The sequence below is a fragment of the Pelodiscus sinensis genome, chromosome 3 (assembly GCF_049634645.1).
Source record: "Pelodiscus sinensis isolate JC-2024 chromosome 3, ASM4963464v1, whole genome shotgun sequence".
Classification (NCBI taxonomy): Eukaryota; Metazoa; Chordata; order Testudines; family Trionychidae; genus Pelodiscus; species Pelodiscus sinensis.
Window position 1 is genome coordinate 188,867,411 of NC_134713.1, and position 144,179 is coordinate 189,011,589.

General features: G+C 44.6%; 1 protein-coding gene across 5 annotated transcripts; it reads right to left on the reverse strand.

Annotated features, from left to right (window-relative positions):
- Positions 1 to 26,547: 26,547 nt before the first annotated feature.
- BTBD3 (BTB domain containing 3) lies at positions 26,548 to 78,871 on the reverse strand. Of its 5 annotated transcripts, none has more exons than XM_025177958.2 (5): positions 78,630 to 78,871; positions 36,540 to 36,816; positions 35,917 to 36,007; positions 35,312 to 35,430; positions 26,548 to 30,827 (listed from the first exon to the last, which is right to left on the reverse strand). In XM_025177958.2, exons 2-5 carry the CDS (start codon positions 36,680 to 36,682, stop codon positions 29,795 to 29,797), a joined length of 1,386 nt encoding a protein of 461 aa, XP_025033743.1. In that variant the 5' UTR covers positions 36,683 to 36,816; positions 78,630 to 78,871; the 3' UTR covers positions 26,548 to 29,794. The 5 variants fall into 5 exon arrangements, with proteins under 5 accessions (XP_025033743.1, XP_075781771.1, XP_075781772.1 ...); XM_075925656.1 differs by lacking the exon at positions 78,630 to 78,871 and adding an exon at positions 48,745 to 48,894; XM_075925657.1 differs by lacking the exon at positions 78,630 to 78,871 and adding an exon at positions 48,311 to 48,442.
- Positions 78,872 to 144,179: the final 65,308 nt, after the last annotated feature.

Below are 144,179 nucleotides of genomic sequence, written 5' to 3' on the forward strand. Positions count from 1 at the left end.
CACATGTTCGGCCGAGTGCAATTATCTGAGCCACTTTGAATGGGAGCATTTTTTTTACAGCCGGGATGCATGCTGGATTAGATGGTCATGTGATACAAACTCAAAGGTCCTTACACTGCTGCTCATTTCTAAAGGTATGAGGCTTATCATACTTACGAACCAGGAACCAGCTGGTGCTGGGAGAAAAGTGCATGTGGTACAGCTAGAGTCTCTCTCTAGCAAAAGTTCAGAATTCCATGTGCTGCAGATCTAAATAGTCTGTTGAAAAAGAGAGTAACTTTCCTTTTTGCTGCCTTCTTATTGCCCAGTTCTAATATTATTTGACGAGTATGCATCCATTTTCGACAGGGGTAAAAGTCATGGCTGAAATTCTCACATTGACATCACAGAAGCCAATACACAAAAAAGATTTTTGCTTCCCTGTGTTAATATAGGGGTTAGACAACAATGCTGTTTAGAAATAAGTTTGTTACATGGTACCATTAACATTTACACTCTGTGTTGCCCAGTGAGGATTTATGCCAAAATTATAATCCTAGGTTATGACATTTTTAGCCACAACTTTGCTTTGCTATTATGCTCAATGCCTGCCTAGATAAAAGAAGGGAAAGAGATAGCAGGATGGAGTCTAGCCAGCCTGTATTTCATTCTGCTGGTTATATGCCATCCCTCAGTTTTACTACTCCAGCCGGAACTCTGGCTGACCTGGGAGCGTGGGTGTAAGAGGCAGGGAAAGGCAATGCCTTCCCAAAGTGCCAATCCAGCCCTGCCCACACTCCACCCCCAGTCCCTGCCCCCTTTCAGGGCAGCACCCTGGGACTGGGTGCTGCCCTCCTCTCCACCCCCATGCTCCAGCTAGGGTGGGGAAGGCTGGAGCCAAATGCCACTCCCTCTCCCTCTCCCCCCCATGATCTGACCAGGGAAGGGTGGAACCATGCATTGCCTGCTGGGGGTGGAGGGGTCTGCCCTTACAGTGGGGGAAGGGGTGTTTGATTCCTATGGGGCCCTGGTCAGCTGGGGAGGGCCTTGGATGGCAGGGACAGGGATGGAGGCTTGCCTCCCCCAGCTCTAGGTTCACCTGCCGTCCATGCCTGGAAGTTTTGAGTACAGGTAGAAAAACAAAGAAATCAAAGTGTATTCATTAATACAGTCTCACAAAGTCATGCCCTATGATTAGCAGTGAATGGGGGGAAAACAGTCAAGAAAAATCCTACAGGTTATAAATTACAAGCTGACGCATGCACAAACTTTTGCATGTCTCTGTATTAGATGTTAGCTTCACCCTTTCCGTTAACCAATGTCCATTCAGAGGCATTTACTAGCAGTCTTGCTTCCCTACAAGCTATAGAATGGGGTTGTTCAGTTGAAGACCTACATGGCTGGCTGGTGAGGTTAACAAATCAATACAAACTTGGGATCTTTTCCATTACCCAGATGGTGCACCCCAAAACTTGACAGGGCTAAATAAGGTGATGACAGCTGAATTAACAGCAGAGAGGCAGAGATCTAAACGGATTAGGGAAAGGGTAAGAGTTGAGCTGAGATTTGAAATGGGTTGGAGGCGAGGTGAAGAGGCATTGGATGACTATGCTACATGGCAGAAATGAGAGAGGAAAATGGTCTTGCAAACAGTAGGTGTAATGAGTGGCCAGTTCTGGGTGGGGAAAAGAAATGAGGAAGTCAGCAGAAAGGAATAAAGCGATGAGACAGGCGGGAGCAAGGTGTCATAATGATTTGATGGGCAAAAGTTGTTTGCCTGTAAAGTTTCTATTAGGAGGGTAAATCTTACTTTGTGCTCAGTTCTCTGCTCCACTGGTGTACAACCCATTGAGATCAGTGGTGTTTACTCTGCATTTACACTGCTGTGGGAGCCAGTTTTGGATCTCTGTTTCCCGATGCACCAAGGCAGAGCTGGCAAGGCACTAGGTAGCATACAAATAACATCATTGGTCCGACACACTGCACAGAAGCCTAGAACCTACTCAGAACAGCTCATTCCCTTTTCCAATCTCTCCATGGACTCCCGGCATCAGATAGGAGCTGAACCTGCTCTAATAACGAGTTCTGAATTGCTCCGGAAAACAGGAACCAGTTCAGGGTGAAGATGCTCCAGAATAGTAAAGAAATTCATTTCCCAAACTTTGAAATGCTGCCCTTGTTTTTACTTTGCAGAGTGCATGTCCATGAGGGCTTTGCACTTTCCTAGCTGGAATCCTGGGCTAGCTGTGGCAAGTCTCTTATATTTTTATTTTTGCAATAAAAGCATCTAATACAGTGATGGGGAGCCTGCAAGTCACATGGAGCTCATTGGGGTTCTATGTGTGGCTCATGAGACATTTTGTGTGCCGGTACCCATGCACAGGGCTGCAAGATTCTGCTGAGGTTTGTCTGCATAGTTTTTTTCCTCCCAGGATTACAAAAGTGACACACCCGTAAAGCCAGGGCACATAACATGAGGCGTATGCTGATTGCACACAACATTGCCTGTGAGAGCCGTGGCCCCTGCATCCAATCAAAGCGCAGCCATGGTTCAATTGGCACAGCCCTCAGAATCAAGGTATGCCAGAGCAGGGAGCAAAACCACTCTATCCCAGGAGACTGTCTTAGTTACAACTATCTTGCAGCCCACCGAGATGAAGGAAGACTACTCATGCGCCCCGACTCATTTGCCTAGGTTACCGCTCACTGATGTAACAGCTTTGAATACTAGTAGGATATTATCTGCCATATTTTGCTTGCATTGCATTCAGTAATGCTGACTACACTAAACTGCACCTAAATCTTAGCTGATCTGTATTCTGTAATAGAAAGATTTGTTTGAATAGTAGTTTCTTGACAGACGTACCTGTTTTCTACTACTTTTTCTTGCCTTTTTTTGTTTCTCTTTCTCTTACAATAAGGAAATTGAAGGCTTTTCTTCCTCTCCTACTTTTTGGCTTGATCTTTTTCTTGTTGATTATATAAAAGAACACTGATAAGGTGCCGTTTTTTATTTTGGTAGCTTTTTTTTTTAAATGGGTGCCATCATGTGATCTGACCAATGACAAATGGTGCAGCAATTGCATTTGGAATATTAACGTGAAATTTTCTGGCTTTCTGGAGCCTGATGGAGATGCCACGAGAATTAAAAAAAAAATTGACTGCACAGTAGCAGTGGTGACTGATGTAGGGTCTCCATGCTGAGTTTCTGACCTCAACCGTTTCTACAGTAACTGTGAAACATATTGTGCTTTCTAGTTTCAGACTCACATAAGAAGCCAATTAAATTAAAAGGCTATTCATTTCATTATATTTGTCTCAAGGCTGCTTAACTAGAAATGCAAACGATTCCTATTCACTGAATTTTCTGCATCAGATAAATTGATATTGTGCTACTTGTATGCAAGTACAGTGTAAGCCAAAATCCAATCTGTATTGATTCAAAAGGGCACACACTCGCACACCCACACACAGCACTAATTTATAAGATATTGTTTACAGATACCTTTTAATTAAACTTAAACAGATACCTATTAAAATGCAATTTTGTTTCACACCCTATAGATAACAATGGTTGTGTCTGCTTATGTCAAATGGCTAAACACAGTCAATCATCAGTACTCATGTTTTTTAGGAAACAGCGTCAATCACATATGGAGACATAGATTTGTAATACAGGATGGATTTTGTCTCAAGGAAGTTCTATAAAATGAACAGCTGTAAATTGCATAGCTTATTTCGTGTGTGTTTCAAAATAATTTATTTCATAATTTGGCACTGTCTACACAGTGCCAAATTTTGAAATAACGCCCAATTCGAAATGCCCCTTAAACCTCGTGGAATGTTGAAATAACCTGCCTGTTATTTTGAAATCTATTTCGAAATAATGGCTGCTTCCATAGACGTGAAATAGCTATTTTGGGACATTTCCAGTATCCAGAAATAGCTCTGCAGTGTACACATACCCTACGAAAGCATGTGGTGAGGAAAAGTGTCACAGTCTTAAAAAATAAAGTGCAGGTGGAGAGGTTAATACTAAAAATAAAATGGGAGTCATTTGGGGGAATACACCATCAAGTTGGCCAGTTTAAAAAGATATTCATACTTCTAATGAACTGTTTCCTTAAACATTTATCTTGACCTTCTGCACAGGAATAAATGAATATCTTAGCAAATAACAGAGACTGAATGGACACACAGCACGACGCTATTGGCTGTATTTATTTTTCAATTAAGCTTCATGTTATGGTTGCAGGTCACTCCTGGCGTGACTGTAATTTCTGATCTGGAGAGATGACCTTCCCACTGACAGGAATAGACAGAACTTTCCAACCAGCCTGCAGGTTACAAACTACCAGCCTCAAACACACCATTTGTAGATCGTTTTTGCACGCTCTCAAGCACAAATTGAAACTTGCCTATCATCAATGGCAGCTCAAATGTTAGGTCTCTTATAATGGTTGCGGTGCTGAAGGCTTGTTGATCGAGCAAAAGTAGGCTTATGATGGTGGTAGCAGCCTTCACTGCAGTTTATCTGGACATGGCTGACAGGATGTAATAAACCGAATGAGGTTGAAATGACAGACATGTCTCCGGGCTTATGAAAACCTAGTGCTATTTCCAGGAAAGCCTAGCAGTTTAGACAAAACTGTTGAACACTTAACTCTCCTTTGTGATTGACATAAAACATTCCAGTCCAGGACTGTTCATCTGAATTTCTGAAATAATCAGAAATAAGTCTGAAGATGGGTCTCTGAAAAGAAACTCATTCCCTTCATCCACAGCCAAGGTCAGTTTGTTTATTTCAGTAAAATAATTTTTTTTTAAATAGTGTGGCTGAAAGGAAAATTTCAACAGTTTAGTTATATAATGCAATGTCAAATATATCTTAAAATAATATTGCTACTGATAAAGGTATGCAAATGAATGAAGGTCAGTTAGATATTTCTACTCATGTTCTTTCTAATACATGAACAAGGGGACATTCAGCATAATTGAATGTCAGCAGATTTGACACTGATAAAAGGACGTACTTTTAAAGCCTGTGGATCTCACTGTCACAAGGTATTGTTGAGACCAACAGTTCGACAGTAATTCCAAAAAAGAATGGACATAAACGGTATGTTTACACAGCACAGCTATTTCGGGATACTGGAGGTACCCCAAAATAGCTACCCTGCATCTATACAACCCGCCCATTATTTTGAAATATTTTTCGAAATAACCGGTGCGCTATTTCACCATCCCGGTAAACCTCATCGTTTGAGGGATAAGGGCTGGCTCGAAATAGTACGTTATTTCAAAAGTTGGTGCTGTGTAGATGCACCAAATTTCAAAATAGATTCAAAATAGGACACTCAATTTGTGTATCTTATTTCGAGTTTGGGGTGCAGTGTAGACCCACCCTTATATGAATAACAAAACTGTCCCGGGTTATAGTGTTAAGGATTTATAAAATGGAGGAGATTGAAAAGCATAAACCAACCTCTAACTAGTGGGCATTAGAAAGAAATTTCCCCCCATAGGCACGTTATTCCATAGCCACTTCAATATTTCTTGAACCTTCCTCTAAAGCAGTTAACCATGACAGGAGACAGGACTAGATGGACCATGAGTCTAATTCACTCTGCCAAATCCTATGCCCTGTTCCTCGTTATGCATGGAGACACATTCCTGCCTCAGGTCCCCCTAAGTCAGTGCAGCTTTGTACTCCTTAACTCAAGGAGTACTTAACGGCACAGTTTCTCTCTGAATGAAGCAGGGCTTAGTAGCCTACCCTGTCCAACTGGTGAATATCCAAGGCATGCATCTGTAGAAACACACATTTACAAATCAGTCATGACCAGAGGAGCAGTCAGAGAAAATTCCCTTTGACTGAAAACAGAAGCTTAGAACAAAAGATCCAATTTCAGCTGTTGCTCCAGAGGTTTTCTTATGATGTGTTAGAGAGATAAAAAAGAGCACAGTCATGTGAAGAGAGAGTTTTACTGGCTTAGTTCTGTCTTTAGTCCCACCAGGAGGGCAGGAGACTGGACTCGGTGACCTCTCGAGGTCCCTTTCCATTCTGTGATCAGAGATGGCTTCAAGCGGTAAGGTCCCGATGTGTTCTTGATCTCACTGTCAGCCACCCCAAAATTCTGTGCCGCTTAGAATGAAGGGTTCGGGCCAGTCCATGATAAAAAATGGGGATGTTTGCAAAAGGTGAGGGCATTTGGAGCAGGCTCAGCTTCTGGCTCAGCTCTTGTAAGTCTAAACGCATTAAAACATTAATGCTGAAAATTGATTAGACAACCCATTTGACCCTCAGCCTTTGCTTTACAATTCTCTAGCTGCCATTTGGAGTGTTTATGGGACCTTTTATAACTCAGATATGGCTACCTTGGGGAACCATTTAATCATATGACGTTTTATAATACAGATGTGTGAATAAAGCAGCAGCAGGAGCAGCTGCTGGCCTGTGTTTTTTGCACACTGCTTCACCCCTGTACCAGCACACTTTCCCAGCTGTAAGCCTCCCCCCTCCCAAATGTGATGCTCCTCTGGGGGGAAGCAGCATCTGGAGCCTCCGGGTGTTTCTAGCTCTACAATGTGATTTGAGCATCACCAACTTTCCCCATGGCCAAGTGGAGGCACAAAACAATAAGCGCCTTCATGTAGCTGCAGATGTTGCAAGATCATTCTTTACCCATTTACAATTATGGCTTAGCTGTATAGCACCAACAGCATCCGCTCTGGGCTTTGCCAACGGGTCTGAGGAAAGCCCCTGGCCTGAAGCATTCATACGCCAAGGACTGCGTTGTGGTTTCTGTGTTTATCTTGCACAGGGGATGGTGCCGGACCAGTTGCATCACACCTGGGGTACATCATGGAAAGATCTTTGCCTCAGAGTAGCACAATTCCTCTCTGCCCATTCCTCTCCCTCTGCACTTTGTGCGTGAAGACAATAGCCCACTACTGACTCTCACCTGTTGAAAAATTACTCTCTCACCCCATATCAACACAATTCTGCCCATCTCTCCCCCACACCCAGCCTTCCCCACTCCGGGCTCTGAGGGTGAGCAGTGGCTATCTGATTCAGCAATCAGTGGCCAGGCTTGCCAACAAGAGGGGGCAAAGAGGGTAACTGCACAGGAGCCCGGCATTTCAAAAGGATCGGACCTCCCAGGCACCACCGCGGGGGCACCGCTTCGCAGGGCTCTGAGGTCTGGGGTGGGAGAGGGCACAGTGCTGTGCTCTAGGCGGCGCTAAGGGCTGACTGCTCATGGCTCCACCCCTTTCTCCCTCGGCTCTGCCCCTTCCGGGGCACAGAGTCCTGCCTGCAGAAGCAGTCAGCCCTGTTGTCAGTGGGCACTCCAATGCTCAGAGGTATGTAGTTCTTTGCAAATTTGCCTACATTGTTGGTGCCTTAGGGTACGTCTAGACTACATGCCTCTGTCGCCAGAGGCATGTAGATTAGGCTACCAGACATAGGAAAATTATTTAAATAATCACCGCTTCGTTTAAATTTACATGGCTGCCGCGCTGAGCCGACAAACAGCTGATCAGCTGTTTGTCGGTTCAGCGCGATAGTCTGGACGCGCGGGTGTCGACATCAAAGGCATTTGTCGACCACCCAGGTATACCTCATCCCAGGAGGCATACCTGGGTGGTTGACAAATGCCTTTGATGTCGACACCCGCGCGTCCAGACTATCGTGCTGAGCCAACAAACAGCTGATCAGCTGTTTGTCGGCTCAGCGCGGCAGCCATGTAAATTTAAAGCTTCATTTTCCTATGTCTGGTAGCCTAATCTACATGCCTCTGGCGACAGAGGCATGTAGTCTAGACGTACCCTGAGAGTTGATATAGTTTTTAACAGTGAAACAGAACGTTTGGAATCATAGAACACTAGAACTGGAAGGGACCTCGAGAGGTTATCAAGTCCAGTCTCCCGCTCTCACAGCAGGACCAAGAACTGTTTAGGTACCAAGCAGAGGTGATCAGTAGAGAACTGGGAATCTCCCATCATTGGGACTGAGCCACTGTGTCACTTGCCACAAGCCACTTCAACTCTGTTTCTTCAAAGGTCAAGTGAAGTTATCTACACTATGTTATGCTGAAAGGTGCTAATGACTAATATCAAGAGGGGCTGGGTTTATTGAGGCTTATGGTTACTTTTGGACCCAACTGGCATGCCATATATAGCAATTAATCCCTTTATGGAGTGCAACAAATGCGTACAGTGGAAGCTACCATCCAAAGCACTAAATTGCATGCCCAGGCCTCAGAAACTAAACCAGGCAGACTAACCTGGGTGGCAAACACAAGGGCAGGGTATTGGTGGCAGGAGGAGGCATGAGCATGTACTTGAAAGGAAGTAGAGATGCAGTGCTACTTGGGCACAGAACTCACGGGGGGAATTTCTGAGCAAGCAATACAACTGCCTGCTGTTGTTTGTTTCTGATGTGCAGGAAAACAGGACTTTGTGCACACTTTTTGTAAACAGTTACACCAAATATAGACCTGATTTGACCCTTTAATTGCTCCTTCTCATGGAAACACAGGCCCTGCTCTAGGGCAAGGCGAGCAAGGCAAATGCCTTAGGCCCCATGCTTTTGGGGCCCCATGCTGATGAGTATTCACCAACCACAGCTGGGCCCGGGGCCCTGCTCCCAGGATCCTGCCTTGGGCCCTACCAACCCTTTGGCCAGGCCTGTAGAAACACTGCTGTAATGCCCTGAATATTAGCTAACTGCATAGGCCAAGTGGCAACATGAGGCTTAATTATGACAGCAATTTTAGATTTTTCAGGATAAAGAGCAACGAATAGTCCTGTGGCACCTTAGAGAATAACAAAAACATATAGTATCATGAGCTTCTGTGGGTAAGACCCACTTCCTCAGATGAGTTTTTAGGAAAAACTATTTTACTAGGAGCATGGTGAAGCACTGCAATGGGTTACCTAGGAAGGTGGTGGAATCCCTACCCCAAGAAGTTTTTAAGTCTCAGCTTGACAAATCCCTGGCTGGGATGATTTAGTTGGGATTGGGCCTGCTTTGGGTAGGGGGTTGGACTCGATGACCTCCTGAGGTCTCTTCCAACCCTGTGATTCCAACCCTTCTATGAGTTGAAGTAAAAATAACAGAATCCAAGATAAAAGCAAAAGAAATACTTGTCAATTGTGGGGTCTGTGTTAATGAAGCTAATTAAGTGGGTTGGATGTGTCCCATTCATAGATTTTGATGTGAAAATGTGGATATCAAAAGAAGGGGAAATTGGCTTTGTAGTGCATTAATCAGTTAATGTCTATTCAAGCCCAGGGTAACAGTGTGACATTTGTAGATTCAGACCAAAGGGCCATCTAGTCCAGTATCCTGTCTTCTGCCATTGCCCAATTCCAGATCTATCAGAGAGGGTGAACAGAACAGGTAATCATCAAGTGATCCATTCTCTGTTGCCTATTCCCAGCTTCTGACAGACAGAGGTTAGGGGCATTTCAGAGCATGGTTTTGCATGTCGTTACTATTATTCAGTCCTTCAGAAACTGCAGAAGCATCATGAGCAAAGCAGGTGACAACATCTCATCAACATGCAAAACCTATTACTATGCAACACAATCAGAAATGCATCATGTTTGAATGATTCCATTTATATTTATAGCCTTTTCTTTCTAGACTGTATTTCCCTCCCCCTCCCCATCTTCCCTGCTGGAGAAAGATATTGGGGGGGGGGGGAGGAGAGAGAAGTCAGTGAGAGGAAAAGGAGGGGGGACATTTATATTATCATTGATGTGCCTAATCAATGATCATAATCTGAGAAGGGTTCCCATCTGGTTAAGTATGAGGCAGTGTTTTTATGTGTGTTAATCATGTTCAAATTATAATTCCCCTACTACAACACAAGCCAGAGGAGTAAATGGACTGAAACAACACTCAAGATCCAGAGAAGTGACAGGCAGCTATGGAGAGGTTTTAATTCCCTTCTGTCTGCAGAGGTCAGGTGAATGGATCGGAGCAGGAATATGCCCAGTTGTGCGCCTCTATTGCACACACGTAACAAGCAGCCAGGAACAAAATGGGCAATTTGCACTCTCGCTGTCTTTTCTTTGGTTGCAACTGCAGGCACAATTACTTCACGTGCAGTGACCTGAGATATAGTGACCTTATCTATATAATGTAGGTGCCGGTTTGATACGTTACCCATCTGCTTATTTCTTTTCCACCTCCGGGCTCCTGTGGCTGTTCCCTTCGCTATGTCAAGGAGGCTTATGGGCTGGCAAGTGACCAAGTGCAAAAGTAGTGAACTAGATATTCATGAAGAATAGAGAGAACAGATGAGCCAGGCCACCTCTAAGCTGCTGTTTCTCAGCCTCCGTCTTTAAGGATCACTTTATTTATAGCTAGAAAAATTATCCGCAGCTGTATTTCCCTGGCACTAAAGCCTTCAGCAACATTGAGCTTCTGTTTCATCTGCTCCAAGCAGAGAACTCCCTCTGGATACCCTAAAGAGCAGGTGCATGATCTGTCACTTAATGATGATCAGAAGTGGTTATTGGCCGCCAACATACCCAATTTCACTGACTCGCTCTCTCCTCTAACATGGTCGTGTGAATAATCATAACATATCAAGAGCGCCATCTCTTACGATGCTGATTTGTTTTGTTTTGGTTTGGTTTGGTTTTAAATCCTTCAATTGTTCCCTATGAGTAAACCTGAGGCCACATGTACACTGGCACTTTCCAGCGCTGTAGCTTTCTGGCTCAGGGGTGTGAAAAAACATCCCCCCCCAATCCCGAGCACAGCCAGTGACAGTACTGTAAAGGACCAGTGTGAACCAGGTTATAATGCAGGGAAATGCACTCCCAGGATATGTCTAGACTACATGCCTCTGTCGCCAGAGGCATGTAAATTAGACTACCCAACATAGTCAAAGAAGCCGGGATTTAAATATCCCCGGCTTCATTAAAATAAAAATGGCTGCCGCTCTGTGCCGGCTCAGCTGATCGTCGGCACAGCGTGGCTATCAAGATGCAGATGGGTCGACAGGTAACGCCTTTGTCGACTGCTCCCGTAAACCTCATTTCACAAGGCATACGGGAGAGGTCGACAAAGGTTTCTCGTCGTCCAATCTGCATCTTGACTGCCGCGCTGTGCCGACGATCAGCTGAGCCAGCACAGCATGGTGGCCATTTTTATTTCAGTGAAGCTGGGGATATTTAAATCTAATTTAATTTAGTCTAATTTAACTTAAATTAGACTACACGACGTAGACTATGTTGGGTAGTCTAATTTACATGCCTCTGGCGACAGAGGCATGTAGTCTAGACATACCCCCAAAGCTGTTAGCTATTCCTCTCATGGAGGCAGTTTACAAAGCCAGCCTTCTTTAGCTTTTGATGTCAATGAGGTATTAAATGTAAGCATGGGGCATTTCCAGTCCACTCAATTAGCCTCATTAGCACCAGCACTACAATTGACAGGTGCTTTTTTTCCCTTCTCCCTTCTTTTCCTGTTATAAATTCTGCCCCCCCTCTCCTTTTTTTCTCCTTTCAAGCTCATCTGAAGAAGTGGGTTTTGCCCACAAAAGCTCAGGATACTATATATATATATTTGTTAGTCTCTGAGGTGCCCCAGGATTACTCATTTTTAAAGAGCACAGGGAGAGCTTTCTCCAGTCAGGCAGTTTTGCTTTCCCTGCTACCGTACACAACACAGTCACCAATCATTCCCTGAGAGAGCCTCAGTGGGCATTCTGAGGGTTCTTAGGAGGGAGTGAAAAAGCGGAGGTTTAAAGAGTTATTAAAAGCCACTGCGCCTTTCAATATCAAGAATAATGGGCTCCGCTGCTTCCCAGCTCAATTACTTTATTTTCTTCATCAATGACCTGGCCTTCTTCGCGCAAAGTTCTCCAAACTTGGGCCCAGTGACTCAGCACGGCTACTTTCTGACTGGAAACTTCCACTCAAATGCCAACAGGACACGAGGTCATGATCATGGGCATCAGCTAAGAACACAAAGTGCTGCAGAAATCATGGATGCTCTCAGATCTCTGACTGCAGGCAGAAAGGAGGAGGAGGGTGGAGAAGTGTGCAGGTGCTTGTATGCAATCTTTCTTGGGACTTTTCCAAAGAGAACACAGCCGTAAAAGGCCAGGTGATATTCCCCTTAGAAGAGAGATTCTTAACCTCGAGTGTGGATGGATGGGACAAAGGGGGAAGGATCAAATCACAAAAGGGAGCTTCTGCACTTCAGTCACCTAAATGAACCATGGGGTTCAAAGGCACCGTAGACCCCTTGACATCTCATGAGGTTCAACAAGGACAAATGCAGAGTCCCATGCTTGGAACAGAAGAATCCCAAGCACTGTTACAGGCTGGGGACCGACTGGCTAAGCAGCAGTTCTGCAGAAAAAGACCTGGGGATTACAGTGGATGAGAAGCTGGATCTGAGTCAATAGTGTGCCCTTGTAGCCAAGAAGGCTAACAGTATACTGGGCTGCCTAAGTAGGAGCATTGCCAGCAGATCAAGAGAAGTGATTATTCCCCTTTATTCAGCACTGGTGAGGCCACATCTGGGCTGTGTCTACACTGGCCACTTATTCTGGAAAATCAGCCGCTTTTCCGGAATAACTTGCCAGCTGTCTACACTGGCCCCTTGAATTTCCGGAAAAGCACTGATGATCTACTGTAAGAAATCAGTTGCTTTTCCGGAAATACTATGCTGCTCCCGTTCAGGCAAAAGTCCTTTTTCCGGAAAACTGTTCGGAAAAGGGCCAGTGTAGACAGCACAGTAGTGTTTTCCGCAAAAAAGCCCCGATCGTGAAAATGACGATCGGGGCTTTTTTGCGGAAAAGCGCGTCTAGATTGGCCATGGACGCTTTTCTGGAAAAAGTGCTTTTCCGGAAAAGCATCCTGCCAATGTAGACGTGCTTTTTCCGGAAATAATTAAAATGGAAAACTGTTCCGTTTTAAGCATTTCCGGAAAAGGGTGCCAGTGTAGACGTAGCTGGAGTACTGCATCTTGTTTGGGGCCTCACACTACAGAAAGAATGTGGATGCACTGGAGAGAGTCCAGTGGAGGACAACAAAAATAATTAGGTGGTTGGCACATGACTTATAAGGAGAGACTGAAAGAATAGGGCTGATTTAGTCTGCAGAAGAGAAGAGCGAGGGAGGAGTTGATAGCGGCCTTCCACTACCTGAAGGGAGGTTCCAAAGAGAAAGGAGCAGGGCTGTTCTCAGTGGTGACAAATGACAGACCGAGGAGCAATGGTTTCAAGTTACAATGGGGGAGGTCTAGGTTGGATATAAAGAAAAAGCTATTTCTCTAGCAGGGTGGTGAAGCACTGGAATGGGTTACCTAGGCAGGTGGTTGAATCTCTACCCTTAGAGATTTGTAAGGCCAGGCTTGACAAAACTGTGGCTGAAATGATTTAGTTGGGACTGGTCCTGCTTTTAGCAGGGGGTTGGACTAGATGATCTGCTCAGGGCTCTTTGAACCCTAATCTTCTATGATTTGGTGAGTTTTAAATAGTAATATTAATAAGATGACTATTTTGTGTATTTGGAAAATATATGTGGCACCAATTCCTGCCCTGATTTGGACTCAGTGTGGTTTCCCAAGGTGTATGTTAGGGGAGAACCTGGCTCTGTACCAATGTTCACTCTAATCTTTTCCAGCCATGTGCGGATTAATTTTTATGTGCAACAAGGCATGTGCAATTGTGTATCACCAGTACAAACAAAACACAGCTACGGGTGCTGTGCTAATCAGCTGGGTGGCATGTGAATCTCTCCTGAGCAATCACTCAAGTGCACAGCATACAGGGAACCCTGCTCTACACTGGCTGCTAATTGGCCAATCGTCGCAGTTAACCCAACTCTTATGCCAGCCGATCTAGCATCCACAGTAAAATCACTGACCCTGGTTTGATGATGGTGTAATCCTGGGTCACGTTACATGACTGGGGCTGTAAATTACAGTCTGAGCTCTTCTTTCACGTGGACTGGAACTTGAGCAAAATCGCCAGTCCTCCAGAGCCCTGCCCACAATTCCGCACAAAGGACAGACACATTCTCCCACAATCGGCAGAAACAATCTGTGCATATCGGAGCACAATGAATCATGGGCCATGTCCCCAGATGCACCAGGGAGAGTGTAGACATAGTGGGGACACAACACCATGGGAAGGGCTTTGCAGTGGAGATGCTCACACTCAAAATAACCCTCGGTCCCTACCTCTACAACCCCCTTTACTTCACAGAGATCCTTTTTGTCCTTTTCTTTATTTTCCTGATTGCTCCACCCCAATGCATCCTGCTTCTGGCTACGATACTGGATTTACTATCCCAGTATTTCTGTGGCCGCCTACCACCATAATACCAGTGTGCCTCATGAACACTGATGCATTTATCCTCAAAACACACATGTAAAACATGTATCCTCTCAGGGAAGGAATGTTTTATTTTCACCGGGTACATTATGTGGTGGTATTCACTCAGCTCACAATACAACCTTTTTATTTAAGAAAAAAATCCCTGAAAGTGATCAAAATGCTGATCACACTCCAACAATTTATACAGCCTCCTGCCTTGATTTTTTTCCTTCCTATTTCACCTCCCCGCCTTTTTTTTTAAGCAAACAAACCTTTCTGCCTCAGTAATTTAGCAAACCAGTGAAAATTTGACTTGCCATTAGATAACTGCTGCAAGGCATTCCAGTCAGCAGGAATGCCGTCCAGTAGATTTACGGCTGCAAAAATGCATAAACAGCAGCCATTTGCTCCCAAAGTTGTTTTTATTGGGGGAAACTGCGGCTCTGGAAATTTTGATTTATTGGCGCAAGGAGCAGTGTGAACACACCGTTCGAGTTCTGGAAGTGCAGCGATATTTCGATGCCTCAGCGACACCGTCCTTCTGACAGGTGCTCGAAAGTGCTAGATTGTAAATTAAGATGATCGGATGGATGGAAGCGTCTTTCATAAACTTTCGTTAACTTGAAATTAAAATGTCTCAGGCTCAGGGTGAATTTCCAGAAAAGTTTAACGGTCTCCTAGCTTACAGTTCACTCGTCTGCCTTGGCCTTTTGTTTATTGCCATCTGACAGATATTTGGAGCCTGCCCTCTTGCCATGAATGGCTAACAGACTACGGGGTGTGTGTGGGACTGTGTTCACGATCCTGTCAGTCCAGTTCCACAGGCTAACTGTGTGTTAGGTTCAATATTTTCTACCATTTGTTTTAGGGCTATGATAGCATCAGGATGGCAGATTTTTTATGTGCCTTTGAGTGGGAATGACTCAATTCACACCACATAAATCGCCAGGCATGGGACAGTGTCAGCTCTTGTCATCACTAATGACCGTGTTTGTATTTGAGTCCTTGGTTTAAGGCTCCATTAATGCTTTTTCAGTCCTCCGGCCCTCCTGGTGCTCTATAATTTCTAATGATGTCTATATTTGGAGCCCTACCAAAGTCATGGCCATGAAAAATGTATCACTGAAATGTTCCAGCTAATCTTTTCCATCCATGTGTGGAGCTTTTCCATCCATGTGTGGAATAATTTTTATATGCACCAAGGCATGTGTGAATGTGCACCACAACCAGAAATAAAACCTAGCTGTGGGCACTCTGCTAATCAGCTGGGTAGCATTTGAATCCCTCAAGCATACATCTTACAGGGAACACTGCATCACGAACTGTGAAACCTGGCCTTTTGTGTGCTTTTACCCTATATTATACAGCTTTCATAGGGGAGACCAGCTTTCCTCATATTGTTGGTCCTGACCCAAAAGGGAGTTGCAGGGATGATTGCAGGATTGCCACCTTTACTTCTACTCTGCCTTTCAGAGCTGGGTGGCCAAAAGTGGTGGCTGTTGGACACTCATCCAGTTCTGGTGGTGTCAGGGTAGCAAAACTATATCATGCCATCCTTATTTCTGTGCTGCTGCCAACAGTGGTGCTGCTTTCAAAGCTGGGATCCCATCTTTCCAGCTGCCCAGCTCTGAAGGCAATGCCACCAGAAGCAGCACAGAAGGGTAGCGGCACCATAGACCCCCTCCCCCTCCCACCCGCACACACACACAATAACCTTGCAACACCCCCACAACTTCTACAATTACAGCACTGTGACATTTTGGATTTAAATAGGTGAAATCATGAAATTAACAATTTAAAAAATCCTAGAACTGTGAAATTGATCAGAATGGACCATGGACCATAACTTTTGTACCTCTGTTTTTGTGTGTGTGATTACCTGTAGTATAATTAGCTTAAACTTTGATGCTCTTTGCAGGTAATTTTCTTCATTGAAATTAGATGAAATAAATAGAGGTTGTCCTTATTTTCATTTATGCTGTGCACACAAAAAGTGTAATGTTTAAATTCCCCTTTTCCCTTGCAAATCCATTTTAGAAACCCGTGAAGAAATCCACTTTTGCCCGCTAACTGGTCAGGAATCCAGCAGCTCTGCTTGCAGCAATGCTGAAAGCTGCATATTACAGAAGGAGCAAAAGTCAAAGTTTAAACTGATTGTGCTTGTATTATGTTGGATGCTTAGATAGACCATAAATCTTAGACAGCAGCACTGGCTTTAAAAAGTGACAAAAATCATACTGGTATGAACAAAGTGCTGTTTTCCTTCCAAGCTGTATAACAGATTTTTGATAAATATTATTCGCTTTTGCTTCCTGATTCCAATAATAGAGAAATACACAAATATTGGGATTACTATAATTTTCCTCACTTTTTTCTGTACCTATTTCTTTACAGTAATATCAGTATTTGTGCCATCTGCTCATCAGACTCTCTTTGTATTGAATCACCATATCTGTATGAGAGTGATACACAGTAATAACACACACTGGGAGCTGCTACCTTTTATAACAACCATGACTCTAACAACACTCCTTACTACAGTGTTGCCCTTTGTAAGAGCTTTTTTTCAGGCTGTTTTTCTGTGAGCTGGGCCTTTACATCTGACGGGCAAACAAGGGCTCTCCTAAAGTAGCTAGTCTGTAGCCAGCTCCTGCTTGGTATAGCTGTCTTCCAGCTAATCAAATAGACTCAATACTGATCTGTTTTCCCAGTCTTATTCCCAAAAGAAATAATACCAGTGTATCTCCTGTCCACGGACTAAATTCTGACCTCAGATAGCTACCCAAAGCACAGAGTTCCCTAGAATTTGTGAGGACTATCAGAGGAAGGAATTTGACCTAGTATATTATTTATGCCAGCAAGGCAGTGGGGAAATCATTAAAATAATCACCAACTCCTGTGTTTCATGAACCAGGATATAAATTCCAAGCTATTATAGAAACTGGCTTTATGATGCATTGGCAGAAGCCATTAACCTAGCGAAGGGCTTGTGTGATGGATAGGAGGAGTGATGGCCAGCACACAGTGACTAAGGGGTTAAACTCAGGTAGCTAGCAAGGGCGTTGGCAGGGAGTCTGAAGAACCAATGGGAATACAGTGCTGAAATTTGAATTGTATAAGATCCCTTGCCTGCTTTCTCTGTGTGGGGGAAGTTAAATCAGGAGTTGAGAGACAGAATGATTTAAACCTAGGCAGGACTATCATGCCTCCAAGGAATTCAGGGCATGGAAGTGGACTGAACCAGGAAAGATCATGAGTAAATAAAGGGAAAAACGTGTATCTAGTTTTGAGCAGGGTATTTTTTCTTTACTTTTGTGGTTTGGTGTGAACTGCTCTGTGTGAATCTATACCTCCCCTCGCCCATTCACTATCTAAGAGTTGTTCCCAGAGATTTTCTCTGTTTTAATTTGTTTTACTTAGTTGCTCTGCAACACCTATCAATCAAGTATGCTTTATCAAGTATATCTTTTGTTTTGTTAATAAAAATCACTGTTTTTAAGGTGATGGTTTGATTCCTATGTCCTGGGAAGGATCACGGTGGGTGTGTGCGTGCGTGCGTGCGTGCGCCTGCCCACTCACCTGCCTGCCTGCCTAGACTAAGCGGTCAGCTACCAGACCAGACTGAGCGGTCAGCTATCAGAGACTGCAGCTTGTTTTCCTCTTTTCTTTTTTCAAGCTCTTTAGGGGCAAAAGAGCTTGGGGTACCCCTGGGGAAGGAATTCAAGTGTTCCTTCCTGTTTATTTCAGGGTTAAATCACTTGATGGTGGCAGCTACCCCACAAAGTCAGTAAATCTGTGACTCTGGAGAGATTCTGTAAGCAGAGCCTGTAGAGGCAAAGTATTTTTAAGATGTCTTGCAGGCCCTCCCTTCTACTTTGGGAGTGCCAAAGTGGGGATCAGCCCTGACAGCTTGTCACTCTGCACCAGAACCAGAGTGACATCTTCTGAAACAGGAACACCACAGTCTTCCCTCCTGAGCAGCCCCGGTCCTATGTATTCTAAGCAACGCCACCTGGGCCCTGCAGACAGCTTGACCTAAATTCTCTGCATTCTTTGTCACCCCAGTGCAGCAAATTGTTGATCCTTCAGCTGCTGCAGACAAAATACAAAAGGTGATTGCCTTCAGAGGAAGGATGGTCCAGGGCTGGCCTAGGACTCAGAAATGGTTGCCTGCTTCACTTCAGACGTTCTGTGGGCTTTATTCTCCCATCTGTAAAATGGGGATAATCCTTCCTGACCTCACAAGGTTAAAGTTACTATGGCAACAGCAACTACAGAAGAACATTCTGTCGAATCAAATAAGAAAATGAACCATTCACTAGAGAAACCCTTGGATGCTAAAATGATCAACAGTGAAGCATGGACAATGAAAAATCACTTAATTAGACTCCAGAGTGAACATTCCATTGAAATAAACAAAGGTAATTTACACTTCCTCTCAGACTATTGTTCCCAGGCCATTCCAAACACAGGTTAACCACACTGCATGGCTTTGCGCTCTGGTCATTTTTGGAAGGTTTCCTTTGGAATGAAAATGGAACTGGCCAGAGCTGACAATGTGTCTTGGCCAACGCCATAGACATTTGCCAGCAATGAATTTGTCCATTCTTAGCTATCAGCCCTGCTCACTGGTATGTTAGGTCTTGTCTACACTTACTGGGAGATTGGTGCTGCAGGGATCAATCCCCTAGGAGTTGATTTAGTGGGTCTAATAATTTCTGGAGCTAAGTTGTGTTACATAAATGGGCCCTATAACAAAGTCTGTGGCTTCCACATTTCAGTGTACACAAAACTCTCCTTACTTCAGGGTATAAACTGATCACTGGGTAGATTAAGAAGAAATATACTTATGGGATAGTATTGCACAATGACACTTCTTATAGTAAGCATCATGAACAGCTGACCATCACATTCCATAGATGACTGTTCTTTCCACCAGGGCTTGGTGGTTCTCTGGAGATCTTTCCCTACCAAAGCTGTAAATAATGCAAAGGTTCACAAGTAGTTAACAACTTGTGCAAGCTTAGCTTTGATACCTTTCCCCCAAGATTAAACAGGATGCTGGCCGAGACAGACAACTCACCAATTTCAAAGTGTCTTGTCTTAGTTAAAAAGAAACAATTTTGCTCCCTTCAGAGGAGTCACTGGGGAAGCACTGACGGATAAAACTGTGATGTTTGCATTGATTCCTCTTTAAACATAAACCTTGGGAGATTTCTATTTTTATATATTTTCACATCATTGTAAAAAGCAGTCATGTATTTGCTTAGTGAATATTTTTCATTTTATATTTACTTTTGGGCAGGCCAGTCATTCTTATGTAAAACAAATTGAATGAAGGTAATTAAGGGTTACAAAGATTTTTAGAAACGATTTTCACCTAAATTCACTTTCATCCTGATTTTCAGGAGGGCTAATTTCCTAGGTTTTGTGCCATCTACAGTACTGCCAATGTCAAGTGATCAAAAATCATGCGATTGACCCCAAAATTGTGATATTGTTTAAAAAATATGTATTTAGGTCAGTCTCTTGATTTCTCTTTTTTACCTCCCCCTATCCCTTCCCAGCATGTGGGCATGTGACATAGTGTTGGCCACTCACTCATTGACTCACAACCCACCATCAATATAGCCCCCACATCCTCCTCACGTCAGTCCCCCTGCAGCCTGCCCACTTCACCTCTGCTCCTCTTAGAAATCCCTGTCAGTTTCAGATGGCTAGGGTTCCCCGGATAGCCTGGGAGATGGGATCCCTCTGCATCCCCTTTCTTCTCCTCACCCTCTCCCGCGCCGCCCCCCGGTTTGAGGAGTGCAAAGAATTCTAAGTACAATTAAGTCTCACTCTGTGATCTCGGGATAGAACTCTTACCTGTCGGGTTATCCCCCCTCCCCTCCCTTTCAGGCTCAAAAGAAAGAGCAATCAAGCTCCTTTGTTTACAGCTGACTTGACTACACAAAGGAGGCTGCACAGGAAGACTAGACAGGCCAGAGTTAAGCTGGGTGGACTGATGAGTTTCCTTGGTTACCCACCCAGGGGCTCAGCTATTTGATCCTGTGTGTTGATGAAGAAAGCCTGGAGAAGTTGTGAGCAATATCCCCAGAGGAGGAAGCAGAGAGTCCAAATGCTGAGTTTGCTGGGGGAGGCACACTGGGAGATTTCTGTGCAATGGATCAGGAGTTGGTGTTTGTTACATGTAACAAACAAAATTACCTCAAGAATATACCTGACTTATTCTGATGGGTACAGCCCTGCAGGATTACTCAGGCCAAAGAGACAACAGCATCTCACTGGTAGGAATAAAAAATTCCTTTGCTTTGTTACCGTCCTGAGAACTTGGTCTTTGTGTTTTGCACTGTGACGGTACCCTCCATGCTAATATTTATGGTATTCTACCCAAAGCCACAAATGGACCAGCACTCATTAGTAATTGCATTGCTGGAGTGCCAGCTCTTCATTGTCTTTAAGACAATCAGGAGACACCAGCTATCAGCCAAAAAAAATCAGGTTGTCTAGATGCTAGGAACAAACAACTCATCCCTTAACAGACTCTTGGACTTATGCTATTAGGATCTTTGCCTTGTACTCAAAGAGGGTGACTTTGTAATTGCTTTTTGTGAAGTGTCAGCGAGAAAGGTACCACCATTTTTTTCCCTAAGTAAAAGCCTGGAATTTTTTATTGTCTTTATAATTTCCTGTTAGCCGCTTTGATTCTTACCATGTGCAAATGTTCCCATGTTAACTAGAGAAGAGGCAGGGCATTGGAAACATTTCCTCAGTTTCACTGGTTATCTGAGGTTAGCGCAAAATGACTGAACGGCAGGAAGCGGCTAAACGCCTTGCAATTTTGTGACTTTTCTCAAATCAAGTTCTGTATGGACAAGAAACCATTTCTGAGAGTGACCTTTGAAAAACAAATTACCTCAGAAGACCAGAGCAAGAGGTCTTTCAAACGAGGGTGCCTTAGCTGGAGCACAGGGAACACGTTTCCCGTCTTCTTTCACATGATGCTGCAAGACCAGCAGACTGGGCCTGGTTTCCCTCCACTTCCCACTGTCCAAGTCCTTTTTATTGATTTATTTTTAAGAGTCTGTATCAGGTCCTGGCCACATGGTGTTGCTTTTTCTGTACATATCTCCCACTCTTAACGAGCTAGGTACATGCATAGTTGTTCCCTACTCTGTCTTTAATTTTAGTTCTTTAGATATTATTACTTCAAGACTACCAGATCAACCCATGCTTATGTCACCATTTCATTCAAAACTTTATTTCAATTAATCTCATTTAAAAAAAACCCTGAAAATTGGACTGAATTACCGCTGAATAAGAATGCTCCAGATGCACTGTTGATAAATTAAGGATCCCTTCCGATCCACTCCTTTCTCTTACCAGGGAAACAAAAACTTGGAGGCCGTGTCTACACTGGTGCGATCTTGCGCAAAAGCGGCCACTCTTGCACAAAAAGTTGCTGCCTGTCTACACTGGCAATGTGTTCTTGCGCAAGTAAACTGACGTTCTACCGTATGAAATCAGGGCTTCTTGTGCCAGAACTCTGATGCTCCCGCTCAGGAATAAGCCCTTTGCGCAACTGTTCTTGCACAAGAGGCCAGTGTAGACAGGCAACATGAATTTCTTGCACAAGAAAGCCCTATGGTTAAAACGGCCATCAGAGCTTTCTTGTGCAAGAGAGCATCTACACTGTCATGGATGCTCTTGAGCAAAAGTGCATGCCAGTGTAGACGTTCTCTTCTGGAAAAGTTTTTGCACAAGAACTCTTCCGCAAAAAAGTTTTTGTGTAAGAAGCTGCCAGTGTAGACGTAACCGGAGTGATGACTGTTTGAGCTAGCTTTTCTTTTGATGGAAGGTAGTAGGTAGGTGTTATTAACCACAGTGATTCTGGCATTCAGGATTTCTTCTTATACCACATTAATGGAAATCAATATTCACCAAACAATTGGATGTCTGAAGCTACAGAACACATCAATGCTAAGTACTACAGAGGCTTAAATATCCCATTAAAACATTCTCGCAGCTGATTATTAAGCACACTCCAAGCAGCTTTCTAAAGCCACATATTCTGGTCACAATACATCGGCGCTGGTAGCATCAGTGCTTATTATGACCACAGAACGCAAGCAATGGCCAGCATCTCTCTCAATACTGAACTCGGATGCCCATGGCCAAGCCGGGCTGAGAATACAGATGCCATGAGTGTGAATGTAACACCCATGCCAGGAAGAGCAAATTGTATTATTTCTTGGCTGCCAGAAAAGGGAAAGGAACCAGCAGAGTACACAGGACTCCAGCTGCTAAAATTGGCCTTGAACGCTTCAGTGACATGAGGCAGGAGCAGACCTTGAGAAGGCACACACATACACCACCCTGTTGAATAGACTGGGTTTGTTCACGTTGTGACGAGACAGCTGCCTCTCAGTGGCATGAAAGAGGTTAAAACAGCTGTGCGGGAGGGACGTGGCCAGGAGCCAATCACGAGAGGGCTTGAGGCAATCAATCAGAGCCCAGCTCAGGAAGAGCACAGCCTTGCTGCATCTATGAAGGGAGAGGGACCATGAGCCTGAGGAGCTCAGGCCTGAAAAACACCCAACCCAGCGATAGGGGCCCAGGGAAGTATTAGGGCTGCAAAGAGTAGCCAGGGGAGGAGAAGGCAGCCCTAGTACTTCCCTTGGCCACTGTCACTGGGCCCTTGCCAATGACGAGCAGCCACTTCAGACTGCAGTTTTACCCTGAGGCAAGGGCCAGATGATGACTGGCAGTGGGTCACTAGGTGAGTGGGGTTCCCTGGGAGGGGACAACCCCAGTGTGGGGGGGCACTGCTGTGAGTCAGTACCCTGAGGAAAGAGGGGGAGATGGGTCCTGACAAGCGTGGGAGAATGGACAAAAAGGGTAATAGCGGGAGAGACGCTGCCAGGAGAGGGCACTCTGAGGCTGGACTCAGCTAAGTCCTGGAGTGACCAGGAGATGCTGCAATAAGGAGTCATAGACCATTACAGTGTGCTGTCATGTTAGGCACACGAGTAAGTCTTTGTAGGATCAGAACCTTGTGCCCTATAAATCTTCTGTCCTGGGCAGTATTGGAAGATTGGATCAGTTCCTCTGCTGATAGAAACTGATCCCAACAGCGCTATGCTACCTTTTTTTTTTTAAAGCACCAGCTGAGGACTTGGCCTTGTGCCTAAGTGTACAAAGCAGAGCTAGTCTATTGAGGACGGTCGCATCTTTCAAACAAACAGCAGGGACTCTGCATGCATGTACAGGCCAGGCTCTGCGAAAGTGAGATGAGTAAATCCCTAAAACTGACTTAGATAGCAGCCCTCATATGTGGTTGGCTGGAGCCTGAAGAAATTAGTTCCCTGTCTCATTTGCATAGGAAAATAAATGCAAAAGAGCGCTGTAGGAGATTAGCCAGCTTGCGCAGAAAAAATCCTGACAGAAGCTCCAGAAAAGACATTTACTCGCGTGAGGCTTATTTTCTTTGTTTGTACAGTAGAGGAATGTTAACAGCTGTGAGGATCCTTTCCCTTCCACGGGACTGTTCAGGGGAATCTGCCATGCCTGTCGTCTTTGCCTGGGGTGACAATCTGCAAGGCCTCTCTCGCTAGGTTTTCGTTACCTTCATTTAGGACCTATCTTTCTGCTGCTTAAGCCTCTTAACACTCCCCCAGTCTACTGCTGTACCAATTTATGTGACTTTCAGCCTGCAGCTAAAATTAACCATGGGATGGTGTGAAGGAACATGCCCTACTAGTGTGAAGGAAAAGACTAATGAGCTTTTCTGGCCTGTTCACCCCTAATGAGATACATCTGCAAGACTTGCTCAGCCCAGATAGGAGCTCAAATGAAGAAATTTACCACAGGAAGGGACAGGGAACAGGCATTCCAGCCAAGGAGGAGATAGCCACAGGCTCCCAAAACAGCATGCCCCAAGAAGAGGGACAGAGACTGATGGATTAAGCCTATAGGGCTAAGTCCCCAGGAACTGCCTAAGAGACTGGCCATCTTTCCAGCTTCTTTCTTGCCGGGGAGGAGAAGCCAAGTCTTTGCTCCAAGCCTCCGTCCTGGTTCCATTGTCCACTGGGTACTCTCTCTTTACCATGCATTTACCTCAGTTCCCCAAGAGGGAGAGGGGGCAAAGCAGTTAAAGTCTATGTTTTTCTTTCATTTTGAATAGCTCTTCTGAGCATAAGCAGCGCTGCAATTTAAACACCTTCTAATGTAAAAATTACTACAGTACACCCATGCTGTACCTTGTGTGCTCTGAATTCTAAGTACCACTTGTAAAATGCACATAAAGACATATGCAAATATCATTGTGATTTAGGATGAATTACTTTGTGTTAATGTTTGGTTTGTTATTTGCCCTGCAGGGTTATTTTAAAATGTGTTAGAAGGGCTTCTAGCCTGTGGCTCTTGTAATACAGAGGGTCAAACTAGATGATCACAGTGGCACCTTTTGGCCTTAGAAATCATTTTTAAAATTCACATGGCAAATGAATTATCTAAAAGTCTATTAAAAACTCACAGAATCCCTTTCTTCCACAATGGTATGTTTGGGGATTATTAATACTAACCGAACAGTGTGGCTGCGTCTAGGCTGGCAAGTTTTTCCGCAAAAGCAGCTCCGTTTGCAGCTGTCTACACTGATCGCTTGAATTTCCACAAGAACACTGACTTCCTACTGTCTGAAATCAGTGCTTCTTGTGGAAATACTATGCTGTTCCTGTTCGGGCAAAAGCTTTTGCGCAAAAGGGCCAGTGTAGACAGCTCAGATTTGTTTTGCACAAAAAAGCCCCGATCGCGAAAATGGCGATTGGGGCTTTTTTTGCAGATAAGCGCGTCTAGATTGGCACGGATGCTTTTCTGCAAAAAGTGCTTTTGCGGAAAAGCATCCGTGCCAATCCAGACGCTCTTTTCCGCAAATGCTTTTAACGGAAAACTTTTCCGTTAGAAGCATTTGCGGTAAATCATAACAGTCTAGACATAGCCTGAGAGTGAAAGCTTGGCCTCACTGGCAAAACTCCCCTTGACTGGGATTTCGCACAATGTATTTATAGAGGGAAGTTTTGGACCTGCTTTTACCATCTTAAGCATCAACAATACAAGGTGAGAACACGTCTTTGGACAAGAAGCTAGGCTGTTTCTCCACCCTGATGCAGTGCTGAGTCTCAACAGAGAGGATGAAGGTGCTGGCTTTCTGAAGCAGGCAGTTTGACTTTAATCTGTGCTAACTCCATCAGTACTGAACACATACCTAATGGTATGTGTCTCTCAACTACAGAAAGTTGAAATTAGGGACAAGTCTAGTTAAAAGGCATAGACAAAGCCTCCTTGAGGAGCGTATAAAATAGCTACTGGCATGCAATGGGGAACACCAGCAGAGGTATTAATTTGAAATACTGTAGGTTTTTTGTGGTTTTGCATCTCCGTGTGCAATAACAGTAAAAAACCATCACAAGTTATACTAGTTGGAGCGTTTCAAGTGTATTCTAGTTTGTACTGGAAGATCAAATAAAGAATGAATTCTCTTTCTTCCATGAGGGTGGGCCTCTCCAGTTTTCTTGGAATGCCCCTTTATTGAGGCTTTCCTAACCCTCTCTTTAGATGGTTTGTTCTAGGATCCAAAATCCTCAGAATGGATCAAAGAAGAGTAGATTCATCTTTTTCGGAAACGAGATATGGTGAACTGATATTCAACTCTGTTGGGAAAGAAATGGTGAAAGTGTGAGTCTGTTTGTTCTCATTCTAACAGAGAACAACCTCTTTCCAGTAAGCATGCTTCCTGAATTCTATCAGCTGTACCCTAGTCCAGAATATCAAAGACTGAAAGCTATGGTCACTTCTGGAGCCATCTGTCTTTTAGAATAACTACATTTCCTCCCCCCGCCACCCCAAGCTTAGTAATAATTGAAAATATTAAAATGCTAGTAGACAAAGAAATTTCATAAAGCATATAAATGCATTCATTCACTCCATCTCGTTAGCATAATCAGCAGACTTAACAATGTAACTGATTAACATATTCATTGTTCTTCCTTGGTTTTGCCTTTAGACTTTTACTTCTTTTGGGTTCAAAAAACATCTCAGAATACCTATGCTTAACAAGTTCTCCTGCACAATTATGTAGAACAATGGAAACCACTAAACATTGTAAGGATTTCACTGTATTCCATGGAAGCTTCAAAAGTACCACAGGAAAAAGCTATATAAGAACCAGATTTATTTATATATTTAACGTGATTATACACATTCATGTGTCTAACAAGATCTGCACTGTTACATTAAAGATACAGTACAATAACATTCAACATGAGGTACTTCATATTTATATGTCTGTCCTTCATAAATAATGTTGTAAGCCTAAGGTCAAGCATAAGTGGGTGCCATGACCTGACATCAGCTGAGTTTATCACAACAATAAAAAAAAAGTTCAGTGCAATAAGTATGTAGAAATTAGAACATTTAAATATTTTCTGATATGCTTACAGCATATTACATTACAATGCCCTTAGTTCCCCTTACCAGCAAAATCAATATACAAGTAGTAAAGATTGCCATAAAATATCGTCTACATAATGTTCTTTTTGCTGGAGTCGTATTTATATTCAAGCTTGTACATCGGGTGCTTTCAAAATATAAACTGACATTTTCAAGCATGGACAAGTAAAATTAGTTGACCAGATCTACAGTCATATTTAGGCACCCAATTAAATGGCCTGATATACAAAACTATTTGGTAACAGCAGATTCCATTTACTGCAACGGGCTTTCTGATGTCACTTACTTAGGTGTCTATTTATTTACTGAAGCTTATTTTGTCCAGAAGCGGGAAGAGATTCAGAGGAATTAAGCAAGAATCTGAGCTTTCATCCTACATTGTCAAAAATATTCAAGGATAACAATTAAAAAGACCTAACTTTCTACATATCGTAGGAATATGTTATTTTGATCCCTTAACTATCTGTTCCTGCCAGTCAGTTTAATAGATGCTAAACCTTTATTTGAAGATAAGTTAAAAACACCATAAAACTAGAGCCAATCAAAGACTGGCCTATCCATACTAGTAGAGTACAATTTCGTCCCACTGTGAGGCACATAACTCTGTTATAAATGAATTGAATCAGAGTGCAGCTATTTAACAATGTTACAGCAAATAACTATCACTCTACCCTGTAAGCATCATTCAGACAGAACCGTTATATCTGTCAACCATTTTGACCACAGTAACTTGGCCAGTCTTTGCTTCAAAGTTTATTTTAAGTCCACCTACCACTCAGATCTCTAAAAGTAGATGACTCTTATCCCCTGACAATCTTACATTCCTTTATCATCTCTTCAATAAATATTTCCCAATCCACAAAATTATACTGCATGTATGTTTTTGGTTGCTGAGAGATCTAAATATTTAGATCTGAAGCTTTTTTTTTTAAAGTCAGTTTTTCAGGGAGCATCCGGTTCAGATCTCACAAGGAGGCTGGTGTAGGTACATCTGTTATAAAACAGCATTTTCTATATATCTGGAGGGTATTTAAATAGTTCAGAGAGAATGCATATGCTCACATACTTATTCACTGTAATGGTTACAGTTTTAAAGAATGTGGTTATTGCAAAACAGTCTTCCCCTCACTCTTCATCATCCACCGAGCATGGAAGGGCCTGACTTTGGCCTTGGGGGTTTTTGATGCCTACTTCAATCCTGTTTCCATTACTCCAGGTCATGTTTTGGACACTGCAGGAAGCATGCTGGCACTTTGAAATGGCTGGTGGCCAAGATTCCAGCAGTCAAGAAGTGCTTAGAGTAATAATATTAATAAGAAATTATACGAGGAAAGTAGTTCCAGAGTAAAACTAATAATTAAATTTAATGTAGCACAGACATTTGTCCTTAGCCTGGCCAAAGAATCATTTGGTCCTCTATTTTACTTTAAAATATGGAAAGCAAATATAACCACTTCAGAGGTATTACAAAGGTGAGACATTACCTTGGTAGTATCCTCTATAAACAATTTTCACAATCTAGTGATTAAGTATTTTCTTTTCAAAGTGTGAATTTTATTTTAGGAAGTTAAAACGGTACTCGGATCTTTTATTTATACTGATTTCCTTCCCTCTTAAACAGTAATGAGTTTATATAAAGGGATTACAAACAGGACTACAGAAAGCTTGAAAAGTAATTGGGGGAGGGAGAAGAAATAGTTTTAACTTAAATGTGGAATGGAGGATTGTGTGGTTCAAAAGCTAATTGCAAGAAATTAGACAAATTTCCCTGCATTGTATTACATTTGGTGCTCACCACCAGACATAGACTATAGCAAGAAAATTCCCAAGAGTGGATTAATTATCTTGAGTTAGTTTGTAGCAATAATATAATAAAGCTCCCATTAAAGAGAAGGAAAATGTAGCTCAGGACTGTTTTGTTCTATAGTTACTCTACAATATTTATTTTTACAGGGGAAAAATCCCCTTCCAAATGCTCTAGAACTATTTCGGAAAAATAACTGTAATTAACCAATCCTTTGCCTATGCGAGATATCACCATCCTGCTATTTAGCAGAGGGCCAAGGACAGCAGTTTTAAAAGCATCACAGTATAATATTGTAGCATTTGGTAAAATGGGTAAATGCTTCAAAGCCACCTACACAGTTTGCGTACACACATGTATTTCCCAGTCTTTAAGGAATGACTCAGAAGGGGAGCCCAAGGGGGGTGCTGGTGGGAAAAGCTGCATGAGCCCAGCTCATTCTGGCTGCAAACATGATTCTGCATCTGTGGATAAAGCAGTATGTGGCTTGAATGCTGCCTGCCAACCTTCTCTCCCCCTCTTCTCTTGCAGCCATCCCCAATACAGCTGGTCACATATGGGACTGGGTTACCTAAGGGGGCTGCTGCATGTTCACACACAAGCTTTTTTTTATCTGCCCCCATAATACTTGGCTCAGTTGTTAGAACAAAAGCAACCCACCATGTGGAGCCCCTTCTCTGACTCTGAGCAGCGTGTAGCCTTCTGGAGGATTGGGGAGCACCAAACAAGAGACAAAAAGTCATGAGAATCAGAGAGCAAAAAGATAAGAAGGAAAAAAGAATTGAGATGGAAAAAGAAAATGGACCAGACGAGGCAGTATCCAGTGCATGTGGGGCTATGTGGGAGGGCATAAATCTGCCGATCCATTGCAAGTAGGGGCATGTCAACAAGACAGGCTGTGGGCTTAGGTACATCTGTCTCAAACAAAGCTTTAGGAATTTCCTTGCTCTTAAGAGCTTCCAGTTAAGGTTGAATGTTACATTTACATTTCATCCCCCAAAAGGCTACCAGTACCGCAAGCAGTGACTGCTCACAGCTTTTAGTTACATATTATCTGTGCTGATCACATCTGCAGACAAGAAGCTAAGCATCAGTAGGCCTGAACCAGATGTGTACTTCAGGTCAAACTTTCTCTGGAAATAACTTCTGCTCAGGCATAGAATATGAGTTCTGGAATCTGCCCTCCCTGCACTCCAGTGCCATTGGTACTGTCTGAAGAGCACTGGAACTGAACAGTTACCTTCCCACACTGAACTTCAGTCATTCCTTCTTGTCCAAAATAGCTTAGTTCATTGCCATCCAGAATCACACTAGCTGTATAAAAGGTATCGGGCTCAATCTGCACCGGATACTCAAACCACACTGGGAAAGTGTTGCTAGAACCATCTGAGAAATACTTGCTTAAGTTCTGACCTAGGATAACACCTTGGCGTTTGAGTTCAATCTTTGCACTGTATTCTGCCGATCCACAGCTAGAGCCATACAGCCCAAAGCCAGCAATGAAAACTCTCTTATCAACAGCAAACTGGATGCTGTCGCACCGGCCCCTGTACCGCCACTGGTTGCTGCGGTAGGCGCAAGACTGGAAACGGTGGCAACGCTGGGGGACCAGGCCCTTCCGGGCGTTGCTCACAAACTCTAGCTCTGGCTTTTTGGCAGCTGTGTACCAAAGGAAGATGTCGTTGGTTTCATTGAGAGTCAGCACCCCGGACTGAGCAGCGCCGTTTGCAAAGTCATCGAGCGCCATGGTAGGGATGCGAATCAAGTAGAGAGCCTTCCCTAGAACCTTGCGTTTATTTTCTATGCTAACAGGTAAGTCCTGCCGTTGACACTCGACTTCAGCCCAGTTCAGAGCAGCTTCAAAAACAACAATTTCTTTGGCATTCAGAGTCTCCCTTTGGAGGATGCTTTCAAGCGTCTGAAAATCAATATCGCAGAACCCCTCCGATTTCAACGCCAGCTCTGCCTGGGCGTCAATCACTTCCCAGCAGCGCTGGGTCAGGTCAGGTTCCTCAAATAAGCAGCTCTGGGAGAGAAGCACGCAGGCATTCTTTGCACTTAGGCTCGTCTCTAGGAAGTTGACACAAGCTCGGGCAAGATGAGGAACGATGTACTTCTTGGCGGCGTAAAGAGTGGCCAGCACGGTATCAGCAGCTAAGTCAATTTCATCACAATATATGTATCTGAAATGAAATATGCACATGTAACACTGCTGTTTAGTAAAACAACAATGACTGTCAGTAACGCATGAAAACTGGAAGCACAGGGCACTTGAGTGGTGCAAAGCAGTATTAAAACTAAGAAATATCTTCTGGAACAAGTTCATCAAAGTCAATGGGCTTACACCAATGGTGAATTGGATCTTTTATTGGATTTTCATACTACACAAAGAAACTGATAAAAAAATACTACCCCATTCAGTCCCATTTCTTCCAAATTCAAGAATTATTACTTTCAATAATGAGGTAGAGAATGTACTTTAAGTGGTCAATCAGCAATGGCAATATGGTAGTGAGTGTGATGTATTTATATCCTAGCAAATCTGGGAGGGGCAATTCCAAACTAGTGACTTGATTAAGGAAGATTTGTCACTCCCCCCCCCCCCCCCCCCAAAAGAGTTCATGTCAATCAAGGTTCTTGAAGGGTTGGCTTACATGGCTTATAGCAATAGTTAATACTGTCTAGGACATGACCTTCAAGTGGAAAAACTGAGATTTCCTTTGAGGTACTATATGGTGACTTTATGTGCAAAGGAAAAGAAAAAAGTGAGTTTTTCCAGCAATAATAAACACTTCACATCAGATACGAGTGCCAAGACAAACTGGTTTAATATCTAGGCTCTTAGAAGTGTAACACTATCAAAATACATCACACACCATGTATCATCATGCCACAGCCGCTAAGATTTGCAATACATTGATGAAATCTTAGACAAATAACTTCAGATTATAAAGAAGTATGTCATGTGTTTATTAATGCTACAATATGCTAGCTTCCCCCCAAAAAATGTATCCTCACACTTTTCCCAGAGAAAAAAACATCAAGCTCTACTGCCATGTCAAAAGAGAAAAGATTCAGCTATCTTTTGTTTACATGATTAAATTCTGAGGTCCACTACTGCTGGGGAAATAATGAATTAGGCACTTTGTTTTTACTATCTCAGACATTAGGCCCAATCTATGCTGGGTAAATTCATTCTATCAGAAACAATGTTAAACATAATTTTGCCTTTAGAGTGAACAAAGGAGTTATGTTTAAAAATATGTGTGTTGGTTGTGGCTGATGAAAGTTCTTTTCCACACTGAAGGCAAAATTGCATTTCATGCCAATGAAAATGTGTTAGTGAACTGGTTTTCTAAAATGATGCATTTTCCCAAAATACACAGAGCCTAGGAGAATAAATGAAATGACATTTACTGGATTAGTATCAACCCTGATCTCGGAATGGCTGTTTTTGTCTTTACTGCAAATACGTATACATCTTGTTTATTGTTTGGTTTTCATGAATCAGGGTATGGCAGACTTGGGCAGATTTCCAGTTAATGACGGGAAATTAGTAATGGACAACATGTAATGGGGCAGAAAACAACACCAACTATGAATTGTAGAGAAACTGGGGTCAAATACATTTAGATAGATTTTTTTAATATGCCTCTAAAAATGCTATTCTAAGCGACACTTGGAAAATTTCTGTTTAGAGCAGGGGTGGGGCACCTCAGGCCCAGAGGCCAGATCTGGCCCCCAGCTTGCCTGGATCCGGCCCCCCAGGCTCATTGTCTCCCCAGCGTTGGGGAGCCTGTAGTGGCGCTCCAGCCTCCCAATGCCCCATTATGGGGCTGGAGCACCCAAAATCTACTAAGACGTCCCCCGTCCTCCCCTTAGGCTCTGGTGTGAAAGGGGAATATGGGGAGCGTCCTTCTCTCTGTCAGGGGCCACATCAGGAAGAGCATTGCTTTTTTCCCCTTCTTACTTGTGTGTGGCCCCTGATTGATTTTTCTGTGGCTCAGTGGCACCTAACCCAAAAAAGGCTCCTCACCCCTGGTTTAGAGAATATAACCATCAAGATGATGCAATGAAATGTAGGAAGTAATGAAGAGAAATACTAACACAGGACTGAACCTTGCAACCTTTAGTGCTTGACTTCAGTGAGACTACTTGCAGGAGTAAGAAATGCTCTTGAAGAGATGATGGTAAAAACAAGAAAATATGTAGATCTTTAGGAACCCAAGCCTGCAATTTATGCTCTCATATTTGTTCCATTTTATAAGTCTCCTACTTAACCTCCAACTTCTTCTTTCTGTTTCTCCCTCTCTGCTTGTTAATACAAAAGAGTAGGGTGGCATCTGTTTTAAATTTAAACAGTACAAACATTACAAGCGTAATATTCATGGAAGTGGAGAGCTAATATCACTGTTCTTAAGCAGCCATCGCACAGATAGGCTGTCTGTGGCATTTTTCATTTCTCATTCTGTCAAAGCATCTCTACTCTGATTGCAACTGCTGATATTCCAGTCTATTCCTCGGCCAAGTATGTTACAGCTGCACAGATTGTTGTGATGGGTTAGTTATACACACAAGTTGGATTAGAATAAGACCATGAGTTTAATTTTAATTTATTATTTGAATCCTGGTCTTCAGTGCTAAAGACACTGAGTGCCAACTAGGATGTGTATTTAGCAACATGGAACTCTTTGCATTTGTAAAGCTATAGTAAATAGCTAATCAATTACTACATGCCAATAAGAGATACTACTGAATACTGCATCTGATAATAGGTTTGTCGGTATTTGTCTTCCATGGGTCCACTACAAACACTATTAACTAATACACAAATACAGATTTGTGTATGTCACATTGTAAGAGTTCATAGTTTAGAAAAAAGGTGAATATTTCAAACTCTTTCTTTACAAAGATTACACTGTATTCCTCCTAATTGTAGAAAGGGGTCTGTGGAGAAGAGGATTCTACTAAATGGTCCTCTCATTTCTGCTATGCAGGGATAGTGCAAATTCTCTTCTTTTTCCTGAACAGCCTGCCTTCAGTCTCATGCTGCTGCTTGGGAATGTTTTGTTCATCAGTAGAGGTAGTAGAGCACTCTGCCTTCCAAATGACAACTTGATGCAGTGCTTGCTTTCTCCTTGAATTTGCAATCTGCACAACCATTATAAGCAGGGTTGCTTTTTTAAGTGAAAGCTTGAATTCTGAAAAAGTTGATGTGTCCTCACTTTTCAGAGAAATGTTCCTAATTTGTTATTGTCAAGAGAATGTGTCAGGCACTTGATTTTGGCATTAAAATCCTTGTTTGCAAGTCTGTCCCACTGTACAAATCTCTTCATGCAAATTTCAAAACTCATTTTAAAAAATGGCAGATAAAACATGGACACTTTCTACACATTGTAACAGAAAAGAAAAAAAAATCAAAGTACATTATATTCATCTCCTGAAGAGAGAGAGTCTATCTTTACAGAGTGAAATGTAGTTAGTCTTAGCTGGATGAAAAACATGTTTAAAATAGCAATGAGCAAAATAAAAATTTGTAATATATTTAATCATATTTTCTGTCATATCATAACTTTGTCTCAATTCCATATTAAAATTACTGAGTGACCTTTGATTTTCATGAAAAGTCATTTGTCAACATGCATCCCAAATACTCCTGATGCTCCTGCTGACAAACTGAAAACTCTGGAGCTGCATGCAACTTTGAAAATTATACCTACCATACCACTGAAATGGAACAGAATAATTGTCTGCATTCACAAATTAATCAAGGCAACCTATGAATTGTATTTAAAAAGTCAACAAGCATTTTCACAAAACCATGCAACAAATCCAATAGCATATTAAAAGGGTCTGGATATTAATCTAAATTAAAATGAGAAACAGTGAGGTCCAGAAGTAACCAATGACAGTTTTAAAAACCATGAGAAAAACCCTCCAAATAATAGTTTGCATGATATAATTTCCATTTGAAATCAAAGTTCATAGTCACAGTCCAAGGTTAATTCAACAGGGAAACAATTAGTATTTAATTAAATCCCCTTCATCCAGTGAAAAAAGCAACACAGTTCCAATTCAGATTTGTAGAAAGAAACCACATATCCAGTGGGGGGAATGAGTTAAAAATAAAAGGGCTGTTTAAAGTAACACATTCCAAATGCCCCTATGCTAAATAAATAAAGAGAGGTTTTACTTTTCAGTGGCTGCATTCAAGAATTCAGATTTTTTGGACAAAAACATAGGGTACAAAAGAGCTAGAACAATGTATGAACCCAGAAATCCAATTTTTCACTATACTTTCAAAGTAAAACACTTTTTTTATTAGAGCTAACAATTCTTTTAAGTAACTCTCTTCCTTTTTATAGCAAGTGTAGTGACAAATCAAATCAATTGGAATTACAATGTACAATGTGCTCAAAGATCCCTTTTCAAAGTCATTATTTATAACTGCCTACATTAGCCTAATGTTTCTGTGACTAGAAAATAGTGGGGAAAGAAAGTTTAGGTGAAAGTAAGTTTTAAATAATTAAAATATAGCAGACATATTTTGAACAATTACTTAATTTCTAGGTTTATCTGTTTACACAAACATCCAATATTTTAACAGACTATTCCTGCACATATACAGTATAAACAAATACTTTTTCAGCAGAAGAATGATGCTTACTTCAGCATAGCGAGAAAAGCAGCAGGCTCAACATCTGGTATACGAATTTCATCTTTGTCCTCAGCAAGCTCTCCGTAAAACATTGCATGGAATACAGAGCTCCCAACAGCTAAGACATACTGTTGAGAAAGGGAAATCTTACTTCATGCTATAAACAGAAAGCATTGCCAATAAAAACAAGGTGGGAGAACCACTATGGGCACAAAAGCTAGATACTATCATGTGAGAATGAAGGCAAGCTTACTAACAAAATTACACATTTATTTTCCTACCATTTATCTTGTACAATTATGTTTTATCTTCAAAGTTCAAAGAAACATTTAAGTGAAATTTCAAACTTTATTACCTCTAGAAAAATCTTCACATTAACCATAAAAAAGTGACAAAAACCAGTCTTTCCCAGTGTACATAAAGCATCTTTTATCACAACGCACAATATTTAATTGTAAATACAAAGAAAAGTAAAAGTATTTTCCTGGAGAAAGCCATTTAAATATGTATGCCTGTCACAAAGAATCAGAGTCTCCCACACTAAGCTATGATGTTAGAGTTGAAGTAATTCTTGCTATTCCCACGTCTGAACTGATAATGCAGCTGTTGCTTACTTTGTGTCCTGGCAACCGCTGGGTCCCACCTGGTGGCCCAACCACAAAATGAACATCTGCCATCAAGTCATTGTTGAACATCACTGCATTTCTACAGACAGAGGCAATGTGTTAATTCATATAGTCTGGCATCCCATTTCCACCCCAGACACATGAGATTAAGATATTAAAAAGTTTAAAGTAGCATTTCTGTAACAAACCAGCTAGAGACAGACAAACAAACAAAAAATAGGTCACACATTTCTGTCCACTTTGCACATTATCACATATAAATATACTGGTAGAAAACAGATCCAAGAAAAACTTGTGAAAACTTTTAAAAAGTAAAAATTAAAATCAAGAACATGCATTACTAAGACAACAACCGTGTAAGTCAGCATGCAAAAACCGATCAGTTCAATTCAGCAGCTTAGAACAACATTTGTACTACTTCAGGAAAACAGCTGCACTGTCCGGAAAGAGATACTAACATTTTCCCACTAACAAATGCTTGCTTGGGGAAAGGGAAACGCATGTTTTATTTAATATTTATACACATTGAACTCAATGTAACATTGCAAACATAATTTTGCTACAATTCAACACTTCATATAAACATCAAAAATGAAGTATTCAGAACTTACCTCTCTCTGATGGTGGGATAAAGCCCTTGCCAATTGGGGGCAGGGATAGTGTTATTGTTGTTGAGGTTTTGTTGGTGGTATTGCTGGACAGCAGTTGTATTAGTATTGGCTGGTTTCTTTCTGGGAAAAATATCAGCAGCCATCTTCTTCTTCTTTTTGGTCTTCAAGGTAATGATTTCATAGCAAACTGGAGGCAACTTGCTACTACTGCTGCTGCTGCTGCTGCTGCTGCTATTTCCTTTCTTAGAGCTTTTCTTAGACCTGTTCTTGACTGTCTCTGGAAGCATCAAGAAGAAGGTGAGACATTTCATGTTCTTTCCCGTGTCATCTACCATGAGTATCCTTGTCTGTTCAGCTAGATAACCTAACTAGGTAAGAACATTAAGAAAAAAAAGTGGGAGCCAAGATGTTAAATAAAAAAGCAACAAAGCTGGGATTTTGCTTCCTTTCCAGCAAGACAAGGTGACCTTTTCAGTGTACTGAGTAAGAAACTGGCTTTAAGTTTGATCCAGTATTTGACTTGTTAAATACATCTCCATCATGACTCCCAGTTTTATTTACTTGCAGGCTCTTTTCCAAAATGTCCTGAAACTGAATCACCTCAAAGTACTACACTGTGCAAAGAGAGTATGCATTTAGCTATCGCACTGGCTTTCTGAATTAGGCTAGCAAGATGTGCTGTAGCACTGCTAGTCTGTTCAGCTGGCTGAACTTGTGTGTTGAAAAGATCTGAACAGAGTAGGTATTACAGCCCTGCAGATGGAGTCAGACAGCCAGTGTTTTGAGCCAATAGCTGAAGTCACCGATAACGATTGGACCCAGCAGCACAGTGACACCTATTGTAATGTGCACAGCTCTAATATTAAAGGGAAAGCATTTAATGTGCAGAGTGTATAATAACGGAAATTGCAAGCACAATTACATCAGGGCATGACTAGACAGGAATGTATCAATTCTATGCATCTTTTATCACACTAGTGGTCCTGGAGGGCACTCACATTTTCACTCACAAGGAAATATTTAAATTAAAACTATTGTATTAGAGAGACCCACATTCTGAAGTAGTGAATATTCAATGTCACTCTACTATGTATTTCTATTGAATTCTCTTAGCCCCTTATTAAAAAACAATGGTTAACCAGAGAAGGATATTAATATGAGAACAAAATTAAAGCAAATTAATTTATAGCATAAAAGAGAATGCAGTGCCTTTTGGTACAATTTATACTCTGGTCCAATATGAACAGAGATGTGGTCACAGCTTTAGCTTTAACTCACTACATTTTTAATTAACATAACAGTCTTTGATATCAGCCCCAAATCACCGAGCAATACTAATTAGGCCGGGTTACACTAGACATAGCTGCACTGCATCAGAAGAAAATTCCTAGATATGCAAATGAGATTCAATCAAATCAGAAGTCCATACATGCAATCAATGTTTCAAAGCTCCAGGTGAAAAAGTGGGTCTTCTCGGAGGTGTTTCAGTCAAAATCATAGTTGTAGACATGAATAAATGCAAATTCCATGAATAAACATTCTGAAATAACAGAAGAATTAGATAACTAAGCCTACCAAAGCCAACCAGTTTTAATATGAAAGAATTGTACTTTTTGGCCACTGACTTGCTCAAGTACTTAAATGTGGAGTTGGGTTAACTATGTATCGAGCTGAGTTTTTCAAAAGTTGGCAGACTAAATTTTTTTAATACAGAAGGACCCCAATCATCAGATACCAGTTCACATTAACCATTTCATATTTTAAATTACCTACTACACAATTCCACAATTTTCTTCAAGTTTATTAGAAAACTAAATCTTGTGACTTTTAGGCCAAACCAAATCAATTTCCCAAGACAATAATACAGCTATGGAAGGGGGAGCTAAAAATACGAAGTGAAATCCTGGCCCCACTGAATGGAATGGAAGTTTTGCCAATGATTCCATTGGGACCAGGATTTCATTCAAGGTATTTAATGAAACCTGGTTACGACGCCAATTTTTGGAGTCATGACCATGGCTCTAACACAAATTCAGGGTGTCTTTAATTCCCATTAATTGGAAGAATTAGCTGCAGGTTGTTTATAGACTGTGAAATTTTCCCTGTGCCACTCCCTTCCCCAAAAGAGTACAGGATGCACTAATTGAGTGGCTCTGTGTTTACTTTAGGGCGGGCCATCAACAGGATTGCATCCCAGCAAGATGGCAGGAATGGAGCAAACTCGTGGATGATCTCTCAGATGCTAAGTCTTTCTCTTTAGTAGGATAATACTACTACTTCACACTTACATAGTATTTTGAATCTTCAGAGATCTGTACAAACACTGAGAAACAGGTTAAATAACCTCAAATGACAGATCTAGCCTAGCAATATGGTTATAGTCTGCCACAGATGGAAGATTGTCAATAGAAAGTATTGTGGGTGGAAGCTGGCAGTCTAGGTCATGTTTGTCATCAATGGAAAAAAATGCACTCTGTAGAAATTTCTCACTACAAATCAGATTTAGGGAATTTATAAAATGGGGTAACGGGTAGCAACTTTTTTGTAAAATTGAAGGTTTTTTTTGGGGTTTTTTTAAAGACATCTTCTAGCCTTTTTAGTTGTGAAGATAACCTTCTGGATGTGCAATCTTTTCTTTCTAAATCTCCCTAAGAAAGACATTTCACAGGAATAAGGCTTCAAGTTTTACAGATACAATTACGTGAATGTTCTAGCAAATACTCCAATGATCTGGTCTTCAACATAACAGTCTGGCAAAAAGGAGAAAATAAAATAATATGCATGAGGAGTATGAAGAGCTAGAAGAGGAGATTAGGTGTGAAAAAATCCATTGTATTAAACATTATTCAAAACACTATAAAGGATTTTCTCCCCCTCCCCCCAATCAATTTTCTAAAAGTAATCCAGAAATTATGCTCAGAATTATTTCTAGATTTCCAGTGGCCCTATCTTGTAACTATTATGCATTTCTTAAAGAGAATAAAAATACCCAGGAAGATTTGGTAAACTCAGGGTACGTCTAGACTACATGCCTCTGTCGCCAGAGGCATATAGATTAGGCTACCAGGCATAGGAAAATGAAGCGGCGATTTAAATAATCACTGCTTCATTTAAATTTACATGGCTGCCGCGCTGAGCCGACAAACAGCTGGTCAGCTGTTTGTCGACTTAGCGCGGTAGTCTGGACGCGCGGGGGTTGACATCAAAGGCATTTGTCGACCACCCAGGTAAACCTCATCCCAGGAGGCATACCTGGGTGGTCGACAAATACCTTTGATGTCGGCAAGGGAGCGTCCAGACTATCACGCTGAGCCGACAAACAGCTGATCAGCTGATTGTCGGCTCAGCGCGGCAGCCATGTAAATTTAAATGAAGCAGCGATTATTTAAATCGCCGCTTCATTTTACTATGTCCGGTAGCCTAATCTACGTGCCTCTGTCGCCAGAGGCATGTAGTCTACACGTACCCTAAGATGGTGTATTCCACTTAATTCCGCTACAAACTGTTAAAAGAAGTAGCTATGGAAATCAGCTACTGGTTGGTCACAAGTAAAAACCTAAAGTTTATTTTAAATTCAAATTAAAGTAATAAATGTGCAAGGCTGCTTTTAATTAGCTTTTTAAGATGATAAAGTACCTTATTATTATGAAGGATATCAGAGGGACTGCAAATTATAATGCAACTTCAACTATGAGGCCATAAAAAATATTTTCAGGGACTGTTGATTGTATTTTTTATGAAAAATCTCTCAGGCTGCAGTAGCAGGGATAACCAAATTTCTAAATCATCTTCTCTTATTAGGGTGTAGTTTTATCTCTCTTTTATTAAGCAGGACCAAGAATAAGAAATAAAAACAAGATATCAGATATCTCAGTTTTTTATAGCACAAGATCTTATTCACAGGAACGTAACTAAGACCAAGTCAACACTAGGAAACTATTTAAAAATTAGTAAAATCGATTTAATAACTCCCAATTTAACAAAATCAAACTATTGTGTCCACACTAAGGGGAAGCCTCAAAATTAGCCAGAGGCAAGCTCCATTACTGTAGACCAGTGGTCTCCAACCTTTTTACACCCAAGATCACTTTTTAAGTCTCAGAACAGGTGAAGATCTACTGCCCCACCCCTTCCTTGAAGCCCCGCCTACATTACATGAGGAAATCTAATGTAAACGTACTGCGCAGATGCGCAGTTCAGAGAGGGCTCAAGAGCTACTCTTAGAGCTCCTGAGATCTACCAGTAGCTCGCGATCTACTGGTTGGTGACCACGGGTGTAGACACACTACTTGGGATTTAGAGCCCCGGAAGCACTGGGGACTAATTAGTTCCAATTATTCTGGAGAGTAGTTATTTTAAAACAGCACGTCCACACTACCATTATTTTGAAATAATTATTTTGGAAGTAAGTGTTACTCCTGATGAAAAGCAGGGCTACAGATTTCAAATTCTGCGGCCCTTTATTTTAAAACAATAGGCTTGTTAGTGTGGATGCAACACTCAAATTTGACTTGAGGAAGGGGGGTTATTTTGAAATCAAGTCCTAGTATAGACCAGGGCCAAGTGAATAGAAGACAATTCATACTTCTTTTTCATAAAGCAGCCCAGTATCTCTTATTTGGTGAGTTGTAACTCACGAAAACTTATGCTCTAATACTCTCAATAAATGTGTTAGTCTTTAAAGTACCAATAGACTCCCCTGTTTTTATTTGGTGAAGTAATTATTGCTATGGATTATTAAAATTATTAGTTTCAATTCTACATTTCCCTTCACAGACAGCATATACCCATATTAAAAATTACACCATGAATGTTCAACATCAATGATTTACAAAATCTGTACATCTGTCCACTCCTACCATTAACGTATGTTTCCACTGAAAAATTTGCCAGAGTACCTAAGTGTTTTAGAAACCTAAAGACCACTTAATTTGTCTTTACCCTGCAGCTTCACAATTGTACTGAAGAAAAGGGAGGAAAATACCCTTTTAAAAACTTTTAACCGTTTAAACTGAAATATTTATTTTAAATGGTTAACCGATTAAAGGGCCGACCAGTCACCATGGCTGGGGCAGCTGCAGCCAGGAAGCTCAGCTTTGGCTGCTCTGGCCAGGAGGCAGGCCTGTGCCAGTGTCTGTGGATGCTCCATTCTGGTCACGCAGCTCTACTCTGGCTCCTCTGGACAAAAGTGCAGCTGGGGGCCACTCTAGCTGGCATGGGGTCAACAGGGTAGTTGGCTCTGTGTTAACGTAGGTTAACTGCTAAGACTAATGCTTGCCAGTTAACCTTTTGCATCCCTAATGAAGACACTTTGTACATCGATGGAAAGGGGTTTTCCATTGATGTAACTAATCCACTTCTTCCGGGGGCAGCAGTTAGATGAACAGAAGAGTTTTCTATCCACCTAGCTGCAGTCACACTGGTGGTAAAATTAACCCAACTAAGGCACTCAGAGCACAACATTTTTCACAGCCCCGAGTGATGTACCTAGGTTGATCTAATTTTTAAGTCCTAATTCACTTAGGCACTTTTGAGAGTTTTACCCAATTACCTTTCCTACCCTTTTCATTGTGAAGATCATATTTAGAAAGTACTTTCTACAGTTTCATCTCTTTGAATCTGAAGAGAGCGACGTACCTCTAAGCCAAGTAGCAACCCACTGAAATTGTTAAAAACTTCCAATTCCACAGCTCAATGGCACCATGGAAACTGCCAAGAATCACACACCAGTGCTGTGTCAGCAGGAAATGGTCTCCCACCAATATGGTCTCCACTGCTCATGCTAAGAGGAGAACGCTCTCCCATCAGCTGCTTCACAAGATGTTTAGCTGTGACAATATAGCACTTCTGATATTGACCTGGCCTCAGCTTCTTCACTGTGAGAAGCTGCTATCATCAAAATTGGAGACCCCGGTAGGTTTAAAGAACACGATGAATCTGGTAGGGATCCTTGCACCCAGGAGGAGGAGCAGGACATTATTATGCACTCGCTCTTGATGCTTTCTATATTGGATTCTGGCAAACATTGAAAATTCTGTAGCTAGTTGTTGCTTACATTTTTGAAACCTTTCTATGCATGTTAAAAAAAAAAAAAGACCATTACTAATGGAGGGTGGATTGTGCAAATATTGACTTCAGTTGGAATTACTCCTAATCAGTAGCTGCATAATCAAGCACAGAACGTGACATCGCTTTTTTCTTATTGTTTTTGGTAACTGCCAGTAGACAGTGGAACAGCTGTTTTGCCATTACATGAAGAGCTATAGTCACATACTGGATCCATTATAGGTATTATGCTTGGAATTAGACCAAAAAAATAACTACCTAGCCACATTAAATCTACAAAATGAATGCTTAAAGCTATACTTGATGCTGATTTTGAAAGAATTTGCTGCATGAATGCAGTCTGCCTGGACGATAACTATATTGAGCAAGGTTTCTGATGTCATGTGCTAGAGGGATGCAGTCTTCATAAAATTGAAATCATTGTTCAAACTAATTAATCTACCAATATTTTGTTCCATTTGAATGTTGGACTGGAATAGCACGCAAAGTTTTATTGCTAGTTTTCCTACACCATGAAGTTTTACCAATGGGCCGATATACATCTTCCACTGCCACCCAGCCTAGGGAACATAGGCAAGGGATATCTCAAAAATAATATTTAGAATGTACTCTACAAACACTAATTTATTTTTAGTGGAACCAAATTCAAATGAAAACAAAAGAATACAGGTAACCTTAGACACAATTTTTTGAATGAGTAAACCTGCAACTACACAACCATATGATAAAAATGTACTTCAAAGTCTTGTTGGGTCAAAAAGTAAGTTCTCTTTCTCAGTGATTGCCATTTTTGTTTCCAAGATCAGATCTGACAACATTCACAACCCTTTTTGTAACAAGTGACAAACAGATCAACTTTAATTCTATCCTGTCTCTTACCAAAACTGATGTATAAAAGAGAGACTGGATGGCTCAGGAAATTGGTAATGAGATACAGAGCTTTTCATCTCTAGGTCACCCATTCTAAATTGACAGAGGTCACTAGTAATCAAAAGTCATTAGCATTTAATGATTGTTCAGTGCCCTGCAAGAAAGGAGCCAGTGATCACAGTGTACTTCAGAAATGCTACCATTACAATTAGCACCCTTGCTAGAATCTCAGTGGGGAGGTTGAATACTAAGTGTCTATGCAGACTCAACTTCCCTTTTTATCTTAAAGATGGGCCTTACCAACAATTTTATACTGGTTTAACTATTTCAGTGAAGGGTATGATTTTTAAAAACAAAACAGTTACATGTATATAATCTCTAATAAAGCTGCCTTCTACAAATATACTTTATCCCTTCCCTAGAGGAATAACTACACAAACATAAGGCAGCTATATAACAATGGAACTGCATCCAGGAGATTGTTCCCACTTTAACTATTAGTATAGCTAAAATATAGCAAATTTTTCATGTAGACAGATCTATGGTTTCATCATGTTAGCAGGGTTAAGGCACACTGGCAGAGTAGCGGGGAAGCTCACATTACCATTGCTCACACTGTATCTGTTCTGTGAATTAAAGACAACTCCCTGGCATATCAAGATGGCAGCCCTTACATTGGGTAAAATAAAACAAAGAGAACCTTAAAAAAATCCTGGGCTAAGTATTGTGATGTAAATGTAATTATGTTCTATAATAGGTAAACTAAATAATAATCTTGGTTTAAACTACAGTTCCTTAAACATTACTACAGATAAAAGTGCAGTTTAAACATCTAAATCGAACCAGCAACTTGGCAATTTGTGTTTATAATGGGAGATTATACCTGGCAGCATTCAGTGAAAGACATGGTTTAAAAACAGAAAAAAAAAAGTTGGCAATGTCTGCTATTAATGATGAATTTCGAAAAGACAGAAAAGGAAAGCAAACAATCCAATCAAAGAAAAAAGGAGCATATTGCTTCATGGGCATAACAGACAGTTTACAACTCCCAATCTCTTAAAGAATGATGGAAGTTTTTATTCTGTTTTACTGACCTTCACTTTTCACCAATGTGAAGTTCAGGGTATATAAAATGGCCAATTTGTGATACTGTAAAAAATTATTGAATACTGTACACAGTTTTGATCTAGGTGATCATTTCTGGTCGCTGTCAACCTAAGCTGGATCTGAAACATTTGAAGCTTTAGAAATCTAACTTTAAAGAGCTGTTGGCCATACAGCACAAGCTGGATTAATCTTTGACGTACACGTGAATGGCTTTGTATCTTATTACCTGTTCATGATTTTAAAAGCTGGCTTCAAGAGCTTTATTTTATGTGGATTTTTTGCTAAATCAAGTTCAGAATGAGGGTCCCACAGGTGAGATGAAAACTAAGCAGTATTTTCCTTTGAAATTACTATTTTAGAAAGTTACATTTATTTTCTTATGATCTAAACATTTCAGTCACATTTTACTTATTAGATCAGTCATGCTCCAGTATTTTTATTTCAATACTTTCCACACCGTCTCACAATTTAGTGGCATGTGTATCATATTAATCAAGCAGCGGTACCTGCAGATGCACCAGTAAATGAAACATCTGGTGTTCCACTATGGGCTAACCCTGGAGAACCATGTCCAGCCCATGGGCTGCTTATTGCCTATGCCTAAACTAGAGGATGTGCTCAACAAGTAATTAAAAATTCTACTGATTTGGAGGGTGATTCTACCACTGACCGAGGGACAGGTCTTCCTTCAGAATGTGGATTGCATAGGATACTTCACAAGACCCAGGAAGACCATTTGTGGGTCAGAAGCATCCACTGTCCCCCTCCCCCCGGATTAAAAAAAACAAACAACTTTTTGGCTGGCAAAGACACCAGCCTCCTTTGTTCTTCTTTCGTAGTAATTTCCCTCTGCTAGAGAGTTCCAGCAAATGGGGGGCAAAGAAAGGAAGATTGGTCCTAAACAGAGTTTTAAATAGATGTACATTTGCTTAAACTATTCTCCTCAGATTTAAAATAAGATGGTTTTGTTGTTAAGGGATTGGATCAGAACACATATCTGGGTTCAATTCTGGGCTTTGCTATGGATTTTTTGTGTGTCCTTGGGCAAGCCCCTTAATCTATCAGTACTGTGGTTCCTCATTTGCAAAGTAAGGATAATATTTCATTTGTTCATAAGAACACCCATACTGGTCAGACCAAAGGTCCAACTAGCCCAGTATCCTATCTGTAGTCAATGCCAGATGTTCCAGAGAGAGTAAACACAACAGGTAATCATCACGTGATCCCTCTCCTATCATCCATTTCCAGATAAGCAGAGGCTAGGGACGCCATTTCTACCCATACTGGCTACCAGACATTGATGAACCTAACCTACATGAATTTATCTAGCTTCATCTTTACACTTTCAATGGTATGGTTGCTTATTAGGTATTTATACATTGCCTGCCACAATAGGGCTTCAATTCCAGTTGCAACCTTAGATGTTTTTGTAATTCAAATAACGTGTATGTTTGTTTGGGATCTTTTTTAGCAAGGACTGTTTGGGGTTGTTATTCTGACCTGCTACAATAACTAGATTTTGTCCAGAATAGATCACCCTTGATATTATTTACATGGGTTCACAAAACAGAAAGGAGCTGGATTTCTCATTAAAAAAAACAAAACAAAAAAGAATATGAGCCTGTCATCACTAGAGCTCCAGCTTTAATTCAATCTAGGTGAGCAATCAGTCCATGTCAATATCATCAATAGATATTGGGTGGCCTATTAGTAAAGTTTGTTGTATGCAGGTTAAGGATATGAAAATGTAACTGTGAGCATGGTTAACTGATGAGCCTTGGCTCATCGGTTAACCTTCATGGTTACATACAGGCTCCTGGTATGTGCTGGGAGCTGGCTTAAAAGCTCCCTACACCCATATATTCAGGAATAAGTTTGAATGAAGTTGCCTGCCTCCCGTGTGTAACTGTGCAACCACTGACATTTTCAGCAACTACACATTTACTTGATTAAACATCTCTAATGTAGGTTCTAATGGGTAGGAGTTCACATAACATGCATCTGATGAAGTGGGTCTTTGCCTATGAAAGCTTATGCTCCAATACATCTGTTAGTCTATAAGGTGCCACAGAACTTCTTGTCACTTTCACATGATAAAAATTACCATCAAAATTAGTAGCTCTGCTGCCAGCATCAGCAAACACTAAAGATTCAGAATTACATTAATTTCTGAAGGTGCTTCCTGCAGGTTAGAGTGGGGGTATGTATACTGGAGGAGAAATATAAAGTGCATTTGGCTATATAAGGATATAAGCAGGGATCGCCGAACCGCTGTGAGCCCCGCTCGCCAGCCACACTATCCGGCGATCTGCGCATGCGCAGCTCGCCCGAACCCGGCTCTTCCGGGTTATAATCTACTTGCCACAGGCGAGCCCTGGATATAAGGATAAACAGAGGACTTAACTCTCCAAAGCTGTCTATTGCTCACCTTTCTCAAGCTCTGTAAAAATGAATGAATACAGGTTAAAGGTTTTAAAAAGTAAAGATTTAATATGGAGAATTCATTTCTATAATTAAACCAGACATGTCACGTGCCAGGACAGAACACACCACTTTTCATATACAATAGAGGGATCAGTTCTTGTCTGTTTAAAACAATCTTGAGTCTCTGAACTTCAGATTTTAAAAAAGGATGCAAGGAGGCCACATACAGCACCATATAACTTTTACTCTACAAAGCCCTAAATTAGGGATGTTAGATAGCATGTAATTGAATAGTTGTGTAACTGCATCAAATTTTAGGGGGTCACACATCTATTAGATAGTGCCCAGGGGTGAGGGTGGCAGTCTCTGTGCTCCCAGCCTCTCTCCTGGGGAGATCCCTGCTACCTTGCGCTGCTGCTGCCCCTAATATAGTTCTGGTCAAGGAATACCGGTGCCAACAGACCAACTAAATAGAAGTCCAGGAGATCACTTGCCAGAGCGTCGATCCTCTGGTAAGCGGAGATGTGGCTTTAGAAAACATTTAAGGGTAAATTAGAGCTACATAACAGCACAGAACACTGAGAGCCAGGACTAGTGGCAGTCAACAAACTTTATGGGATGGCGGCAAATGTGGCCACATCTATGATAAACAGATATCCATCTAACTAAAGTCATGCTGGACCATGGATGTTGCTGGACCAGAGAGTTTCAGAATAAAGAGGTTCAACCTGTATGCATTTTTAAAAGGAACATGGCCAAAGGTCAAATACTATTTTAAGTTATTATAGGTAACATCACCATTTTGGAACAAAAACAGGACTATGTAGCACTTTAAAGACTAACAAGATGGTTTATTAGGCGATGAGCTTTCACCTAATAAACCATCTTGTTAGTCTTTAAAATGCTACATCGTCCTGTTTTTTGTTCCAGCTATGCCAGACTAACACAGCTACATTTCTATCACGATCACCATTTTGGAAACTTAAAGATAATGTTTATTTTCCAAATCAAAGATCTAACTTTGCAAGCATTTATGTGCAAGAGTAATTTTTACTCTCCTGAATTTATCTGCAAAAGCACTGTCCTGCTCAGCAAAGTTTTTTGTCTGATCAAAACACAAATGAAAGCCTTTTGTTTCTTGGTTCAGTCACACACCCCGGTGACAACTTCACTACGAATTCTTGCCTAAGAGTCCCACAGTGGTTACTCTAAAAGCAAATTGTAAACACTTTCAGTGTCGTAAACTTAACTCAATGTTTCCCCCCAGCTGTTTGTACCCGTGTTAAGTGAAGCGGTTCACACACCAGCCCAACTTTCTCTTGTAGACCAGGGCTGAGATTCTCTTTGGGGAGCTTTGGCTCGCTCCCATTTCCTTCCCCTTCGAACGAGACACAAATCGCTCCTGGAACCCGATCTGGAAGGGACCGGGGCTTTTCTTCCGTCTCTGAGCCCTCAGCCACACGCGCCTTGCTCCTGCACGGGCCAGGCTGCCCGGCCTGGGCCTGGGACAACTCCGACCCGTGCCCACGAGCACCCAGCCGCGGTGGAGGCAGCATCCCGCCCAGCCCCGCAGGGGAGAACTCTGACAGGGAGGGGCCCTTTGCCCTGGGACCGGCCCCTCGGGTCCCTCCAGGCCGCAGTCCCGCACCCCCCGGCTCCCGCCCCCTGACCTCCCCGCTCCCGCGCGGTGCGCCCCCCCCCCCCGTGGGTGGCCGCGCGCCCCCGCCCGCTCGCTCACCTCCCTCTCTCTTTCGCCCGGGCGGCAGGTCCCAGCAGGCGAGGGGCCAGGGCACCTCGGCACCGGGAACGCGCCCGGCGCCCGCTCTGGCCGCCTGCACGCACGCGGCCGCGCGCCCGTAAGCCAGCCGGGAGCGCCCCGCCGCCGGGGAAAGCGGGCGGGCGCGGGGTTGTGCTCGGGGGAAGGCATCTAAGGGGTGGGAGGGGCAGGAGGGGTGTGTGAGATGGGGGTTGGGAGGGGGAGGGGCGGAGGGGGATGTAAGGTGGGGTGTGTAGGGGGAGGGGCTGAAAGGGGGTGTGAAATGGGGATTTGGAGGGGGAGGGGCGGAAGGGGTGTGTGAGATGGGGGTTCGGAGGGGGTGGGAGGTAGAAGGGGGATGTGAGGTGGGAGGAGGTAGAAGGGGGATGTGAGGTGGGGGTTCGGAGGGGGTGGGAGGTAGAAGGGGGATGTGAGGTGGGAGGAGGTAGAAGGGGGATGTGAGGTGGGGGGAGGTAGAAGGGGGATGTGAGGTGGGGGGAGGTAGAAGGGGGATGTGAGGTGGGGGTTCGGAGGGGGTGGAGGTAGAAGGGGGATGTGAGGTGGGAGGAGGTAGAAGGGGGATGTGAGGTGGGGGTTCGGAGGGGGAGGGAGGTAGAAGGGGGATGTGAGGTGGGAGGAGGTAGAAGGGGGATGTGAGGTGGGGGTTCGGAGGGGGTGGGAGGTAGAAGGGGGATGTGAGGTGGGAGGAGGTAGAAGGGGGATGTGAGGTGGGGGTTCGGAGGGGGTGGGAGGTAGAAGGGGGATGTGAGGTGGGAGGAGGTAGAAGGGGATGTGAGGTGGGGGGTTCGGAGGGGGGTGGGAGGTAGAAGGGGGATGTGAGGTGGGAGGAGGTAGAAGGGGGATGTGAGGTGGGGGTTCGGAGGGGGTGGGAGGTAGAAGGGGGATGTGAGGTGGGAGGAGGTAGAAGGGGGATGTGAGGTGGGGGTTCGGAGGGGGTGGGAGGTAGAAGGGGGATGTGAGGTGGAGGAGGTAGAAGGGGGATGTGAGGTGGGGGTTCGGAGGGGGTGGGAGGTAGAAGGGGGATGTGAGGTGGGAGGAGGTAGAAGGGGGATGTGAGGTGGGGGTTCGGAGGGGGGTGGGAGGTAGAAGGGGGATGTGAGGTGGGAGGAGGTAGAAGGGGGATGTGAGGTGGGGGTTCGGGAGGGGGAGGGGCGGAAGGGGGTGTGAGATGGGGGTTCGGAGGGGGTGGGAGGTAGAAGGGGGATGTGAGGTGGGGGGAGGTAGAAGGGGGATGTGAGGTGGGGGTTTGGAGGGGGTGGGAGGTAGAAGGGGGATGTGAGGTGGGGGTTTGGAGGGGGTGGGGCAGAAGGGGGTGTGAGATGGGGGGTTCGGAGGGGGTGGGAGGTAGAAGGGGGATGTGAGGTGGGGGGAGGTAGAAGGGGGATGTGAGGTGGGGGTTCGGAGGGGGTGGGAGGTAGAAGGGGGATGTGAGGTGGGGGTTTGGAGGGGGTGGGAGGTAGAAGGGGGATGTGAGGTGGGGGGAGGTAGAAGGGGGATGTGAGGTGGGGGTTTGGAGGGGGTGGGAGGTAGAAGGGGGATGTGAGGTGGGGGTTTGGAGGGGGTGGGGCAGAAGGGGGTGTGAGATGGGGGTTTGGAGGGGGTGGGGCAGAAGGGGGATGTGAGGTGGGGGTTACATGGGGAGGGTCAGAAGAGGGATGTGAGTTGGGGGAGTTTTGGCAGAGTGAGGGGCCTGGGGGGGGGGGGAATGTGAGGTGGGGCAGCCTGTGGTGGGCTGGGCAGGGTAGAAGGGGGAATGTGAGGTGGGGGGGAGCCTATGGGGACAGGGGCAGAAAGATGGGGATGTGAGGCAAGGATTCTGTGGTGGGGTGGAGGACTAGAAGGGGGGATGTGAAGTGAGGGACTGTAATGGGAAGAAGGAGGGCTTGTGAGGTAGAGGCTGTGGGGGGGGGGGGGGAGGGGAGAAGGAGATGTGAGCATTGTTCCTTCCATATCCAGAATAAAATTTTCCATCCACGTCCAGAATAATTTTTTTTGTGCACTGAGGCATGTGCAAATGTGCACTACCAGTATAAACATAAAACCTTGCTGTGTGCACTCTGCTGATCAGCTGGTGGCATTTGAATTTATCCTGAGTAGCTGCACAAGTGCAGAGCTTATAGGGAATACTAGATATGAGGAGTGCGGGGTTCTGTGTCGGGGGGGGGGGGGGGCGGTGGTAGGGGAAGGAGGAGGAGACACAGGTGGGGGGCTTGTGGTGGAGGGAGGGTACCTATGGCTGGAACAATTTTCCTTAAAGTCTAGTGACCGGGGGTGATCACAGAATTCCCCTTGGGATTCTTTCCCAGTGTGCTGATCATGCCACTGACACCTGCCTTCTTGCTCTCTGAGGCTCCCCATCACCCTTTCCTGCTGGGCCAGATCTTCTGATCTCCCCCAGACAAGGCATAGAGTTGGGGTAACTGTTTCCCCCCCGCTTCCTCCCCCCCCCCCCCCCCCCCCCCCCGCTGAGAAATGCAGACACTGAACCACTTCTGCTGTGGGAGGATGCAGTTCTAGGGCACAGCACCCAGGAAGTCAACCCTCAAAAAGAATCAAAACCCCAAATCTTTTTCTGTATAAAACGTTTACACAGTGAAAGCTCATTAGGTAAACTTCCTTTATCAATGAAAGATATGCACAGTGTTGCTCCTCCAGGTAGCAATTACTTACACTGGACCTGATAGTAAACAAAAGTATTTTTATTAAGTACAAACAGGATTTAAGTGGATGCAAGTGAAAACAGACCGATTAAAGTAACTTACTAAATTAAAATGAAAAGAAAACACATAGATAGTTCTAATTCACTAAGAAACTTATTGCCTGCAGATTCTTGCCCTAAAGAGCTGTTCTTATTTCAGGCATAATCTTCAAACTCTTTGACTTGGGTCAGTTGCCCTCCCTTTGTTTGCTCTTAGGCTATGTCTACACTACTTGTTTTGTTGGAGGAGGCAATGCAAATGAAGCACTGATTAGCATTTTCTTGTGCTTCATTTGCATAATCTATTCTGATTTGTTTTTGTGCAAAAACATGCAGTGTGGACATGTCCGCTTAGCACAAAACCCCCTTTTTACACAAGATTCTTATGCCTCTCTGGGATAAGGGGATTTTGCGCAAAACAGACATGTTCACACTGCATGTTTTTGCACAAAAACCTCTTGCACAAAAACAGATTGGAAGAGATTATGCAAATGAAGTGTGATAAAATGCTAATCAGTGCTTCATTTGCGTTGCCTCTTCTGACAAAACACGTAGAGTAGACATAGCCTAAGGCTATGCCTATACTGAAAGGCTTTTCTGCAAGAGGAAATGCAAATAGAACGCTCATTTGCACATGTCGCGCTCGCGTTTGCATTTCCTCTTCAGATCCCTTTTGCGGAAGAAGCTTTTGCGCAAAATAGAACTGTGTAGACTGCTCTTTTTTGCGCAAAACCCCCTTTTGCACAAGAGCCTCCTTTCAAGGCTCCTCCTCTCAAGGCTGTTTACAAGTTGTTGACTTAATCATTAAATTTTTAGGCTTCCAGGGCACCACTAATGGCTCCCATTAGCACATTGACAATTATAAACAGACTCACAATTTATGTTTCTAGCTTCACATACAAGAATGATACATGCGCCAAAATAGGATATACAAATACAGCAGATTGTAACATTAAAATGGATAGGTTACATAAGGTATTTTGTCTAAAGCAACCCTGACTTAGTCATATAAATATGAGCCGTCACATGTCTAATCTAAATCTCCTTTGCTGCAGATTAAGTTCTTTACTTCCTGTCCCACCTTCAGTGGACATGCAGAAAAATTAATCATGGGCTTGACCTACACTGCAGAGTTAGATCAATGTAAGGCATCTTACATAAATCTAATGAAGCCAGTATACACACTACAGCCTTGCTCCCACAGATGTAAATGCGTAAGTACAGTGCTATAGTAACTCTACCTCCACAAGAAGCATAGGGCTTATGTTGGTGTAGTTCGAGTCCAGACACAGCATTACTTACATCCATGTGGGGCTGTGCAACTGACAAGAAAACTGAGCTGTTGCAGAAATGGGTGGGAGGCATCAGTTAAAATCCAGCTGCTCCCAGACTTCCCACTCCCAGCTGGGCTGTACCCACCTTGTTCAGAGCCCAGCTACCACCTATGTCTCAGTTCCTTGCTCCCAGTCCAGCTGCACACTCCCCACAGAGTATGACAGTGCTGGGTTTCTTCCTACAGAGACTCAGCTGCTACACACAGGCTCCTGGCTGTCCACTGGGAGCCTGACTGCACCAAGGCCCTGCTGCACTGGGAGATCAGGAAGTGGGCATGCCAGACTCCTGGGCTGGGTCTAGACTGGCATGATTTTGCGGAAATACTTTTAATGGAAAAGTTTTTTCCGTTAAAAGTATTTCTTCAAAAGAGCGTCTAGATTGGCATGGATGCTTTTGCGCAAAAGCATCCATGCCCAGTATCGATGCGCTTTTGCGCAAGAAAGCTCCGATGGCCATTTTAGCCATTGGGCTTTCTTGCGCAAAAAATTAAGGTGCCTGTCTACACTGGCCCTCTTGCACAAGTATTCTTGCGCAAGAGGGCTTAACCTTGAGTGGGAGCGTCAAAGTATTTGTGCAAGAAGCACTGAATTCTTACATGAGAACGTCAGTGCTCTTGCGCAAATTCAAGTGGCCCGTGTAGGCAGCTGGCAAGTTTTTGCGCAAAAGCGGCCACTTTTGCGCAAAATCTTGCCAGTCTAGACGCACCCCTGGTGCAAAGGAGTTGAGAGACTAATGGGCAACCGAGCTCTTGGTGGTGGAGAGCTGGGGGAAGGTATGCCAAGATCTCAGGGACTAGGATGATGACTGAGCTCCTGTGGTGGGAAGCTAAAAGCCTCAGAGCGTCCAGGCTGCTGGTAGGGACTGTATGAGGAGCTGAGACCCTGTCTCTCAGATCCCCATGCTGACCCTAATAAGGACGTGCACAACCTACTGAAGGAGAGTAGTGTGGACATCAAAGTAATTATGGCAATGATTGTAAGTTGACCTAACGTAGGTTATAAGAACGTTCATACTGGGGCAGACCAAAGGAATAGTGTATTTGTCATCCAAAAGTGGCCAATGCCAGGTGCACCAGAGGGAATGAACAGGCAAAGTGATTCATCCCTGTAGTCCACTCCCAGCCTCTGGCAAACAGCTGGGGATACTATCTGTGCCCCTCCTGGCTAATAGTCATTGAAGGACCTAGCCCCCATGAATTTATCAAGGTCTGTTTTGAACCCTGTTATAGTCTTGGCCTTCATAGCATCCTATGGCAAAGTGTTCTACAGGCAATTTAGGCTCTCAAAATGTCTGAAAATCACATTAGCTGCCATCTACTTCTTTAGGTACCTAAATACCTGTAAAACTCTGGCCCCAAGTGACCTGTCCAGGATCACACAGGAAGCTAGTAGCAGAGACCGGAACAGACTCCAGGCCTTCTGAGTCATAGTCCTGCCCCTCACCACAGAATCTCTTCCTTTCTGTAAAGGTGCCAACAGCTCCACCCCTTCAAGTAAGTGCTGAGACCTTTCAGTCCACATATCTGAGCAGGAAGTCCAAAAAACAGAAACAAACAATCCCTCCCCATTATGTAGAAGAGTAAATATCCTTTCCTTTTGAGCCTGAATGTAATAAAGTCATAAAACCAGAGATTGATCCTGTGCAAGAACTTGCATGAGTAAGAGTTTCCAGGATATGGCCTCAAGTTTATTCAATGTCTTTGTAGACACTGAAGGGATTTTTGATAATGCTCATGCATCTAAACACAAGGGAAATTAAAACATGCTGTTGGCACTTTGTTGATATACATGGCAAAATCCTTTACTTGAGGAGTCTTTTAAAAGAATTTGTTTCTACAAAGTATTTGATATTAGATTACTGTGAATATTCATTTACCCACAGGAAATATGGGTATCTTAGCAATGTGGAATTATGCTTCTCTGTGGATAATCGGGACCTTTTTCTTGCTTTAATATTTTATCTATTCAAATATAAAATAGCATTAAGTAGTCTCAGTCATAAGTATACACATGTTGTAGAGCTATTTTGGATCTTTACCAGAAGAGTATACATTTTAAATGATATATTGTAAATGATGATTTAACTGGGACTTGGGAAGGTAACAACATTTTCACTGCTTGAAACAAATTTAAACAGCTTATTTAACTACAGTAGATAACTACTGTGATTTTCTGAGTTGTTTTCTGATTGAAGGTAAATGACCCTTTTGTGGCTTTAATGTCATTTAGATGGGGGAAATGGTGGGATGAGACCCTCTTCTGTGATTTACAGAAAATTATTATTTTGCCACCTGAAGTCATGATTACCCAGTGGGCTACATGTCCTGCTGATACTTTAAATTAAGTTAGCATGTGCCAATGTGTGGTTGCTTGGGTATTTATTTTAAAGGACTCGGTTCTATAGTCCTTATGTATCTATGTCCCATTAAAACTACTGGGAGTTTTTTTGTGTGGAGAAGAATGGATGAAAAATAATAGGATTAGATGTTTTCCATATGGAACTCATCTTGCACTTCTTTCACAATCAAAATTCTCACTGATATCAGTGGGAATAAGGTGTATGGAATACCTGCAGGACCGCAGTCTCGTATGCATTCTTAGAAGGCATATTATACTGTTCGGTGAAAAACACGTACAAGTCATTGCACGAATTATGGTTTACGTAGCTCAGAGGAAAGTTGTGAAGGTTAATTAACATGTGTGGAAGTACTCTGATATCCTTGGTTAAAGATGGTTTACATGATGTAAGTGAAAAGTTTAATTACTTATTAATGTGGGTGTACATCTTTTAAACTGGATTAAAGTGCTTGTCCAAAATTATTTCAAAATGCCTCTCTAGAACGAGTACGATCTACAAATTCATAAAAGCCAAGCTGAGTGGGAAGACTGGACAGCTCAAGATACTGATCAATTGATATAGACTCTAGGACATACCGTGCCTAGGATATTAGTTCAAAGGCCGCTCTGAGATTAGCGAGCCAAACATCTGTCAACATTTGAAGAGTGTGTGGTGGCCAAAGAGAAAAATCCTAGACCAGTTCCTATAGTAGATGGGGTATCTGCAGTACAAAACCACAGTTTGCATTCCTGTTGGCAGTTTCAACAGAGAAGACACTGAGGCTAAACTATTTTCTTACCTGTTGATATAGATTCTGGGCAGGGTTGGGACCTACTGGGAAGTTTGTACTGCGGCTGCTTGTGCCTGTACTCTGAATTAAAGACAGAAAGTGTAAATTAAAAAGACCATCTAATGGCCAGGGAGACAGGTAAAGGAGTACATAGCCTTACATTTTTAGGTTTCTGGTTTTAATTCAGAGTACAGGTCAACACTGACTAAAAGATATCACCATATGGTGGCCATTTGATGGTCTATATGAATGAGTTTGGGATCAGTCCGATATCTACCGGACAGAAATCCATAGTACAGTAAAACTCCAATAGTCCGGCATCCAATAGTCCGGCACTCCTAATAGTCCGGCATCAAAATGGCAAGAGCCTAGTGAGTGAGCTTAGGCAAAAAATGAGTCACAAAGTAACAGTGGCAGCAGCTGAACTAAGCGAAAAGGGTAAAAAAGGGTTAAAAAAACTAAAACAGTATACTGTATACAGTATGTACAATAAAAAGTGTTAAGAACACTTTATATACAGTATATACATAACCACTTTATAGTACCTCCTGATACTCCGGCGTATCTGATACTCCGGCACCACCAAGGTCCCATAGGTTCCGGATTATTGGAAGTCTACTGTACAAAAAGACCACCAGGATTGGCATTAATTGGAACCCTTGTTAGTAGAGACAGTCTGGAGAGTGAACTGTCTCTCACATCTAGTGGCATATATTCCAGGTTAAGGTATTTGACTGATGTAGTACATGGAAGCTTAATTCCATTCACACAATAAGAACTTTAGCAGTATTTTTTTTACTTACATGTGGCTTATCCAAGTTATGCTACAGATTGGCCTAGCAATTGCAGACAGGGCACAACTATTACAACCGGGTTGAAAAAAAAAATCTGTGCTTTAGCTGTAGTATAGACGTGGTCAAAGAAGAGGTATTTTTTATTTTATTGTTGTTGGTTTTGTTTTTAACAAAGTTATACATTAGATAAACAGTTAGGTTCAACAGTGGCAGTCAAATTCAGTTGATAGAAATCCATTTGCAATCCAAATCCATTTTATAGCAAGCATTGGGAGCATACTCACGTTATCATGGGATAAACCTGTAATTGGTTTTAAATTGGTCATTAAACATTGTTAAGACCTCATCTGTTCTAGGAAATAGAAACTTACTGTAACTGCATCTCCTGACTTGGTTGCAACTAGACTGTAGATGGGACCATAGGTTATAATTTAGCTATCCCTTGGGATTTAATCATTGTTAAAGTGTTTTGGGAGATGATTTATGCCTGCACAATACAGGTTCGATAGATAAACAGTGGATTTCAGGACAGACCGAGTCCTTTCACAAACACAAAGGAAACATTTAGGGTGTGTCTAGACTACAGGGTTTTGTCGACAAAAGTGGACTTTTGTCCACAAAACTAAACCTGCGTCTACACTACTGCTGAGTTCTGTCGACATAACGTCGACAGAACTCAGCACTTTTGTCGACGCTGGTAAACCTCATTTTCGAGGAATAACGCCTTTTGTCAACAGAGTTCTGTCGACAGAAGGCATTATTGCATCTAAACTGTCCTTTGCGTCCACACTGTTATGTCGACAAAGCAGCTTGCTTTGTCGACAGAACTGAATGTAGTCTAGACGCTCTTTGTCGACAGAAGCTTTGTCGACAGTATCTGTCAACAAAACTTCTGTCGACAAAACCCTGTAGTCTAGACGTACCCTTACAACATATACTATTAAAATCCAGCTGAATTACACTCTCTAGTACTTGTTTTGTTCTTGGAGTAAAGCTGAGAACCTTACAACTTTTCATGCATAATTTGTTTCTCAAAGGCACGCTATCTAATTTATTAGATGATAACTGTTTAGCATACTTTTTATTTTAAAGAGCCTCAAACCACCCAGTTTGTTTTAATACCAGGCCATTGAAATGAATTGAAGTATTCTAATGAAACAACATCTACCAATAGGTGTGTGCCCCTAGGTGGAGAACATGAGAACTTGGAAAGCTGTCCACACGTAGCTGAACATCATGGAAGGAGATGAGCTTCCAGGGAGCCTATGGAAGCCATAACATGCTAATACATGTGGCTGGGGCTGTGCAAAATTTTGCCAGGGAGCAAGAGGGTGAGAATGCTGGGAAGAGGATGCATTACTTTCCATTCGTTAGTATGAAATCCATCCAGTCGCTGGTGGAAATGACAAGGAAACTTAACTCTGGTCAAAGCAACAATTGTGCACAAATAACATTGTGCAATCTGTTTTTTATGACATTGAAGGGGTAGATGCACATAGGCATTGCTGGTGAATAAATGGCTGGATAGTAGCCCAGGGCAACCATGCTTCTGTGAGAGGAAAAGGGTACATGTGGAAGGGCAACCATTTCGTATGGCTGGGCCCTATACAGATCCTCTGGCTCAGGCAGTCAGGAGTTTATTTGTTTTCCCTTCACTTTAGTATGTTTTTGTGAGAAAGAGTATGATTCAGTTTTATGTCTCCAATGTAGGCTACAGTTTTAGATGGAGGGCCCGAAGGTTCAAAGTGAAGTGCATGTAATTACACCATCTCTCATATGATAGTGTAATTATGCATCTATTTTGGGTGTGTAAGTGGCTAGTTATGCATCTAACTGGCCATTTGTATCTGCAACCCATATTAAGTGGGGAAATGCATGAGCATCCTTTGCACATATTCATGAATGCCTAATCTGGACAAAAAGATGCAGAAGCCCATGTAACACGCAGTTTCCGTTGTACAGAGTATGCAGTGATAACAGCAAGTGATTCCTTTCCACCCTGGCACTTGAACAACAACAAAAGGCGTATCAGATGTCCAGTGAGCAAAAAAAAATCAAATGTCTGTCTTTCCCTCCAGGAGCATTGTGTACTGCTGCTTGGCAGGGTGTTTCCTTCCTCATCTTGTTTTGCATAATAATGCGTTTTTCTTTGTGCTTGAAACTATTTAAATGTTATTGCTTCAGAGCAGAATGGGTTATTTCCCTGTTGGGACAGAAAAGAGTTGATGCAGTTGCAAGATACTATCTGCTCTTGTAATTTACTCACAAGTACAGTATGTATTGCAACAAGTAGATTAGACACCAAAAGCAAAGGACACTGCATGCACACATTTAGCATAACATTTTCAGAACTCCAGCGAATCAATGCTGTGTTCACATTTTCAGTGGTATAAAAGACATTCACCATGAGCCCTGCATCTGACCTTTACTCAACGCTGCAGCCCATCTCTTCTCAGCTTTTGTGGCTGATAGGGAGGCTGCTGTGAGGTTACAGTGAGGCGTGATTTTCAGGAGTGCTGAACTTCCGTAGCCACTTCCATTGTAGCTGTGGGTGTTCAGTGCCTCTGACCTGCCCAGCAGGTCGAAGCCAGGGTGAGTAGAAACCTGGAATACAGCCACTTCCTCAGCACTGAGCTTAACCTGAGGAGCTGGCTTGCATATTATTAAACATATTTCCCCTTTACACAGCATAGCTCCTGCTCTTTGAGGCTAGATTTTGCTGCTTTGAGGCACAGGGAAAAATAGAACAGTCCCATTGACACATCTGTTCCTGCTTGAAAAAGACCTATTCTCAGGTAATAGTAAGTGATGCTCTTCTTAGGCTTTGGAGTTTCGAGAGCCATTGATTGATTGATTTTTCAAGGAAGCTTGAATGCTGGGTAGGTTTTTCTGAGTGCTGAGGGGTATAATTATGACTTCTTGTCAGGCATCATCCCATTAGACACATAGGCTAGCAATGATCTTTTTTGTTTGTTTTTTATTTCCTCTTTATTTTTTAAAGCTTCCGTGAATTTCATTTACAGCACAGGCTCTCTGGAAAGGTTATCGTCCTGTGTTTAATGTGTGTGTGAGAGAAGAGAAAGAAGAGATTTACTGAAAAGAGAAGCCATACCTAGAGCAGTTAGCAAATGAAAGAAATAATATAATAATGTCTAGTAATACAGACAGAACAAGTTGTTTGCCTGTGACAACCCCCTGACCTGTTGTAAAATTAACGTGTGCAGCTGCTGCTCTCTTATCTCTGTTTTGTCAGGCAAAGTAAGTGCCACATATGGACTACCATGCAAGCCCTAGGGGGTTAAAAGCCAGGTGTTTAGAAATAATCAGCCATGAACGTATGCATCCAAACGTGGCCCAGCAGAAGGGACATGGATTGGCAACTTTCCCTGAGCCCCAGGCTGCAAATGATTTGCAAAAAGGAGCAGTGCTTTGGTGCAGATTGGTCCAGACTAACCTTACCCCCATTTTTTGTCTTCTAGCAGGTTGCATAGCAATTCTCTCAGGTTCAATTGCATTAGTATTAACTGCTCGGAAAAGTGTAGCCTTCTTGTGTCTGTTACAAGGCAATAATTCATTCGGCAGGTTCTGCTGACATTATAAAATGGGAAAGGCAGTTTCATTCAGTAGCATGGAACTATGCCCCAAAGTGAAATATGACCTGTTAGCTTGGACTGGTGCGTTTGTGACCTGATGACTTTAAGATAAAGCAACCCGAATTTTGCTTTGAGGAAAAGGCTTGAGATAAAAAGGGACCTTTAAGGAATGACTATAAATCTCTGTCTCCAGAGATGGTCATTTTTCCTCCTGTCATTTAACGTCTGCACTCGAAGAACATTAGCTCCTTTTGCTTCCTCCATGCCTGTCTCTATAAGGGTATGAAATAGGGCCAATTGGGGACCATATGACCAGTAAGTTGGGGCATTATATATAACTTCTCGCTGTCAAAGAAATAAGGTGTGTGGGGTAAGAGGCACTAAAGCCGTGATGTCCAACCAATTCTGAAGCACTAGCCACTGTATTGACTACTACAGCGAACTAGCCACACCCAACTGACCAAATAGCCACAGATGGCTAGCATGTTGGACACCATGGCATTAGAGGGTGAGCAGTATCTGCAGATCCATTCCTGATGAGGGAATAAATCTTTTGGACTGCACAGGATGCAATGGCTGTAAGACTTGGGTGGAAAATGAGCTGCTCTTTATTCTTCAGACCTTACCATAGAGTTTATGTGTGCGATGGGGGACAACATAAGCCAGGAATGCTACTCCATGCACTTACTCAAATCAACTGATAGCAGGAGTAAGCCCAGGGATCCCTACCTGGCTCCTATTGCCTTTGTATCTGCTAACCTCACAAACATTAATGGATATATCCTCACAACACCTGAATAAGATAAGGAAATATTCCCATTTCATATATGGGGAACTGAGGCATGTACCGTGCAAAGTTTATGCACATGCTTATGTTTGTTCACCTCACTTGGCTCTAGAGGCACAATTCTTGTGGGTGAAGTGACATAGCATAAGGCTTTCCGGGATCAGGTCTTAAGTGACTTGCCCAAGGTCACACAGCCAGTGTGTGGCAAAGTTAGAACTTTGATGTCTGTAGTGTCTTAACTCCAAAACCATCCTTCTGCACCCTGGAGGAGTGTAAACATTAACATTAACCCTGGAAACATCTACATTTCACCCAGAAAAGTCACTGGATCTTTATATGCACACTCCTTTATTTAGCAAGAACCTATGAGGAATACTGTCACACAGCTCATGAGAGGGTGTGCTGACCTCAGGGAAGGCTGTCAAAAATAGGCCAGATATCCCAAACGGGTGTTTTATAATTAGATCTTGCCAAGCTAATAACAAATGTGAACTCCTGCAAACTATAATAGTTTCACCATGAAGTTACAGACAGTCCATTTAAATTCTCTAATCTATTTTGCTACCCAAGCAAGCTGGATTTAGTGAGAAACGGTCACTTACACAAAAAATAACTCTTGGCCCCTTTCCTGCTCCTGCAGCAGTCCTGGACTTGGCCCCAGGCTCTCAGCCCCAGCCTCTGACCCTGACCCTAACCCTAACCCTAACCCTGCCCTCTCCTGGTCCTGGACTGCAGCTTTGAGAGGCAGGGGCCTGATGTAAAAGTTTGGGGAGCACCATTCAAAAACTATTAATTAGCCTCATTAGCATGGGTCCTACAATTGACAGGTACGTCTGTTTTTATATATATCTCTTGGTTTCTGATATTTCCACTCTAATTCATCTGATGAAGTGGGTTTTGCCCACAAACGCTCATGATTCTGTATATTTTGGTTAGTCTCTAAAGTGCTACAGGACTACTCATTGTTTTTAAAATTACAGACTTACACGGCTACTCTTCTGAGACTGGTTAGTGTATGCATTTACAGACATCAAAATGCTTCTGAAAGAACAGAGAAACTTAATTAGGGATGGGGGGTTATATTACATTTAAAAAACACCTAAGTGCTTTTAATATCCATTCTGACACTGGTTACATAGGTTCTACAGGGAGAAATGTCTTTAATTCATGACCATTGAACTCTTCCTACTTGCAGCAGTTCTGCTGCTTTTTCCTAGTCACAAATCTTCTGTATTGGCGCCTTCTTCCTTTGCAAGTGAAAAAGGACTGACTCTAATACCATTCCCTGAAAAGGGGCTGGCAAGAAACCTGTCACTGTGGGATGGTGGAAAGTTTCACAGAAGATTGTGCTTAGAGGCTGGACCTGAAAGATTAGCCTTTTATCACTTGAATTAAAGGTCTAAGGTTCAGTGCCCACCAATGACCCATAGTGAGAATCGTTGTCAAGAACCTCTAAAAGTACAGAGCAACATTTTCAAACTCAAGTGCATCCATTTGGGCACCAAGGTAAGTGCCTTGAAATTCCGTGTTCCTGGGAATCCACAAGTCCCATGGAAATCAAGGGAAACCAGGGCTGCTGAGCACCTTGAACAGGAGGCTGCTCATGGAGGGGTCTAATAGTTAGGCACTTGAAAATGTTAGCCCCAATGACCTTACTGAAGTTTAAGGAGTGAAAAAATATTGGTTAAGGGCATTATTACAGATGGGAATTCAGGTGACTCAACAAAGAAGATGGGGGAATTCAACTTAGGCCTCCCACATCCTAGACCAATGTCTTTGCTACTTCCATGCTTCTATTTTTCCTGGAGCTAAACAATTGTTACAGATTTTGTTGGCTTAAGAGACAATTGAACTAGCCCATATTAGGCCAATGAGACGAGTGTTCCTGCTGGAGGAGCTCCACCCAGGATACATAAGCAACAGGAAGAAGGTCAGCTGATATATCCTCTCCTTGGCAAACATTACCAGCTGCAGCAAAATTGCAAGACTCCCTCCAGGTTAAACTTGTGATTGATTTGGTTTTAATGTGTTAATTAAGGAAACTACAGGGAGAGGTGTTCCCACTACAAGCCTCAGTACATCACAGGCTTTTAAACTTAGAGTGGGAAGATGAGGGAGCTGATCCTGTTTTTAGGCTCAAGGGCTCTGTAGCAAAGGGTTCAATTGGAGTCAGTTTGCAGCCAGGCAACTTACAGCAAGTTGAAGTGAGATGTGACTATTTGATAGAGCAGCCTCCTTTGTCTCTTCTTGCTTTTGAGTTCTCATGTGTTGTTGACTCGCAACCAGACAGCAGTATAGCTGGGGTTTTTAATGATCTAATTTCTGTATGGAAGCAGAGTAGTGTTGAGGAGGTGCTGGGTTATAATAGTAGCTTTTAGAGAACTGGGGAGTGAATTAGAAGTTTTGTAGAAGATGGAGGCGTGTCCTCCCTTCAGACATGTTTGCAAATTACCTGCTATTTGATACAACTTGGTGGATTCTAGATGCAAAAAAGTTGCTCTGTGGAAATGTCTTTGATAAGGTAGTACTTGCTGTCTTCCAGGCAGCGAGTCTGACTGGGACTGGAGAGGGAATGACCTTGTGCAGAGGTATTTTCCTACTGCTTCCCCTTCAGTCAGAACAGTGGCTTAATCAGGGCCCTCCTTAGAGTTTATGGGGCCCTATGCCGTACTATGAAAGGGGTGCCTCTATGCCGGATGGCAGCCTGGGGGATGATGATTTTTTTTAATGTGATCTTATAATCTTCAGCAGCATACTAATGAAACTTGCTTAAAACTAATTTTAAACTAAGATCCTGTAGACGAACACAGTAAATTCAGAAGCTGGCAGGGGTTGGCAGATGCCGGTTAAATGGCTTCAGTACACTTGAATGGCTCTTTCACAAGTTCTGCGAATAGCTCTGGCAGGCTTCTTCACTTTTAACTAGATCCTCTCTGGAGGAAGCAGAGCAGGGATAGGAAGAGGCAAGTGGGTGGGCATTAAGACACAGTGGTGTGCCAAATTTTTGTATGATGCATATGGGTAAGGCTGTGGGTATAGTCATTCAAATGAACTGAGTATTAACAGCCCTTTCCTGGAGAAGTGCCTTTCCAATAAAGAAACAAAAGGTCAGTTCTGTGTTTCATTAGCTGCTATCTGTGAACAAACAACATGAGCCAAGTGGCTTTCCTGCCACTGAAATGTGGGATAGTGAAAAAGGTGGTCTGCTGCTTAAGGGCAGGCAACAGACTAGTAAGAAAAGAGAGATGCAGAAGACAAAAGCATTTACCTCCATGGCTATGTCTACACTCGCGGCTTCTTGCGCAAGAAATATGCAAATGAGGCTACGCGTGGAATATCGCCGAGCCTCATTTGCATACCTAATGAGCCGCCATTCTTGCAGAAGAGGCTCTTGCACCAGAAGGAGCTGTCTACACTGCCTCTTCTTGCGCAAGAAAAACCCTCTTGCGCAATGCCGTTGTGCTGATTATTTTCAAGAATAACGGCATTGCGCAAAAGGGTTTTTCTTGCGCAAGAAAGAGCAGTGTAGACCGCTCCTTCTGGTGCAAGAGCCTCTTCTGCAAGAATGGCGGCTCATTAGGTATGCAAATGAGGCTCGGCGATATTCCACGCTTAGCCTCATTTGCATATTTCTTGCGCAAGAAGCTGCGAGTGTAGACATAACCCATGAGTTTGTATCCTTTGGTAAATCAGACAGCTTATCATATCCTGAAAGGGGGTTCCATGCGAAGTGTTTTCCTTCATTCAACTAAGGGTTTTTCTACAGGGTCACTTGCATGAGTTTAGCTACATCAGCTGTTTTTACCTGGTGAGGTGTCCTGCTGATGCAGTATTGACCCATTTATGTGAGTACTGATAGGCCCAAGATGGTGTGTTGCTTCTACTGAGTTAGGTGGGAAGGTCTTAAGAAGTGCATTGTAAACTCACCGTGGTTTCCCAGCTCTCGAAGGCCCTGATTCAAAGCCCACTGAAGTCAATGAAAGGCTCCAATTGTCTTCAAGGCGCTTTGAATCAGTCCCATAGGAGTCCCCTGTAAAATTAGCTAACCATGTCATTCCTGCTAGATAACTCAGCTAAGTACAGAAACAGATTCCAATAGCCCTAAGCAAAGGGCACAACACATCAGCTAAGCAGGACCTAGAGCTTTATTGGCAAAGTAATATGGTGTTTTATTAGGAAATTAGAAAGGAAGATGATTATTGCATTTTATGACAACACCCCAGGGCAGAACAAGGACTAGGATGTAAAATTTTAAAGGAATTGAATTGGCAGTAAGGAAGGGCAGCATGTTAACAGCAGGCTTACTTGAAAATTACTGCATTGAAAGTTATAATTATCAGCCAAGTGAACACCATAGATTTGACCCAGTACTTCTTAAATAAGCTGTTCTTTTCTTCCCCCTCTCTTTAATGACACATTTATTATTAGCAGCTGCTGGGAACAACATGGTGACTCTGATATTATTGGAGATATCTGCAGAATAAAGTCCTAACCCTCACACTCTTACCTGTATGAGGTATACTGAGGAGAGAGAGGAGGAGAGGGGTGCAGGGAGCTATGCAGCATGATGGTGCATTCCTAAAGCTTTCTGAGGGACCCTGTCAGAGGTTACCGAATGTGCTAAGATATCACTGAATCATCCTAGTCTGTCAGGCTTTACCTGGTCTTGCTGGGCCAGACTCACAAGCCTCTTCCAGCCAGGCACACAGGCAGGGCCATGCACAACAATACAGACACTGAGATCAGCCCTGGGAGGGCTTAAGGGACTTGCCGCAGCACCCAGATATCCACCTCCCTTAGCATACGGACCCAAACTTGTATGAAACTTGCCTTCTCCTTCAGTGTAGAGGGAAGTCTGCCCAACGTCTGGCCCCGCCATATAGAAACCACGCAAACTGGGTTGTATTATAAACAAGAAATAAATGTAACTACAGCAGCTGTAGTTTAGGTGGTTAAAGAAGTAGAAAACTGAACAAAGCTTATTATTAAGAAAATAAAGGGAAGCACACAAACTAAGATTGATTCACTAAAGAAACTGGCTACAAATAATAATTCTTCTACCTAGATATAGTTTTAGGTAGAGTCCTTTTCAGGCTAGATGTGTCTTTCTAGTCTAGGTCCAGTTGTTTCTTCTCCCTCCCCCCTTTGCCCTGTGTTAGTTCCAATTCTTTTTGTGTGCAGGTGTTTTCAAGTATTCCTTTTTGGGGGAGAAGCAGCAGTGAATCAAACTGAAGACCTTGATTGTTTCCTCTCCTGCCTTATATAGGGTTTCCATATGGCAGAATGCTTTGTTTGATTCTCCTAGCTCCCAGTGGAGCAGTTCAGGAGTCCAAGATGGAGGTTAGTGTCGGATGACCAGGACACCTGATTCTGTAGCATCACAGAGTTCATCAGTCAGTAGCTGTATAGCGCATCCACAGGAAAGACAAACCTTTTCACTGTCTATTGTCCTCCGTAAAGGATCTGGCTTTTTCACGGTAGTACCCGAAGTGTTAGCATTGGGCATCACTCAAAGTAGCATAGTTGAAATACAGTTACATTAGTCAATATTCCTAACTTCAGATACAAAAATGATACATGCATAGAAACAGGTTATTTGTATTCAGTAAATCATCACTTTTCCCAGGACGCCTTACGTGTGTTATCTTGCATAAAAAACGTCTCCGTTGCATCATATTCGAATCACAAGTACACTTTCAGAAAGCGCATGGAATGGAATGTCACAGACATCAAGTGCCCACCAGAGAGGACCAGTTACACCTCTCCCTCGGCATGTGTTCCTGAGTGCAGCACATGAAAGGGGTCAGCAGTCAGACCATGCCCTAAGATGGCCAAGTTCCCCTCAGGACTGGGCTGAACAGGCCAGAGTGATCATAACTTGCTTGCGTTCTGCTAAGCACTCGGTTTTTAATCTGCCCTACAGCTGTGGGGGAAGGGAAGTCATTCTGTATATCCCTTGCCTCCACAGAGAGGGCAGGGGTTGGCCCTTCCTAAGTAATCTGGAGAAAGGAATCGTTTGGTTGCACTAGTTCTATCTGATGGCATTTAATGCATCTAATAGCTGCCATTTAATGTAGCAAAACCTCTTAATTAAAAAAAAGAGAATAATGGAGGACGGGTAGGTTTTTAATTTTGTGCATGAATGAAAGAACACCATAATTAAAATCTAGGGCTTATTTATTTGTTGTTTTCTTTTTGTAGCACAGCACTTTTAGGTGCCTGAATTTGGCTGGCAGCTTGCATCTTGACATTGTGACTGTCTTTCCACCTAAAATTTCCCCCACCTCCTTTTTTTCTGTAGAATTATTCAGTTCTTCCACACACAATATACTTTTGCAGCTGGCATCAAGGACATTCTGTGTCTTGGCCACCGTTTCCTCTAGAAAAAAAGTCACCCCCGTGATGTCTTACATCAGGGCCTGCTGCTCTGTGGGGTTGTTCCTCCAGCAACTGACCATAGACACCGGTCAATTCAATTGTCTCAGAAAGCAAAGGGCGCGGCAGATCAATTAGACTGAAAATGGAACGTGCGGCATTACACCCCGTATTCGTCGTCATAATATTATTAAGATATAATTATGGCATCACTTTGTATTTTATGCAAGATAAGGCATATAAGCTGTCATTGAAAAGGTTAGATTTACTGAATATGGTTATCCTGTTTGTATGCACATGTCATACTTGGATCAGAAGTTAGCAATATTGTCTATGCATCTATTAGAAATGTGCTTACCCCTGGGGAATGCCCACTAGACAGCATGCAATCAGTGTAGATGGATGACGGGGAAGGGCCATTAGGCAGAACAATAGTTCTTAGAAGATGGTACTCTCCCCCTGGGAAGCCTTTCTGAGGACTACAAACTACCTCTGAGTTATGGGTGCTCTGGCCCTAGAGAGACATGTGACCAAGCCATCCTGGAATCCATCACAGAATATTACTATTTTCCCACTGAAAGGCATGGGAATTAAAATTGGAGACTCAGGCCTCCTGACATACTGAAAAGGTCTTTTAGGCAGGGTAGTGACATCATCTGGGTTCTCCTTCATGGACTTCCTGCCTAAAAAGACTGCTGGAAACACTTGAGAAACAAGGGATTGAACCGGGGGCGGGGGGGGGGGGGGGGGGGGGGGAAGAGGAGGCGAATCCAGGCTAGAGAGATTTCTTGCCTGTGAAAGGAATATCTGGAATTTTAAGCAGCAAGCAAGAGCAGCGTGCCCTCAAGAATTTCTGCAAACTGCCTAAATCAATGATTGGGGTAGAATTTGCTACTCATGTCCAATCTCTTTTAATATATTAAGCTTAGATTGTGGTTTAGAGTTAGTGTGTGTCCATCCACCTGAGCTGGGAATTACATCTTCCAGGTACTGGGTGTAGGTTTGTCAGATGGTTTCAACAAAAATACCAGATACACTTGACATTACCTCATAATCTACATTACATCTTATTTACAAAATACCGGACATTTATATTTCCTCAATTTGTTTCCTTATCAGAAAGCTCAAATACCGGACTGTCCAATTCAAAACCGGACAACTGGCAACCCTAGCAGGGTGGACAGAACCATTCTGAGTTTTGTTTATTTTTAAACACTGACTGTAATGGAAGGTACTTAAAAATTTATACTCAGGATGTCAACTGCACTGATTAGAGATTGTAGCAGTTAGGATTCACTGGTGTGGTGCTCTGACAGGTCTCCTGTTGATAACCATTCGGCTGTGTGTGTGTACTCCTCTATATGTTATGTTGGCTTTCACAAATAGCCACCACAGCAGACTCTAAGAGAGCCCCAAAAAACCACAAGATCAGATAAGGATCGAAGGCGCCTGGACTCGTTTATTGTTAAACAATGTACAATAATAGTTGCCTGTAGACTCTACCAACCACTATGCTCATGTACCTCCTAACAATGGAACAACTTGGTGATATGGGAACACATCACTGCCCCCTAAGTCAGACAAGGACAACTTTTTGGGGTACACTTTTATACATAGGTACAAACAAGTTACTCACCACTCCTGATGTATCAGGTTGCCACCCTCTGACGTTACCTAGAACTACCCATTTCCTTGTACATGGGGGTTCGATCACTAGCTATCATGCTGTCAGTTCAGACCCTGTCCTGAACCTGGGTTGGTATGTTCTTCTTATCTGAGGGGTGTGTATTGGTACCAAGGTGCTCTGTTATGACCCCTCTGGAGTGTGCTTACATCCTATGTCCAGTACCTCTTAGGTATAAGTGTTTCTGTAATATCAGCCCTGTTCTTGCCAACTTCTATAATCAGGGACCTGCCTCTTGCTCACAGCTTCTCTTTGCTTTATATTAGTAAAGTCTTGACCATTTCTGTCTAGGCCTTAGGCCTCACCCTGGGCCTGTGATACCTGGACTTATGTTTCAGGCCATAATCTTACTACAGAAATTATAGAGGTATAGAAGATGTATAGTGTTCCATTTTATATCCAACTTTTTTTTAATGAGACCTTGCTGGTTAAAAAAAATTCCACATTGATGATTCCAAAGTAGCAGATGACATGGTGTGAGATGATGCAAAGTTAATTAAGTGCTGCTGTCAGTGATGGGTTTAAAATGAAATAAATGCTATATGTTGTAATCTGATTCTGACTTTCACGTATGGATGTTGAAAGGAAAGCCAGGGGTTAATGAAAGGTGCAGCGGTATAACGACACCTCACTCTTCCGCAGAGCTTTACAAAGGCCCCCAAGGTCACGCTCCCCATGTTAGAGAGAAATAATCCACTGCTGTCTTCCTATCACAGCAGCAAACAGGAAAGGTAATTGAATACAAAGGGTAACTGAGAAACACAAGCAATAGGATATGACTCTCTGGTACAATAATCCCTCCCGCCCATGTGGCCACCGACATTTCATTATAAAACAAATCCCTGGGTCCAGATGCTAATTGCTACAAACAGATATGATGCTATAATGGGAAAAGCCAAATGGTCTGTAATCTCAAAATACTGTCTATGGAGCTTGATTCTCATGGCAGAAATGCATGGATCCTCATCCTAGAGATGGATTCCTTGAAATGAGCCAGAACCAAGCCCACATATACAAATAGCCCTGAACTTTATAGGCATTGTGAGCTACACCTGGACATTGTCATAGGGCTATCTCAAGCCAGTACTGAAAGCAGGCACTAAAGCAGTACTGAAGCTGTAATTGCTTCCCCTGAAATCAATGGGAGTTTTGCCATCAATGGGAGCAATTATAGGCCCAGTGAGAGGAAAGCAGCAGTTATAGGCCCAGTAGGAGGAAAGCAGTATCACCAACTGCAAGAATTCAAAAATCATGAACCAAGTCCTTACAATCACAAGACTCACCATATAGATCAACATTCTAGGGCCATATTTACGCTACGCAGAAGATCGACGCTGCTGTGGTCAATCTTCCAGAGTTTGATTTAGTGGGTCTAGTGAAGACCTGCTAAATCAAACTCAGAGAGCACTCCTGTTGGTGCTGGTACTCCTGCTTTTCACGAAGATTAAGGGAAGCTTACAGGAGTGTTTGCTCCTGTCAACCTCCTACCTTGTGCATGGTGCGGAAATGCTATTTAAGATATGTCAACTCCGGCGACGTAATTTATGCAGCTGGAGTTGCATATCTTAAGTCAACCTCCTGCTATAGTGTAGACCAGGCCTTTGATCCTTCTGTTTGCCTGGCGGGGTTCTGAGATTTTAAAGTGCATGTAGTTCACATCTTTAGCTGCAACTGGGAGGGCCAGGCACTGGGTTTTTTAAATTTTGATATGGAATATTTTCATGAAACCACTTGCCTCCAGGAGCTGAGACTTGAGGAAAACTACTAACTATTGCCATGCCCAGAAAACCACACAAACTGGCAACAATGGTAAAATTGGTGTAATAGGTTCTCACAGGACCTGACCCTTTACCACTAATGTCAACAGGAGTTTTGTCATTAGTGGAGTGGTACAATAGTGGACAAAAAGGTCCCGATAGTAAGATCTGCATGAATTGACCTTCTATGATACAGAATATTAATTGTACACTCCCATTTAAAAAAAACAAACAGGATACGAAATAGACATCAAGGTAATATGGAAAGGCTGGGGTTTGAAATAAGTCTGGTTTGATTACCAAACAGTATGCCAAGCTCACAAAGTAAAGCCCTGGTGTTTGGTATTTGTACAGCACCTAGCATAGAAGGGGTCAGGGTCCATTCCTGTGGCTCTTAGGGATTAATGTATTCATGAGAGAAGAAAGCAAGTGAGCTGAACATGGGTCCAGTCCTGCAGCCATTTCTCTGCCACCCCGTCCTGATGTGGCTCCACTGAAAACACCACTGCTCGTAAAATCATAGAATACTAGGACTGGAAGGAACCTCGAGAGGTCATCGAGTCCAGTCCCCTGCCCTCATGGCAGGACCCAGTACTGTCTAGACCATCCCTGATAGACATTTATCTAACCTACTCTTAAATATCTCCAGAGATGGAGATTCCACAATCACCCTAAGCATGTGTGCAAGGGTTGCCAGACCAAGCCCTCAAGCCCCAAGTAATCAAGCTACTGTCAGAATGAATGAAAGTACAAATATTTCCAACAGGCTTTAAAATCTCAGTAGAACGGGCTTGCAAATTTGAACAGTAAATCTTGCTGTTACGCAGGAGGAGGGTTTCTGTTTAGAGCTGCAGGCAAACATTGTTTGCAGAAGAGGAAATCAAATTTCTATTGAAAAAATTAGCTGGAAGGAATTGGGTACATAAGGGCCTTTTTAAAAGGCCGTCCTCAGGCTACTTCTCTTTGTTGTAGGGAAGCTGTACCCAGTGTGCTCACACTAGTGCTCCAACGGTCCAAGGTGTCAGAAAAGCGAACGTTTGAAAGAAAAACAGTGAGAGACAAGTAATAAGAAAAATCCTTGGTGTAGCATGGGTCATTCTACAACCCCCATGAGCGGAGTGCAAAGTGCTGCCAATCCCTCCCTGATTGACAGATCTGCTAATAGCCAAGAAAAGAATACAAGATCCTTGCCACAGCAGCTGTCAGAACCGTGAGATGGGTGTAGGAGGGAAACAGGCTTGCTTTCTCAGGCTTTATTTCTAATGTTCTACTTCTTAATGAGCACTCAGTTAAAGGATTAATGGCTTGATCCAGCACACGCTAAAATCAATAGGAGTCTTTCTGTTGACCAGAGGAAGTCGCATCAGGGCGCAAATTGTGTGAGTTGTGCTAAAGAATTAAATATAATAAGGACCTGAGCATCCTAGGAAGATGAACCTGGAGTTTTTAAACCTATAGAGCTCCCTTGGGTATCCATTGATTGTCTCTGTCACAAAGTTAGTTGGATCAGGCTGCAATAAAAATATATTTCCAAGGTCCATCTTCTGTTAAGAAACAAGATGGGCCTGCATCTGTAATTAATGAGAAGAAAACTCCATGGTAAATTTTCTTGATAAGTGTTAAGGGATATTGTTAGGGCAGTGTTTCCCAATTTGATATGGTCACGGAACCCTTTTTAACTCGAAAGAATTTTGAGGAGCCCCTAATAACAGTCTTATATATGGAGCTGAAAAAGTAGACCACAAATAAGTATTATTGTTCTGTATTGTAGATAAGTAGATGAATCTGTCATAGTCAATTTATATTTGTCACAGTTAAATTTTTAAATACAAGAATCATGCGACTAGACCAAAGTAAAATATTCGTGAGAGCACTACCTGCGCACTTCCATACAAGCAACTGGTTTGACAGCGGAAACTTCGACTTTGTCCGACGCGGCGCTAGTATATTCGTATTCAGTCGCCCACGTGATCTATGCTCCCTGAAAGTGAGTACGGGGATTTACAGTGGTATATAACAGGCGATCGAACTACTGACTGACTGCACGCACAGCGCTGAGTAGTGACATCATCATCCCCACTTTCTGACGAAGCTGGCATTACACAGGGACACTTATCGTGGCAGACACAAATAAAAATTGTTTTCAATAAAATTCACAAATGTTTAAATATTAATTATTTTTTAAATCATAAAATGTTACTGTAATGGAATTTTCTCGCGGAACCCTTATTTTTACTTCGCGGAACCCCATTTGGGAACCACTGTGCTAGGGACACGGGTTCTTTCAAATCCCATTATTTCCTCTAAGAGTGATAGAAGAGTTACCTTTGTTTAAAAGAAGTCCAGCAGGAGGCTTTCTTTAAAAAAATAACAAACTAAACAAACATTTCCTCCATATGTTTTCAAATTAAACCCTGCAGCTACATACCCCTGAAAGTGAAATCAACTACAGACGGAAACTGCCTTGTTTATTTCAATGTCCAATCTGAGAAAATCAAGAAGTGAACCAACACAATAACAGAATGAAAAGTAATTCTGAAAAATCCTTTGGATTTAATAATCTAATGTTATTTACAACATAGGCAAGGGATTTGAAAATATGATTTTTAGCATGTCTGTGTCCTTTAAATTTACTGACTTGTCTGTCCTTTAATAAAACTGGAATGTAATTACACCAGAAAGGGAGACAAAATGAGGTAGCTTCAAAGATATTAGACACGCTCCTTACCAGTTTGTATAGGGTCTCAGGGAAATTCACAAGAAAAGAATTCCATACTATTCTTGTGGGACAGTTTATAGTGCACACAGTACTCCAGTTTAGGAAAAACCCATGACATCAAACTGCTATTTTTCTCATTAAATGCAATTCTTCATAAAATCTTCATCTCAAGATTTTTATACAATACTGCATAAGCTCTTTCTCCATGCCAGTCTCTAAAGTGAATCGTCAGCTCTTCCCTCCTGATGCAACTTCCATCTTTGCTAAACAGAGGATAGACTGTCTTCAGCAAGAAGTGCTTTCCTGCTACCCAAACAATTCTTGAACTTGTCCAGACTGGCTGCAGGAAGACAAACTGGGATCTTTGTCTTTCTTCAAAACCATCATGATAATGTTATCCTACAGATTTTGTTTCGCGTATCAGACTTTATTCTCAGTGGATGAAATTCAGCCCTTTGCAAGAGGCCAGTATGAGGGACCATATACCACCTTAGCAGCCAAAGTCCATGTGTTGATTCTCCACCCAGGGGTGACTTTCACCTGGATCTACGAGTACACTGTTTACACCAGGGGTGGGGAACCTTTTTTGGGTTGGGAGCTGCTGACCCACAGAAAAATCAGTTGGGGGCTGTACACAAGTGAGAAGCAAAAAACCAACCAACCAACCAACCAACCCTCACTGGTGTGGCACCAGACTGAACAGGAGAACGACACTCCTCACATTCTTTTTGTACACCAAAGCCTAGCAGGGCCCAGGCTAGTAGATTTTGTGTGCTCCAGCCCGGGGGGGGGGGGGGGTGCATGAGGGAGATGGCAGGCTGGAGCACCAGTTTGGGCTCCCCAATGCTGGGGAAGGGGGAGGATAGCCCTGGGGGCTAGATCCAGGCAAGCCATTGACTAGATTCGTTGGTGCATTCCAATCAAAGGCCTGAACATGCTTCTACCGAAATCAATGGAAGCAAACCTCAGAGAAACTCCACTAAAGGACTCATTAAGTGACAAACAGAGGAAAATATGGACTCTAAAGAGAGGTGGAGGATATTTATTTGTGGGGCCAGGAAAACTGTACGTATGTGAAGGGATGTGGAACTGGCACTAGATCTTAGTAGATATTTACAAAAGGAAGACAGAAGTGAGAAAAAATTGATCATCATATAGGTCATATATAAACCTGAAATTTTATTCATCTTAGTAGCCCCTTTTGAAAGCAATGATCTGCTAACAAGCTGCAGGGGGGAATATCTACTGTTAGGTCAGAGAAAACCTTACTGGCCCTTGAAGGTAATGGAGACTAACTTCAGAGATAAACCTAAGCAGGTGCTTAAGTATTTGCTGGTTTAGAGCAATTGATGCGAGAACAGATAGAAGAGGTAAAACTGAATGAGAAATGTAGATAAACCAGTCAGGTAAAATGCTGCCTTTTGAAATTATGTACACACACCATCTTTTCTACCTTGAATAGGGCATAGCACCAACTGGAAGTGAAACAAGAGGTTTGGGTTACATTGCTGAAATCCCGGAACAAGCTAATCCTCATGATACACATACCGTAGGGGAATGTACAGAAATAAAATAAGACCTTCCTGCTATATAATGTGCCTTTACATTGATCCAAAAGGACTGAAAAGGGACAGAGCATGTCAACTGCAGCAGAGGCGAAAGGCAAAATAAGGATACTGGCTCAGATTCTTCATGCCGAATGTTCTCAGTACTACAGGTTGCACATCCCTTAACCAGAGCTCTGATCTGGCACCATCCATGGTCCGGCACAACCACAGATGTTCCTGGACCAGAGAGCCCAGGAACAGGGAGGTCTGGTGGGGGAGGGACAGGAGCATGGTAACGGGGACTGTGACTCATTCGGGAGCCCAGTGTTGGGGAGGTGGGATGGGACATGGTGGGGAGTTCAAGCTCCAGTGGCTGGGGAGCTCCAGCCTGGCAGCAGCCGTGGAGCTCCGGACATGGCTAAGGAGCTGCGACCCCCGTGACAACCAGGGAGGTCCAGTCCCAGCCCCATTTTGGCTCCAGCAACTGGGAAGCTTTAGCCCCATCCCCGATGGCAGCCACGGAGCTCTGGCCCCATTTGTGGATCTTCAGCCCCGGCCCTCCACCCCAGCCCCGGACATGGAGTCGGGTGGCTGTGGAGCTCTGACCCCGGCTTCGGAGCTCTGGCTGTGCCACTCTGGTCCTGGCAGCAGTAGGGCTGGCAGCAGCTAGAGAGCCCTAGAGGGCTGGGGCAGCAGTGGGGCCAGGCTGGAGCCCTAGCCTGTTGGCAGTGGACTAGCAAGGGCCATGAGGAAAGAGACCTCCCCTGGTCCAGCAAATCCACTTGTCCCAAAGATGCCAGACCAGGGAGGTTCAACCTGTATTTATAATTCAGAACAAAGTTTGCTAAATTCACTCTAAGTTGAAAATGAATGGTTGGGGAGGAAAGAAACGTCCCTCACCAGCTAACCGGATCTCTTTGCATTTCTTTTCCATAAGGTTTTCCACTTTACTAGTGCCCCCAGAAGACTAACTGGCCTAGTTTTGATCACTACTAATGACAGGGACTTGCGTGAGAGAGGGAGTTATTAGAGAGAGAGAGTAATAATAATAATCAGGGCAGTAATATAGCATCTGCCATTTCTAATGATCACCAACCACTGGGCTGCACAGGAATCATTTGCACCATGGATGAGTGATTTATAACTTTGAGTGAGAACACATCAGCTGTTCATCCGCCCCTGCAACACTGAGCTTAGGATGTAGAAGAGTATTGTCTAACGGGTGCTAGGAATTTAGGTAGGCAGAATTTAATTACCCAGACTGGAATCTGGACCTGGTATCGGGATTGAGAGTCCAGCTCTTGCAAGAAGAGCTTTGGGATTTTTAATAAGCAAAAGCAAAATCATTTATTAAAGGCAGCCTCAGCAGGAGCAGCTGACAGAACCATTGATTTTGTACTGACTCAAGGGGAAGAATCTGCCACAGATGGGAAGCATGAAAGCTACTCCCTGCAGCACACAATCTGCCTTAGAAGTCTCCCACCTAAGTACTGATCAGACTCCACCCTGCTTACCTTGCATGATCGAAAAGCAGTGCAGCCCTCATCCGAACAGCTGCCTCAGTCTCAAAAGACCCCATGCGTACCTCTCACGGGAAGACTATTTGCATCACAAGGATGTCTTGGAAACTGACTCGTATTCATGTAATCAAAATGTCTTTGATGATCACTTCCCAACGCTGCACTGCAGCACCGGGGATATAAATAGCTGTGTTTTCTACAAAATAGACTTGCAAAACAGCATCTTGGTGGTTTCCTCTGTGACAGGACAGCTCCATGAAAGATGGGAATCATTCTACTGCTGAGTATGAAGGGAATGCCGAGTTTAATGAGTTGTTTTATTCTGAAATGTGACACACAGACATGCCTTGCAGTAGCAGGACAGTCTGGATTGTCAGGATAGACATGGACGGGCAGCTAAACAATTGCAGGTTGTTTGAGCATAGAAAGGTGCTGCTGCTGCTTTTGGAGAAAGTGACAAATAAAAAGAAATTGGGTAAATGATTAACAATGGGTCCTCCAGGGTGTTTAAGTGCCTAACTGCATTAAAAAAGTTAGCTCCCAAAAAATCTTTTACAGTATGGACCTAAATCATATGCAATAATTAAAACAGGAAGGTTTGCTGGACTTCCTGAAATGGACTTCTTAATAAGCTCATGCTGCCCACTATTGTCAACCCCAGGTATGCAAAAGTCATGATTCAAGACTCTAATGAGCATGAGACTGGCTTGAAAATAATGAGATTTTAAAAAAAAATAAACGTGGGATTTTTTTTATTTATCCTCTGGCATTTTAAAGTTCGTGATATGTTTGGGTCACATTTACAAGAAAATGTACCTATTATTTAAAAAATGAAAGCTGAGTTCCTCATTTAATCCCATGACTCTAGGATCTTAGGGTATATCTACACAGCAGCATCATTTTGGAATAATTGACGTTATTCCGAAATAATAGTGCATGTCTACACAGCAAGCCTTTATTTCGAAATAATGTCGAACTGAAGGACTTCTTACTCCAACTCTTGGTAACCCTCATTTCACGAGGAGTAAGGGAAGTTGAAGGAAGAGTGCTCTTCCTTTGACTTCCTGCTGTGTAGACAGCGCCAAAAGCCGAATTAAGCTATTTCGACTTCCGCTACACAATTGACATAGCTGAAGTTGCTTAGCTTAATTCGACTTTAGACCTGCTGTGTAGACGTATAATAAGTGTGATATTTGGTATTTTCCTTAAAGCCTAAGGATACAACTGCAAGGCTGTGTCTACACTGGACCCCTTTTCCGGAAAAGGGATGCAGATGAGATAAGTCGGAATCGCAAATGCAGCGGGGATTTAAATTTTCCCCACTCCATTTGCATGAACATGGCTGCCGCTTTCTTCCGGCTCAGGGCTTTGCCGGAAAAAAGCGCCAGTCTAGACAGGGATCTTTCGGAAAATAAAGCCTTTTCCGAAAGGTCCCTTGTTCCTGGTTCCATGTTTATACAAATGAAGTGGGGAAAATTTAAATCCCCGCTGCATTTGCAATTCCGACTTCTCATTTGCATCCCTTTTCCGGAAAAGGGGTCCAGTGTAGACACAACCTATGAGTTTATAACACTCCACTCATTCTGAAAGCAGCGAAGGTGTAAAAAAATGCAGTTTTAAAACTTGTCCCTCCAGGGTTTTTTTTTCCAGTAGACGTTTTGGCCATTAATATCAGAGGGGTGTTACTAATAGCTCCATAGTTAAGGATGTGCTGCGATTTGAACTTAAAGAATAGTAATTGTCAGCTTCATAATTTTGTTACTCACTTTAGTTTCCAGATTTGGCACAATTACATTTTGCTCATCACATTCTGGCTGAAACACATTATTAAGTTTCCAGAATAAACATTTAAAAGTAATAGTTATTATTATTGTCAGCAGCATTCTTCTTTAAAAAATCACTTGCCTCACCTGATTTTTCACTTCTGTAGCTGGCTGAGGAACAGTGGAAAGGAAATGCCCCTAAAGATTTTACAGATGACTTCCACACCAGTTCTTGGGGATTCGGTTTCCGGGAAACCTTCAATTAGCGTGTCACCAGGATAATCCAGTGGATAAGCTGTATTGTGCTTCCATGGCCTATTAGGAATCATGCCCCCAAGCTGATATGATTTCTTGTCTCGATTAAGAATAGCAAGGAAGAACAAAGGCGAGAGAGAGTATAGTGTGCTGCTCCTCTGCCTGCCTGCGTGGGTTTATGACAACACAATGGCTGCTGAATAGAACTTTAAAGCCACAGTATGCAGAAAACAAAAGGTGTCCTAGTTTTGTAACTAGACAACCCAGAGTGCAAAAGCCACATTAACTCCAAGTTGTTCACCATTCTGCCTCCATGAAGAAAAAGCTCCTCTGTGCCCCGTATTAAGTCCTTCAGGAGAAGGAGCACAAATTCTTTCTGAAAAAGAAGAGTGTTGGTAGGGGTACCCCATGTGAGACAGTGAACATGTGTAATAAGAGAAAGCTTATTACCCTCTTCGCAGGTCACAGAAATGACTGAGCTTAGGCCAGGAAGGAAAATTCTGTTCTTAGGGACAACTCACCCCCCCCAAAAGATCAGGGCAGTAGAGAACCCCTGGATACAACATTTGTATAGAAATCAGACATATGGCTATTCATATTTAGCAAGTCATGTGGGGCTTTGTAGAGAGAATGCTTTGAACTGCAAATGGCCAGACTGGGTCAGACCATCTAGCTCAGAATCCTGTCTTCCGACAGCGGCCAATGCCAGATACCCCAGAGGAAGTGGACGGAACAGGGAATCATCAAATGATCCCTCCCCTGTCATCCATTTCCCGTCTCTGACAAACAGAGGCAAGAGACAATATTCCTACACATCCTGGCTAATAAGTATTGATGGACATAACCTCCATGAATTTATCTAGTTCCTTTTGGAATCCTGTTAAAGTCCTGGTCTTCATAACATCCTCTGGCAAGGAGTTCCACAGGTTCACTGTGCACTGCAAAAAGAAAAACATCCTTTTCTTTGTTTTAAACCTGCTACCTATTTATTTCATTTGGTGACCCCTAGTTCTTGTGTTATAGGAACTAGTAAATAATTTTTCCTTACTCACTTTCTCCACACCAGTCATGATTTTATAGACCTCTATCATATCCCCCCTTAGTATCCTCTTTTCTAAGATGAAAAGTCCCAGGCTTTTTAATCTCTCTTTTTAATCTCTCTTCATATGGCAGCTGTTTCAAAACCTAATTATTTTTGTTGCCCTTTAGATGGCTAAAATCTGGGTTTGTAGTCCATTCTCCCGCCAGTGTAGAATCACTCCCTGTGATACACTTTCTAGAGCTCTAATTGTAAATATCCCAAGAGATGGCACATCCACTGCTTTCCTTGGGAGATTATTGAACTGGGTTTGATCACACTATCTGGAAGTTTTTTCTTGGTATTCAGTCTATGGTGGAACAATTTACTAAAGTTTGCAGTGGATTGTCCATCGTGGATCATTTTTACATTAAGAGTGGATGATTTTTCCTAGAAGATCTATGCTAGGAATTATTTTGGGAAACTCCATGTGCTGTTATATAGACTACATCACAGTGGTCCCTTCTGGCTTTGGAATTAACGATTGTCAATATGCCTTTATTTCATTTCATCCCATGAAGCCTAACTTTCTTTAATAGGCTAGAAGGCATCAAATTCAGGTAGAGACAGTGTTATGTGCAAAACACAGACATAAAATAGAAATCATGAAATGAACTTGTTTGTGGCCCAGTGTATGCTCATTGGCTAATTCCCCACACATTATGTAGCGTGGCTGGTTTACATAAGGACACAAGTATTTCATCACCAGCTTTTTTATCAACAGCCATTTGTACAAGGTCTCCATTACTTCCAAATTGCCCAAATTTCTCTTTTTTTCCCCTCTTCTTACAAATAGTGTTAAAAAATAACCTAGCTGTTGCCTGAGCCATTTAAATCCACATTGTTACTCTACTTAGTGACTCTAATTTCTCTCTCCTTTTTCCACTGTTTTATTTGTTAACAGCCTTTCTGGATCCTGTTATTGATTGTTGACACATAATCACATGAATTTTTCACTTCTTTTACCTTTCCAGTACAGCATTCAATTATAGTCTGTGCTGCTTTGTTCAGTTCCCTCCTGCTTTCCAATTCCAGAGGGGGGTTTTAGCAAACCTCAGAGCTCCACTCAGCTCCTCATTGGCCCCAGCTTGCTCCTTGATTCTTTTCACAGGGAATTATAGACAGTTCTCCCCAGGGGTCTCTTCTTCTCTTGCCTTTGGCACTCCACTCAGGCACAGAAGTATTTTACAGATGGCGCCAGCTGCAGTGGGGGACTGCTGAACGACAGAGGGGGTCTGAGGCAATTTCTCACTGAGCCTCAATCTCACTGGTTCAGTATTTCTGCAGCATCTGTGCACCTCACAGAAGGATTTTTACCCTCAGAACACCTTGTGAGGCATGGATGTGTCTTCATTTTTACAGCTGTGAGGATGAGTACAGTCAGTGACTTTCCCAAAATCCCACAAGGCATCTGTTTTTTTTTCTTTTCTAGGCTATATTAATTACTTTCTTTCCTAGGATATGTTAATTACATTTCTTTTCAAATTTTGAAGTTCAAGTAAAATTGTCATTTACTATCACAGCTGCAATACAGGTCATTCTAAGTTATTTGGGGTAGGTTCAGAATTTAATGTACAGTAAAACCTGTGTTATCCAGCATGCTTGGGGATTAGGGAGCTCTGGTTCTAAATTTCCGGTTATATGAGGATCCCATCAACCTAGGAAAAACCAGTGGACAATAATAGTAAAACTCAAGTTTTTAATATTGGTAGTTTTGTAGTGTGAGGCAGTTCGTCTCACATTTCTATTTTGAGTTAAAGATGATTAGTACTTCTTAAATAAAAAATTAAGCCAATATTGGTAAACCAAGCCAGGCCTGTGCGCCTGAAGATGGGACAGTATTGTGGCTGAGGGCAATGTCGGTTAACAAAGTTTTCTGGTTAACAGAGTGCCAGATAACAAAGCTTTCACTGTAGTCATTTTTGGCAGAACCAAAAATGGAATCTCTTAAGTCCAACACTAAAATCGTAAGCACCAACCCATCCTTTTCCCCATATTTTGTACTTCTATACTTCAAAATGATATTGTCTGCGTTCAGCATAAGTGTACCCAATCCATAAGACACATTTGCAGCCATGCAGCTTACAGGGAACTTAGGTGGTGGGCAACTACAGCTCAAAGGCCACATGAGACCCATCAGGGTTTTGTGTGCAGCTCATGGGACATTTTGTTTACCTTTGCCCATGCACAGGGTTGCCAGATTTTTCCACAGACTTTTTTCTCCTACTGGTATTGCTACAGTGACACGCACTCAAAACAAGGGACGGGAAGTGAGGTGAGTGCTGATTGCACACAACATGGACTGTGAGAGCCGAGCACTCCCTCTGCAGTCAATCAAAGCGCTGCGGTGGTTCAGTCAGCGCACCCTGCAAATTCAAGTGTACAAGTGCAGTTAGCAAAACTACCTTCTCCTGGGAGAACGTTTTGGTTATGATAAACGTGCGGCCCACTGAAATGAAGGAGGACCACTTACGCGGCCCACTCACAAGCCTAGCTTGCCCATCACGGGTTTGCAGCCTAAGAAGACCAGACTAAGTGTGGTGGGAAAGGATTATCACCATTTTACAGATGTCAAGATAAGGACAGAGCAATTCAGTGACTTACTCAGAGGCACACAGGAAGTCCTGGGGCAGTCCTGTCACCTGAATCTGGATCGCCTGAGGCCAGTACCTCAAATACAAGACTGCCCTTCCTCTCCCTCGAGACACAGTGGCTGTGTCTACACTGGGCCACTTATAACGGAAAATCAGCCGCTTTTCCGGAATAAGCTGCGAGCTGTCTACACTGGCCCTTGAATTTCCGGAAAAGCAACGACACTCTACAAAATCAGCCGCTATTCCGGAAAAGCTACGCTGCTCCCGCTCGGGCATAAGTCCTTATTCCGGAACATGTTCCGGAAAAGGGCCAGTGTAGACAGCCCAGTAGTCTTTTCCGGAAAAAAGCCCCGATCGCGAAAATGACGATCGGGGCTCTTTTCTGGAAAAGCGCGTCTACATTGCCCACAGACGCTTTTCCGGAAAAGCAGCCTGCCAATGTAGATGCTCTTTTTCCGGAAATACTTATAACGAAAACTATTCTGTTTTAAGCATTTCCGGAAATTCATGCCAGTGTAGACACAGCCAGTAAGTCTTGCTTTTAAACTACCATAATACAGGGAAATCCACTTCTCCAATTGTACAGGAAAACATGTCTTGCTCCACTGATGCAAAGAAATAAATAAATCCCAATTATGAATTGAGAAAGTGAACATTTAATCTCTGTCTTGACAGGAATAGCCTAGTCCATTAACATTCTTTCTTCTGCATCATCAAATTAAATGCCAAATGTGATTTATTGACAGTAAGTAGGTATCCACTAGCCCTTGCACACCGTGCCCTTGTGTTCAACGCAGTCAGGTTTGTGTGGTTTAGCTGGATACTGGATTCAAATATACATATATCTGACAGCCTTTTAGGCACAGTGTGAATGTCAAATACCTTCAATTAATCCCTCCATGGTTTTGTGCTATTGTAAACCAGGCTGCAGCCGCGTTTTCCCTCATACATGGAAAGTAAAGCAAAGCCACAGGGTCTGCAGATAGATGAGCTTTTACAATATAAAGAAAGAAGAGATTAAATAACCTGTTTTTCTTCCTCCGATACAATAGAATCAAAGCATGGAGTGGTTATGAGAACACTAATCTTTGCAATAAAATACTGCTACTATATGAAGTCAAAGGAGGACCATGTTAATTTTTCACACAGTCTTTCTTTCATCAGGCTCGTCAAGGTTATGCAATGCCTCAGTCTTATAGCTGAAAAAACAGCAGTTTGGTTTAATTACTGTCCTTCCTTCCTCCTGCTTCCTTTCCTTTTGGCTACAATTCTTTGCTACTGAAGCTTCCTTTGAGACGTGCTCAGTCATGAATACTAGGATAAACCAGAAGGGTTTAAATTCTGCAGGCTAAAGGCAATATAAAAGCAGCCCTCGATCTACTTACACACCTGGGATTCATATATTATAATTATTCGTGGCTAAAAGAGATTCACTTAGTCCAAACATAATAGAAGCTAGACAATTTTTGCCCAGTGATTCCTGCATCAAGCTCAATAACTCATCGATTTCCAACCTTTTTTCTGCCACAGCGCACCTTGATAACCCTCATTATTTTGAGGCACACCACTCTATCTGTCGCCAAATGAACTCGTGAATATTCATGAGCCAATCCAGAATGAGGCTAGTGGGCTTAAACTTGAAACAACCATGGCAGCTAATGGTAGACCGTAATGTGCCTTTGGTGCCAGAGTGAACATTTTCAGCAGTGGAAACAAATATTAAAGCTAAGGATAAGAATGCTGGACTAAGAATTGCATGCTCAGTTGACAAAGTGAAGTGCACATGGGAATAATATTTGGGGATGACAAGCAGTTAATAATGAATAAGCTCGTCTCCTTCCCAGAATAGTTTTCTCAAGCGTGGGTAGCTTTTCTCTGCAGTTTTAAAGTGCAGTATCATAAGTCCCAGTCAGACCATCGCCAGCTTCAAGAGATCCAAAAAATAAATGAGTCAAACCCCAGGAAATCAGAAGATTGGTCTCTGAAACATGTGATTATTTATAAAGAGATGCTATTGTGTTTTCAGTCTGTCTGGTGAGGCGTGAATTGCCCCTGCCCATCCCCACAAAGGGGGGGAGAGAGAGAGAGAGTGTGGGTTAGTGCTGCCCATGCTCCCAAATGTATGAGGTATGAGGATGTTGGATCTAAACAATGCAAACTTGGCAGGGTCCAGTATTCAACCCAGAGTCTCCTCCTCATTTCATAGGGTAGCCTTTACCATTTATAATGAAGTTTAGCCCTGAGCACTGTTCCCAGTAAGCTGTGCACTTAGACGGCACCCAGGAGAGATTCAAATGCTGCTCAGCTGATTAGCAGAACACCCGCAGTTGCCCACAGCCGGCAGCAGGTGTTTTTATTAGTGGTGCACTTCAGCACATGTCTTGGTGCACATAACAAAATTTATTCTGTGCATGGATGGAAAAAATTAGGTGAATATTGGCTCCAACTCTCCCTGATTTTTATATGAAACCTCTGTCTCTAAATCAAAGTGCAGCGCATGCCCATCTCTCATTCGAAACATGAAAGAAAGGATTAAACCCGGACTGTATTTTCAGCTCTGTGTGTCTGGCTCCCGGGGGCAGGCAAGTTAACAGGGATGCTTTTCGGCTGTGCAAATGCGAACTGCCTCTCTGAGCCTGGGCCAAAACCCACTGAAGTGTACGAGACGACTCCCATGGATTCAGTGGGTTTTGGAGCAGATCCTACACACGGAAAAACACTGTTGTCAGAATTGGATGTCAGGGCTGCCGCATCTGACCCTGCTTGTGAGACACAGGCCGACACTGACCCTGCTTGTGAGACACATCGACGAGCCTGTGTGGAGGACGGAAAAGAAAGTGTCTGAGAACTGCACCTGTGTCCGATCAATCTCTCCAGTCGGGGCAAACACAGATGTAAAAGCCAGGGCTCTTGGAGAGTCAGGGAGGGGGCTCACAGCTACCCTGGCTCATAGTAACAATTGCCCTCTTCACGGCACACGGCTCGCCAAGACCTTCAAACGTGATACCAGATATGTGATTTGTACTGTGTCCTTTGGGAAAAGACCCCTAACCAAGGGGGTCCTTTGAAATTACATTGGTGTGTGAGAACTTACCAGAACAGAGAAATACATCTCATTGAATCCCTGTGCAATGTCCCGTAGCAAAGCTAATACTGAAAAACAGGGCTGGTCCAAGGCTTTTTGCCACCCTAGGACAATAATTTTTGCAGGAGGGCTATTTCACCAATCTTGATAGTGGTTCCTGGGCTGGCTCTGCCCCTGGAAGGGGCGGGGCATCTGGAAGAAGGGGCAGGACGTAGGCAGAAGGGGCGGGACCTAGGCAGAAGGGGTGGGGCCTAGGCAGAAGGGGCAGTTCCCTCTAGGCACTGCATGCAGAAGGGAGGAGATGAGGCAGGAGACTTTGCCCGCTTTCCCATGGGGCGAGGGAGCACATGACATCTCTCAGCTCCCGCCCCCACTGTGTCAGGGCATGCAGCACCCAGTGGCAACCACCAGCCATTTTGAACAGCTGGTGTCTCCCTCTGATTCTGTGTGCCCCTGGTGGGAGGAGGAGACTTTGTGCGCACTCCCACCCCCAAGCACCAATTGGCCTGGGGGGCAAGAGAATGTGCAACGTCTCTCGCCCCCCACCCTGCCGGGGTGCGTGGCACCTAAAGGGAACCGCCAGCTGTTTTGAACAGCTGGTGGTTCCTTGCAGGCACCAGGCACCGTGTGCTCCTGGCGAGGGGAGAAGACTTCATGTCCTCCCCTGCTTCTGAGTCCCGATTGGCCTGGGTGTGGGGCGAGACAGGGCGGTCCATGGGCTGGATCAAATAGCTTTCGGGGGTCGGATCTGTCCCACCAACCGTATTTTGCCCACCCCCACTAGGAAAACTATGACTTTGTCCACGCCCCCCCATTCAGTATATAGAAAAACGAGACATCTAGAATGACATTTTACCTTTATTTGCTTGGCATTCAAAACGAACCACATAAAAATAAAAATAAATACATTTTCACATTTCAACCTTCACTTACAACTATTTTAAAAATGAAACAGAAGGCCAGAATTTCTTTTATGATTGAACATTGTTGCTATTAGCATGGAAAAGGAATGTATATGTTAAATGGCATTTGTTAACATGAGCAGTCAGGTGTTCGAAAATTAGGGCTTTACTATTACTTTAACTGTGACAGTCTATGATAAATCCACCATCTTAATCTTACAAGTGCTGATGATTCTCTTTTTACAATCTTGTCAAAACCTCTTACCCCATTTTTCAAGTCCAACACAACACAAATTCTTTGTGGGTACAGCATCTTTGGGATCATGGCTTGTAACACAACTGAGCAGTTGTTGCTGATCACTGACTGGCCTTCACTAAATGGCAAGCAACAATGACTCAGCTACATGACCATCCAACACTGGGCTACTGAGAATGATTGAACTGCCAGATCCTACCCCTAGGCAGCAAACCCAAGCAGTGCTCTTTGGAAGCTAAGCCGGGACACATTTTAACTGTATTTACTTACATCCACAGCCATGCACCACAATGTGAAAGAAATGATTTCTGACATGGCAATGGTGCACTATTTTGTAAGTACAATATCGGATCCTTTCACATATAAGAGATAACATATTCATATATTTTTAAATAGAGAAAGAAATCATTCCCGTCTTATTCGGCACCCCTGAAAACCTGGCACCCCAGTTTGACCGCCTTGTTCACTTGTATGCTCGAGCCTGCCTTGCTAAGAATATGAGACAGAGGAAGAGTGGGAGAAACCACAGATGCTTAAGCAAAACCAAGGACAAATCAGAGAGCAGGAAAAGCAAAATGTAAACAAATTGCTTCCCGTTTGCACCACAAAGAATCCTTGAAACACTCAGTTAAGCTGCAAAAAGGCACTCTGAGACTATTTAGAAAACCCAAAGTCTAGAAAGAATTACAGATCACAAAGGACTGAAAGAAATCCACCATTTAATGAGGCCATCACTGCAGATCGCATGCAGTAGATAAAATGCAATTGCCTCCTATGCCTTTTGCCAAGTCTCAAAGTGGCAAAGCTGTCTACGTTGGAATTTTTTGCTGCGACAAGGTTACCTGAGGCAAAAAGCAGAACTGAGCATAAAAAGCCCCCACATCTGTCAAAGTGAAACACAGTTTTAGGAAATATGTAGGGATAAGTTTGATGACTGAATAAATGAAAACTAAACGGGCATAAATAGACTGCAGTGAGGGACATTTTCAGTGTCTGAAAGGAATGGATCTCTTAGGCGTCTCGCTGCATGTCTAGCCTTATAAACATGGCTTGTCTCCTTAATAAAATTAGGGCCCCCAATACATAGGACCGAGCATAATGCTTGCTTTTGCAAGTACTTCTACTGACATTCATATAGTATGGAACTGGGTCACCGAAGAAACGTCGGCCTGCATTGCGGAAAAAGAGTCCACAATAACTCAATGATTAAATTACATCCTACATTTATCCATACCACTGGCAGTTTCAGGGGGAGTTTGGGGTGTGCAAGGAAAGCAGAACCGAGCCTTCATTGTAAAGGGCCATCTGTGTGATCGGGACTGTAAAGGCAAGTCACTCCTGTCTGAAACGGCAGACGGTTTAAGGGAGTGGCGATGTACAACTGTTTGCCACCTAGTGTGGTGCATGCTATGCTGAATGGTCCCAGATAAATTGCTGAGTGCGTTTATTGCTTACCAAAAGCTCCTTGGACTCTCCACTGAAATGTACGATATTGACTGAGTTAGACTGGAAACTGAATGGGATGGACCGTTGCTCTGATCTGAGACAGCAGTTCCTAGAGTTTATCACCTCTTCAACCATCTCATTCAAAACGTTGACAAGAAATAGAGGTGGGGAAAGAACTCCGATTAACCCACCCAAATCTCCCTAGTCAGCTTGCCATCAGCACTTGCTGGGGAGAGCAAAATAACAAACATTAGAGTTTCTAGGTCAGCTGTGACACTTCAAAAACACTAGGGATCTTTCTGCTAAAAGCTGAAAAACTTTGTTTATAGTTTAAACTGCAGTAGCTAACACATGCTGAAGCTAGCATCTATTGTATCTTTGCAGAGTGTTAACCCGTGAGCCTCTCCTTTCAACTGCCAAAGGATTTTCTAGCAGAGGATTATGACTAAGAAATATATAGGCAGATTGGTTAGTTTTGGTGACATTAAGAGGTGATCTAAACGGGAATTGTAATAGAAGCCTAACTTCCATCAGACCTATGTACTGTGTTAAATACAGGAAATTACATCAGTTTCTTTATCTAAACTGCGTGAGCATTGAGTGGAAATATTCATTGAATGTGAATGAGACTAGGAAATATTAAAAAATTGGTATTAAGAAAACTCTCCTGCCTGAATACTTCGAGAAGGAAGAGGATGCTTTGATTGTGAAAATGTTTCAACCTGCAACTTTGGCTGGCAATAGTTAAATGTCCTGGTTTCTTCTTGAAAGCTGAGAATATTTGCAGCAACACAAGGATTTCTGCCTCCCTTTATTTATTGTAATGTGTTTATTTATTTATTTATTTTTTTGCAGTGCAGCAATTGCGCATTGCACAAAAATGTAGCACCAGATTTTTCAATTATAATATTTTCTCCATTGCTCGCTTTCATAGGGTCCAGGTGCTAATTATCAGTGGCTTTGGTTTTATTTTTTCTTTGCACAATTTAACCCTTTTTTGTAGCGGTTGTACTTCTAGCGGGGCCAGTTTCTAAATGTAGCTGACAAAGGTTTATGAAATGATTGACTGATGCTATCAGCAAATTATGGACGACCCAGGGTGACATTGGTCTTTTTTAGAGAGAGCAGGGCTAGTGAACTTGTGACTGATGGGTTTGTTCCACTTGGGTTTTAAGAGAGGGCATCTGGGCCATATAAATGGAAGAGACCTGGTGAGTCAGGGGACACCTGAGAGCACACCTGGACTGGAGGAGCAAAGAATGGGGCAGGTCAGAGGCACCCAGAAGAGAGTTTTCAGAGAGCAGAAAGCTCTACAGGTCCTCCCTGGGAAGAGGGAGGAATTGGGGAAGAGCCCTACAAAGTGCGGTGAAGCTGAACAGAGCTGAGTCACTGAACTGGGTCTTGGAGTGAAGGTATGAGACTCATGTTAGTCTCACTGGGAAAGCCTAGGCATGAGTCTGGAATGAGGGTAGAAAGGAACTAGGATCCAAGTGGTCTCCTGGCCTGCATGAGAAGCTTGGGAGATTGCTGTTACTTTAGGGAGGGAAGCAGCCATGCAGGCTCTGTGGACTGAATCAATTCCTCTCAATGGTGAGATTCTCAGTGGACACTGGGGAAGCCTGTGTTGTGCGTGTGTCTTTGAATGATTGGACTGAGGGGAAACTGAGGCAGGTGTGCCTATGTGCCATACCCCACCACGGGAGAGTGCTCCTGAGTCCAGCCCCCTTCTTGCAGCCTGATGTTAATCATATCAGTAGCAGGTATTAAATGGTCAGTAGCAACCTACTGATTTGTTTGGCTCTCTAGCAATTGAGTAACCGTTTATTAAAGCGGGGTACGCTGATACTTTATTAATCCTTGACAAGTGAGCTTAAGATATATATCCTTAATATAAAGCATTGCCTTTTAGGATGACAAAAAACAGGTCACCTGTTCCTGGATCAGGCAAACCTCCCTTTGTCTGTAGTGATAGAGGCAAGGCAAATAATATCTTTACAATGGTGGTGAGCAGGCTGAGGGTCTCATGTGGCCCATTGGGGTTGTGCGTGTGGCCCCAGAAGACATTTTGTTTCTTGTTGCCCATGTGCAGGGTTGACAGATTGTGCTGGTTTCTGTTTCTTTCCTACTGGTATTACTGAAGTGACAGACATAAAGCCGGGCACATGAAAGGAGGTGCGTGCTGATTGCGCACAGCGTTGCCTGTGAGAGCCGTGTGTGCCCTCTGCGTCCAATCAAAGGGCTGCTGCCGTTCAGTCGGCACCTCCTGCACATTCTTGGTACGCAAGAGCAGTTAGCAAAACTACCCTCCACCGGGAGACCGTCTTGATGATGACAATCTTGCGGCCCACTGAGATGAAAGAGCGGCCCACTCCCTAGCCTAGGTTGCTCATCACTGCTTGACCATATGCTTCAGCACTTGCAGTCAGAGAATCTTCTTTTAAACAAACAACTCCCCCCTCCGATTTGTTCCTGCTCACTTGCTGAGGAGCCAGCACAGGTTTAAAATACATCAGCCTTGCTCTGCTTTATTTCCTACAGCTGTTAGAACCATTCTTGACTCAATTTGAGGGTGCAAATCTTTGTAAGATGTGGCTGTTTTGTATGCTACTGGAATGGAGTTGGGTGCCGGCTGGGATTCCAGCTTTAGGATCATAGCTGATGTTAAAGTCAGACTGACTTTTGATTGTCATGTAGCTGCTGCCTGGTTGTCATGTGTCATCGCGGCTTAGCCTGGCATAATGATCAAATGCTGTGGCGGGGTGGGGGTTCTGTTTTATGCATTAAACCTAAAACTTTGTAAGCCAGTAAAATTCTCCTTCCCCGTGTGTTTTATTTCTTTTGCTCTGCAACAACCATTTGGAAAAGGCAAGAGCTGGGTCAGCTTTTAACACGGACATCCCAACCTCCAGTCCCTGTGGGGCGATGTAATAGCACTGTCTGCAGCCGTTAGTAATCATTCCAATGCAGTCATGTTACTTGTTGCTGAAGGATTTGTATTTCCAGACGGCTCTTGACAGCTTCATTATAGGGGAATCCACCGCAGAGCAGGAACTTGAGGACACAGGAGTGAAGTGATCTCCAAAACCTATAGAAGATGTGTCTCTAAACGACCGGGTACCTGACTCACCCCAGCTTCTTCTGGGCAGGTGCCCCAGCACAAAACTGATCTCTATTGGTAGAAAGGGGCCAAGAATTGCCTGTGCAGAATGGCCTCTCTTTTACCCATAGAGGTTGCACATGGGTAGGTGGCATGGGGAAGTACCTATTGCTGGCGCTCTTCTGTGGAGAAAGAAAAGGGGTTTGGTTTCAAGAAGCCGAGCTGGCAATTTTTTACAAGAATAAAGGGCAATCAATATAATAGGATGGTGGGGTACCCTGGCGACCCTGAAAAACCAGGGTAAAAGGAGGACTGGTGAAGATACTCCTCCCTACCAGAGCGAGGTGTTTGGAACGATGTTGCAGTTCTGGAGCATCTTCAGAGAGGAGGGGCAAAGATAACACAACTGCCTTTCCTGGTTCACAGTCCAGCCTGGGGCTGAAATTGCCTCCTGGGCAAATAGGGCCATTTATGGGCTGCTCTACGTTATGCTGGCTGGGGTCATTTAAGAAGGACCTCAGAGGGAGGGAGGATTGGGTGCAGGGTTGCCAGCTTTCTACTTGCACAAAACTGAACACTCTTGCCCCGCCTTTCCTCTGAAGCCACGCCCATGCCCCACCCCTTCTCTGAGGCCCTGCCCCCACTCACTCCACCCCCGCCCACACACACTCCGTCGCTCACTTTCCCCACTCTCACTCACTCATTTTCACTGGGCTGGCTCGGAGGGCTGAGGTGCAGAAGGGAGTGAAGGTGATGACTGAGGGTGCAGGCTCTTTGGTGGGGCTGGGGTACAGGAAGGTACTCCGGGCTGGGATAAATGGGTTCAGAGGCTAGGAGAGGGGATCAGGGCTAGGATAGGGATGTGGGGCCTGGGAAGGGAATGGGTGTGGTCTTACCTCAAGCTCCTGGAAGCAGCCAGCATGTCCCCCGTCTGGCTCCTTCGAGATGGTGCGGTCACACAATTTTGTGAGCTGTCCCATCCTCGCGCACCTCCCCAGCTTCCCTTGGCCACAGTTCCTGGCCAATGGGAGAGGCAGAGTGGAGCTTGGGGCAGAGGCAGTGTATGGAGGCTTTTGGCTGCCCCTATACGTAGGAGCTGGAGTGTGCATGGTGGGGAGGGGGCATGCCGGCTGCTTCCTGGGAGCTTCCAGCACTGCGGTTAGAAGGGAGCTTGCCACCCCCACTACATGGCACCCCCAGTGACACAGTCAATCCCTTTTTGACTTGGTGTTCCACTCAAAAACCAGACACTTGGTCACCCTAATTGTGTGGTGCTCCGAGCCCCCCTGCTCACTGCGGTCATACTCCCCACACGCGTAGGGGAGCAGGTGGCATGCCATTCACTCTGCTGACTCAAGATTCAACTGTATTGAGCCATTTGCAGGATCAGGGCCATACTTTAAAATGAATGGGATCTATGCTCCTAAATCACTAAGGTCCTTTGGATAATCCCATCCTTGGAGCCTCACTATCCATTTACTTCACAAAGACAAAGCGATTTTTGTTGTGTGTACCAGGCACTACACGGCGGCTTCTGAAAGAAGCAAGTTGGCCTTTGCATGATAGGATCTGCCTTACCCATGTTATGCATTAACCGGGCAAGGTGGGTGAGTGACGTCCCGGGACTTGCAAAGTGCAGGAGGTCAGACTAGACGATCATGGTGGTTCCGTCTAGGGATTAGGGTGATTCCATAATGTTTAACTGGTTAACTAATTAAAGAGAGCTGGGTCTGAACAGTCCCAGTGCCTCCCCCTCCTGCTGCTTCAGGCAGGGACTGCTCCGGCCTGGCCTTGTCCTCTGCAGCCCCAGGCCCGTCACACACAGGGGCTACTCGAGTAGTCCAGAGTAGCCTCTGCTTGCGACATGCATGGTCCGTGCTGAAGCTGCGTCCTGCCCGGGGTAGGCAGGGAACTGCTCCAGCCCCCTCCAGTTAACCTTTCACATCCCTAGTTCCTTCTGGCTTTAAAGTCTGAAAGGGCTTAAAAAATGATTTATACTGACAAATAGCATTTTAACCACAGTCACACTCAGATGATCAGCACCAAAACGGACTAATGCAATGTTGCCAGGCCCATATGCAGGAATTTCTGTGGGGGGTGAGAGCTGTGGGAGGGGCTGGTGGTTGCCCCCCCCACACACACTGTCCAGCTCCATCCCAGGCTTCACTCCTGGGGGAGAGAGGGTGGGGTCACATACCGCTCCTGCCTTCCCCCAGCTGTCCACAGCACAGGGGAGGGAGGCTGGGGCAATTTGCCACCCCAGCCTCACACTTATTTGGAGGATCATGAGAGGAGGGTGCCTATGCACCCTTCACATCCCTCCCCACCCCAGTATAAGAGCCTGACTGCATAGCTTTATTTTAGCAAGCAGGCTGAGTCTACTCACATTTGCTGCTGCCGTCGTTTGTTCTGGAAGAGCTTTCTGCAGGGGAGCCGCACCACAGATGTGGCTTTGGATCAACAACGGAGAAAGAGAAGCTGAACTTTTACACAAAAAGGTTTAGAATTTCTAGCGAGCAGCCAAACATCACAGTGAAACCCTAAACCAGGTGCAAACACTTTTCTTCGGTCTTTTGCGGTTAAGACAGTTAGTAACCTTCTGGAAGATTGTGCTACGTGTGTACATTGTGACAGTTGCAGCTCCTCATGTTAAGTGGCTCGGCAGCAGTCTGAAAGAGATAGGATTTGAGCCTCTGGGGTAAGACAGAAAGGCTGTGCAGTTCTCTTCCCTCGCCACATGCAATTGGGCAAAAGGGACACGCCCTTCCATTCCAGGGGCTGTAGCTATGGCCAGTGAAATCAGTGACAAAAGAAGCTTTTGGACCTTAACGGGAATTTTTTGTATTCAATTCCTAAGCTGACTTTGGTTGCCCTGTTTTGCTTATAGGCAGCTGCCCGGTTAGAGTTTCTGCATACTAGCGGGCTACATCTACACTGGCATGAATTTCCGAAAATGCTTTTCATGGAAAAGTTTTCCGTGAAAAGCATTTTCGGAAAAGCGCGTCTAGATTGGCAGGATGCTTTTCCGCAAAAGCACTTTTTGCGGAAAAGCGTCCGTGGCCAATCTAGACGCGCTTTTCCGCAAAAAAGCCCCGATCGCCATTTTCGCGATTGGGGCTTTTTTGCAGAAAACAGTACTGTGCTGTCTACACTGGCCCTTTTGGGCAAAAGTCTTTTGGAAAAAGACTTTTTCCCGAACGGGAGCAGCATAGTTTTTCCAGAAAAACACTGATGATTTTACATGAGATCATCAGTGCTTTTCCGGAAATTCAAGTGGCCAGTGTAGACAGCTGGCAAGTTTTTCCGGAAAAGCAGATGGTTTTCCGGAAAAACTTGCCAGTCTAGACACAGCCACAGTGATTAATTACACTTATTACAATCAAGGTGTGAGGTGCTGCTGCTTCATTTGCTATGAGATATTGTTTAACTTGACTGATCATTTGCATGAACTTGCGATTTGTAAAGGAAATGGCTTCATAAAATATTAGGAGCCTGATCTTGTTTCTCCCTGAAGTGGATGGGACATTTAGCGGGAATAGGATTCGGACTAAGATACAACTTTTCTGTTTAGATCACTACTTTTCCATGGGAAAAAGGAGCCCAGCTAATCTGTTCAGGTCACAGGCTCACCGGACTCAAGTAGTTTAATCTGTAATGTGTTATGCACCAATATACAGAAAAATCTCACTGAGAATTTTTAAGACAGATGTAAGGAAAGAATTGATAGCTCTGGCTGGAAGCAGACAAGTGTGAACAGGTCTCATGATGGTCCCCCGTTCCTCCCCCACGCAGCTCTGAAAATGTGCATGAATTCTGACCTTCTGGAACACTGCTTCTATTTATGTCCTTGCCAGCTCCTTAGCAAGTTACCTATTTGAGCAAAAGTTCGTTCTGCCAAACCGAACCCCACATGTCAAAAGCTTCTTCACAATCAATCTGTAGGGTAGCCATCTATAGATCCACAATGCTTTATCAGTATTTTGTGTTGTGGTAACACCTAGAAATCTTTGCTTGGCATTATACAAACATGTAGCAAAGATGATCCCCAACAGTGCTTACAAGCTAAGGGTACGTCTGCACAGCAGGGCTAGAATTAAGCTATGCAACTTCAGCTATGTCAATTGCATAGATGAAGTCAAAATAGCTTAATTTGGCTTTTGACATTGTCTGTTCAGCTGAAAGTTGACGGGAGAATACTCTTCCTTCGACTTCCCTTACTCCATGGCTGTGTCTAGACTGCATCCCTTTTCCGTAAAAGGGATGCAAATTAGACACAGCGCAATTGCAAATGAAGCAGGGATTTAAATCTTCCCCGCTTCATTTGCATAAACATGGCTGCCGCTTTTTTCCTGCTCGGGGCTTTGCCGGAAAAAAGCACCAGTCTGGACAGGGATCTTTCGGAAAATAAAGCCTTTTCCGAAAGATCCCTTATTCCTGATTTTAAGAGGAATAAGGGATCTTTCAGAAAAGGCTTTATTTTCCGAAAGATCCCCGGCTAGACTGGTGCTTTTTGCCGGCAAAGCCCCGAGCCGGAAAAAAGCGGCAGCCGTGTTTATGCAAATGAAGCGGGGAAGATTTAAATCCCCGCTTCATTTGCAATTGAGCTGTGTCTAATTTGCATCCCTTTTACGGAAAAGGGATGCAGTCTAGACACAGCCCATGTGAAATGAAGGTTACAGGAGTAAGAAGTCCTCCAGCTTGACATTATTTTGAAATAAAGGCTTTCAGTATAGACACACTCTTTCAGTGTAGACACGTCAGTTATTCTAAAAAAAAGCTGCTGTGTAGACGTACCCTAAATTACCACTGTCTTTAGGTCCCAGATGCTTTATCTAGATTAATTAAAGTAATGTTTAGACAGAAATATGAAACGGAGGGTTCTCCTATACAACCTAAGCACCTAATTTGGTGCATCCTTGTCCTTCTAATTTGGGATTAATAAATCCCCACAAGAGAATTTGCATTGACCCATGGATGTGTAGGGTTTTTTTCTTTTTATCATAAGTAGGTCTTCTAGCCTATCCTGACACAATCTTGACTGAGGGTCACTTTGTGAGCTATTAAATGTTTTACTCAGTTAATGGAATAACTGAGCTCCAATAGCCACCTCAGACAGGGTATGTCTGCACTAGCTCATTAATTTGAGCTAGGCAGGCAAATGAGGCGACCGGAGTTGCAAATGAAGCCCGGGATTTAAATATCCTGGGCTTTATTTGCATGTTCCGGTCCGGTCGCCATTTTGAAATTTCACTAGCCCGAACTCACTGCCGCGTGGCTACATGCGGTAGTGAAACGTTAATTTGAACTAAGGACTTATGGTATTTAAATCCCGGGCCTCATTTGCAACTCTAGTCACCTCATTTATCTACCTAGCTCGAATTAATGAGCTAGTGTAGATATACCCACAGGGAGTCTGTAGGAAGATAGCTGTATAGCTGAGCTGGCTAGAAGAAGAAGCTCTTAGCTAGCTCTTTCCTCCTGCATCTTCCCTTGACTTAGATTGGCCTGGAAGGAAATCACTCCACTTTACTAGAATTTAGCCACTCCCCATCTCTGAAACCTCCATCCCCCAACAGAACTACATTAACTTTTTGATTATCCCATCCTGTGTATAACAGGCTCTCTCTAACAATTCCTGTCCACCTTAATAGCCAGCATATAGCTAATGATATTGGGAATATTACAAATGCTGGGGTAACATTGACTCCAGTGGCCTCTTAGGCTATGTCTACACAGCTTCCCTATTCCACAAAAGCCTATGCAAATTAAGTGCGGATTAGCATATTGCCACACTTCATTTGCATAATTATTTAGGAGCTGGTTTTGCACAAAAACAAGCCATGTGGACGTTTTCTTTTTGTGCAAAAACCCCTTTTTGAGCAAGATCCTTATGCTTCAAAAAAGGAGGTATACCAATCTTGCAGAAAAAGGGGTATTTGCACAAATGAAACATCCACACTGCTTGTTTTTGTGCAAAAACCCCTAGCACAAAACCGGATTGGCAGAAAATATGCAAAGGAGATTACGACTCATGCAAATGACTCCCTCATTAGCATATTTTTTACCAAGAAAACTCGTAGTATAGACGTAGCCTTAAAGACTAACAATTTAATTAAGGTGTAAGTTTTTGTGAATTACAACTCACATTATCAGATGCAGGAAGTGAAAGAAAAAGAAGCAGATAGCAGGGATACAGAGTTGGGGGTGTTACATCAAGAGCTAATTCAATCAGGGTGGTTTCAATTGTATTTACAATGAGTGATGACCACTGCATGTCTCTTCCCAGACCACTTGATTACATGCTTAGAACCAAATCTCCCTGTTCCCCACACATGCCCTTCCCTGCATGGCTCTCATCACTCCAGGTTGCTTTTAAGTTTGGCTCTGTCACCACTAAATGTAGTGTCAGGCCATGTCTCCACTTACTGGAGGATTGACGCTCTAGTGATCTATCTTCTGGGATTTGATTTAGTGGCTCTAGGAAGGACCCACTAAATCAAACACTGAAGGCATGCCTGTCGGTACCGGTACTATTACGAGGAGTAAGGGAAGTTGATTTCTCCTGTCAAACTTGTGTGGCTTAAGATAATTTACGTAGCACTAAAGAACCCCAAGATAGAAGCAGCAGTGCCAAGGGGAGAGGGGTTCATGGGTTAAGAATGCTCCGGAAACCCCGATAGCATTGACCTGGGCTATAACTACTGAAGCAATAAGCATAAAGATTGACAGAGGAGATGCTCACTGACAGAAGCAGCACTGTTGGCTGCCATGAAGTGTTCAGTCAGTAGCGGAAGAATCAGAGCCCCAGCTGTCACTCAGCCTTACAGTATTGCAGTTTGTCACTTAACACTTTGCAAACTGGCAACACTTTCAAGAAAACAGGGTTAAAAAGACACCATTGAAAATGCTCTTTTTGATGGGGTTATTGCAGATGTAGCACGTTGTAGATTCAACTATACCGACAGCCACAAAGCAACCTCTTCTCTGTGACCTTGATAAATTGCTGATGGCTACCGGATCAAAAGGGATTTCTGATTTTTCTAGACAAAAAAAGATCAGGTTAACTACATAAGGATGCAGGAGGAGAGAGATTTTTTTTCCTACACAGGGATGGAGAACCTAAGGCTGAAGGACCACATCTGGTCCCTGGCTTGCCCCCAAAGCATGGGGCTCCCCCCAGCATTGGGAAGCCTGTGCTGGCGTTCCAGCCCCACCCACCTCCCACAGCTCCCACCATGGGGATAGAGGACCAGCGCCAGCTCCCTCTTATGAGGGGAGGGGCCCTGAGCCTCGTGGCAGAACTCAGGCAAGTCAGAGCCGGAGCTGAGCCACAGGTTCTGCTGGTTAGGGGAGAAATTGGCTCCGTGCGCTGTTGCTCTCCCTCCCCTGGCTGGCGCAGTAAAGTGCTGCCTGGAGGTTTCCCCCCCACAAATCTACTAGTCTGGGCCCCCTAGACTCTGGTGTGTGAAGGGAACTGCTTCTCAGTTGGGGGCCATGTCAGTGAGGGTTGGTTTTTTTCTTCTCACTTGCTGGCCTGAATGATTTTTCTGTGGGTCAGTGGCCCCAACCCAAAAAAGCCCTCCCTCCCGTCCTACAATAATAATTCATCTTGGAAGAACTGACTTCCAGAATAGCCAGAGCAGCCGGCAGCAATACATGGACTAGAAATGATGCTTATGCTGTCTGGTCCTCTGGCCTTATTGAAAACAACTCCGGGGGCACGCCCACAAATCATCCGATGTGGCATGGAAGGGTTCAGCTAGAGGAAAAATGTCTGTTCCTGGCAAGAGGGTTGGAATCGTTCCCTTCTGGAAGCGGGCGTGGGGACATGGAACCAAGAGACACATGGGCAATACGCCTCTTCGGGGCCCCTTTCCTCTGGCTGGGAGGTGTTTCTCTAATACAGGGCTGCACGTTGTCAATTAAAAAGCTAATTTCAGTTACCCACTTCACTGCAAGGAAGTGTCTTTTGATTAATGGAACGAATCCGCAGCTGCCCATGTTGTCACCTTGGCAATCTATTGTTCCGAGCAGTTTCTCCCGTGATTAGCTCTTGGCAGTCACTGCGAAAGGCTAGTAAGTTTTTAGGACACATGGGGAGAATTTAGGGAACTCTCATCTTTATGATGAAAGATGCGTCTACATGAGCAGAGAGCCATCGTTTCTGTAATCCAGAGGGTGAGTTTCCCTCTTGGAGGGGATATGACAGAGGCTAATCTCTTCACGCTGAAAAGCCAGGTCCATGAAAAGATTTTCAACACGCATGTAGTAGAAGAGATTATAAAGCAGTAATTTACCACAGTCCATGCAGAGGAAGAGAGTGGTCCTTTCCTAATGACCTTGTCTGTGTTTCCATCCATGTTTTCCTTTCTGATCTAGAAACTCATAAGGCCTGATTCTCCTTTGGTCTTTGCCTTGCATGATCACCTACACCTGTGGCAACTGAGTGTGTGTGGCAAAATACAAATCACTGCTTATAGAATCATAGAATAGAATAATAGGACTGGAAGGGACCTCGAGAGGTCATCGAGTCCAGCCCCCCGCCCTCAAGGCTTAGTGTCTTTCATGCTCATTGAGTAAATGGCCGCTCAGTGGCAAGTATGTTGTACAGTCCATCCCAGGATGTTTGAGACACAAAGTGGTGCGGTGGGGTAATATATTTTTTTATTGACACCAAATTCTGTTGGTGAGCAAAACCACAAAGAGCTATATGTGGCGCAAGCCTTGTCTCTCTCACTAACAGGCACTGGTCCACTGAAAGATATTACCTCACCCACCTCCTCAGGTGCAAAGCGGTGAAGAAAGAGTCTACGGAAAAGACCAATGTCCCCGTATTTGCCCTTCATTATTCTTGTGGCACTGGGGAATGGATCCTTGCCCTGACAAAAGCACAGAGGCTGAAGATGGCACAGGTGTGGCTGGCCTCATTCCCCTTAAAGGCTTCCCCATTCACACTGGGACACCTGTGCATAGGGCCAGGGTGGGCAATAAAACGGTGACGGTTCACCAGGGTTAGCCCCTGGTGGGCCACCACTGCTATATTTACCAGCGCTTCTGTAAGTACTGGCAATTGTAGCTCCCATTGGCTGCGGATCGCTGTTCCTGGCCAATGAGAGCGGCGGAAAACAGCGCAGACCAGGACTCTGCTTTCCATAACTCCCCTTGTCTGGGGATGGTGAACCGCAGCCAATGAGATCCGTAATCGCCTGTACCTGCAGCCCTGCAGGTAAATATAGTGGTGGGATCCCAGCAGGGGCTAATCCGGATGGACCAGAACTGGCCTGCAAGCCAGTATTTGCCCACCCTTGGCATAGGGGAACTTTCTTCCTAATCCAGATTAGTGGATTCTTGATGCCTCATAGCACGAAGGCTTAGTTTTCTCTTCCCCCCATCTAATGTAACTGGATGTTCTTGATACCCAGGTAAATGTCTAAGGGTATGTCTACACTGCCACCCTAGTTAGAACTAGGTAGGCTAATGTAGGCATTTGAACTTGCAAATGAAGCCCGGGATTTAAATATCACGGGCTTTATTTGCATGTTCCTGGGCGCCGCCATTTTTAAATACCCTGTAGTTCAAACTACCAGCCCGCGGCTACATGTGGCATGGACTAGGTAGTTCAAATTAAAGCTCCTAATTCGAACTTCCGTTATTCCTCCTGCAAGGAGGTTTAATGGTAGTTCGAATTAGGAGCTTTAATTCAAACTACCTAGTTTGTGTCGCGTGTAGCCAAGGGCAGGTAGTTCGAACTACGGGGTATTTAAAAATGGTGGCGCCCGGGAACATGCAAATAAAGCCCGGGATATTTAAATCCCAGGCTTCATTTGCAAGTTCGAATGCCTACATTAGCCACCCTAGTTCGAACTAGGGTGGCAGTGTAGACATACCCTAATAGTCTTTTAAAATCCTAAGATCTTGTCCTGAATAGGGCCATCAAAGTGAATTTCCCAGGTTAATTACGGGACTATGGAAGAAGCATTTAGCTGTCAGTATTAAATCTGTTATTTTTTCAGTCCGTTGGCTGCCCTCTTCTTGTATCGGGAGAGCTTGATTAGGAGTGCCTCCACCTGCCTTCTCTGTACAGTCATGATTTTATATACCCTACCATGGCCTCCTTTTCTTCTCCTCCCTAAACTAACAAGAGCTTTCACCTTTTCAGGCCCTCCTTGTATGGAGATATTTCTATTCTACCCTATCATTGGGCCCTCTGCATTCCTGTCTGAGGTCCAGAACTCAATGCATTGTTCCAGGCTGAAAGTGTAGTTTCACTCTCTAAAATGCAACTATACTAATACTACCTCAAATGTGATACCCACTAACTTTGTTCTGTGTGTGAGACCACCAGTAGGCATGGAACATGGTACGTGGGGTTTTTTCCTGAGCAGTTACATTTAATTTAGAGCAAAGCTGTGTGCTTGAAGAGTCCAATTATTCTTTCCAATATTTTTGGAATTGCATCTTGCATTTTCCAACACTGACTTATCTGTTATTTTGCTCCCAATCCATTTAGCTCACTCAGGGTCTCTCAAAAGATTTTCAGGTGGCTGTCCTCTCCAGCTAGCTAAAAATAGTTGTAACCTGGAAATGTTGTCGCGTCCTGGCATCCACCTTTTCATGATTAGGAACCGAATTTGAGATACCCTACATAATCTTGTCAGGTTGAAATCTTATCCTTTGTCTGCACTCAGTTTTCTGGCTATCAGCCAGTTTCTAAGCCATGGCAGTAATTTTTACCTCTCACGCCATGCCTACTTAGCTTCCCAAATCACCTCTTGTGAGGGATTTTGTGAAAGGATTTCAGTAAATCCAAATAAATTATAGCAGCTAGTTCTCTTTTATCTCCTATCTTCTTGACACGTTCAAAAAAATTCCAGTAGATTAGATCATTTTAGCATGGAAAATGGTCATTTTTTTACATACCATGACAGTGCTGCCTTTGGGAACCTGGTTTATAGAAAAATGAGAAAATTGAGCAAAATTCCTCCTTATCCTCATTCCATATGCCATTCACAGCTATTAATTTAACAGATTAGTTCTTCCAGCGGAAGGGGCCAGGAGGCATATAGGTCCCAGAGATCCACTGGTATCTCTCAATGATCAGACGTCACAGCCTAATCTCTTGGGTTAGATATATGCATAATAGTTTACGAGGGTGGATTGCCATCATCACTCTGGTCATCATAAATATTATCCATCCATACATTTTGCAATTATTAGGAATTATGTATCTTTACTGCAAACTATGTTAAGATTTTGGAGTTAGGCCAAGTCACTAAGTGGTGATGTACTTTAGAAATGTTCCTTTCAAGCAATAGATGAATATTTCCCAGTCTGGTCCTGTGTGTATTGTGTATCGTATGCCTGTTTGCAGAGGGAGCCAATTGCAAGAATTCACAAAATCTACAAGAAAGGAACTCTACAAAATTAAACAAGTAGGAGACAAAAGTGAGGGCCAAAATTAAAGACAATGATGGGACTGGTATAAACTGTGGGGAGAGGCAAAGAAACACACAGGCTCCTGCACCCTAAGGGTGTGTCTAGACTACCTAGTTTTGTCGACAAAAGTGGACTTTTGTCGACAAAACTATACCAACGTCTACACTACCGCTGAGTTCTGTCGACATAACGTCGACAGAACTCAGCAGTTTTGTCGACGCTGGTATACCTCATTTTACGAGGCATAACACCTTCTGTCGACAGAACTCTGTCGACAGAAGGTGTTATTGCCTGTAACACTGCGTCCAGACTACGGAGTTCTGTCGACAAAGCAGCTTGCTTTGTCGACAGAACTCAATGTGTCTGGACTCTCTTTGTCGACGGAAGTTTTGTCGACAGTATCTGTCGACAAAACTTCCGTCGACAAAATGCGGTAGTCTAGACGTACCCTAAGATATAAGTTGGCAGCATGTCTGTCTCATAGTAGGCAGGTCCCAGCCAAATCTGAGTGTAAGTCACAAGCATTTTGGGTAAGCAATATTTCATGAGACATGAGAGTCCCTTGCTGATTAACTCTAGGCTTTAGAATGCATGTTATGATTTTATTTTATATTGGATCATTTGTTTCCAATACTTCTCCATGAATCTCTGGGCTTTGTTAAATCAACTTATATTTGATTTCACAGTAAATAGAGCTAGATGTTGCGTGTTGAGTGGAGGAGAGTGATCTCAGATGGAAACGGGAAACTGCTGCGTTGGAGATAGTGAATCTGTGAATATTGTGAGTGGCCAGTGGACCAGGGTCCGGACGCTCCTGGGAGATGCGTAGAGCAGTGATGGGCAATCTAGCTAGTGAGTGGGCTGCAGGAGTAGCTCTCCTTCATCTCTGTGGGCTGCAAGGTTGTCATAGCAAAGATGATCTCCCAGGGAAGGTAGTTTTGCTAATTGTGCTTGTGTACCTAGAATGTGCAGGGTGTGCTGATTGAAACTTAGCCGTGCATTAACTGGATGCAGAGGGAGCGCACGGCTCTCATGGTCAGTGTTGTGTGCAATCAGCATGCACCTCACTTCATGTGCTCCTGCTTTACATGCATGTCACATTAGCAATACCGATAGGAAAAAAACCCTACTCAGACAGACACCAGCAGAAACTGGCAGCCCTGTGCATGGGAACAGCAAACAAAATGTCTCCTGGGCGCCACACAGAACCCTGATGGGCCCATGCGGGCCTAGACCACCGGTTGACCACCACTGGCTTAGACAGTTTGGCATAGACCAGCTCTCCATCGCTAACCTGTGAGCCAAGCCTGGGCAGGCCGAGAGGCGCTTGTGTTGCCTGTAGCGGGTGAAATTGAAAAGCTGATCCCTGGGCGGGCACAGACAAGGCTTTTGTCAAAGGATGCTAAGAGCAGGTGGGAACACGATGTCTCACAACCATTGGTACCCCCCCAGGAAGCCCAGCATGGGGTCAGATGCTCCAATGGCCTCGGCTTCTAGTGCATATGGGCAGGTTCTGATAGGGGGCCTCAAAGGGTTGCCAATTTTGTAACATTTAAAGACCAGTCACTCCAACAGGAGTGCTGGAAACCCTTCTTCCCTGCCTCTGTCTACTGAGGCCTCATCCTGCCCTTTTCCTCCCCCCGCCCCCGACTTCACCCCCCTACCCCCTCAGACCTCACCTCTGCTTTTTCTCTCAGACTTCACCCCTTCCCTTTCCCCCTCCCCCAGACCTCAACCCTGCCATTCCCCCCACCCCCAACCTCAACCCTGCTCTTTTTCTTCCCCGCAGGCCTTACCCCTGCCCTTTCCCCCTCCCCCAGACCTCACCCCTGCCATTCTCCCCCTCTCCCCAACCTCACCCTGCTCTTTTTCTTCCCCCAAGGCCTTAACCCTGCCCTGTCTCTTCCCCCAAAGCCTCACTCTTGCCTCTTCCCTGTAAGTCTCCACCCCCTTCACTCCTCTTTCTCTTCCTTCCATCACTCAGTGCTTTCCCCCCTTGCTGATCCCTGCCTGGGTCTGAAGAGACTCATCCGCAGAGTGAGGGCTAGGAGCTGCAGCCATCCAATGCCGTTAGGAGGTGGCCTTGCCTGAGTAGGGGCTGCACAGGTGACAACTCGGCACCTTGGGGCCTGCAGTAACTGGATGTTGGGGGTATATCTAGACTGCATCCCTCTGTCGGCAGAGGGCTGCAGATTAGGCAGGTCAACATTGCAAATGAGGCAAGGATTTAAATATCCCGCGCCTAATTTGCATAAAAATGGCTGCCACGTTTTGCCGACTCAGCACTTTGTCGGCAAAAAGTGGCAGTCTAGAGGGGGATCTGGAGAAAGAAAGCCTTTTTCGACAGATCCTGTAAACCTCCTTGCAGGAAGCATAAGGGATCTGTCATAAAAGGCTTTCTTTCTCAACAGATCCCCCTCTAGACTGCCACTTTTTGCCGACAAAGTGCTGAGTCGGCAAAACATGGCGGCCATTTTTATGCAAATTAGGCACGGGATATTTAAATCCCTGCCTCATTTGCAGTGTCAACCTGCCTAATCTGCATCCCTCTGCCGACAGAGGGATGCAGTCTAGACATACTCTGGGTGTCCAGTCAATAGATTTGACCTCTCTTTTACCAGAGTCTCAGGTTGAGAACTGGCCCCCTGCCAGTGCCAGAACAGCTGCAGTGGGCCATTAAACAAAAAGTGCGGTAGCCTCGGATGCAGGAACAAGTCTCACTTGCTAGAGTGCCTATAATTATTTTGCACGTAGGCGAGGAAGTTGGTTTCCCATGACCCCCTCCCTCTCCTCCCGTTCCCCATCTTGTCAGCTAGAGCTGCCATGGCCCTTAATTATTTCAAGCTTCATATTCCTTTTAACAGGAAAAGTCGTCCAGCTGAGTGTCCTTCAACAACACTTCAATGTCAGAGTGCGTACAACAGACTCACTTCCTGAGAGGGGGAACATGCATTCTATGCTCGCTAAAAGGCCTCTTGGTGCTGTGTGTGTGTGTGTCTGTGTGTGTGTCTTAAATGAGCAATGCGACCTTGAGAAAACAGCTTTGTAGTTTAAGAAAAATAGGAACAGCTGTTAAGGAGCTTTTTTTGTATTGCAAGAATTTATGCATTGAATCGTTAGACTGTGTTTTCTGAAGGAACACTTCCTTCTTCATAAAAATGATTCACACACCTCCACACAAGCTCCGAGGGCTACCCAGTACCCACAGCCCATCTGCTACGATGCAAGTGTCTTGATAAGCTGTGCTGTCACTGCCACAGCCATTGTGTCTCTGGGGCAGGCGTTTTTAAAATCCCATTGTCATTCATTGGGTTTGGGGGCTTTTTTTGTAGCTACGTAGTGAGTTTTTGAGTATGCTGCGACCATGCGAGTGGAATGACCCTGGCTATTCAGTGCAAGAGAGACGATTGCTCATCGCAGGCGTAGGAGCTGCCATGCACAGCCGAAGAGGAGAGCCATGTGTGCAGATTTTGAGAGAGGCCTGTAGCAGGGACGTCACAGAGGGATTCTTTCTGTAGTGTTTGCAAGGTTTTACATGCCTTTATTCCCCCAAAAGAATCCCTACAGCAGATCTTTTAGGAAACTATCCAATCCTTATTTCAAAATGGTCTTTTATAGAGAAGCCACCCTGACACTTGGTAAATTGTTGCAATGATTAACTATGCTCACTGATAAAAATGGATACTTTTTTCCAGTTTGAATTTGTCTCACTTTAACTTCTAGCCATAAGATTGTGTTATAGACCCATAGGACTTGAAAGGACCTCAAGAGTGATGGCAGGACTAAATATTACCTAGACCATCCCTGCCTGGTGTTTGCCTAACCTGCTCTTAAAAATCTCCACATGAGCAAGAGTCTACAGCCTCCCTGAGAGCACATAGCTCAAAGCTAGTTTGTTTGCTTCCAAATTAATGTAAGTTACCACAACATACACTAAAGGTAAGAGTGGAGTCTTTCCTCTGCAACAAGTCACAGTTAGCTAGGGACCATCACAATTCATGAATATTAACTGTTTACTCATGTAAGAACATAAGAACAGCCGGACTGGGTGAAACCAAAGGTCCAGGTAGCCCAGTATCCTGTCTGCTGACAGTGACCAATGCCAGGTGCCCCAGAACCGGTGATCATCAAGCGATCTCTCTCCTGTCATCCGTTTCCAGCTCCTGACAAATAGAGTCTAGGAACACCATTCCTATCCATCTTGATTACTAGCCATCGATGGACCTATCCTCCATAAATGTATCTAGTACTTTCTTGAACCCTGTTAAAATCCTGGTCTTCACAACATCCTCTGGCAAGGAGTTCCACAGGCTGACTGCGCTACGTGAAGAAAAACTTCCTCTTGTTTGTTTAAAACCTGCTACCTATTAATTTCATTTGCTGACCTCTAGTTCTTGTCTTATGGGAACAAGTAAATAACTTTTCCTTCTTTACTTTCTCCATACCTGTCATGATTTTCTAGACCTTTATCATGTCCCCCCTTAATCTCCTCTTTTTTAAACTGAAAACTTCCAGACTTTTTAATCTCTTCATATGGCACCCGTTCAAACCCCTAATCATTTTATTGCTCTTTTCTGAACCTTCTCCACTGCCAAGAAACTTGTGCTTTGATGATTGCCTTATTCCCACCTGGCTTTGCGACACAAAGCAAAAACAGCAAGCAACACAGTTTGGAAGTTCACAAAAAATTAATTCCTGTGACGGAAAGCATGAATTAAAAGCAGAGCTTACACAAAAAGGGTAAAAGAGTGAACTGATTGTCCTGCCAACTTCACCGTCCTGCTCAGAGCATGAGTTATATACCATTGCTTTTCTTCCCCCTTCACTGAATTCGGTGCTGTAAGGTGTATCACAAAGGCATGCAAGTGGTGGAACTAATAAGGTTATGAACCTTTAATTCCGCTCTAATGAAGTGTTTTGCTACAGTGCTTCCATGGCTGCAGTTAGCTAGATTGAGCGGTCTACTGCTGTCTTGCCCTGTGAGATGCAACACAAAGCCATAGGTGCACACGCTGAAATGCTTGCAGCTTGGAAACCCTTGCCTTCAACTCCTGTTTTTCTGCAAATCTCTGAGCATTAGCAACTGGTACCCAATCGCTTCACACTGCAGGCTGGAGTCCTTAGGGGGACCAAAACTTGGCCCTTCTTCTTGCAATGCAGAGGCTCCGTACACATTAAAACGGATTTGGCTTCACTCTATGGAAATAGGCAAGAAATTAGGCGTGATGGAAATTGTGCTAGTTGAACACAGATTCTTATCATTCAAAGCCAGAACGGACCATTGTGATCATCTAGTCTGACCTCCTGTGTAACACAAGCCATAGAAAAACCCTGTAATATGGTTGGGTGCACTGCTGAGAGTATCAAAATGTAGAGAAAATTGCTTAGTGACAGTGCCATGTACAGCTGAAGGCTGGGGAAGGGGGGTCTGCCACTATAAGGGTATGTCCACACAGCAAAGTTATTTCGAAATAACTTTCCTATCGTCTACACAGCCAAACCGCTATTTCGAAATTAATTCAAAATAGTGGGGCGCTTATTTTGAATTTGGTAAACCTCATTCTACGAGGAATAACGCTAAATTCGAAAGAGCTAATTCGAAATAAGTGCTGTGTAGATGCTTATTTTGAAATAGGGGGCCTCCAGCCCTTCCCAGGGTGCCCTGGTGGCCACTCTGGGCACAACCAGGAAAACTCCTCTCCCTCCCCTCCCCGGAGCCCTTAAAGGGGTAGACTCTGGCCACAGTGCCTGTGCTAGCTCCAGGCCTTCCAGCACAGAGCCAGCAGTCGCTGCCCCTGAGCCAGTGGCCCCAGCATGAGCCAGGCAGCCAGTGCCAGCCAGCCCTCCACCACTCCCCGAACCCAGTCCCTCAGATCCCAGGAGCCTGCCAGGGACTGGAGGAGTCGGGTGCCTTCCTGGTCCAGTGCGGAAATCATGGACCTCATTGAGGTTTGCAGGGAGGCCTGCAATGTCCATGATCTCCACATTAGATGCAGGAACGTGGCCATCTTCAGGCGGATGGCTGACAGTCTGGCCACCAACGGCCACATGCGCACCCAGGAGCAGGTGCGCATGAAAATTAAGGAGCTGCAGCAGGTGTATGCCAGGGCCACAGGAGGCATCTCCCACACGGGGCAGAGACCTGCCCTTATTTTGATGCCCTGGACCGCATCCTTGGGGGGGGACAGTCCATGCCACCCCGGGGGTCGTCGATCCTGGAACAGAGGGCCCTGACCAGGGCATGGAGGAGGAGCGCCAGGAGCCGCAGAACCCCAGAGGGAGCATGCCACGCAGCCAGGATCCCCAAGCCATCCCAGCAGACCTGTCACCAGTGTCATCACTGTCACCTTATTGGGGGGCAGGGAGGGAGACCAGGGACCGCACTCATGGGCCTTGCTTGCCATGGATCACGCAGCAACCTGTGCACATGCGAGCATGTACCATGCCACCTCTGGGCACGTGACCCCAGCTGGCTGCTACACAGGGGCCTGGGCCAGTTAGCCACACGCGTGTGTGAAGAGACATGACATGCTCCTGACCCCGGGGTGGGACACAGCAAGACGCCCTCCCTCCACAAGGCCATTCTACACAGAGGCAGGGGACATCTCCCCCTGCACCTCAGCCGCACTATACACAGCACAGGAGCATGGGTGCAGTCTTGGGGCAGCTCCCACTCCTGGGGATACCAGAACATTCCGAACATGGCCTCTGTGCAGGGAACAATCATCCTCGCCTTGCAGAGCGAGACTGGGCTTCATCCACTGTGTTCCCAGGGATAACTGACCACTTCTCTTGTTTCTCCACAGCTGCACCAGCTGCTCATGCAGGGCTCACCACCCCGCCCAGGACATGCTCCCGCACCCGAGGGTTCTGCAGGACCACCCATGCAGTGCAGGGGTACCGACAGCAACACCGGGCGACACTGTGAGCCCTGCATCGCACCCTGAAGAACTGGATGCAAGAAGACCTGGAGCTCCGGCGGGAGCGGCTTGCCCTGAGCCGTGCCATCTGCCAATACCTGTAGGCCCTGGTGCAGAGTGTGCTGCCTCTTGCCGCTCCAGCTCCTGCTGCCTCCCCAGCTACCGCTCCTCCTCCCACTCCTTCTCCCGCTCCCGCTTCTCCCTCCGCCTCATCCACACCGTCCATCCTGTCCCCATTCCCCTGGGGGTGCCAAGGCCCCCGCATTTGCGGTGCTAGGAGACAGTTGGCCTGGTGAGACACCCAACCCTGAGCCATGAGCTTCCGCTCCCCATTCTTTCCCTTGCTTCCCCCATCCAGCTCCCTCCTTCCAGGTTTTTCCCACCCCTCTCCCACCCTCTCTCTTCCCCTCTCCCGCCTCCTTTCCCCAATCTCACCAGAGTTTCATCCCTTTCTCCCAATTTTTTTAAATAAAGAGAGTTTGTGTTCATGAAAACACGTGCATTTTATTTGACATCAGGAAGGGGGGTTAGGGAGGGTTAAGTAGAAGGATGTGAGGGAGGAATGAGGCACAAGCCCCCAGTGAGGCAGACCAGGGCGGCTCTTAGTGCTCCTCAGGGTAGAAGCTTTCCCACAGGGCCTCCTGGATACTGACAGCCCCCCGATGGACAGAAAGTGCAGCCAGGCTTACAGCAACGTGTCCACAAGAAGCACCAGAGTGCCCAGAGGCAGCTCTGGCTCCATGTTGCAGAGTACTGTGGTGTCCAGAGTGAGGGCAACCAGAGCACACAGAGACAAAATGCTTTGCTGTCCCTCATCGAGGTAAGCAAGCGAGCAGGGAAAGCTGAGAACTGGCTGTCCAGGGGGGACCCTTTAATTACCAGTCTCAGATAGCCTCAGGCAACAGCCACACAAAGTAACTCCTGACCTGATGCCCTGCCGGACCTGGTTCTGGGAGGCCTTAAATGCTATTGAGCATCAACTCAGTGTGGACGCGCTATTTCAAAATAGCAAAACGCTATTTCAAAATGCATTTTGTGTGTAGACACGTTATTTCAAAATAAGCTATTTTGAAATAACGCTGTAGTGTAGACATACCCTAAGATACTACACCAGTCACAAAGAACACTTCTATTTACCCCCTGACTAGCAAGAAACCATATCAGCAATTCCCAGAGACACTCCTATTCTCCTGTACCACCACCAGTACCACTCCTTATAGAGATGAGAGATTACAAAAAACACTCTCACCAAATTAAAAAAGTTCTTCTGATCCCAAAGGATCAGTCTCATTCCCAGGTGAATTTGTAACTCAGATCTAACCCGAAAAGCGCACACTGATGGCCAATCCTTTAGAATCTAAAATCCAATGGGTAATTTATAAAAAGAAAGAAAGAATGAGAGTTAAAATTGTTAAAGAATCAAATTACAGACACCAGCTGCAAAGGTCTTGGTGAAGGCTGGTAGCACAGGTGGAATAGTCTGCTTGCTTAAATCAAGTCTCTAGAATACATCCACTATTAGGCTGGGTCATCTGTCACCTGTCCATGCATGACTCAGCTCTTTGCAGTGTCAGTGACTCAGCTCTTTGGATGCTAGTACTCTCATGCTGGTATGAACATTCATAGAAAAGTTCCTCAGATGTAGATTGGTACTACTGTCGAAACTAACTTCATCACTACTCAAGGTGCATTGTCAGTTAAATACTTGCATTCACTCAGTTAGTAGTCCTTTCACAATAGGTTGGCCAAGAATAAGAGTCCCTTATTCCCAGTTAGCTTAATCCACCTGAGATTAAAAGCATCCACACATGTTCTCTTATGGTGGAGAGCAATTTGTGAAGGCAGCTGAAGATCATCATAGTTTACTCCTCCCTTTAGTAGAGTTTCTCCAGTGTGGGAATCCTTTGTTCCATACCTGCCCCCACTCCTGGAAGAATACCAAATTCAAGGTGGATTCCAGTACCAGGTGGAATGGTCACATGTCTTTGTAGGACCAACCACAGTATAGGCTTATAGGAAAAACAAAGAGTATTTACAAATCCTTGTCTTGAGCACTGGTCTATTCAGTTCCTTAAGAACCACTAATGGATTTCACTAGAAGATTTAGATTAATAACCAGATTTACACTCAATATTTCTAACCTCACATATAAGAATGATACATGCACACAAATAGAATATACACATTTAGCAGATTACAAGCTTTTCAATGAGATGTTACATGTCACTTTTTGCACAAAACATATTCAAGTTATTATTCATATTCAAACCATATTTCTATAACAATATGGGGGCATAGTGTCACAATGTCAATAATAACATTTTTGGTGATATTAAGGCTATGTTTCAGAAAGTAAATTTGAAAATCGCAACTCTCTCACTTTATGGTTTAGGAAAACTCCATTTGTCTTCCATGGCAAAGGATCAGGACCTAACACAGAATATCCTACAGGTGAATTTGTGTAGGTCATCCACATAGTCGGGGGGGGGGAGAACTCTACTTAGATGAAATTTTTCTTTCATTGTACAGAATTGTCTCAAATTATTTTCCTAGAAGCTCTGAAACAGAAATGGGGGTAACTGAGACTCTTTCAAATTATTCAGTAAATATTTTGCACAACTCCAGAAACAAGAAGAAAGATGCATGCCCTGATGCACCTGCTTATCCTGATGCAAAAAGCATACACTTGGCTTTCTGCTATTGGAGAAGATTCAATGGGTCAGTATAAAAAGTCCATCTTCACTCCCTTGGAAACATTTTTTTCACATGGTACAAAAGTGTCAACATCAGCTGCCTCGCATAACGCCAACTATAGGGACGCAAGCTCCTTTTTTGTTTGAGGACAATGCAGAACAGCACTTCTGCAAAGAAGTCTTTCCACATAAACACGAGTAAGCGTGGCAGAGTGAGAGGTTCAAACCATGGACAAGATGACAGAAAATTGGTATTTTTCTTCTTTTCAGCCATCCTTCTTTCACTGCAGTCCCATCTTTAATTTTATGTAACATAACTCCCCTCAAAGTCTATCATTTTAAAAGTATTTAATAATTCAAAAAAGATGTTCCTTGTTTATTATAATCCCCCAAAGTCAACTTGATATTAAAATCTGTTGCTTTCCTAACATAATTTCCGCTCCTTGGTGCATGCCCGCGAGTTAAATTATTCTGTGTTATTGGATGGTTGTCCAAGAGGTCTGAGTTGCAACAAAACCAAATCATAGAAACTTTAGTCCTGTTCTTTTGGACAGTGTCACTGAGGTCCCAAGGGGCCACAGTGAGATCGCTTAGTGGGGCCAAACTGCAAAGGATCAAGCAATATCCTCAAACTGGTAAGTATTCTAATACAGTAAAACTTGTGTTATCCGGTATGCACAGGGATTAGGGCGTGCTGGTTATTTGAGGTAGGGGGAGCCATGTGGGGCCTACTGGGGGGGGGGGGAAGCGGGCATGGGAGCTGTGCGGGGGCCGGGATGTGGCCTGCTAAGGGGGCCACAAGCCGTGGGGAAGCATGATGCAGCCTGGTGAGGGGGGGTGGAAGCCAGAGCTGGGAGGTGGAGATGGCGGGGGTGGCCTGCCGGGGGGTGTGGTGGGAACCACAGGTGGGCTGGCCCGTCAGGGGTGCCAGAAGCCACGGGGGGAGCCAAGATGCTTGCTGCTTTCTTTCAGCTGCTGTTTGCTCCTCTCCCAGGTATGTGCTGCATGCACAGCTGAGGAGCGGCCTGGCACTTGAAAGGCGAGTTTCCTTTTTTTTTTTTTTGCTTTACCCAGCATCAAAAATTTGCAGTTTTCTGGATGCTTCAGTTCCGGATAGTGCAGGTTTTACTGCACTTAGATTCAGCAAGCCAGCAACAAAACAGCTTCCACAATACTCAGAAGCCAGAAATACAATTCTCTTCAAGCAACCCAATCTTGAGCTCCCGTCCAGACAGTCAACTCATGTATGATGATTATTGAAATGCTTGTTCATCATATATAAAGTTTAACCAACCCCAAAGGATTGGACACATTACCCACCAGATTAATTAATATCTCAGATCTTACCTAAATGCATGCTTATAGCCAATTCTCATTAATTCAGCTAAAATGTATTAAAAAAGAAAAGAGAGTGAGTATAGGTTAAAAGACCTTTATAAATACAAACATGAAGGCTGCATCTAGTTTTTCCGTTAAAAGTATTTCCGCAAAAGAGCGTCTAGATTGGCACGGATGCTTTTGCACAAAAAGTGCTTTTGCGCAAAAGCATCTGTGGCCAGTCTAGATGCAATTTTGCGCAAGAAAGTGGCCGCTTTTGCGCAAAATCTTGCCAGTTTAGATGCACCCGAATAGAGTTTTCATGTTGGTTCATAGTAGAAATGGTGACCTTTAGAGTTGCAAAGAGTCCTTTTCAGAATCAGTTCATTAGGTTTAGTCCAATGTTCAATATTAGGGTGATCCAGAATAGAAATGGGGATATCAGTCTTGCCACTGAGATTTTCTCTGATGAAGCTGGAGCAGATCTGAGATAACAGATCTGGGCCCAGGAATTTGTCATAGTTTTTTAGCAGCCTCTTGACAGAGTGCAGTTCTTGGCTGAACAATAGGCTTTGAAGTAACCTCCTATTTCCTAAGCATTGCTGGTAATTAGCTACGTTGATTAGCATAATGTAATTACCCATCTTCAGCCAGTTACAGGTAGTTTCCTACGAACTTCAATGAGAAATAAGAATGCTGATATTACTACATTCACCATTCATGTAAATGTTAATTTCTCCTTTTGATCTCTGAATGAACAGCATACAGAGAAAGACAGAATTGCTTGGTTACATTGTCAACCTCTAACAATATATATGTAAATGCATCCAAACACAATCATTATCTACTGATATGTCTCTAAAGGTTGAATCTGGGTCAACTAGCCTCCTAGTTGTCTAACCCTTTCTGGCCTGTTTCACAGACACAAGTTATCAAGCTAGTGTGCTCAAACCAGCAGTCTAGTCATCAAATACATACCCAGGAGCCTAGGCAGGAGGCTACTCAGGAAGCTAGCCTGGGGAGCCATGTTGCCTTTTATAGTGAGCTAGTTTGATCAAAGATAGCTTGGTATGTCTTAATACCTAGCACTCACACTTCCTGATTGTTGTGTGGACAGACCCTTAGCCCTGGGCTACACAAGAGCTTTATTTCAAAATAACCCCCCTTAGGTGACATTTATAAGCAGGATAGAAATGTATCCGTGTTAGTCTGGTGTAGCTGAAACAAAAAACAGGACTATGTAGCACTTTAAAGACTAACAAGATGGTTTATTAGGTGATGAGCTTTCGTGGGCCAGACCCACTTCCTCAGATCAAATAGTGGAAGAAAATTGTCACAACCATACATACCAAAGGATGCAATTAAAAAAATGAACACATATGAAAAGGACAAATCAATTATCTTACCCATTACAAAGATAGCTTCTCCAATTATCACCTCTAATATCATTAGCTCACAGACATTTACCTTTTCTTCCCCCCATTCTCCTTCTGTTCTGAAGTTTGGTTTGTCCTTTTCATATATGTTCATTTTTTTAATTGTATCCTTTGGTATATATGGTTGTGACAATTTTCTTCCACTATTTGATCTGAGGAAGTGTGTCTGGCCCACAAAAGCTCATCACCTAATAACCATCTTGTTAGTCTTTAAAGTGCTACATAGTCCTGTTTTTTGTTTCATTTATAAGCGGAGCGTCCATACTACCGCATCCGTTATTTTGAAATAACAAGCTGCTTAATTTGAAATCTGTACTCCTGCTTTTCATCAGGGGTAACTCTAATTCCAAAATAGTTATTTTGAAATGTAGTGTGGATGCTCCAGTACTGCTATTTTGAAATAACTACTCCCTAGAGTAATTCAGACTAATTACTCCTCAGTGCTTCCTGGGGCTCTAAGTCGGAAGTCGTGCATCCACATTAATGGAGCCTGCCTTGGACTACTTTTGAGGCTTCCCCACAGTGTGGCCACAGTAGTTTGATTTTGTTAGATCGGGAGTTATTATGTGGAATTTAGTAATTCTGAAATAATTTCCTTGTGTGGACGTGGCCTTAGTGGGTTTTACTGCAGATATTGCACATTACCTAGACCAAAGAACACACTTTTGCTTTATTTTATCCAACTAGAAATAAACCAAGGGCATTTTTACAACTTCAATGTGAAGAGGGATAGAGGAAGAAGTGTCTGACTATTGATCTCAGCAGCCCAGAGTTCTGAGGTGACCTTTACCTTTTCTGTGCTGCAGCTGTTAACGGATCTGTCGCAGGCTGTGGCGTGACCTTGCTTTGCTCACAGCAGCAGAGGCAGAGAAAGACCTGGAGAATTGTGAATGCTCTTGAGTACTCCCAATGGAGGAGCTGAAGAATGCTTCAAAGGGCGACGAGAAAGGCCGATGCTTTCTGTAGCTTTCAGGACAAGGTGATGGATGAAGTATCATCGAGTGAGATAAAGAATCGCTGGGCAAGAACTACCTTCTGACATCTCCACTGTGGAGTCAGCTCAAGGTTTGTCTGCTGCTCATAGAAATACCAGGCTAAGATCCAAAAAGAGCTTCTCAATAAAGAAATGCTTCTCTGGTGTATAAACTTCTCTGCAACCCTTGGCTAAGCTCCTCCTTGAGGAGATATGGTTGTGTCTCACTTCGGTAAATAGCCCAGACCAGGTTGCTGGTTAACCCTAAAAGAAAGAAAAGCTCAAAATAAATAGAAGAAAGAAGTCCGGTGAACGTTCATCTGCCCCCTCACCTGCAAACCCTTGCTCCAGATTACAAAGGGGGTGATAGGGCTTCTTGTCATACACTGGATTGAAAATGTACCTTGGTGCACAGTGGAGGAGTGGGGCGGGGTTTGTCTTTCTTCAAATGGATTTAACCAGGAAGAGGTAAAACCCAATATTTCTGGATATTTATCCCCCCAACTCCTATACGGAAAATTTGCCCCAGATTAGTCATCTGAAGCATCCATGTGCATATCAAGTCTCGCTACACACAAACACTAAGGTACGGTATAACAGTGGCTAGTGTAATGGTGGCTAATGTAAACACCGACACAGAACCTTTTAACATCAGAGGCACAAAACCAGAGCTGGAATTCTCTAAATTCCATAATTGCTCTGCTTAAATCTTTCTGCCTTTTGCTACGCACCTGCTGTCTTTTCCTATGCTTTCAGCTTCCTACATAGAGCTTTTTATTGATTCAGGATAGTGCAGATGCACATCAGTAAAGCAGAGAAATTGTAGTCAGCTGGATATGTTTCTCTGTCTGAACACAGGGAGTTCTTAGGTAGTTATCTTGAATATGCACTGTAATTTTAGGACTCAGAAGAAAAAAACAGCTGGTCTCTGCGTCTGATCTATAGGTCATGGGACTTCTGAGAAGCTAAGGATCAGACCCCATGGACAATGCAACCTGATGCAAGTCTAGACTATAAACTTAAGGCTAGTACCATGAGGGTTTGCTTTGCCAACCTCCTCTGATTGTACGTATGGACTCTGGGGGAAGGCATATCAGGTGTTGGCTTAAGGCTTCTCTTTGGAGACACAACTCTCCTCATTACACACCTTGTAAAATCAGCTATTGTGCCTCACGACTGTGGGTGTAAGAGGCAAGGACAGGCAATGCCTTCCCAAACTGCCCACCTGGCACCACCCCCATTCTATCTCCAAGCCCCTCCCCATTCAGCCTGGCTCCCCCAGTCTCCTGGGGCTGCACTGTCAGCCCTCTCTGTGCTTTGGGGCCAGGGAGATGGGCCAGCCATGCTGGAGGGCGGGGCTGTGGGCCAGCTGTGCTCTGAGTGGGGTCATGGGCCGCTAGCTAATCATATTCTGGGGGCAGGTCACAGACCACCTGTGCTGTGGGGGCAGGGACTGCCTCATACAGTGTGGGGGTTGGCTCTCACAAGGCCACTGGCAGCATGGGTGGGGTCTCAGGTGGCAGAGGTAGAGCTTGGAGCTTATCCATGATGTTCAGCTACCTATCTGTGGGCAGAATGCAGCCTGTGGACTCTCTGAATTTCAGCTGCCCAAAGCCAGAGCATAAAGCGATTTTCACCTATCCGAGATCCTGCTTAAGGCTTAAGCTAACACAAAGGCCATTGAATAACATGCACTGGAGAGGAAACTGATCATCACAGAAATGTCAGGCTAGAAAAGACCATGCCCGAAGCAGGACACGGGACTAGCTTCACCAGTGTTCTGATCCACCGTGACAAAGCTCTCCGCCCTCTTCCCAATGAATCCCGGCCCTCATGGAACATCCACCGTCTGCATCAGTAAATGTTCAAAACCAAAAGTCACGCTGATAAAACTCCAGGGAGCCTCGTTGCTATTCACGGATGTTCTTACCATGGGGTGTTTTCTTCTGTCTCACGCCATCAAAAAGATTTCTCTAACTGTACGATGCCCTTTCTCTACAAAGGAATAAGATAATCAACCATAAAAATCAAAGCTGTGAAATCCTGCGGACCCACTGTCCCTTATTTCCCTTTATAGCCTTCGTGTGAAATGGAAAAGCTTTCTCGGCCTATGTGCCTAAGGGAAGCCAAAGCCTTTTCTTGTTATGGCTTCCAGCAGCTCCTGATAGGAATCCATAGCAATGTGTGAATGATGCTGTCTTTAAAATGTCTTAATAAACATTTTTATGTACCGGTTTGTCAGCTTTGCCAAGAGGCACAGAACATAAAAGGAAACTACAAGTAAATTCGATCTGAAATGTATGAAATAATTCATGTTGGCCAGAGTGCTGGGAGGAATCCGTTTTTGTAGGGCTGAACCTCAAAGTCAGGTCTACACAACAAAGTTTTGCCAGCATGGGCGGGGTGGTGATGGTGGTGGAGAAACCATTCCAGGGGTGTGGGAAACCCGTACCACTCAGCCGACAGAGCAGTGCTTGGGCTGTGGGTGAACACCCAGCGGGGGAAGGCAAATCCTAGCCCTACCCCTTCCATACAAGGCCACGCCCCTTCTCTAACCACACCCCCTAGTGTGGAGCTAAGCCCAACCCCCATCGCAATGGCTGGTCCCCGCCTCATGCTACTAAACATTCCCAGGCTCCTCCTATCCCAACAGGCGGCGTGGCCCCACCCTTCCTGGCCAGCTGGAACACCAGGTGGCCAGAGACTGGGGCAGCTGTGCCCCCGCTTGATCCTTCCTGGGCAGCCGAAGGGCCAGGCAGTTATGCCATGGCCTCAGCTCTCCCAGCCAGCCAGAGCATGGGCAATTTTGGAAAGGCAATGCCCTTCCTTGCCACCATTACCTGCTGCCCATGGAGCAATGCTGACAAAACACATGGGGTGCGTCTAGACTGGCAAGATTTTGTGCAAAAGCAGTTGCTTTTGCGCAAAAATGTGCCATCTGTCTACACTGGCTGCTTGAATTTGCGCAAGAGCACTGACGTTCTAATGTAAGAATTCAGTGTTTCTTGGGCAAATACTTTGATGCTCCCGCTCAGGGACAAGCCCTCTTGCGCAAGAATACTTGCGCAAGAGGGCCAGTGTAGACAGGCACCTTAATTTTTTGCTCAAGAAAGCCCGATGGCTAAAATGGCCATTGGAGCTTTCTTGCACAAAAGCGCATCTATACTGGTCACAGATGCTTTTGCGCAAAAGCATCCGTGCCAATTTAGACGCTCTTTTGCGGAATTACTTTTAATGGAAAAACTTTTCCGTTAAAAGTATTTCTGCAAAATCATGCCAGTCTAGACGCAGCCCCAGTGTAATTGTAGCTATGCCGACATGGAGCTTCTGTCAGCAGAGTCACTGGGAGAGAAGGTGCTGGCATATGCTGCCTCTGCTGGGATAGCCATGCCAGCAAAATAGGTGCAGTGTACACAAAGTCTGAGAAACACTCAAAGGCTGTGTCTACACTGGCACCCTTTTCCGGAAAAGGGATGCTAATGAGACACTTTGGAATTGCAAATACTGCGGGGATTTAAATTTTCCCCGCGGCATTTGCATGAACATGGCTGCCGCTTTTTTCCAGCTCGGGGCTTTGCCAGAAAAAAGCGCCAGCCTAGACAGGGATCTTGCGGAAAATAAACCCTTTTTCGCAAGATCCCTTATTCCTACTTAAAATCAGGAATAAGGGATCTTGCAGAAAAGGGTTTATTTTCCGCAAGATCCCTGTCTAGGCTGGCGCTTTTTTCCGGCAAAGCCCTGAGCCGGAAAAAAGCGGCAGCCATGTTCATGCAAATGCCGTGGGGAAAATTTAAATCCCCGGGGCATTTGCAATTCCGACTGGTCTCATTAGCATCCCTTTTCCAGAAAAGGGTGCCAATGTAGACACAGCCAAAGAGAACAGAAGACAACAGTTGTCAGGGACTCGGTTTGTGCCAGGAACTTGGGATTCTGCTCAATTTGTGCCCCGGGGGAGTGTTCCTGAGTGGAAGGCTCCCCTCTCTTTCTAGTGAGGTGTTTGAGGAGGACTTGGGGGTTTTTTTAATGTTGTTTTGCTGTTGTTTTAATTAACTGGGTCTGATTCTGCCCCTCCTTATCATCCTGAAAAGTCCTGGCATAGGCAAGTAGTTTAATTGTAAGCAATAGATTCTCTCCTCAGCTGTTCTAGCGGGGCTTCTATTTTTCTCTTAGGCCAGCCACAAGAGAGCAATGTTATCTGTGCCCAGGGTGCTTGAAGGTAGATACGACGAGTCTGTGACATTGTGCAAAGGCTGGGGAGTGAAATGTGTTGCCCCTCTAGAGACCTTGTGGCTGAGAGTGTGTTGAGATGGCAGTCGGGGGAGTGCTTCACGGCGGTTGGCAGTGGCAGTGAATGGAGGCTCAGATGTGTTCATTCCCCACCCCCACTGCTCCATGGAAGGAGTAAGCAGTAGGGAATTTTGCTGCATCCAATCACTCTCTCTGAGATATAGGCACAGGAGCTGACTTTCTCATTCCCTATGGGTGTTCCACTGCTTTGTCCCAGGCCCTGCCTGCCTGCCCACCACTGAACAGCCAATCGTGGTAGGCAGGAGGTGCTGGGAGGGGGGAGGAAGAGTCACTGATCGGTGGGGCTGCCAATATGTGCTGAACACCTACTATTTTTTCCCATGGATGCTCCAGCCCTGGAGCACCCATGGAGTCGGTGCCTTATGGTCATTTTCTTGGAAGTGATCAGTGACTAGAAAGCAGGTATTGCCATTTTTAGCATAGACTCCCCCTCTCATTCCCATGGTCCTGCCTAAATAGGTGGTAACCATTGAGTGTTAACATTCCTGTCATGTGATTCATCCCACCAGGTGGAATTTATGCTCAGAAATGAGCAATTCTTAACTCCTCTTGTTTGTTACACCAGTTCTAGGGGGCTGGGCATAGTCAATTCAAGAATTCCCTTTCTTCATGTCTTTCGGTTCCTTGATTAATGTTCTCAACATCTCAGTTTTGTGCTAAATGGGGGCTCATATTATATGTGCTGACTTGAGCAGTTCCCAGCCAGCGATGTAGCAGGGGTGCTGTCTTAGCACTGCAGACTGTGCTGCACCCCAAAAGCTACAACAGCAGGTCTGGCTCCTAGGTGAGGGGGAAGGGGGAGAACACACAGGGCTCTGTGTATTGCTCTGTACTTCCACTGGCTGGGAACCTGCTGCTGGCTATTTCTGGGGCGCAGCAGGGTCTGCAGTGCCAGGAGAGCAGGAAGACGTCTTAGCACCCCCGCTGCACCGCTAACCAGGAGCCGCTTACGGTAAGCCCCTCCTGCCCCAGTCCTGACAACTCCCAAAGCCGGAGCCCCCTCCTACACTCCAAAGCTCTCATCCTCAGCCCCACTTTGGTGCCCACTCTAGTCAAATTATGTTGGGTCATGGGCATCACCAATGTTCTTCAACTGGGTCATAAGAAAAAACTTTAAAAACCACTGGTCTAGACAACTCTAACAAAATCATAATCAAATTATACAAGTATAGCCAAATTATGATCTCAACTATACTAGTGCAAAGCTAGAGTATTTTCAAATATATACAAAGCCTGAGTTATTTCAATGTGCTTGAAAGCAGAATTTGAAGTAGATTTTTGTAATTGCCATTTCAGTGAATTAAAAAAAAATGCTACCATGTGAATCTAATTGTCACATCAATACTGTAATTCAGAAAGCCTTGTGAAATATGTTGTCAACTTTTATAGCCCATGTAAAACTGATTATTAAATTGTCCCTTCATTTGATTTTTAAAAGTAGCCAATACATTCAAGTGAGAACTCTTTGTTTGCCAATTTCACAGTCGTCTATAACAAAGGCCTTTGAGCTATAATACCTCCTAAGGAATTACAGCAGCAAGCTTCAAATCATTAAATCATGCTGATGTCTTAAGAATAGCACAATTATTTATGATTTTTTAAAATAAACTATGCTCACGGCTTGCCTTTGAGAAAAGAATGTTTAGTTTAGCCACATGAATCACCATAGGGGCTTCAAGGGATTACTCAGCAAGTAAAATTAAGTGCACATTTAGGTCTTGATCATATGAAGACTTATGTTCTTTGTAGAAGGACCTACCGTATGTTTTAGAAAGTTCTGTGTCAACAATAAAAGCACCCACAGGTACATGGGAGTGATATACTATGCTGTTCCATTCTAGATTGTAGGATGAAAGGATTTTGTTTTTCATATCTTGGGCCATATTCTCAGTGGATGTAAATCAGGATCAATGCAGCCATGTCAATTTATTCCAATTGAGTACTGAAGTCCATTATGTCAGGTTCAGCTTGGTGATACCCTTTCTGTTAAATTATAAGTACTTGAGACAGAAGTGTTCCACCAAAGCACAGCGAGACTTGAATTATAGTATTGTGAGTATCTGGATTCTAATGCAGCCAATCACAATAGCTTGAGGCCCTGAAAAATACTCGGTGGAGGGGAAGCAGATTATAGACTGTAACTTTAAGAATCCTTGTGTCTGGTGTCCTATCGACTAAAGCTGTGCCCTTTAATTTGTTACCTTGTTGAAGTCGAATGTCAGGCCTATTAAGTGAAACCGTGGACTCAGCTAGCATGAAAAATGAATCATTTTTAGCTGCTGGAACCTGGCTTTTCCTGACGAGATTTATGTATCTAGTTAGGTAATAGAGTGTAGTAGAAAGGTGGCTGGGATTCTGATGGCAGTTTGGATGGAAGGATTACCTTTTCAAAGAAGCAAATTAGTCTCTGCGAAATGCAGAATCAAACTCCTGCCATGGCAACTGCAGTTTCTAGGAATGACCTGATGCACCTAAATGATGCTTTGAATGTATAAAAGTTTAAAAAACAACCTCACAACACACAGGCTCAGTCAAGTCCCTCCAATAGCTCTCCCCATAACCATCATGTTTGTGGTTAATTAGCTATTGAGAACATCAAGCAGTTTACAAGACACACTTTGGTGCCTTTAAGAAATAGTGAAACAATTTGCCTGGGTACAAAATACATATGCAAGGACAGGACTATACTTCCCATGCATCAGATATATAATCGAAGGTTGGAGGTCAAACAACTTTTTTTCCTAGGTGTATTCATAATTTAATTAACATTTGCTTTTTAAACTGAGAATAAGGCCAAGAAAAACCCAGGAGGGAGAGCAGTGTATTGAGAACACTGTATGAAGGCATGGGAACCACACAATCAATGAGGATGATAAAACTACATATTGAACTGCTGCTCATTCAGTGAGCACTGGCTGTCCCGTGCACCGAATGAGGCAGAGTTCCTGTGGAAAAAAAAGTATGATCTTGTCGTTAAAGACGATATCATAATGCATACACACAATGGACCTGAATTAAATTAAGGTTGCGCAGGCAACCATGTTTCTGACATTTTTCTAACTTTGGAGTACTTGACTTTACAACCTTAACATTCCTGAGTTCTAGTCTAGGTCTTGAGGTGAGTGTTTTCTAGTGGTTACAGACCCCTGACCTCTCCAGTGTTTCTTTGTCCTAGTCCCAGTCTCCCCACATACTTTCTCTTAGCTCCACTTTTCACTCCTAGTCATTCCCCTCCAACCCAAGTCAGTTTAATATTCCAGTCTCAATATTTTCCCCACCCCAGCATTGTCCTCATCCCTGCCTCCATGTTTTGGCTTCTCTTCTTAGTTTAGTCAACCCCTATGTCACCCTCTGTGGCCCAGTTCCTCGTTCCTCTGTATTTCAGTCAGACTGGTCCCTCCTCTTTCAACCTGCCTGGCCACCCAATCCCGTCTGAGCTCAGAAGTGAAACTGGCTAGTACTTGTGTAGAGCCAACGGACCCTGTTTGTTGAGCTTGAACCTGTGACCTTAGGGGTTAAAGCCATGTGCCTCTACCACATGAGCTAAAAGCCAGGTGGCCCACAGCTAAGGCTGTAAAGCAGACTTCACTCTCCCTTCTCAGTGGTCTCGGTGCCTCTGGGTGACACTTGGATAGGAGACCACCTGGGAACCCCAGGTCCTGTAGGCAGACCTCCCCTGTGTGAGAGCAGGTGACCCAACTGAGCCAATTAAAGAGGGCAGGGTGACATTTGGGGCTAAAAAAAGCCCTGTCACAGGGCAGGGAGAGCAGAAGTGAATAGGGCAGCCTGTTTCCTTGGAGAGCATGTCTCTGGTGGGTGCTGGGAATAAGAGTCAGGTGCTCGAGGAGGGAGCCCAGCAATCAGCATTCAAGAAGGAGAACAGAGCTGGCTATGAGGAGAGAGTGTGCAAGGACTTGGAAGCTGCACGGAGCAGGATTACCAGAGGCCCCTCGGATGAAAGTGCCATGAAACCACAGTCACTTGGTTGGCCAAGGGACTGTTTTACTGTTCTGTGCTTATGTTTGGGCAAGGAAAGCTACTTCAAGGAGACTGGATGTGGCAGTGAATGCTTGTTAAGCTGTTGGAGAAGACTGGATGAGTCACGTGGTGGAGAATGCAGGCACCTGGCTCAGCCCCTGATAAAAAAGGAAGAGTGAGATGGAGTTCTGGTGCCTCTTGAAGAGGGAGGAACAGCAATTTGTGGCTACCCAAAAATGCTGGGTGCAGCGGTGGCCACTGGAATAAAATGTGGGTAGCATTATATTTTTTCCCTAATCAACACCAAAACCTTCCTAGAGAATTCAGCCTGAGCCAGCCTCCCACGATTGGAAACTTCAGCCAAAATGGTAAAAATGTGTCAAACGATATAAGCAATGAAAAATACGAGGTGCTGAGGAACCTTAAATATATGTGGTGTTCCCAGCTCTGCCTAGGGGTGTGGGTGCCTGGGGAAAACGTATAATGGTTATTGTCTATTAGCAGAGGAGTATAACTGATTCAAAGTATGTTATTCATCAATGCCAAGGATACACACAAATGGGCCAAGTAACTGTAGTCATCTTAGATGAGTTATTTGGCAAATTATGTGAGATGAATTGCTCCAGCTCTGACCTCAGGAGTGTGCTTGCGAGGAAGAGCCGATAATTCAATGATTCTTTATGCTAGCTCAGTTCAGGGCTTCTCTGAAGCAAGGAGGTCAGTCACAGGAAATGTGCATCACCATGTATTAGTCCTATAATATGAATAATGCCCATTAGCTTTTATCTGAAACCCGCAAAGTCATTAAGCTCAGCATCCCTGGATAAGCTTGGTCGTGAGCGCTGCAGAGGAAAGGTCACTGTTCTGTCAGCTTTGCTGCCCAGCCTTCTCTCGTTAAAATTCCATCTTGTTACTGCATCATTTGCTTGTTAACAAGGAAGAAGATATTTTTAAAAATAGGGTTACGTGTGTCAGACCAAGAGCAGCCTGACAGGTATGAGTCTGTCATAAGAATCCAAGGCTGTGTCTAGACTGGCCAGTTTTTCTGCAAAAGCAGCCACTTTTCCGGAAAAACTTGCCAGCTGTCTACACTGGCCGCTTGAATTTCCGCAAAAGCACTGATGATCTCATGTAAGATTGTCAGTGTTCTTGCGGAAATGCTATGCTGCTCATGTTCAGGCAAAAAAGTCCTTTTGCGCAAAACTTTTGCGCAAAGGGGCCAGTGTAGACAGCTCAGATTTGTTTTGCGCAAAAAAGCCCGGATCGTGAAAACGGCGTGCCAATCTAGCTGCTCTTTTCCGAAAATGCTTTTAACAGAAAACTTTTCCGTTAAAAGCATTTCCGGAAAATCATGCCAGTCTAGACGTAGCCCAAAGGTTTAAGAAATGGAACCTGTTGGCATCCCTCAGGCATGACGTCTGACAAAGGATTGTAGATAAGCAAGTAGTGGTACCCAGCATCACTGGTTTACTTGTGGGCTTGTGGGTGACCCCTCTTGGTTTGGGGCTTCACTGACCTGTAAAGACTTAAGTGCTTGAAAGTTAAGACAGGGCCAGGAGAGCCAACAGCCTGTGCAGCCTCCTTGGCAAGGGGTGGAGGGACGTCTCTGGGCTCCCAGAAGTTGTGGGTCTGAAGCAGAAGGGGTGGGTCTGGGGCTTCTAGCTCTCTGTGCTATCCAGAGTGCAGCATACCCCCCTTCCCCTCCCCCCCAGCCCTCAATGTGGCACTCCAGCAGCGATTTAAAGGGTTCAGGGCTTCAGCTGCTGCCTTTGCCTCTGTACTAGCAGGTCTCTTTGAATCACCAGGCACCTGAGGCAACTGTCCCCTATCCCCCGTTGGTGGGCCTGAACAAGGATAGTGCACACCCAAGGGATGAAACCCAAGGGCAGGTGGGTTAGGGTGACCTGATGTCCTGATATTTGTCACCTATTACGCCTCATCTTCAATGTTACACACTTGTTATCTGGTCACCCTAAGGTGGCTGTGGAATGAGCCGTCCCCGGTAGGTGAGCCTACGCCTCAGTTACAAAAGAGGCCGTAGGGAGAAAGGTAGCAATGACGTCTCTGTGCTAAGTTTCAGAAGGGTCGCTGTGTTCGTCTCTTTTAGCAAAAACAACAAGAAGTCTGGTGGCACCTTAAAGACAAAGGGACTTATTGGGCATGAGCTTTCGTGAGATGCAGCTCGCTTCAGATGCAGGAAGATGCATGGCTGCAGTGAGGTTGCCCAGAATATTGGCAGTGATTCCATGATGAGGGAAAAGCCAAACTAGCCTGTGTCAAATATCCACCCACCTGGGCTCCTTTCCTGACCTCACCCTGTGCATTGACTCTCGGCTGCGTGACTGGGAGGGGACCCAACACTTCTACATCTGCTCATCAGAACTGTAGAACCAAGTCCTGACCCCAGGCAGGCTGATTGCTGTCTGACCCTGGAGGATTGAGTGTCCGTGGCAGCTGAACCTCTGCTTTTCCTGTGAGGCACCCAGATGCTCCCATGGAAGAATTCAGGAAACTGACCAAGCTAAGCACAGTAAGGGTATGTCTAGACTACAGGGTTTTGTCGACAGAAGTTTTGTCGACAGATACTGTCGACAAAGCTTCTGTCGACAAAGAGCATCTAGACTACGTCCAGTTCTGTCGACAAAGCAAGCCACTTTGTCGACATAACAGTGTGGACGCAAAGGACAGTGTAGATGCAATAATGCCTTCTGTCGACAGAACTCTGTCGATAAAAGGCGTTATTCCTCATAGAATGAGGTTTACATACGTCGACAAAACTTCTGAGTTTTGTCGACGTTATGTCGACATAACTCAAAGGCAGTGTGAACGCAGACATAGTTTTGTCGACAAAAGTCCTCTTTTGTCGACAAAACCCTGTAGTCTAGACACATCCTCAGAAGGACACTGCCACTCCCTGTCCTCAGGTAGATCCCAACTTCCTCCCTGCATTTCCAGTTGCTACTGTGGTTGCAGATCTTGGGGCAGGTGCATGGCTCTGTGGTGTTGAGGAAGCTATGGCAAAAGCATCTGGCATATTAATCAAAGGTTAATAATAAAAAATAATATATGGAGCTATCCCAATCTCATAGAGCTGGAAGGGACCTGGAGAGGTCATTGAATCCAACCCTCTGCCTTCACAGCAGGACCAAGTACCATTCCTGAGATTTACCCCAGATCCCTGAATGACCCCCTCAAGGGTTGAATTCACAGCCCTGGGTTTAGCAAGATAATGCTCAAACCACTGAGTTATCACTCCCCCCTCCTGTTAAAGTATCAGTGGAGACAGCTCCTTTAGACAGCAGCTTTGCCTCAATCCAGCTTTTCTGAAGTTTGCTTTGTACAAACCTGTTCTGCTTTTTCCCTTCGTGCTCTGTTCACGATTCACATAAAAGAAAATGTTTTAAGTGGGCTAAAATAATCCCCTGGGTTAAATCCCTCAGGTGTAGTTTTATCAGTGTTTGTTCGATGACAAATTAAGCATTGGGAAAGCAAGACCCACAGCTGCATGTTGCAGAACGTCGGAGGGCAAGAATTTCTCCTCACTGCCAGCGCATCTGGTAAGAGATCGAGATTTATGGTGAGAGACATCAGCTTTCTTGGCCTCCTAACCTCCTGTCTGCAAATACATTCAGGCAGACTTCCGAATAGCTTCCCTGCCTAAGGGGCTGGTCTGAGGGCAGGAGATGCTGCCTCTCCCATGTGCAGTCAAAAAGTGCTAGCTGCCGAAGCTTGAATACTGTTTCTCCTTGACGAGCACAGAGAGCTCCTGTCTCCCAGCGTGGGTTCACAGTATGCGGCTAAGCAGAATAGAAGCGAAATCAGACTGGCCCAGAAATCAGCCCTTGTGGCTCATCCGAGACAGTTGCTTTCTGCAGTAAATCACGCAGAAAGATTAAGCTAAGGGTTCTAAGACTATCGTACGGATATTGGGCCTGGCAGCAGGGATACAGCCGCATAGCTCAGCTTCTCTAGAGTTACCACTTTGTCAATGACTGTGCTCAGAGCAGGTCCAAACAGTACACAATGGCTACGTCTCGACTGGCATGATTTTCTGCAAATGCTTTTAACAGAAAAGTTTTTCCGTTAAAAGCATTTGCGGAAAAGAGCATTTAGATTGGCACGGATGCTTTTGTGTAATAGCACTTTTTGTGGAAAAGCGTCCGTGCCAATCTAGATGCGGTTTTGCTCAAGAAAGCTCCAAGCGCTATTTTCGCCATTGGGGCTTTTTTGCGCAAAACAGTTTTTAGCTGTCTACACTGGCCCTCTTGCGCAAAAACATTTCCGGAAAAGGGCTTTTGCCCGAACGGGAACGTCAAAGCATTTGTGCAAGAAGCACTGATTTCAGACAGTAGAACGTCAGTGCTTTTGCACAAAATCAAGTGGCCAGTGTAGACAGCTGGAAAGTTTTTGCGCAAAAGTGGCCGCTTTTGTGAAAAAACTTGCTAGTCTAGACGCAGCCAATGGATAAAACTCCTGTGGCTTTTGTGCACTGGCACTGCTTGCAATGCAATGCTTCAGAAACGGGGAGTGGAGGGGGCAGAGGAAGTCCACCAAAACCTTAATATGGGCGCGTCTACACGGCACCATTATTTCAAAATAATTAGCATAATTTCAAATTAACAATGTGAGCATCTACGCAGCCAGTCTGTTATTTCAAAGTAATTTCAAAATAACAGACGACTTTTTCCAAAATCTGTAATTCTCATTCTGTGAGGAATAATGCCTATTCCAAATTAGCTATTTTGAAATAAGGCGTGAGTAGATGCTCCACTGCTGCTATTTTGAAATAGCCCCTCACCATGGTCATTCTAAGTTATTCCTCCCCAGTACCTCCCGGGGCTCTAAACTGAGATAGCACGTCTACATTAGGGAAGCCTGCCTCGGACTAATTTTGAGGCTTCCCTGAAATGTAGACATGCTATTTCGAAATAAACTATTTCATAATAACTATTCCGGAATAGCTTATTTTAAAATAGCCGTGCAGTGCAGACATACCCTATGTCTAGGGAAGGAAACAGCCCATGTTACAACCATGCATAGCATGGCTTGGCCATTACCCAACATTAAACAGTATTATTTAGAGGGAGCTGAAACTTCCAGAATTAAAAACTTAAAAAAAAGAAAACCTCTATTCAAAAGTAAATATTTTCATGAAAAAATGAGTAATTCCCATTGCCCAATTTTGATGAAATCTTAAAATGAATACTCATTTTTTTCCCTCTTCTGTGAGAAAAAGGAAGAAAAAAACCCCAAAGGGTTTTTTTTTTTCAAAATAAATTTGACCAGATAAAAACTAAAAAAAGGAACAAATTGCAGAATGGAAAAAAGCATTCATAACTTGACATATTTGAAAGAGTTGTGCTGATTTATATCAGCTGAAATATCTAGTCCTCTTATTTTAACTATTTTTGAAGATACAGTAAACCTGTGAGGTGAAAAAAAAAAGTGTCCATTATACAATTTGCTCCACTCAGAAACATTTTTAAAACGTTCTAATAATCTTATGTCAATAGGTTTTCTACTTCACTCACTCTCTTCTTCTGCATCTGCTCCAATGCTTTCCTATTATAGCTGCTGGAGTGGAAGTTTCCAAAATGCACAGTCATCTTTAATATCATTCTGGGTCTGAAAAAGTAAGGGAAAATGGCCTTTACAATGTATTTTGGCCTTCACAAACTTGCAGCAAGCAATAATGAGTTCTGGGCAGGGCAAGGAATCTCTACGCAGGTTGGAATCTTCATTTGTCACACTGGGGTGACTTTAAAATGCCAAAATAGGCTTGTGAATACTGCCAGCAGGGCCTGACTTTCATAGGCACTGAAAGACTTCACCTGGGGGGATGGGCTATTGAACTTTCCCAAATTAATTCCTTGAGCAGGTCTTTTAGGAAAACATCCACTCTGGATTTAGAAATGGTCAGTGATGGATGGAGAATCCACCACCGCCTTTGGTTAATTGATCCAGTGGTCACTGTTCAAAATGTACCACTTCCAGTCTGAATGTATCTAGCTTTAACTTCCAGCCATTGGGTCATATTGTGCCTTTCTCTGCTAGACTGAGGACCCATTATGCAATATTTGTTCTCTAATTAGATATTTGTAGACCTTGATCAAGTCACCGCATGAACTTCTCTTTGGGTATGTCTACACTACAGAGTTAGTTCGAACTAACGAACATTAGTTCGAACTAACTTTCATAGGCGCTACACTAGCGCTCCGCTAGTTCGAATTTGAATCGAACTACCGGAGCGCTTAGTTCGAACTAGGAAAATCTCATTTTACGAGGATTAAGCCTAGTTCGAACTAGCTAGTTTGAATTAAGGGGTATGTAGCCCCTTAATTCGAACTAGTGGGAGGCTAGCCCTCCCCAGGTTTCCCTGGTGGCCACTCTGGCCAACACCAGGGAAACTCTATTGCCCCCCTCCCGGCCCCGGACCCCTTAAATGGGCACGGGCTGGCTACAGTGCCCGTGCCAGGTGCAAGCCTGCCAGCACCCAGCCAGCAGACCCTGCACCTGGCACGGCTCGAGCCAGCCACCCGATGCCCCCCAGCCCTCCCCCTCTTCCCGGGACCAGGCTGGCGGCTCCCGGGAGCTTGCCCGGGACCGCAAGAGGCGGGCACCCGCCTGGGCTAGTGCGGACATCGTGGACCTCGTCCACGATCTCCGCACTAGGCACAGGAAAGTGGCCGTCTAGGACAGGAGAGCTGCCAACCTGGCCACCCAGGAGCAGGTGTGCATGAAAATCAAGGGGGTCCACTGAGACCTCCGACTCTGAGGCCTGAGCTTACAATGGCCGTCCTGGGTCAGACCAAAGGTCCATCTAGCCCAGTAGCCTGTCTGCCGACAGCGGCCAACCCTAGGGACCCTGGAGGGGATGGACCGAAGACAGTGACCAAGCCATTTGTCTCGTGCCATCCCTCTCCAGCATTCCACAAACCTTGGGCAGGGACACCACTCCTACCCCGTGGCTAATACCACTCCATGGACCTAACCTCCATGACTTGATCTCACTTCCCTTTAAACTCTGTTCTAGTTGTAGCCTTCACAGCCTACTGCAGCAAGGAGTTCCACAGGTTGACTCTTTGCTTTGTGAAGAACAACTTTCTGTTACTAGTTTGAAGCCTGCTACCCATTCCTTTCCTTTGGTGTCCTCTAGTCCTTCTTTATGGGAACTAATGAAGAACTTTTCTGTATGCACCCTCTCCACCCAACTCCTGCTTTTATAGACCTCTATCCTGTCCCCCCTCTGTCTCCTCTTTTCTAAGCTGAACAGTCCCAGTCTCTTTAGCCTCTCTTCAGATGGGACCTGTTCCCAACCCCTGATCATTGTAGTTGCCCTCCCCTCTCCCAGCCTCTCTCTTCCCCTCTCCCACCTCCTTTTCCCAGTCTCCCCCAGTTTTGTTCAATAAAGACAGATTCCATTTTTGAACACAATTGTCCTTTATTTTGTACATCAAGAAAAGGGGCTAGGGAAGGGTAAGTGGAAGGAGGTGAGGGAGGAATGGGGTACAAGCCCCCGATGGGGAGGACTGGGCTGGCTCTGCGGGCTTTTGGGGGTGGAAGCTCTCCTGCAGCCCCCCAATTGCCCGGTCTCCCCAGATGGCAGCCTGTGGCAAGTATAGCCGGTCTGATGGCCGAGTGCTGTGATGTGCCCAGTGTGGGCACTCCGGGCACTCCAAGCCAGAACTGGTTTGCAAGCAGGGTACCCCTGAGAACTGTCTGTCCGGGGTGGGGGTCGGGTCCCTTTAAGCGCAGCCCTCGGCTAGCCTGAGACAGCATCTCCACGCTCTAAGTCCTCCTCTGATGCCCTGCCGGCACTGCTTCCAGCCATCCTTAAGCCCAGTTCAGGGTCCACTTAATGTGGACATGCTAGTTCGAATTAGCAAAACGCTAATTCGAACTAGTTTTTAGTTCTAGACGTGTTAGTTCGAATTAGCTTAGTTCGAATTAACTAATTCGAACTAAGTTACTTCGAATTAGCGCTGTAGTGTAGACGTACCCTTTGTTATACAAAATAGAGGCCATGGAGTAGGGCCGTCCCTAGGGAGGCCGGGCAGTGGCTAATGGAGTGCCGTGGATGGCAGATGGTGGCGAAGTGGTGCAGGCCGCTGCAGGTGTCACTCTGCTTCCTGAGCTCCTGCCATTGCCGTGAGTGTGAAGGCCGAGCCCTGCTGTCGCCTTGCGCCAGCCTGCCCTCAGGTAATGCCTCAGGTAACCCCATGGGCTCCCATCGATATGGGGGCCAGTCCCATCCATAGGACAGTTGGGGTGGCTGCCATGGGCCTCCAGGCCTCAGGCCTAGTTTTATCCATTGAGCAGTTTGCTTGCCTCTGATTTACCAAGTGATCCAGATTGCTCAGAATCAGAGACCTGTCTTCTTCATGATTTACTCAGGGCCGGATTAAGGCATGGGCTAGCTGGGCAGCTGCCCAGGGCGCCAACCTATGGGGGGCACCTGATGGCAGCTGAAAGCAGCGCACAGTGCCCTTTATAGGTGCCATCAGGCACCGCGCGCCCGGCTCCCGGATCATGGGCTGCAGCAGCTCCTAGTGGCCACCCTGCAGCAGCTGCCCGGGGTGGGGACTGCGTTAACCCCCGCAGCACCGGCCAGCAGTGCCCTTCCCCCTTCTGCCACGGGGCCCTGCACGGCCAGGCTCGGCCAGCCCCGGGTTGTGCACCAGCAGCAGTAGCCGGGCCGGGCTGGGCCGGGCACATGCGTCCTGCCGGCGCCAGCTCCGCGCACCCTCCCCCACGTGCCGGGCGGGGGCGGGGCCGCCCATGCACCCTCCCCCAACCTGGGGCGCAATTAAACTGTCTGCCTAGGGCACCAGAATGGCTCGGTCTGGCCCTGGATTTACTCCTCCCCCCATTCTTGTCTCATTTGCAAACTTTATCAGGGATGATTTTGTTTTCTTTCGGGTCATGGATGAAAATGTTAAATGGTGTAGGGCCAAGAACTAGTCCTGGTGGGGCCCCACAGGAAACAAACCATTAGCAAAGACACATGGAACAGCAAACTAGTCAGTATAAATTGTATTAAATGAAGGGCACCCTGAATCCATGCCTCTGAACAGATTCCCAAAGCCCATATGCTATTTTCTTCATCATCCAAAGAACAAAGGCTCTTCAGTTTCACTCCTTTCTTTATAGTGACAAGGATCCAGACAGGATGCCTTTTTAACATTAGCCTGCACTGCTGAGTTAATGCATTGGTACATTAAAATCCAGTTTGTCAGAAGTGCAGAGGAGACCTGCAAGTGTATTTTCTCCCCTTCCACTTGAAGCGAACACTACAGCTGGTAAAGGGCAGCCCCTCAGAAGGCAGGTGACCTGTCTCTGAAATTATTGGTGGTGGCTGTTGTGGGGTTTTTGCTGCAGCTAGAACAACACTGTTGCTCTTCTTAGATAGTACTGAGGCTCAGCCGGCAATTGGCAGGGGAATTAAATGGGAGACGGGGCTGCTACAGTGGTCCATCCCAAAGTGCATATGGCTGACAGTCTGCTGGAGATGTTGATAACGAGGATTGTTGCCATTCGCCCCAGGACAGATGGCAGGGGGGGGGGGCTGATTCTCTTCTCACTCACACCACTTTTCTGCCTGCGTCACTCCATACCCTTCAGAGAAGTCACTCCCGATTTACACTGGCAGGCGTCTGGCCCAGAGAGACACGACTGATACAGGACTCATCCAATTTCTCCTGCCTGTGTGAATAAACAGGCCTCGGCAGCAGCTGGCAGCCCGGTGAGGGAGGAATACCAAATCCTAACAAAATATGGAGCGTCAGCACGCCCAGAGGAAAGCGGTGACGCAGGAGCAAATGAAGAACAGGTGCTCCTAGAATGTTTGTGGTGAGTCCCTTGGCCTTGTCATCCTGTCACGCCAGTCCTCTGGCAACAACATTCTAGCCAGGGTAGCATTCTAGCGCTGACTGTTTTAAAATGCCAAAAAAGGCTGGTGGATGCAGCTAGGGCTTGACTTTCACAGGGACCAAAAGACTCCCTTGGGCCTTAGCGTGGGCTGTTAATATACATCGGCCAAACTGGACAGTCCCTACGTAAAAGAATCAATGGACACAAATCAGATATTAGGAATGGCAACATACAAAATCCTGTAGGGGATCACTTCAATCTTCCTGGACACACAATTGCAGATCTAAAGGTAGCCATCCTGCAGCAAAAAAACTTCAGGACCAGACCTCAAAGAGAAACTGCTGAGCTACAGTTCATCTTCAAGTTTGACACAATCAACTCTGGATTAAACAAAGACTGTGAATGGCTTGCTAACTACAAAAGCAGCTTTTCCTCTCTTGGAATTCACACCTCCAGATCAGCTACTAGAAGTGGGCCTCATCCTCCTTGATTGGATCCACCTCGTCATCTCTAGCTTGCTTCTGGCCTGCATATTTATACCTGCCTCTGGATATTTCCACTACATGCATCTGATGAAGTGGCTCTTTGCCCACGAAAGCTTATGCTCCTACACTTCAGTTAGTCTATAAGGTGCCACAGGACTCCTCACCGCACTAGCCAGGGTAGTGTGTTTTGCTCCGTTGATGACCAACACCCTACCAATGGGGCTGTCTCTCTCTTGTTCCAAATGTTCCCTTTGCTGCATGGGGATTCATCTGAGAGTTAATTGAGGTTCAGAGATGCACTAGAAGGAATTTGTAAAAGCAGTTTGAACCTATTCCGAACTGCGATGGAGATGTCTGTTCCAGATACCTACACACATGTCGATATTTATGGCATATTGGCTCATCTGGACTCATTAAGAACCTAAGATCGGCCATATTGGGTCAGACCAAAGGTCCATCTAGCCCAGTATCCTGTCTGCTGACAGTAGCCAAGGCCAGGTGCCCCAGAGGGAGTGAACAGAACAGGTAATCATCACGTGATCCGTCTCCTGTCATCCATATCCAGTCTCTGGCAAACAGAGGCTAGGAACACCATTCCTACCCATCCTGATTAATAAGTATTGCTGGCCTTGTCTTCCATGAATTTATCTAGTTCTTTTTTGAACCCTGTTAACGTCCTGGTCTTCCACAACATCCTCTGGCAAGGAGTTCCACAGGTTGACTCTCACAGCGTTGACTGTTTTAAAATGCCAAAAAAGTCTGGTGGATGCAGCTAGGGCTTGACTTTCACAGGGACCAAAAGACTCCCTTGGGTCTTAGCGTGGGCTGTTAATATTATGTAAATTTATCAAAGGTGCCTCTAAACTCATTAGCTGTGTAAGGCTCTGCCTCTATACAGGGCATGACCATTTCTCTGTCATTGTGTGCTAATGAAGGTTAGTGGGGAGACAAACTAGACAGGTAGCAAAGAGGAGATACAGAAGTCATGTCAGAAACCTGCTCTTTCAGAGCTAGCCGTCATCTCAGGGCAAAATAGAATTCTGTGGTGCAGAAAAATCAACAGTGCTTCCCCATTCAGCTGGAAAACAGGGACAATTTGTCATGAAACGGCTGCTGCGGCTTGTCCGTGTCACTTGTGTGTGCCCAAAGAGAGACAGGAAGGCAAGAGAGTAAACAGAGAATAAATTGTTAAGAGACCGTGAAAATGGTCTCTGTTACTGTTCAGTGGCAGGCCTGCATTGCAATCAGCTCTCACCAGCTGGGGCCTCCAGAGGTTGGGAACTCATCTCCCACTATCTTTCAGACAGAACGTTTCCCCCTGTGACCTATAATTGCAACAGAAGAGGATTATTAGGCTGTGGAAGGCCAGCGTTGCATGTCACAAGGTATTACATGTTCACTAGGCCCATCAATTTTATTTCTCCCCACTCGCTTCCTTGTTATGGTCACAGAATCCCCACATCACCAAATAAAATTAATGGGCATCAGCTTTAAAACAAATAAAAGGAAGTTCTTCTTCACACAGCGCACAGTCAACCTATGGAACTCCTTGCCTGAGGAGGTTGTGGAGGCTAGGACTATAACAGGGTTTAAAAGAGAGCTAGATAAATTCATGGAGGTTAAGTCCATTCATGGCTATTAGCGAGGATGGGTAAGGAATGGTGTCCCTGGCCTCTGTTTCTCTGAGGGTGGAGATGGATGGCAGGAGAGAGATCGCTTGATCAGTACCTGTTTGGTTCACTCCCTCTGGGGCACCTGCCATTGGTCACTGTTGGCAGACAGAATACAGGGCTGGATGGACCTTTGGTCTGACCCAGAATGGCCGTTCTTATGTTCTTATCAGAAGAGAAGGGATTCAGGAGAGCCTATTGCCCCATCTAGCCCCACCTCCACTACGCACCAAGCCTGGAGGGGGAATAAAAGGAGACAGCCTGGCTTGGTTGGGGATGACAGACCAGGAAGTAGGTTGGGGCTCTGCCTCTGTGCAGCTAGCTGGAGCAGCTACTGCGGAGGAGCAGCCAGATGCGGGAGCAAGCGATGCAGGAGAAGGATGGGATGCCTCCCTGAAAGCCAGGTGCTGCGTCTAGACTGCAGACTTCTTTTGGAAGAAGCTTTTCCGGAAGAGTTCTTCCCAAAAATCTTCTTCTGAAAGAGCGTGTCCACACGGCAAAAGTGCATTGAAAAATTGAATGGACACTATCTCTCATGTAAGCTGTGATTACTAGGGATGGAGTGGCCACCAAGACACCTGTGCTTTTTCTTCTTTCCTCTTCTTTCAAAAGAACTCCCTCTTCCCCATCCGCACACGCTTTTTCCGAAAGGGCTGTTTTAGTCTTCTTCCTTGTAGAATGAGCAGGGCTCGACAATCTATGTAATCTACTCGCCGGCGAGTAGATTACATCCCGGAAGAGCCGGGTTTGGACAATCTGCACATGCACAGAATGCTGGACAACACGGCTAGCGAGCGGGGCTCGCCACAGTTCGGCAAGCCCTGAGAATGAGGATTACCAATGTCAGAAAAACCCCTCTGTTCTTTTAATTTTCTTTTGAAAGAACATAATTACAGTGTGTACGTAAGTGAGGTTTTTTCGGAAAAACTAACATTTTTCCAAAAATATTCTGTAGTGTAGACATATCCGGGGGGATGGTCCAGTATCGAGTTCGGTTAACTTTTATTTTGGAACTTTTGGGAGCAAAGCCTCCTCCCCACCAGGGGGGGTAAGACTGGAGGGGCTATTAGCAGATGGGCTGGAGTCCTGCTACATGAGTCCTGGAGGTGCACACTTGCACTTCTGCTAGTGTGCAGGGTGGTAAATTGCATTTTGCTGTGTGGGACTGTGACTCTGGGAAATGTGGGTGCATCCTGGCCTGCTTTGCTGAAATGGGCTCTCCAAACTGTGGTGGGGCAATTGATGGCACACACATTCCCATTCTAGTCCCCCTCACACCGTCCCTCAGAGTACATCAGCCGGACAGGGTACTTCTCCATGGTGTCTGTGGATCACCGTTGGCGTTTCACAGACATAAATGCAGGCTGGTCTGGAAAGGTGCATGACACATGCATCTTCAGGAACAGTGGCTTGTACAGAAAACTGCAGACTAGGATGTTCTTTGCAAACCAGAAAATTCCAGTGGGGGATGTGGAAATGTCCATAGTGATCCTAGGTGACCCCATTTACCCCTTACTGCCCTGGCACATGAAACCTTACACGGAGCACCTGGTCAGGAACGGTTCAACAACAGGCTAAGTCTATGCCATGTGGTTGTTGAATGAGCCTTTGGCAGGTTGAAAGGGAGATGGAGGTATCTCTCTGGCAGGCTGGACCCCATGGAGGACCATATCCTTATGACAGTGGCCGCACGCTGTTGTTTACATCATTTGTGTGAGAGTAAGGGTGAAGTGCTTCACCGTGAGTGGAGCACTGAGGCACAGCAGTGGGCACACAGTTTGAACAGCCAGACACTTGTGCTATCAGAGGAGCCCTTAGGGTGAACATCAATATCAGGGAGGATCTGATGAACTATTTTGACAGAGATGGGCATTGACATTTCTGTGTTTTAAGGTGGCTTCCCTGCCTCGTCCCACTGCTCATCCTGAACAAGGCATTCCCATGAAACCAGGCTTGCACGGGGGCCAGAGAGATGAGTCTGGATTGTGACACACAAAATAAACTCACAGAAACCTGCATCGGTCTTGTCTTTCTTGAGCACTTCCAGTCACGGTCACACACATAGGGTGAATGCAAGCCCTTAGAGATAAGACTGTATCGACACAGCTGTGTTGCTAAAAGCTGTGTAGTGTAGCCGTTCCACAAGTATGAATCTGGCACTTCTCCTTGCATAGATAACTTTGAAAATGCAAATCAATGTACACATAGCCTGCTAGACCTTCCTACACCCTGCAGTTGTGACCAGGGACCAGCCATGGCCTGGCAATATGGCCTCATGCCCTGGTCTCATTGATTACAGTTGTTTTCTCCTGTGGAGGGTGCACACCCATTGGCTTTGAGGTCTGTGACTGTCTTTGGGACCCAATCCCTCTTGACTGCTGCCATGAGCACTATTCAGCCTACCGCAGTGGCCTTGAAATACCTCAGGTTTAAGGGGGAGGGGCAACGTTGGCTGTGAGGATCAGTCAGTGAATTTTTGGTGTTAGGAGGTTTTGGTGAACTTCACTAAGGGGGTTTTGAGGCGGTCGTTAGGCTTTGTCTACACCGGTGCAGTCATGGCAGCACTTGAATGTGGCAGTGTGACCATAGCAGGAGCACTGGAGAGAGGTTTCCCAGTGCCCTATGTAAACCACCTCCATGATGGGAGTAGCTAACAGCACGAGGAGCCCAGCTCCTAGCGCTATAGCCTAGCTTATGCTGGTGCTTTACAGCACCGCAACTTGCTGTGCTTTGAGGAAGAGCTGTTTTTCCACAACCCTGAGCCAGACAGTTGCAGCACAGCCAAGTGCCAGTGGGGACGTAGATTTGGTGAGACGTTACAAGAATGGGCCCAGCACCAGGAACATGGCAGGCAGCAGTTCCACACCAGGCATATCCCATTGTGCAACGGAACATCTCCTACCAACCCAACGGGCTGAGGGGCATGTGTCCCCGCTGAATGGCCATGGAAAGGTGGCACCTCCCACGTTGCTACAGTCTACGTCTCTCTTCTCTTGTCACATCCAGCATGGAGGGCCAGACTGAGCCCTTGCGCCAGGCCCTCTGGAGGAGACTGCGCGCAGCTGCACTGCTCTTGGAGGAGCTCCAGGAAGAACGGTGACTCAGTCACTAGCTCCTGGAGGAAAAAAAACGACCCTTTACTACAGCCCTTTGCACTGTCTATAATGCAGACATTCTTCATCTAGAACCCCTCACTGCAGACGCCACCCTCTTCCCAGTCCAGCCTCTTCTTGGCAGTCTCAGGAACTGGGCCGGGGGAGGAGTAACTTGAACACCCTAGCTTGCTCCTGGAACAGGCTGCTCCTGGAGTCCTCAGCAGGAAATCAGTCTCCATCTCCCAGCTGTGGGGTGGCGGCAAGGGCTAGATCAGCAGCTGTGTGCTTTTGAGGCTATGCCTCAGGAGGTGACCCGATCAGAACCCAAAATGGCAGGAGGTAACACAACCCTATTGCCATCATGGATAGGGGCAGAGGAACCTTAATGGAGGAGTCAGGGAATTTCTTAGGTCTTTTCAGCAGCCACGCACTAGCTGTTTCACCCCATAGTCCCAAGTGTGGGGTTTCTCAGGAGTCTGAAGGTGTTTGATTGCTACCGTACTAAGGCAAATGCAACATTGGAGTTGTAATCCATTACAGGCAGTCCCCAGGTTACATGGATCCGACTTACATCGGATCCCTACTTACAAACGGGGTGAGGCAACCCCGCACTAGCTGCTTCCCCCCAGCAGACCAGGGAGACGTGAAGCTAGCGCCCCCCCCCCCCCAGCAGACCAGGGAGACGCGGAGCGGCTTTTCTCAGCAGACACCTCAGCTTGAGATTAAAGGACTGAGGGAAGTGAGGTGTGGGAGAATAAAACTGAGCTCTGGAGAAATGTGTGGCTAGAGTTTCCCCTACAATATGTACCAGTTCCGACTTACATACAAATTCAACTTAAGAACAAACCTACAGTCCCTATCTTGTACGTAACCCGGGGACTGCCTGTACTGTCATTTAGACTGTAAATAGTGTGAAGCAGGAAGTACCCCTTTTCCACATTCTGTGCAGTACCATGCACAATCATGGAAAAGCAATTGTAATTAATAGTCTAGCAACCACTTCCTGCTCCTCCCCTCTTAAAAAAAGGAAAAAGACCTTTTCGGTTACCTCCATTCCATAATCACACCGAGATGTGATAGCATAAGGTTGTTCTTAAATACCAGGTTGCTGATTTGTTTTTAAAGCACAATTAAGCTTTTGTGATGACAAAGTCACACCAAATTACAGGGACTTGGCAGGAGAGACAGGAAAACCAAGGATGTCAAATCTGGGATTTACCAACCGTGACAGCTTCTCAGTAAGTTTGTAAAGCAATCATTTTCAGCGCAGTAGATTTTAATTCATGGTCTTACCCTATTAATATAGGACAGCTAATTTTTTTATCTGGCATGTGTCATTTCTGATCTACAGTATATTAATTAGTAGAATAACATTTCAAATGAGAAGTATCGGGAAATGTGTGACTGTAGAGCTGCCCTGCCTAGCGTGTTAATGAAGGGCGATACAGCACCAGCATACTATTGTGTACTATGCTACGAGTTGCATGTGGATAATATTGTTTATTTATAGCTTAGCACAACTGCTGGTCTAATAGTGAAATAAATTGGAGATTATATGCATTTTGCACATTTATCTCCATGTGAGTCGGGGGTTGTTTGCTAATGCAGTTATAAAGAATCCTACTGGTAAAATTATCAGGAAGGCTGTACTTAAAAAAAACCCAAACTAACAGCACGTCCACCACACAAAATGCCAAGTCTCCCAGGGCAGGGTCAGAGTGGGGGGGAAACACTGGCATGTTTGCTTCAAATGGAAGTACAACACACTAAACAAAAATGTAAAAGTCTCCTTCTGCAAAGATGGCAGCGCGGCAGAAGAAAACACACACACACACACACACACACACACACACACACACACACACACACACACACACACACACACCCCATAACATGCTAATGTATCACAACCCTATTGAATTCCTAGTGGTGTGAAAAGCCGACTATGTTTGGCTATCCCATGGAAAGCAGTGTGCAGTGGAAGGCCCTGGATGTCATTTCTGCTGTTCCCAGAACCACAAAGAAGGACATTTTCTCCCTGCTTCTGTCCTCAGTGAAACACTGTGAGATGTTTCACAGCTCTGGAAAAGCTCTGTTAAATGTGTGTCACCAGGCTGGAAAAAGAAAAGAGAAATCGCTCAGGGAGTCTCCTCAGGCTCCAAATGAAACCCTTATTCTCCCCAGAGAGACAGTGCAAGGAATTCTCCTTTGAGAGGCTTAGGGCTTGTCTACACAGTGCTGGCAAAGTGCACTAGAGGGATGTGGTGTGAAAAGCACCACACTTGAAGGGCATGTCTACACTACGGAGAAGCTTGACTCTCCAGAGGTCAATATTCTAATGTTTGATTTAGTGGATCTAGTGTAGACCCCAAATCAAACGTTGGGGGCAACCCCCACCTGAGTCCTGTTCTCCTTATTCTGTGAGGAGTCAGGGAAGCTGACAGGAGCATGTGCTCCTGTTGGCCTCCCGCAGTGTAGACGCAGCGCGGCTCAGCTTAAGGTAAGCCAAATCCAGCTATGCATTTTTCGTAGCTAGTTGGGTACCTTAAGCCAACCTGCCTGGTACAGTGTAGACCAGGTTTAAGTGGCTTGTGTAGATCCTACTGGGGTGCTTTGAAAGGAAGCTAAGTTCAGGTTAACATGGTCTACTTTTTTAACATGAAGTAGGTAGCTTTTTAGAGTGCACCTGCAGTACCTACATGGGTCGTGAGAGTGCAGCACATTAGTGTGCTTAGCAACTCACACCCCTGTGCGGTGCTGGGTAGACAAGTCCTCAGAGGAGAGAGAATGAGCACCGTAATTCGTGCCATATGCTGGCCAAGAAAATCGAACGAGACAGGGACTGAAAAGGGACCAAACTCTTGTGAGAATGCAAATGAAGAGCTGACAAGTGGTTGATTAGAGACGATGATGGAGATTAAAAACGAGAGGTGATAATCACTGTTCCCTCTAATATTCTCCACCCGAGAGCAGAATGAATTTTTGTATGTGCGTCAGTCTGGTGCTGAGAGACGGCTGTCCCCAGCCCTGGTCTTCCAACTGAGACCCCACCTCTTCAGGGAGTGCAAAGCCACAACCCTTCCCCACCACTGTCCAGGGCTCAAGCAAAGCTGTCGGCTCCTCTGCTCAGGGCTGGGGCAGAGGGTTGGGGTGCAGGAATGGCTGTGGGTGTGGGCTCTAGGGTGGGAAGGAGTAGAGGGGCTCAGGCCTGGGGCAGAGGGCTGGGATGCAAGGGCTCTGTCTCAGGGTGAAAGTCCTGGGTGAGGCTGAGGATGAGGGATCTGGGATGCAAGAGGGGGGTTCCAGGTTTGGGGAAGGGCTCAAGGCTGGGGGTTAGGGTGCAGGAGGGAACAGGCTGGGGGTGTGGACTTTGGAGTGGGGCCAGAGGTGAGGGGTTTGGGGTGCAGGAGGGTTGGAGGGCTCAAGGTGGGGAAGGAGGTTGGGGCTTGGGCTTACCAGGCCTGCACCCTGCTGGGGATGACGAGGAGGGTCCTCTTTTCCCTGCGGCCATGGCCATTTGGTGCTGAGGCTAGTGGGGAGGGGATGTAAGGGCCAATCAATCTTCCCACTTCCTAAATTTCTGCTCTCTCTCCTGCACATATCCCACAAACAGAATTCCCATTGAGGCCCCTTGGGAGTCGTAGACTCAGTTGTACGCTTTACCATTCACCCTGCACTGATGGCTTAGATTTGGTTCTGCTCTGAGAGCTGCCTGAGTGAATCCCCGTATCAACATAGAGTTTGAATGAACTCAATTCAATTGCAGGATCAGGGTGTGAGGCAAGTCATTTAGCTTTTTTTTTTTTTTCCGGTTCCTTCCACAGCACAAACTCAGCTTTGCTAGGATTGCTGTCAGCTCTACCATTTGTAACTCCTGCTGAGCTTGTTAATTGCAAAAGTTACAGCTTTCGAGGAGCTCCCACTGAAGTCATGGGTAAAACAGAGTTAAGCCACTGCCAGCGTGACTGAAAACCTTATCACAGAAATGTAGGGCTAGGACGCACCTTGAGAGACATCTGGCTGAGGTAAACCCAAGTAAATCTAGACCACCCCTGCCATATATTTGTCCAACCTGTTCTTAAAAACCTCCATTCTTTATTGTGAACAGTATATTTCATGGTGTTTTTTATTCAAATGATCTGCAGTCCCAAAATCACTAGCTGAAGAATAATTCTGAAGAGCAAATACACTCTAGAATTCCCCATGCTATTCACAGAAAGAAGGATGGTTCAGTGGGTGCTAACCAGAGATCTGAGTTTAATTCCCAGCTGTGCCCCAGATATCCTGTGTGACCTTGGGCAAATCACTTAAGCTCCCTGGATATCAGTTTTGCATCTATAAAATGGGGATAACAGCATTTTCCGTTCTCACAGCAGTGATGCAAGGATTAATATGTTAAAGTGATGATAAGATATTATTGTGATAAGTAATTAAGATAATCAGAAAAGGGGAAAGGTAATGAATACATTTATTGGGAATTATCACCTACGGCCATTTGTTGTGCTGGAGATCGATCTTCTGGCATTGGATTTAGCGGGTCTAGTAAAGACCCACTACATCAAATGCTGAGGGGACCCCCAGTCAGCACAAGTTCTCCTACTCCTCTCAAAGAATAAGGGAAGATGATGGGAGGGTCTGTTCCCATCAACTTCCTGCTGTGGAAACAGCACCAAGCTTGACTTAAGATATGTCAACTCCAGCTATGTAAACTCCAGCTGCGTTATGTACATAGCTGGAGTTGCATACCCTAAGCCAACCTTCTGGGTGTAGTATAGGCCTGGCCTAAGTGCTCCCTAACCTCTG

What these genes read in the sequence shown, in the direction of transcription:
- BTBD3 (XM_006136035.4), bottom strand. Translation starts at nt 36,874, where the DNA reads ATGGTAGATGACACGGGAAAGAACATGAAATGTCTCACCTTCTTCTTG. An exon ending in TATCCCACCATCAGAGAGAG is followed by an intron (nt 36,008 to 36,539) that starts GTAAGTTCTGAA and finishes CTCTGTCTGTAG; the next exon opens with AAATGCAGTGATGTTCAACA. An exon ending in AGCGGTTGCCAGGACACAAA is followed by an intron (nt 35,431 to 35,916) that starts GTAAGCAACAGC and finishes CTTTCTCAACAG; the next exon opens with TATGTCTTAGCTGTTGGGAG.